The 144,179-nt window shown below is 42.8% G+C and overlaps 4 protein-coding genes across 5 annotated transcripts in view; 2 read left to right on the top strand and 2 right to left on the bottom strand.

Moving 5' to 3' along the window:
• The window catches only part of UBR2 (ubiquitin protein ligase E3 component n-recognin 2), a gene marked incomplete in the record, with an annotated part of 138,529 nt that extends 105,030 nt beyond the window's left edge, over positions 1–33,499 (top strand). The window contains 15 exon segments of the mRNA XM_073628435.1: positions 3,024–3,124; positions 6,322–6,385; positions 6,481–6,629; positions 6,718–6,773; positions 8,186–8,282; positions 10,794–10,861; positions 12,555–12,690; positions 13,248–13,338; positions 15,084–15,211; positions 16,665–16,773; positions 19,045–19,101; positions 19,291–19,368; positions 20,343–20,513; positions 27,164–27,265; positions 29,168–33,499. Of these exon segments, the coding sequence (XP_073484536.1) occupies positions 3,024–3,124; positions 6,322–6,385; positions 6,481–6,629; positions 6,718–6,773; positions 8,186–8,282; positions 10,794–10,861; positions 12,555–12,690; positions 13,248–13,338; positions 15,084–15,211; positions 16,665–16,773; positions 19,045–19,101; positions 19,291–19,368; positions 20,343–20,513; positions 27,164–27,265; positions 29,168–29,309 (1,549 nt within the window).
• A 5,295-nt stretch (positions 33,500–38,794) lies between these two features.
• PRPH2 (peripherin 2) lies at positions 38,795–69,687 on the bottom strand. The gene is made up of 3 exons (XM_073628436.1): positions 68,828–69,687; positions 48,654–48,900; positions 38,795–40,353 (listed from the first exon to the last, which is right to left on the bottom strand). Exons 1-3 carry the CDS (start codon positions 69,406–69,408, stop codon positions 40,129–40,131), a joined length of 1,053 nt encoding a protein of 350 aa, XP_073484537.1. The 5' UTR covers positions 69,409–69,687; the 3' UTR covers positions 38,795–40,128.
• Positions 69,688–90,431: 20,744 nt separating this feature from the next.
• TBCC (tubulin folding cofactor C) lies at positions 90,432–96,051 on the bottom strand. Its single transcript, XM_073628434.1, has 2 exons — positions 92,484–96,051; positions 90,432–92,338 (listed from the first exon to the last, which is right to left on the bottom strand). The coding sequence occupies exon 1, from the start codon at positions 95,939–95,941 to the stop codon at positions 94,991–94,993; it is 951 nt and encodes a 316-aa protein (XP_073484535.1). The 5' UTR covers positions 95,942–96,051; the 3' UTR covers positions 90,432–92,338; positions 92,484–94,990.
• On the top strand, positions 95,993–143,184 carry UTP25 (UTP25 small subunit processome component). 2 transcript variants are annotated; one of them, XM_073628431.1, is made up of 12 exons: positions 95,993–96,203; positions 102,739–102,778; positions 114,939–115,239; positions 121,338–121,526; positions 123,445–123,533; positions 127,254–127,655; positions 129,130–129,346; positions 133,624–133,826; positions 135,904–136,086; positions 136,219–136,331; positions 139,789–140,034; positions 141,562–143,184. In XM_073628431.1, exons 1-12 carry the CDS (start codon positions 96,094–96,096, stop codon positions 141,806–141,808), a joined length of 2,340 nt encoding a protein of 779 aa, XP_073484532.1. In that variant the 5' UTR covers positions 95,993–96,093; the 3' UTR covers positions 141,809–143,184. The 2 variants fall into 2 exon arrangements, with proteins under 2 accessions (XP_073484532.1, XP_073484534.1); XM_073628433.1 differs by lacking the exon at positions 141,562–143,184 and adding an exon at positions 137,750–137,859 and having other exon boundaries at positions 139,789–139,925.
• Positions 143,185–144,179: the final 995 nt, after the last annotated feature.

Here is a 144,179-nt window from a genome sequence, read left to right as displayed (position 1 = left end):
GCCGTATAGCAAAAAATGGCCTGGTCATGAAGGGGGGTTAAATCTTCCGGAGGGCAAGTGGTTATGAAACCACTCCCATTAGATTCACTTTCCACATGGACACAGAGCAACACACAGTGATCTCTTTAGAATGGCAAAAGGTAGCAGTTTGTTCAAATCCTTGCAATGTAAATGGATCACCCGGAGGGGAATGATTGTTTTCCAAACAAAAGTGGTGTCACTCTTTAAGTATAGTTAGGATTTATCTGGACTTACTCTTTAGCCACTTCAGCTCTGGAAGATTTACCACCTTCATGACCAGGTCATTTTTTGCCATACGGCACTGCGTTGCTTTAATTGACAATTGTGCGGTCGTGTGACACTGTACCCCAAAAAAAAAATGTTTTTTTTTCCCCACAAATAGAGCAAAGTTTTGGTGGTATTTTGATCGCCACTGCGCTTTTTTATTTTTTGCGCTATTAATAAAAGACCGACAATTTTGAAAATATATACCGGTAAGTACACCTTTTACTTTCTGCCATTAAACACATCCAATACAAAAATGTAAAACTAATTTCTTCATAAATAATAAGGTTATTCCCGCGCTATCAAATATGGAAGACAGCTGGAGCTGGAACAGCTGCTAGCACCGATACGGGTACACACCTGACCTTCAAAGTAATAAATATAGATATGTGGTGCAGCGCTAATCCGCACTATATGAACATGTGTCAAAAATTGTGCATAAAAGAAATCTCAGTGTCACATCATAAATTTTCAACAAGAACAAAAATGAAGGTAGGTATTGATTTAAAACGTGATACGTGACACTACACAGCAAAATTAACTGATGCAATAAATAATAAATAAATATAATCCGGCCGTGAGAATAAATGAATATAGGTATAACCACCTGCAATTTGGTGAACCTTGCAATAAACAACGTTAATCATAAGGTGCAATACATATAAATAAAAATAATAAAAATGCGTGCAAACAATGCTCAAACAAAGTGACAAAGTGCAATGGAGTATTCAAATCAAAAGGGTCTATGCCCAGTATTCTATACAAAGTGACAAATGTGCAAGAGCATCCGACAAAGTAAACCATAAATGTCCCAAAGAGTAAAGTGCAAAACAGTGCTAACACGGACAGTCCTTGATGCAACTAGAATATGTGACAGCAACGGTTTAGCATGCGGCCGTTGCAGTTAAAGTGCTCAGCATGGATAACATCATAAGTGTCTTCATGTGCATACACACAGGTGAGCAATGGCCCCTTACCTTAAGGTTATAGGGCAAGCGCATGTGATCATTTAAGCCTTTGGGGTGTCCACCTAGGGGCTCCAGCGCATACCTCACCGTCCTAGATCCGAGATCTGGTTCCCTCAGATATGGTACGGGGGGGTTGGTATATGAAAAGCAGGAAGGATCCCAATAGTGTAATATCGTTTGACCAAGTAAGTTTTATTTAAAAATAACAGGTACTCACATTAAAAATTGACAACAGCAATTTGCATCCGACGAGTGGCGAGCTCGTATGCCTCTATCAATATCTGCAGCCTGTCTCGTCCCTACGCGTGACGTCACACCTCACGTGACTTCATCAGGGGATCCCCTGATGAAGTCACGTGAGGTGTGACGTCACGCGTAGGGACGGTTAAACGATATTACACTATTGGGATCCTTCCTGCTTTTCATATACCAACCCCCCCTGTACCATATCTGCTAAAAAATATGCACTGTCACTGTACTAATGACACTGGCTGGGAAGGGGTTAATGTCTAGCCTGTGTTTTTGTGGGGTGTGCTTTAACTAGGGGAAGACATGGATCCTTGTTCCTGTCCCTGTATTGAGTCTACAGTACCCGCCTATCAGCTCCCTCTATGCATAATCATGGTGGGAGCGAGCCAGCAGACATTCGCGCTCGCTACCCGGTAGTGCAGGGGGGAAAAAAAATATATATATATAATGTGTGTGATCCTGCGGCACAGCGGCCACCCTGTAGCAGTAAAATTGCTATAGGGCGGTTGGCAACTGGTTAACCAGATATTAACCTACCTTTTTGTGTTTTTAAGAACACCAATTGTCCCTGCTTGCTTAATTTTTTTTTTTTGTTTTACTTTCTCTGTGCCTATTTGCTATTTTGAAATGACAGGTCCCACAATTCTTATTGGAGTGACTTGTTCAATATATTTATACCAGTATGGCCATATAGGGTTGGCCATACATGGTCCAAATGAATCAAAACTTGCAATGGTTGGGCAAGAAACCGATCATGTATGATGTCCCTATGGGTGAAATTACTTCTGATTGTTAAGTGTCCCTTGTTACTGTTGTACAAGCTTTCTAATAGGTAGGCAATTGGGATGGATCTCTGCAGTCTGGCAGTTTGACCGAGGACATACCCTGTTTCCCCGAAAATAAGACCTAGCGTGATTGTCGGTGATGGCTGCAAAATAAGCCCTACCCCCCAAATAAGCCCTACCCTATTTCCCCGAAAATAAGCCCTACCCTGAAAAAAAGACCTACAAGGACTTTAACTAGGGCTTATCTGGGGGGTAGAGCTTATATTGCAGCCTTCACCGAAAATCACACTAGGTCTTATTTTCGGGGATATAGGGTAGTAGATGTTCTTAGTAAGGCATTTGTCCCTTTTATGACCATGTTTTACAATGATCTGTAACCTTCAAGGCTATTGGACAAGAGGTCTCCCTTCACTTAAATGCCCATCTGTACCTGGCTGTACTTTGCTGATTTGGAAAGCAGAGATGAAAAGACCCATTCTAGCTTTTCCACTGTCTGGGAGGAACTAAATATTCTGACTTGTCATTTCAGTCAGCTGCAGGTCAAATCTAGTGATTCAGGTCATTCGCCTTTACATTCCCACTGCCCCGACAACCAGTCTCTGTAAATTGTCAGCACAGTTGGAATATAACTGAATTCAAGTATTAATGGAGTTTCCGTGAGCCAGACTAAATAGCAAGTTTTTTCCCAAAAACAAATTAGGTGCTGTAATTGCTTATTTGAATCTTCCCTTTTCAGACTAGATTTCTCAGATCAGCCAGACTTAGCAGAATGGATCTCTGTTACCGGGCAGCAGAACAGAGCCCTAAATGAACTGGAAGCAGAAAAGATTAGCACAGGTAAGTGTGGTAAGAGTTTTTTACATCCACATCCCCTCCCACAGGAGGCAGTCCAGTAAAGCATAATCTGCGTATGAATAAAGTATGTCGGCCACTCGATCCAGCCATTGTTCAGTTGAAGTGGAGAGGATTTCTTCTGTATAGCTGATATACAATCCTTTGCTGCATTGAGAAGGTACATAGAGTGCCTTGAAAAAGTATTCATACCCCTTGAAGTTTTCCACATTTTGTCATGGTACAAACAAAATTGTAAATGTGTTTATTGGAACTTTTATGTGATAGACCAACACAAAGGGGACACATAATTGTGAAGTGGAAAGAAAATAATAAATGGTTTTCAAACGTTTTAAAAATATCTGAAAAGTGTGTCGTGCATTTGTATTCAGCCCCCTTTACTCTGATACCCCTAACTAAAATCTAGTGGAACCATTTGCCTTCAGAAGTCTTCTAATTAGTAAATAGAGTCCACCTGTGTGTAATTTAATCTCAGTATAAATACAGCTGTTCTGTGAAGCCCTCAGAGGTTTGTTAGAGAACCTTGGTGAACAAACAGCATCATGAAGGCCAAGGAATACACCAGACAGGTCAGGGGTAAAGTTGTGGAGAAGTTTAAAGCAGGGTTAGGTTATAAAAAAAATATCCCAAGCTTTGAACATCTCTTGGAGCACTGTTCAATCCATCAAATGGCAAGAGTATGGCACAACTGCAAACCTACCAAGACATGACCGTCCACCTAAACTAACAGGCCTGGCAAGGAGAGCATTCGTCAGGGAAGCAACCAAGAGGCCCATGGTAGCTCGGGTGGAAGAATCTGTCCACAGGACAATTATTAGTCGTGCACTCCACAAATCTGGCCTTTATGGAAGAGTGGCAAGAAAGCCATTGTTGAAAGCCATAAGAAGTCCAGTTTGCAGTTAGCGGGAAGTCTTGTGGAGGACACAGCAAACATGTGGAAGAAGGTGCTCTGGTTAGATGAAACAATTATTGAACTTTTTGGCCTAAAAGCAGAATGCTTTGTGAGGCGGAAAACTAACACTGCACATCACCCTGAACACACTATCCCCACCATGAAACATGGTGGTGGCAGCATCATGTTGTGGGGATGCTTTACTTCAGCAAGGACAGGGAAGCTGGTCAGAGTTGATGGGAAGATAGATTGAGCCAAATACAGGGCAATCTTAGAAGAAAACCTGTTGGAGTCTGCAAAAGATATGAGACTGAGGTGGAGGTTCACCTTCCAGCAGGACAACAACCCTAAACATACAGCCAGAGCTACAATGGAATGGTTAAATCAACGCATATTCATGTGTTAGAATGGCCCAGTCAAAGTCCAGACCTAAATCCAATTGAGAATCTGTGGCAAGACTTGAAAATTGACGTTCAGACACGCTTCATCCAATCTGACAGAGGTTGAGAAAAAAAGGGCAAGAAGCGCCAATCTAAGTGCAGTATCATTAAAACTTTAATTAGGTTATATAAAAAAACAACAGCCAAATGGCTACTCACAAAGATAGGGTTAATAAAAGCAAGGACAAGTGGTTGGTCCAGGGACGTCCTCCACAGATGTTGAAAAGGTGCATAGTGCAGGTTCACGTGGAGGCGCTGTCAGCGCTGTGATGTACGGGTGGTCCGTGGGGTCCCTGCTGTGGGTGCTGGGCTGCAATGAAGATGGAAGTGTCCGCAAGGAGAGCCGGCATCTACCAGGACATAAGGAGCCAGAGCCATTGCAGTAGACCGGAACCGGATGGAGACAGGCGTGGAACGCAAACACTGATCCAGGAGCCAAAGGGCGGAAGTGACGTGTGGACGTGTCAGATGACACGTTTCAATGCTTCCGCATTTTCTTCAGATCCCTTTTTTTATATAACCTAATTAAAGTTTTAATGATACTGCACTTAGATTGGCGCTTCTTGCCCTTTTTTTCACATTATCTTTTCAGAGTTGTTTGCTTCCACTCTCAAGTGAGCTGCCGCTGGTGCTTAGTATCAGATTCCTGTGATTTACATATTTTCATTGACTATCATCTATACATATTTCTTATTGACTATTATTTTTATTCTCTGTACGGTTTTTGCAGAGTCCCTATATATATTTTTACCATTTTTGATCTTGCATATTCAGGTCACATTCCCTGTTTTATCCTGGACTCTTTATGTTAATGTGAATTACTTCATTCAAGCTTGTTTGTGTGTTCTTGCGCCATTTATCCTTTCTGACAGAGGTTGAGCTATTGTGAAAAGAAGAATGGGAAAAATGTCACTCTATAGATGTGCAAAGCTGGTAGAGACATAACCAAAAAGACTTGCAGCTGTAATTGCAGGGAAAGGTGGTTCTAAGTATTGACTCAGGGGGGCTGAATACAAATGCACGCCACAATTTTCACATATTTATTTGTAAAAACGTTTAAAAAACATTTATCATTTTCCTTCCACTTCACAATTATGTAACATGACAAAATGCAGAAAATTTCAAAGGGTAAGAATACGTTTTCAAGGCACTGTACAAGTATGTTTTTGGAATGTGGATGGAATTCCCCAACAAAACACATACTGTGCAGATGGGGTCACTAGTAGGTATTCGTTTCAGAACCCCTTTGATGACCACTTATTTATGCACAAAAGCATGAGCAGAAGGGAGGGTTTTACTTCTGTACTAGATTTACTGTCAGTCCATCACTCACTTCCTTCAACATTGCAATGTTACCTTTCCTTCAATAATGGGTTAGTTCAGGTTTACAAAAAAAGCACTATACAGAATAGCATCAATCTACAATAGGATGGAGCAGCCTTTAAGATGAGTGCCCCATAGCACTATGGGGCTTTTCCTGAGTGCATTCTCTCTCTTGCTGACAAGAATAAACATAGTGGGTGCAACTGGAGAGAGCGAGACTTGAGCATATGCCCTCAGGAAAAGGGCAATGCTCCCTCCTAAGGCACTTGTCCTATTAGCTGCTGCATCCTAGTAAGAAGACAAGGCAGAGCCATAAAAAGCATTTCCAGTTTTTCTGGCAGGCTTCTGTCATTGCAAGAATGGCCTACAGGTATATTTGTGGAAGAGAATCATAGTTTTAAAATCTGATCAGCTTAGGGTGATGCTATTGTGTATAGAGACTGCAGAGAGCGTTTTTTTTTTTTTGTTATTTTTAAATGAATTACCATTTTAAAGGTTTTAGATATTTTCCTTTCTGTTGATTACAGATGAATCTGAAACTCCTAGACAAGTGAATATTCCTGAAGGGTTCCGGCCTTCCTTCCAGCCAAAGTATGTATCTTTGTTTTTACTGAAGTTCTGAATTTGTAAAGATTGGTTCATTAACATATTATGCTGATGGCCATGTTTGATCCACTCCGTCTTAGGAACCCGTACTCCGATAGCATTAAAGAGATGCTGACAACGTTTGGGACAGCAACATACAAGGTGGGACTTAACGTCCATCCCAACGAGCAGGACCAACGAGTCTCTATAATGTGCTGGGCCAGCTGTGCATATACAATACAGACTATTGGTAAGGCTAATACTGTCTGGCTGAAGTTGCATTTGTGCATTAACATAGTGGCAAGGTAACTTACATGATGGTTTCTTTTTGCTTTTAGAGCGCATATTAACGGATGAAGAGAGACCTTTATTTGGAAATTTGCCATGTCGACAGGTGAGGATTGCTTTGCAGAAGTACCAAATTTAATAAATTAAGTGAATTTTAAATATTTATACATAAAAAGGATTTGCCGGCAGACTTAAAGCATTTGTTACCCCAAAACTTCATATTCCTGATATGTGGCTGCTGTACCATGTACTTGTATGAGAATGTATCCTGTTATCTTTGTATTGCTTCCTTTATGTGAAATCCCTGGTGTTCCTGCTAGTCCCCCTGCTTTCCTTTAAAAAACTGACCACACTAAGCAGGAGAACACAGTGTGGTCAGTTCTCTAGCTATGCTGGGAACTCTATGCTTTCCTCCAATGATCTGACTTGTCCTGAAATACACCTCCCCTCATGCACAGACATTCACTGGGAAGCTCACTGTGCTGCGACTTTTCCTCCTCCCCCCGGCTCTTATGCAGCTGAGAACAGAGGGGATGTGATCACTTATAAAAAAATATTTTATAATGGTTTTTTATATCTATGCAAAAATGTTTTGCCTTTCATTTCAATTTTAAACTGAACGGGTTGTTTTACAAGGTGATTGTTTACAATCACTTTAACCTGACCATGCTGGCCGTGGTTCGAATCTCGGCTGGTTCGGCAGGGACCAGACAAGATTCGAACCATCTATGGGAAGGCTTATTGTACCAAAATCAATCCATTGATCGACTAATGTACAGCCAGCATTTTGGATTTTCGTCATGTGATTATTGCTAGCAATAATCAGTGTTCTCCCGGCAGGGACGGCTCCCCGCACAAACTGCTCTCCCCGCCGAGATAACACAATAGCTCCTTGGGACTAATCAAGCAATTTGGTTGCAGGGAAGAAAATCACATCATCTATGCGCTTTTGAAAAAGTGCACCAAAAAGGCACCCTTCATTGTAGGTCAACGGAGCATGCAGGATTTTTCAAAGTGCAGCACACCTGCAGTGTGAACAGTTACATAGGATTTAATATGGAGTAGTTTTCATGCTCTTTTTTCACCCTGGCAAAGCACAACACAAGCACACAAGTGTCTAAGAGGCCTTATTAGAATCATGGAAGCCGCCCTGGGATATTATGTACAGCAGTTGCTGCTGTGCATGCATGTAGATTGGAAGTGACTTCAAAGACGCTGCAGGAGATAACTGTGTTCATATGCAACAAAGGATGAAAAAAAATGTTCAAACAAGTATTTTATTTGAAAAAAAAACAATTGTGTGTGATACACTGTGCTTTAAGCAAACTATAACTGTCAGTCATTTAGTGTTTACATCTACTTTATAAGGCCTTTGCTATGATATTTGCATAACAAAAAGTGTCCCCTTTGCCACCAAACTGAGATGACATAAAAATGGATAACTATCCTCAATATATGATCTCTTTAATGTTCTTTGTGGCGTTTTCATAATTCAGATGTTTTATTTTCAACTTTTAGGATGACTGCTTGAAGTCACTGACCAGGTTTGCAGCAGCGCACTGGACGGTGTGTCCTTTGACGGTGGTACAGAAACACTTCTCACGGCTTTTTAAGTGTAAGGGTCTCTACCATCTCTTCCTTGTAAGGACTTGCTCCCGAATTCCTGGTGTTTTACTTCTACCCCTGAAGGGGTAGATGAGGGCTTTATCCTGATCTGTCAATACAACCTAATGGCCAATAGGGACTGTACCCGGAGACCGCATGCAAGAGCAGGGATGGCCTTTATTGTCTGCCTAATGGTGCTGGATCCCGCAGCCATCAGTCATCTAGGTACAGTGTATCCGGTGACCAAGCTGGCAGAGTACTCTTGCAGGTCCGGGGGTGTGATCCCCCTGGAGTGGAGTGTTTGCTCGCCAGTACCTCTTGGACAGTCCAACAGAGAAAATATGCTCTACCACAAATTACCTGGAAGACTGGCAACTGCTGCTCTGTTCCAAGTGCCTTTGGAACGTAGCAATTATCCCAGGAGTGAGGCCGAAACGCATTAGCGTGTTACTGCTGTATCCTGCCATGTAGCCAATAATAAGTTGATGCAATGGATGTTATTGTGTAGCCAGCTTCTTTATATTAGAGGATTAGTTTTCCATGGAGGAGAAATAGTTCTTTTTTGCTATTGACCCAACAGTTTTCTCCCTAAATAAGACCCTAATGGTCCTGTTGAGTGAGGTTCCGGTCTTTAAAGTTGAGCTCCAGCTTTACCTTCGATCTTGTCCCTTTGTACATGCTCCTCTCCTGAAATTGCTTACTATAATTTCACTGCACACTGTGAGCGCCTTACAATGTGCATTAGAAACTGCAGAAAGTCGGTTAGTGCCTGTCATTTTCTGACTCGAGAATATCCAGTACCATCTAGCTCTTTCCTCCCCAGCCTGATCATCCCTAGCCCAACTTTTTCATTCATTGAATTTTACATGTGGGCGTTACCTGGGGCAGTCTGAATGAAAGTAAAGTGTGCTTAGATTTAAAATAAGGTATGATTGAAAACATAAAGGTTTTATATAAAATTTAATTAGCATATTGATAATGGGAGAAGGCTAAAAATAAGTGGATCAAACTTCAGCTCTAAAAACGGCATGTATTTCTAAAAGGGTTGGGGGGGGGATTGTACTTGTATTGTTTAATAAAAAATAATAAAGACTGCATGGAAGAGAGGCCCTCTTTAAGGTGCCCGTCTCTCTGTTGGGAGTGGCTCGGCAGCTTCTCCAATCTCCTCATGGGGTCTCGGAGTTGGCTACACTTTTCTACAAGCAACTTTTCCTTGTTTTTCACCAGGATGAGGTGGTGGAAAGGCCTCCATCCTCTTTCCTACCTCAGGTGGTATCTTTGTTCCAACTGAATCGGGACATTGCATTGCCATCTTTTTGTCTTAATCCTAAGGATTCAAAGGAAATGTGCTTCACTATTTTGGATGTTATTTAGCTGTTCGAGTATATCTAAATTCTATAGGTTCATTATGACAGTCTGATTCCTTGTTTGTTCTGCCTGAGGGTCCTAGTAAGGGTCAGGCTGCTTCTCAATGTACTATTTATAGGTGGAGCCATCTGCTTTTTTTTTCTCTGGCCTATGGTATCAAGGCAAGGTTTCTCCTTTCTCAGTCAAGACCAATTCAACCAATTGTCAGTTCTTCCTGGGCTATTCAGTATCACGCTTTTGTTGTTGAAGTTTGTAAGGCTGCTACCCAGTCTTCCCTTCACACGGTCTAAGTTCTACCAGGTAGATGTTCACAGCTCTGCAGATGACAATTTTGGATGGAAGGTCCTGCAGGCGGATTTGTAGTGGTGTTTCCCAAGTTCTATTTTTGCTGTGTTTCTGCCTTGTTGTGTTTTGGGACATGCCATGTAGTCATAATATGATGTTCTCTGTGTCCTTTGATGGACAGTTAAGAAACTAGAATATTTTTGGAGTACATCACAGAGATCCCTTCCCTTTTAGGGGGGGGAGACCCTTGCCTCTTTTGGCCAGTGTCGATTCACTTGAAAGCGACAGCATAACTTAAGCAGTCTTAAACATCAAGACCTGTGTCCTGTGAGGTACTCCAAGAAAGGAAATTAACAGATAAACCAAAAATCCTAATATATTTTCTTTTTAAAGTATATCCAAAGAAAAAAAAATGATTTTACAGAGTTGGGATTGGTTGTAACTCCTGTCAAGTTTTCTTGCCCTCTGTCCCATTGAGGAGTTTGCTCTTTAATTCCTGTCCTACAGACACATCTGGTAATTTGAGGAATGGTCATCTCATAGACAGCTGTCACAGGAATTTCACATTGAAGATTTCCTATTCTGGTGACAGAATTTTGTATTTTCTCTCTTTTAGTCTTAGTGACAATGATCACCAGGAGAAACAAAGATGATGAATCTCCCCAGATGGCAGTAGAAAAAAATGTCAGTTCTAGCTATTTCCCACTAAATCCTAAACAGAAAAAAAAATGTTGGCTTTAGATACACTTCAATAAGCTTTCCCTTTTACATTGTACAAGATTTCTGTAGGATAGAATTGGTGCTGTATAACACATGCTGTATAACACATATCCATGACATGCTAATTAACATATGTTTTTTATAACAGCAATTGTGCCTCAAGAAGATGGACAGGAGTCACAGAGTATACTTGACATTGACATGTTCCATTTAATGGTAAGAGTATGCAATGTTAATAACCGATACAGATTTTAAAGGGTCATTCTACCCTTAAGTAATATTTGTTGAGTACAGCAGGCTTCATCACTGTACTGTATCTCCTGAGAAATCCAGTGGCCTGATCTTCAGTCAGTCATAGACATTGTTGCTGTTCCTATTTACCCAAGGTCTGCTACTAATGTTCTATAGGGGATGTCACCATTCCATCTCTTGCATGCCTGATTAGATCATATATATAGTGACAGCCAGGAGTGCTCATATCCCATTGGTGGAGTAGGACACACCCAGAGATAAGTGTGCCATAATGTGCATACCTGAATATATCCTGCAATGAAGCGTACTCCAATCCACTGTTGCGTTGAATGCTGTGTGCATAAACAAACTGCTTAAATTGGGCATTTAATATCTCCAATATTTCAAAAGTCACCTGGAGAAAGGACTTGGATATCCACTTATTTTATCTATACACCTTTTTATTAAAGTGGAAACAGACAGCAGCAACCTGTAGTATAAAAAAAAATTCATATCAAAAAGCAAGGTTTCTACTGATGACATTTGCAATATTGGATAATGGGCATACTTTCCCATGAGGGGAAATGCTAACTGGCTATCCCTTCTGTAAGATTCTTTAACCTCCCTGGTGGTATGATTATCAGATTTTTGCGTTTCAAAGCGGTACATAGTTTCGCATAGAAATTTGGCGTTTTATATTGTTGACCTGTAATGCTTAGTAATAACTCGCTTAAATCTGTCTAAACAAGAGTCTAGTCTCGGGTATGACAAAGTTTGAAACACGAAATCATAAATGATAATATAATAACTAAATAATTCAAAAATATTATAATAATAAAATTAATTTCCCCACGATTCACTATCGCTCAATTCTTGTGTTCTAATTTACTATCGCTGTTTTCTAGCTGGTCTAAAACCACTTTTGACATAAAGGGGCACTTTTTGGTTGCCATGGGCAATCTCAAGTTTCCAGGCAGAAAGAACAATATATATAATATAAAAGTGCATGCAGGGCACTGGACAAAGCATTAGGGACAAAAGGGATGTGAAATGATTTGATACAGTAATGTAATCTGTAAGATTACAGTTACTGTATGTGTTATGTTTTTTGTGTACTTTTTAAATTTGCCGCCGGGCTCCGTTCCCATGCGTCGCGACGTTCGCATGGAACCAAGTCCGGCACACAGATCATCAGGCGGAGGATCCGGTGGAGGACACAGCGAGGGGACATTGCAGGATCCTGGTGACAAGGTAAGTATGTTGTACCAGGATTCTGCAATGCAATTCCGAATGTGGCTCGGTGTTAATGCTAATGGCACTAAAATTTAACCCCGAGCCACACTCTGGATTACCGCCAGGGAGGTTAAAAGGTTGATTAAAGTGCTGAGGGGTTATAGAACACCTGTCAGGTTTGTATTGCTTTCTGTATGCTGCCTATATTGATAGAGAAATACAAAACTTGCCACTATAACAGATATTGCTGAGCTATCTTCCTTTGGGAACAGTGATTCAGATGACTACTAAGAGGGGATTTCCGCTTGCTTTTTTTACCAGCAGCCATAAAAAAGTAATTTTATTGTTTCTTTGAGACTTTGACCTCTGTTGTATGCATATAGTAAAATGGTATCTCCCGTTGTATAGTATTATGTGCCTGATGACAGTGTGTTTCTTTGTACAGGTCAGCTTGGTGCTATCTTTCCCAGCTGTACAGTGCCAGGACTTTTCTGGGTACAGCTTGGCCACTGGAGACCTCCATCTCTTTCACCTTGTAACCATGGCGCATATCGTTCAGATAATGCTGACTTCATGTTTAGGTAAAGCTCTAAATTGTAAAAAAATGTAATTCAGAAATCAAAAATCATGATTGTGCGTTTAATATTTGACAGCAAAGGGAATACATCTCGCAACAGTTTTTGAGACCACTCCTGTGTACCTCTGCAGCCAAGAATATCCAGCCTATTGGCCTTGTCTTTTCCCCAATACATACAACATTAAACAGTATGGTTTATTCGTTCCTCCTACTAGGGAAAAGTCAATAGGGGACATTTACTAAAACTAGAGAGTGCAAAATCATGTGGGGCTCTGCATAGAAACCAATCCGCTTCCAGGTTTGTCAAAACTGAACAAGCTGAAGTTGGAAGCTGATTGGCTGCCATGGACAGCTACACCAGATTCTGAGTGCTCCAGTTTGGTAAATCTCTCCCAATATGTCTAAATTTCAAAAGGTGGCCAGGAGCTGTATTTGATACTTAAGTATTTGAACTTTGGGTACAAGTGCTGCTAGTAAGGCAAGACATACAACTTATAGCTTCCAATAGTCACTTAATTCTAAGTTTTTTACGGTTCAGTGATGAAAATCTGTTTTCTGCAGAGGAAGATGGGATGGAACAGGAATGTTCAGATGGAGAGGAGGAACACGCTGTGATGTCTCTGTACAGAACAATCTGCCAGTGCACTGGAAGGTCTGTTGCACTCCATTACATAAGCCGTTTAAAAATTCTGTTTTATCTGTATTACCCCCACCGCCTTTCATTTAGTGAAAAGACCAAACAAGATCCAGTGGAAGCAAAATATGAGAATAAGGTTAACATGTATGTCCAGCCACAGTGTTTTTCTTAGTTTTGGAATGCATGGTGAATAATTGGAACCACTGTCTGGGTCTATGCTAAAGAGGTTTCCTCTCACTTCCTGTCCTTATGATAGTATTTTAGCAGACAGGAAGCAGATTTCCCCTCACTTCCTGCCTGGTAATCCCACTGGCAACAAAACAGGAAGTGAGCTGACTCACCAACGCAACCCTAAATAGCCGTAAAAACCCAATGTGAGTTCTAATCCTAACCCACTCTATCTAAAACTAGAAAAATAAGGTTTGTTCCTTGACATACACTTAAAGTGGATATAAACCCGAATTTTTTTTTTTTTTTTTATGTCATAATGTAGAGTATAACATTTCCTATCATTTGAGCCCAGTCTTGCCACAAAGTTAATCCATCTCTGAGCAATCCTCTTTTATTGTTCAGTGAGATAAAACTTGACAGAGAAAAACTTTGTCAAATCCTCCCCCCTGCTGTGAGTGACAGGTGATTTACATATCTCGTGCACTAGCATAAGACATGCATTATTTTTTAATTCCCACCCCCACTCCTTTCTTCAGCAGCTCTGCAAGGATTAGCTGTTCCACACCTCACCATGATTTGGCATGCTGAAGTCATGTGGTTACTTTCCTGTCTTTTCACTGGATGTTAGAGATCATAGCAGAAGTTCAGTGTAAGAAATACACAGGAGAAAATACATTATGACAAGGGGAGTGTAGAGGTGGGTGGGGAGTCTACTGACATCACAACTCCACCCACCGAGCTCCAGACAACAGACCCGCCCACAGAGTATGCGGTTTTTCGGGTCTAACAACAGACAGATGGGAGACATTTGACAGGTAAAGATACATGCAGGAGGCATATGTATATCCTTATAGATAACCCCTATGGCAGTAGTTTAGAAAGGATGACATTGGATTTACATCCACTTTAAGGTTGGGTTCGCATATATGTGGATCCAGTTTCGGTGTAGAGTCGGGAGCGGTTTCCATTCTGCGGCTCAGTCGCAGAATTGACACTGAAATCGCACCTGAACCGGACTGAAAACGGCACAGGACCCTTTTTTAATTTGCACCGCAACTGGCCCGCATATATATGGCTCCGTTGAAAGCCGGTCTGGTTCACATTATTATGCGAATTGGATGCAGTTGAAAACGCATCCAATTTGCATATATGTAAACCAAGCCTAAAGCATTCCTAGCAATAACAGGGCTAGGTAGAAGTTAAGGCACTTAAAAAAAAAATCTGTATACCCACAATCAAAGATTACCCTCAGTAAAAACCTAAAAAGTAACAGTAGATCCAGTTTAATAGGCTGTTAAATGGTATATGCAATATTCTCCTTTATCTGTAAATATTGTCTAGCCTAGGCACCTTCCTATCTGTTTTCTGTCTGATAGGCAGCCTCACTGACATCTAGGGAGGTATGGGGCCAATCTAGATTTTGAGGAAAACAGGCTTAATATTTAAAACCTCCTGAATGCTCTGTAATCTGACTGATCATATTTAGTATGTGTTTATTTTTCTGGATCCAAAAATTGTCTTTTTGAAAAGCGAATAAAAATGTATTGAAGGAAAAAATTATGTTTTGTTGTTTGCTTTCTGCTTAAAAGCACGCCAAGGTGGTCATCAGGATGGCATCTCTACAGAGCAATAAAAGTGGCAGTTCTTCCATTCTTGAGGTGCTCCGCTGTCTTCTTTCATTATTTGAATGGTGTCCCTCCGCCCACAGACCTTCCAGGTATGTCTCCAGTTTTCCAACTTTTTATTAAAGTACTGTCAGTAAACCTGTCACCTTTGTTTCCCTGGTATTCCACTCAACTTGTTCGAAATTATGCTAGTGACTTTCCAGATAGTCATTTTACTAAGAATGTTTATTTCTGTTCTGTGACTACCCCACACCAAATCTGATTTTACTAAAGGGGTGATTTCAATTATAATTTGTGGTTAGTTGAAATACACCTAGAGAGTGTGCATGACAGTCCAAATAGATTTACTATGTAATGCACAAGCCCCCTGAAGTTAATTAAAAAGAAAACTTACTTTACGATCTTTGAATGAGCCAAATCTTCCTTCTTTATTTATGTGTTACTTGTTTCCCCCTCCCAGACACTGCAGCTCACAGTGGGAGGGTTTTAGCAACAAAGGAAGTGCTGTCAATCCAGAAAGCAGTGGGTGGGGCTAGGTGTGGTCAACTGCTGATTGACTAGCTACATACAGATTTATGAATCTGCAGTGACAATCCTGAAAGCCACACCCCCTGCAACATATTCTCATCTCACTAGAGTGCATGCAGGCACAGCCGGCCTGAAGGTGGCAATGCTTCTTGATTTCAGGAGCAGTTCAGCAGCATTGTCACCTCATCAGAGGAAGCTGAATGAGGTGGACTTCACTGACAGGGTTAACAGGTATTTGTGGGACTTTGCAGGAGTCTAAGGTTAAGTGCTGAAGCACATATCTTTTTAATAGGAGGCCATAGTTCTACAACCTGATTTAATGTTAACTCCTTCACACTGACAGTACGCATATATGTGGCATCATCGGACTGGCCTTTTTTGCGTGGTGCCGATTATATGCGTATCTGTCTTCGTGCTGAGAGCGTGCTGCACAGCATACTCCCACCACAGAAACCAGGGTCTAACTGGGAGCTCCGGGTCACCTCATCACAGTGATAGCCTCTGATTGGCTATCACAGTGATGAGTCACCGTGAAGCCCGCCCCTGTGTTTTCTTTCTCTCTAAATGGCGGGGAGAGATACAGTGTATCTCTTTCTCTCCTTGTAGGGAGAAAAATAAACAAAACTGTGTGTAAAAGAATAGAGAAATACCTAGATTAACATTTGATCTAGGTCAGTGCCAGGGTTAATGTTTGGGTTAAGTCAGGGTCAAAGATCATGGTCAGCCCCCTCGCTGTCAGAACACAATAGCTCAGCGGGGGGGAGATCGCTGTAGTAACATCCCATAGTACAGCGGCTCCTCCTGAGCTCTTCACTTTTTTTTTTTTTTTTTTTTTTTTTTTTTAGTTCAGTCTGCTGGGTTGCACGAAAAAAAAAAAGGAATAGTGTGTGCTAGACTTAAGGCCCTAAAGAGTTAAGGTTGCACTAAAATATAAATCTGCCCGTGTTTGAAGTGAAAGGTGAGTTGGGTGATAATGATTTCTAATATATAAATATTATTCCGTTTTAACCATTTTAGTGAGTGGTCTGAGCCAGATTGAACACTTGTGTACTTACCTGTCACTTCCCACCAACCTGATCAGCATCTTTCAGGAGAAACCCCAAGTGACAGAGGCCATGATTAACAGGTAAGCCACTGGCATTTTTTTATTGTTGGATCAAGGTCCTCTCCAGTTTTAGTTACTTGGAGAGGAAGAAACAAATAGTAATAATAACCTGACAGAGAATCTCGACTTGCTACGTTTCAGTTAAAAAAGATGATTGGTTGCAGTCTTTTCTGAATTTTTTCCTGTCTCAATCAGGAAAATCGCCCCAACTCTTCCCTTCTCTAACCCTTTTGTCTGGAGCTGGGTTTTCAGTGGAATTTGTCATCCTTGCACAGAGGGCCTTTTCCTTTGCTCTGCTTGCTGTACCTCATCATACGTGTGACTTTTTACAGTTTGTTTCATAACATTGCTTCTATTGGCTTATCTTTTGTTTTTTTTTCCCACCTTCAATTTCTGTATTTACCAATGTGTAAATGTTTTATTGAAGTGTATGTATAGCTAAAACCTATATGTTTAGCCACTTCAGCCCCGGAAGGATTTACCCCCTTAATGACCAGGCCATTTTTTGCGATATGGCACTGCGTTGCCTAAGAATTGGGTGGTTGTGCGATGCTGTACCCAAACAAAATTGTGGTCCTTTTTTCCAACAAATAGAGCTTTCTTTTGGTGGTATTTGATCACCTCTGCGGTTTTTATTTTTTGCGCAATAAACAAAAAAAAGACCGACAATTTTGAAGAAAAAAAAACAATATTTTTTGCTATAATATCCCCCCCCCAAAAAATGTCCATCGGTTTAGGCCAATATGTATTCTACATATTTTTGGTTAAAAAAAATCGCAATAATCGTATATTGATTTTGCGCAAACGTTATAGCGTCTACAAAATAGGGGATATAGTTATGGCATTTTTATTAATTTTTTTTTTTACTAGTAAGGACGCTGATTAGCGGGATTGCCGCGGACAGATCAGACACTTTTGACACTTTTTTGGGACCAGTGACGTTATTACAGTGATCAGAACTAAAAATAGACTTGATTACTGTATAGATGACACTGGCAGGGAAGGGGTTAACACTAGGGGGGCGATCATGGGGTTAAGTGTTCCCTAGGGAGGTGTTTATAACTGGGGGGGAGTGTACTGACTGGGAGTAGAGAGAGATTGCTGTTCCTTATCAATAGGAACAGACAATCTCTCTCTCTCCTCCTCTGACAGAACAGGGATCTGTTTGTTTACATCGACAGATCCCCGTTCTGGCTCTCTGGAGCTATCGCGGGTGGCCAGCGGACATTGAGGCCAACTGCCACGCGCATCAGCTCCGACATCGCGCTACAGTACGGCGATTTGCTTAGCCGAGCCATTCTGACGCAGTATAACTGCGGCGGCTGGTCGGCAAGCAGTTAAATAGAGTAGGGAATGATTGGTACTAGTGTCAGATTTCTGCTGCTGTTAGTGTCCCCATTAAAGTGGTAGTAAAGCCCGCTTTGTTTTTTTTACCTACAGGTAAGCCTATAGTAAGGCTTACCTGTAGGTAAAATGAATATCTCATAAAACACCATTTAGGAGATATTCACTGCGCATGCAGTCACTGACGTCAGCGGTGCATGCGTTTTGAAGGTCCAGTGTATCGCGCCGGAACTTCAGAGCTTTTTGCCGGAACGAATGGCTCCCGTGCACATTCGCGGGAGTGACATCATCGTGGCCCAGCCACTCACAGCGCTGGAGCCCATGAACCCATAAGTAACGCCGGGGGAACATGTCTGCCTTCTCAGCGGTGTGTAGGCGCCGCTGCAAGGGCTTCGTTCTAAGGGAAGTATTTCATAATGTGCATGCAGGATTTTTTATTTTTATTTTTTTCTCCAGCGGTTTACTACGGTTTTAAGTAGATTTACCTTTTCTATTTGACCTTTGTCAGAAAGACAGACCGGGATGGGAAATGCAACATAAATCTTCTAAGGGGGACACCTGTTCTGGGGACAATGGTGGAAGAGATTTCCTTTTACTTCTGTTGTATCCTTAAGACAGGAAGTGAACCGAAATCAGGGAAACAGACAGCAAAAAAAAAGAAAAATGTTTTTAACCCTACCCTATTTTAAAATGCACACAATGATACTCCTGTTCTGGAAGACCTATGTGTGTGTGTATGTATGTGTGTATATATATATATATATATATATATATATATATATATATATATATATATATATATATATATATATATATATATATAGTTTTTTTGTAGTAGTAACTGCTAAAGTAAAAAAAATAAGTAAAAATAAAATTTAATGCATGCAAACTTTATATACCTGACACATACCTTCCCTTACTAAATGAGATTGTCTTCTATGTTTGAAGTTGGTGCAAGCACAAGGAGGTGAGAAGATTTGTGACTGGTGAACGGACGGTGATCAGGTAGGCGACATTTCTGCTGTGATTATACAGAGCTGAGTATCTGATAGTAACAGACTGATATTATTTTACAGAGTATTCTGTACAGGTTTGTGTGAAGATCTAATTATATTAAAGTAGTTTAATGTCTTCATTCCTTTTTTTTTTTTTTTTTTTCCCCCTGTCAATTAATGGTTCTATCGTTCCTGTTAGCTTTCCACGAGAGTCTAATAAATTGATAAACCTCCCGGAGGACTACAGCAGTCTCATCAATCAAGCATCCAATTTCTCGTAAGTAACTGACTTGTTTTAACCCCTTCATGACTAGAGGTCATCAAAGCCTAGATGCTATGAACAAATTTAGCAGCATAAAGAACATGCAGCAGCAAACTCGACAATAAAATAATTATCTTAATCGTGGATGAAACATAGTCCTAATAAAAAGAACTTGTCAAAAAAAAAAAAAAAACATGAAACATGGTCCTAAAAATTGATTATGGTTTACATTAAAAAAAATGCACCGCATACTAGCTCATTATGAAATACTTACCTTAGAATGAAGCGCTGGCATTGCCTCCCAGTCACCGCTGAGGGAGATGATATGTTCCCTCGGCGTTTCCTCTGGGTTTGCGGCTCCAGCGCTTTGAGTGGCCGGAGCCGTGATGACTTCGCTTCCGCGCATGAGTCCTCTTTCGGCAAGGAGCTCTGATTTTCCGGCAGCATCCGGCAGAGCTTAAGGGCGCATGTGCTGTTGACGTCAGCGGCTGCATGCAAGGTGAATATCTCAACCATACAGGTTTAGGAGATCTTCATTTTACCTACAGGTAAGCTGCCTTATAGGCTTTCCTGTAGGTAAAAATGTGAAAGCGGGGTATACAACTGCTTTAGGATAATTCAGAATAGTTGCTTTCACTGAGGTAGTTTGCACTTAGCACTAGTTCTTGCCTTGTTATGGTTTATTGTTATTAGTGTATTATGGTGGCCATATATGTTGTGATTTGTGATCAGTCTAGGTACCAGAGTTTGCAAGCTATTTTTAAGGTCTTTGGTTTGTGATTTTTCCATTCAGTTAAACGATCAATTGTATGATCATTAATATTGATAGGTGTATGGGCTCTATTAAATAGATGCTACAGCCTGTTTAATGAAGAGAGTTTAGTTCTTTCCATTATGTAAATAAACAAAACTTCCAGTGAGGTGTATTGATGGTCTGCTGTGATTACTGAAATCAATATGAAACTGACTCATCAATGTTTTGGTTCCAGGTGTCCAAAGTCAGGGGGGGATAAGAGCAGAGCCCCCACTTTGTGCCTGGTATGTGGAGCCATGCTCTGCTCTCAAAGTTACTGCTGTCAGACTGAGCTGGAAGGGGATGACGTAGGGGCCTGCACTGCGCACACGTATACCTGTGGATCCGGAATGGGAATCTTCCTCAGGTCAGTACGCTTGCTTAATATGTCTGTTGTTTTTTTTGTTTTTTGTTTTTTTTTACAGGGTCACGTTTTACAAAGTACAGGGATAGTATGTGCAGTTTACACTTCTCTGTAAGTAAATTTGAGGATGATTTACTAAAACTGGAGAGTGCAAAATCTGGTGCAGCTCTGCATTGAAACCAATCGGTATCCAGATTTCTCATTCGTTCATTGACGGATACATCGCTTCCTTATTCAGAACCATAGGGTTATATCGCCCCCTACAGGAGTAGGACACCATACAGAAAAAAGACTTGGCTACACCCATGGGCAGTCATAAGTGATATACACCCCCCTCTCTGCTATAGGCCTTCAGTTTTTTCTGCCTAGTCAGGAGTAAGGACCTAGTTCCCTGCTGGGATCTCTAGTCCTGGCAAATTGTATTTTTTGTTTGATGTTTTCCTGGATTATTTCCGGTGAGATCTGCAATCAACTGCTGGACTGGGCGACGGGCTGGACACTTGATCCAGTGGTCTCCCTAGTCTGGCCACTGAACGCTAGGTCAGCCACGACATAGCCCCACCGGACGGTGGCTGGCCCTGCGAGTTAAACGTCTTGCGAGGTCGCATACGACCAGTTCTCGGCTCGAGTCACAGCTTCCCTCATGGTCGACAGCCCCCCACTTTGGTGGCGAGGAGGTTCTGTCTGGAGCGGTGCCTGCCTGGTCCTGGTATGGTGAGTAAATGTCCCCCCTCTCCCCTTGGTGGGTTTGCAGTGGACGCGGGCCCCTCCCCGGGTCGATCGGTCCTGCGGGTTTCCCTCCGCCCTTGCACCCACTCTTCCTGGGGTGGATGGTCCCTGGAGGTCCCCTGGTAGCCCCCCTTTCCCCATCCCTAATCTATATTGGGTAGGGTGGTGCCAGGATGGATCCTGCGGGGTGGGGTTGAGTACTGTGGACAGGGGGTGCGCGCCACCAGGTGCAGTGCTTACTAGGGGGGGGGGAGGCACTGGGTGGTCCGGTGCCCACATTCTCTCTTTCAGGGGCTTTCCTGGGGTCTGTGTCAGCCTCGTGTAGTGTGGCCATTTTGCTGTAGCCAGCGTCTTTTCCCCCTAGTGCCTGCTGACTTCTTATGGCTGGCGGCCATGTTTGTGTAGCTCGGCGGCCATGATTTGGTGGTTTTTGTGCTCAGGCAGCGGCGGCCATTATTGTGTAGTCCAGATCGCATTTTTAACAGGTGGAAGCTCCTCCCTTTAACCCGGTGCTCACTCCTGTGTTATCCTCTTCCTCGGACGCCACGTGTGGCAGCAATCGCTGCGCTGGTGGGATAGCGAGTCTGATGAGGTCCCTTCCCCTCTCTGCTGCAGGCTGTGGGGTGTCCTGGTACCAATGTTGGCATGGGAGGTGTCCCTTTGCAGTGGTCGCTCTTGGTGTGGAGTTTCAGGAGCATGTTTCCCCACCTGACCCCCTATCAGAGGCTGCAGGTCCCTCTGGATCCCAGCCATCCGTTGACGCACTGACGGCAGCCCTGGAGTCCTTTGATTCCTGGGTGGAAGTGGCTCTTGGGCGGCGGACTAGCGTGAAGCATCCCCTGCCTTCCCCTGCTTCATTTGTCTTGTCAGATCCTGAATCTGATTAGGCTTCCGTGGACAGGGCCCACCCTGCTGGGTCTGGGGCCCCGCTCCTAGATTTTTTGGATGGTGTGGATGATTCCTCTGCACCGTTGGCTGCCCACTAAAAGGCGCTGGTGGACGCACTGATTGCATCTGTGTGGGAAATTTTAAAAATGGAGGGATGCGGCTGCGGTGGAGTTGCCGATCCTATTTGGCACTCACAAGCCATCTCACGCGGCAAAAGTGTTCCCTTATCTCTCCTTTTTTTGACAAGTTTGTCTATAAGGAATGGGAGCGTCCAAAACGTCCCTTTTCAGCCCCAAAGTGCTTCGCTGTGAATTATCCTTTTGAGAAGGGTCTTCTCAAGAATTGGACAACTCCACCTGTGGTGGATCCTCCAGTCTCTCGATTGAACAAAACTACCATGATTCCGGTTGAAGACTCTCTGGCTTTTAAAGATCTGGCTGACAAGAGGGCAGAGTCTTTGAGCTGCACTATGTTCACTATTGCGGGTTCGGCGCTTCCGCTGGTCCTGGCCATTGCCCTGGTGTCTCAAACGCTGACAGAGTGGGCGAAGCTGTTGCGCCACGATTTGGAGGGTGATCAGTTTCCTCCTGCCTTCACTGAATTGGCGGACCAGTGGGTTCAGGGGCTGCAGTTTGTCTGCAATGCCTCTTTGGACGCAGCTCCCTTGCTTTCTAAGCTGTCTTAGTGCTTCTGCAGGGGTTTGTGGCTGAAGTGTTGGACTGCGGACCAGGCCTCTAAAAAAGCCCTAGCTGATCTGCCTTTTCAAGGCCATCGTTTGTTTGGGGCCACTCTGGATGATATCATTAAGGAATGTCATGGGTGGGGGGAAGAGTACTTTTCACAGTCAAAAAAGGGGAAGGAGCCACGTCGCAAGCGTGGTCCTTCCTTCTCGGCACACAGAAAGTTTTTTCGTCCCTCAAGGTCCACTGATAAAGGCTCAGTCTTTCAAGCCCCCCCTTGGGAGGTTCCAAGCGATCCTGGTTGGGCAAACCGAGAGCGGGGTTCTCCAGACCCCCAGATAAGGCTCCATCGGCATGAAGGGACGCCCTAACCCACAGTCCGGGTGGGGGGACGTCTTCGCTGGTTTCCAGGCCCGTTGACCTCTCTGATAAACGACACGTGGGTCCAGGAAGTGATTGTTTGCAGGATCGAGTTCCAGTCTTGTCCCCCAAGCAGATTTTTTTCCATCCAATCTGCGTCTGTCTCCGGACCATTTGTTAGCCCTCCGGGGCGCGCTACAAGGCCTGTTGCTTCAAAGTTTGATTATCCTGGTTTCGGTGTTGGAACATTTCCAGGATTTTTATTCAAACCTGTTTACTACCCCCAAAAACCGGGTACGCGGTACGTCTGATTCTGGCCCTCAAGGCCCTGAACCGCTTTGTACAGGTGCGGAAGTTCAGAATGGAGTCCATTCGCTCCGTGGTGGCATCTCTTCATCAAGGGGACTTTTCATCGACCATCAAGGATGCCTACCTGCACATTCCGATATGTGCACAACGCCAGCGGTTCCTCCGTTTTGCTATGGGGAGAGGAGCATTATCAGTTTGCGGCGTTACCCTTTGATCTCGCCTCCGCTCTTCGGGTCTTCACCAAGGTGTTGGCCCCGGGTTCTGGCGCTGCCGCGCCAGTGGGGAATTGCTGTTCTGGGCTACCTGGACGACCTTCTGCTGCGAGCAGAGTCCCCAGCAACCCTGAGGGGCATCGTGGAGATTCCTATTCAGACTGGCAGATTTTGGGTGGCTGAAAAATTACAAAAAGTCTGCGCTGATTCCAGTTCAGAAATTGGTTTATCTGAGTCTGACTCTGGATTCCGCTCTGGCCAGAGTGTTCCTTCCGCAGGACGAACTCCAGAAGTTACAGGCAGCAACCCGCTTACTGCTCTCCAGCAGGTGGGTCTCCCTGCGGACTTGCATGCGTGTGCTAGGCCTGATAATGTCTACGTTCGAGGTGGTCCCGTTTGCTCAGGTACATACTAGACCCATGCAAAAGGAGATCTTGTTAAAATGGGTCAAATGTCCACGGTCTCTGGACAGTTAGATTCGGCTGAGCCAAGGAACCAAAGGGTCCCTGATCTGGTGGCTTAGTTCCCCGGCTCTTCAGCAGGGGAAATCCTTTCTCCCTCTGTACTGGACGTTGGTCACCACTGATGCCAGCCTTTCCGGGTAGGGAGGGGTCGCTGGGAGTCCTGGGCCTGAGCTCTGCTCAGGGTCTCTGGACACTGGAAGAATCCAGGCTACCTATCAACGTCTTGGAACTCCGGGTGATCAGACTCTGTCTGAATCATTGGACGGAAAGACTTCAGGGGCTCCCGATACGGATCCAGTCAGACAGTGCCATGGCGGTGGCTTATGTCAACCACCAGGGAGGAACAAGGAGTATGTTAGCGGGCCTGGAAGTATCCGGCATTCTCCGTTGTGCAGAGCATTTCATCCCGGCCATCTCCGCCGTCCCCATTCCGGGGGTGGACAACTGGAAGGCGGATTACCTCAGTCGACAAGTGTTGGACCAAGAGGAGTGGTCCCTTCATTAGGAGGTATTTCAACAGATATGTCTGCGTTGGGGCTCTCCAGAGGTAGATCTGATGGCATCCCGGGTCAACAGGAAGGTGCAGAGGTTTGTGGCCAGGTCTCGGGACCCTCTGGCAGATGCCTCAGACGCTCTGGTGGCTCCGTGGGGCCAGTATCGTCTGATCTGCGCCTTTCCTCCTCTCAAGCGTCTGCCTCAGCTGTTACGCAGGAAGAGAAGAGGACTGGATTGAGGCCGAAGGAAATCCTATCATTCTAGTGGCGCCGGACTGGCCTCATCGGTCCTGGTACGCTGACCTGGTGCGTCTGGTGGCTGCCTCTCAGGGAGGATCTGCTGTCCCAAGGGCCGATCTTCCACCCTGCTTTACCGTTGCTGGCTTTAACGACCTGGCTGTTGAAAGCCAGGTGTTGGAAGGATAGAGGCTTACCTGCGTCGGTGATTCCACACTACTCAAAGCTAGGAAGTCTACTTCCAGGAAGGTATATCATCGGATGTGGAAAGCATACATTTCATGGTATGAGTTAGTGGGGTTTCACCCACATTCCTTTTCGGTGGCTAGGAATTTGATTTTTCTTCAGAGGGGCGTTAAAAAGAATTTGGCCTTGAGTACTATCAAGGACCAGGTGTCGGCTTTGGCAGTTTTCTTTCAATGCCCCCTGGCTTTGCACCCCCTGGTGTGTACCTTCATTCAGGGGGTTGCGACATGTGGTTCCACCGGTGCGATCTCCCATGTCACCGTGGGACTTGAATCTGGTGCTTTTGTTTCTACAGAAGCCTCCGTTTGAAAATATTTGGGAAATTTCCTTGCTCACTCTGTCACAGAAGGTGGCCTTCTTGGTGGCGATCACTTCTGCTCGCAGGGTGTCGGGATTGGCGGCGCTATCCTACCTGGTGATTCAGAAGGACAAGGTGGTCTTTCGTCCCTGTCCTTCATTCCTTCCAAAGGTTGTTTCTGATTTCCATTTAAATTAAGACATTGTGTTGCCTTCCCTGTGTCCCAGGCCGCAACATCTGAGGGAATTTGCCTTACACACCTTGGATGCGGTTCGGGCGATCAGGGTGTCATACTCCCTGTTCGTTATCGCGGACGGGCCAAAAGAGGGGCTGTCTGCTTCCACGGCGACCATTTCTAGATGGATCAGACAGATGGTGACTCATGCCTATTCGGTCAGGGGTTGGGTTCCTCCCTACCCTCCCTACTCTACTCGGGCGCTGAGTCCCTCCTGGGCCTTGCGTTATCAGGCGTCAGTGACACAAGTGTACAATGCAGCCACCTGGTCGGTGCACACTTTCACAAAATTTTACAAAGTGGATGTGCTGGCATCTGCAGATGGCTTTTGGCCGCAAGGTTCTGCGGGCTGCTGTCTAGAGGGTTTTTCCCTCATGAAGGGGTTTTCTTGCTGTTCAGGTTGGGCTCCAGTTGTTCTCATTGAGCTCCGGGTTGTCTGGTTGGCCTGTTTTTTTGTTGGCTGCCCCACCCCTCATGTTTGGGACTGCTTTGGGACATCCTTATGGTTCTGAATAAGGAAGTGTTGTGTCTGTCAATGAACGAATGAGAAAATAGGATTTTTGACTTACTGTAAAATCCGTTTCTCTGAGTTCATTGACAGATACAGCACCCACCCCTCTATGGAGTTTTTAATGCTTCTGACACTGCTTGTGACAAAACTGAAGGCCTATAGCAGAGAGTGGGGTGTATATCACTTAGGACTACCCATGGGTGTAACCAAGACTTTTTTCTGTATGGTGTCCTACTCCTGTAGGGGGGCGATATAACCCTATGGTTCTGAATAAGGAAGCGCCGTGTCTGTCAATGAACAAATGAGAAACGGATTTTGCGGTAAGTCAAAAATCTTTTTTTTTTTTTGTAAAAGCTTAATTGAACAAGCTGACATTAGCAGCTGATTGGCTACCCTGCAGAGCTGCACCAGATTTTGCACTCTCCAGTTTTAGTAAATCCACCCGTTTGTTCTTTAAGGCACACAAGATGTGGCTGCTCAATGAAAACTGTTTGTTATTTTGCAGTTTCTGGTGCTTCCCCAGCCTTGTAATGCCGAACTGCACTTAAATCACCTTTGGTGCTGTAAAATATGTTGGCATTGTACCTAAATAAACGTTAAAGCGGAGTTCCACACAAAAATGGAACCTCCGCCTTTCGCAACCCTCCACCCCTCCGGTGTCACATTTGGCACCTTTCAGGGGGGAGGGGGGTGCAGGTACCTGTATAATACAAGTATTTGCATCCACTCCCTCTCCGCAACGCTTCACTTCCTGAATCCCTCACCGAGGATGGCGGCAGCAGCCGAGAGCCAATCGGCTTTGGCTGCCGACATCGCTGGACCCTGGGGCAGGTAAGTGTCCATTTATTAAAAGTCAGCAGCTGCAGTATTTTGTAGCTGCTGGCTTTTAAATTTTTTTTTTTTTTTTTTTTAGGTGGACCTCCTCTTTAATGTCAACATGCATTAATTCACTGTTTTGATTGATTTTTTTTTTTAATGGTCTCTGTACAGAGTAAGAGAATGTCAGGTCCTCTTCTTGGCTGGGAAAACAAAGGGCTGCTTCTATGCTCCTCCGTATCTTGACGACTATGGAGAGACAGACCAAGGACTCCGGTATGTTTTAATGGTATCTCACCATACACCACTGTGGTGGTTCTTCATAAAGTAGCTCACAAAGGTTGTGTAAACTTCATGCTGAAACTTTGTTTTTATCTGTATTATAACCTTTCAATCTGCATCATATATTGCTGGCTTTGGCATCATATTGGATAACTAGGTGAAACCCACAAATGTGTATACTCTGTGATACAGTTTATTTCCTTTAGCGCCTGGCATCTGTCACTATAATGAGCAGATTGTGGTTGTTCTGTTGGCACCTACCAAGCACCAGAGGGAACATGGCAGTTTAAACCAACAGTCCAGATGGGTCCATATATGTAGGCTGTGCGAGTTGTTTTGTAGAGAGCCCATAGCATTTTTTTGCTGCTTCCCTCTCTGTTCTGATCAGCAAACTGGAATTGATTGGCCTAGTATTGTCATTTGGGGGCCGGGAAAGTAGGTCTATAGCTTTATGTTAAACGCACATATTCGCCAGCACACCAAGGATCATCAAATGCCGTCCAAGGGTTTTTATTGCAGAGTGATCTCATCACAAGAGAGCGTGAGAGAGATAGCCTTATGTTACCTCCTACTAGTCGAGTTGGAGCTTAAACAGGGCTTTTTCCTCCTGGTCAACAGCCAAAGCGATGTGGGAATGAGGAAAGGTCAGAGTTTGCTGGTATTAAGATTAAATTACCCTTTTTCTTTGCCCTGCATGGGCAAATGATAGATCTGCTATACACAACTTGATCCCAGTTGTGTGCCACGAGTCCATCAATCGCCTTTTGGATTTGGTGATATACTCACCTACTTTCCAAGAGTCTTTTGGCCAGTTTGATGACATCATAACCATCGGTGACAGCAGTGGGTAGACCCTGCTGCTGCAAAGGCGCTCATGTAATGACGCATGAGCACTGTTCACTGCAGTAATACCCTAAGCCACATGATTAAGTCGCTTCAGGGGGCAGGTTCATGACAGCTCTCTGCTCAGAGGAAGTGGGTGTAATGATGATTGTCGTCATTGAGGTATGAAGACTGAAGGCATTTATTGGCAGCAAAAACAGCTCTTTTTTATCATGTAATGGGCTTTTAACTAATTTTACCTGAAAGTGGTTGCAACGCCTCAAGGATTTGCATATTAATGCATTCTATGCATTAAGGTAAAAAAAAAAAACCTTCTGTGCTGTGGCGGCTCCCTTCAGACCCCCCGCTTTTTCTTACCTGAGCCCGATCTGATTCAGCGATATGCACGAGCGCAGCAGCTCTAGCCGCTGACTCTCTCCTCAATGGAAAACCTGGTAGCAGCAGGAACCATTGGCTCCCACTGATTTCAATCAAATCCAGTGACTAGGGGGAAGGGCTGAGTCCTGCTGTCTGTGTCATTGGATGCAGTAGTGGGACTCGGGCGCGAGCCAGCACGGGTGCCCCCAGGGAAGGCGTCTCTCCGGGAGCACCCAATGAAGAGAAGTGGACTGGAGTGCCAGCGGGGCACCCCACAAGAAGAGTTATTGGGGCTGCTTTGTGCAAAACGTTTGTACAGAGCAGGTAAGTAGAGCATGTTTTGTTATTTTCTTAAATAAGAGGGTTTACAACCCCTTGAATTTCTGCTTTACTGTTATAACAGTAGCCTATAAAACATTTCCTGAGGTATACAGCTGCAAAACTATGTAAGAAAGTGTAGCCTTTATCAACTAGAGGACAGCTTTGGTCCAGTTTATTTTACATTCTTAAATCATTAAGGGGTGCAAGAGACAAAATAAAAACACCAGACAAGTAAAATGTAATTATTTGTTGTACCTAGCGAAAAAGTGCTATAAAATGGTATTGTATTATTAACACTGCAGTTACATTTTTGGAGAGAGTCGTATAAACAATAGTCAGTGCTTGTGCTAACCGAACTGTCTTGTGTTTGTCTAGACGGGGGAACCCCCTTCACCTCTGCAAGGAGCGTTTCAAGAAGATCCAGAAACTCTGGCAGCAGCACAGCATTACAGAGGAGATCGGACATGCACAGGAAGCCAATCAGACGTTAGCGGGCATTGAATGGCAACATTTATAATGCAGGCTCCTTTTCATTTTTGACTTTTTATTTTTTATTTTTTAGCAGTCTCATTTTCTATAAGAAAATTAATGTGACTGATATGTCATATGTATAAACAGCTCAGACCTTTAATTTATATTTCATTGTCAAGTCCAAGGAATAAAGCAGAGTTTTTTTTTCCCCCCCAGAAACACTACAAAGGTCATCTTATTAGGATTTCTCAGCTTACACTCATGTAATGTAGGGCCTGAATAGAGAGAGGGACAAATGGAAGTCGTAGCGCTCAAGCTGAGCATTTCATGTTGCTGGTCTATCTTTAGTGTCAGTAGTTAATCTGTATTTAAATTTTCAAACATTGTCAAGGGAAAAGCAAAAAATTCTGGAGATGTCAAAATGTATGTAAATTATATTTCCACTCATCGGTGAAAATTCTGTTTTTATTGCTAATGAACACAATCGTGTTTACACTATCTGCTGCTATTGCAGCCACATTCTGATCCAAGTAGAAAAACTTTGTCAGAATTCCTCCCACATGCTCTAGTCCCACAAGAGTAAACTTCTAGCAACAGAATAGGACGACCAGCTTGCTTGAAGAACAAGTCCACCTTTAGTAACCAGTGCCACTAGTCCATGTTACCTGGCTCTCCTTGACTTGCCTATAAACCTACCACCCAGCTACTTTCGCAAAAGTTTCAGGGCGTTGACCATCACACCTATACAAACTCGGTGGACCTTCCATTCCAAAAGCATGGGCTTTATTATGGCATTGCTCCCCACTTCTGTGAGGTTATAATATCCTCTACTCTTCTGTGAAGGTTTTCCATAAGAATTTGGGGCGTGTCTGTGGAAATGTGTGCCCATTTAGCCAAAAGAACATTTGTATGGTCAGGTACTGATGTTAGACAAGAAGACATGGCTCGTGATTGACAGTCCAATTCACCCTGAAGGTATTCTGTGAGGTTGAGATGAGGGCTCTGTGCAGGCCACCCAAGATACTCCAGAGCAAACTGCTCAAACCATGTCTTTATGAAGCTGGAGAAGAAAAAAGGACCTTCCCCATACTGTGGCCAGAAGGTTGGAATCATACAATTGTTTAAAATATCTTTGTGTACTGTAGCATAAACCATGCCCTCCACCTCTCCTGAGATAAATTTTTGAAAGGTTCTCCATTTATTTTGGCCATACAGTGTACCTCTTCTGGGCCAAAATCATCTTTAGCTCCATGACTGGAGAAACTCAGAGTATGACTCTATTAAATCTATGGGGGCTCACTTGCTCAGGTGTGGCCAGCTTGAAGTCGAATGTGGCACAGAGAGGGTCTGTGACTGTTGTGCAGAGAGGTAAGTAAGCAACTGGTTGGGTGGTTTCTTGGTTAGGAGGCTAAAGAGGGTGGACTGTTGTATTTTTATTAAAAGTATACCCGTCCTTTATAATTATAAAATAGATGTTGCAGCAGAGGAGATCACACTTATGTTACAGACAGTATCGATGATTGCCGCCTTACAAGTAAGGAGAAATGGGGACTGAACTTTTAATACTGAGCGGAATTGTCTTTTACATCTCCCTATGCTGAAAATTGTGCTTAGTTAACTGATGCCTTTGCTTGTAATTTAGGCTGCCAGAAGGAGTATTCTTCATTAAATTAGGGACGTCCAGTTCTTTGAACTTTCATGTTTGTTCAGGAACTTCTCAGTGCAGTAAAATAGATTGCCGACTCTGTCAGCTCCCAGGATTTCCTATGATGGAATGCTCAAATTATAGATGAGAGAAGGTGAAATCTAGCATTAAGACGCCCTTGTCTTTCGTCAGCATATGATTGCCACTGATTTTGAACAGTACAAGGTAAAATTAGCAGTTCAAGTCATTCTTCTGGATTATATAGGGCTCCTCTACTCTTTTTCAGCATGGGTTTTCTTTGGTCGCACAGGCCTCCGCAGATGACAGCAAGAATAGAATTCATCAAGGAATAATTTTAATTTCTGATAACCTCTGTAGACCATTGGACAAAGGGCTGAATTAAATGTAATGGAGTAATACATGCAGAGGCCCCAAATAATTTATTTGAAGGGAAATTCAGGTAAAGTGTCTCTAAAAGTTTTGACTGCTTATTTTTTTCCAGGACGTTAAAGGGTTAATACTTTTTTTAATGTGAGTGTGTGTATATATGCAAAGATTGAATAACAGACTGCTACAGGGCATCTAGTCTGTGCAGAATCACACATATATACGTGATTCTGCACTTCCAGGTAGGGCGCGCTCTACTTCTGCTGTGATTAGTCACAGCAGAAGCCGATCAGCGGATGCCAGCCAATGGATTTTCCGTCGACACCCACTGATCTTCGAGAGCGGCTGAACGGAGGAGCTATGCATTTATAAACAATGCAGAGCTCCGTCCTGACAGCAGAGATGTGATGGATTTTCCAAAATCCATCACATCCCTTAGTAAAAGCAGCACACAAAAACACGGGCTAGGCACACATTTAACCCTTTGATCGCCCTAGATGTTTAACCCCTTCCCAGCCAGTGTCAGTAGAGTGACAGTGCATATTTTTTAGCACTGATCACTTTTGCTGTCACTGGTTCCCATAAAAGTCAGTGGCAGAATTTCTGCTGCAATATCGCAGTCCCACTATAGGTCGCCGATTGCCACCATTACTAGTATAAAAAAATTCCAGTATATATCCCATAGTTTGTAGATGCTATAACTTTTACACAAACCAATCAATATACACTTATTGGGATTTTTTTTTTCACCAAAAACGTAGCAGAATACATATTGGCCTAAATTTATGAAGAAATTAGATTTTTTTTACATTTTTTTTATTGGATATGTTTTATAGCAGAAAGTGAAAATATCTGTTCACTGGAAACACCTGAGCTCAGTTTTAAGGGGATAGCCTCATAACGTTTGACCATATAGTGTTGGTGCGATGGTCCGGTGTCCAAAATGTTTTGGCCGTATAATACTTGTATAATGAAGTTCCAGGATCCTTATGACCATGCAGTCATGGTCCATGAGACATTTTGCCATTTTTTAGACAGGAAATGTCTGTAATAATCTACTCACACCTGTGGTTTGAAATTAGGCCTTCATTATAATACATATCACTGAACTACATTATAGTTTAGCTTTAATACTCATGTTTGCAACAGTTTTGACCAGGATAGCACACAGTACACCAATTCACTTTCTGTAGTGACTTTTATGAGAATTCAATTACTAAACCAACAACAGTAAAATCAGTCTGTATATGCAGTAAAGCATGCTTGTTATAGTCACAGTGGAACCTAAGGGGTTAATCCTCTGCATTGTATAAAAAGGCTGTTTGATCCTGTCTTCTCTTATCCTCCCCTTCTTCCACTGATTCACAAACCGGTCTGGAAAAGACAGTTACTGGAGTCAGGCTGCACATGCTCCGTTTGTTGTGTTTTGCTAGAGAGTTTTTTTATTTCTTGGGAGAGTGCATGTGATCCGCACAGGGCCAATTAGTACTGTCCAGACAGAGGGTCAGGGGCCCTGTATCCTGATCGGACAGCCAGTGCAGTGTGAAAACTCCTCCTACAAGCTTTAATCAGGCACTGGGAGAAGTCACAAGACTGCTATATACTGCAGATGAGAAAAGGTATTTAGCAGTTTATATTTACCAAAATAATTGCATTTCCATCTTTTATGTACTGTGGGAGACCAGATATAGTGAATGCAGGGTCCTAGGTTTGGCAACACTTTAAGTATTTAAGTGTATGGGAGCTGGGTATCCTAATTATCCCCGGTGCAATTGTATGATAAAAATATAAATTGCCAATATTTAAAGACCAGTAAAAGGAGACATTTTTATTGCACACCAAAATAAACATTGGATATACCACTATCAACACTGGTGGAATGTGACACATATGTTGGATTGCTAAACGGACGTTTTAATATTTATATTTTGGTGTGCAATATAAGTTTCTCCTTTTTTATGTATTTATTTTTTTTGGTATTTACATTTTTATTATACATTTGCATCGGGGATAATTATTGATACCCAGCACCCATACACTTTTTTTATACTTAGTTTTCACGCTTGTGTGTATAACACTGGTACATTTTATGGTTTTGTAGCAGGGGTATCAAATTGATGTAGATCAATCTTCGGAGCAGTGACTTTAGTTAACAGAAAACTTTTATGAGAAATTGAATGTTTTTTTTTTAACTTTACAATCTTCCATCTACTTCCACCCTAAATTTGGCACATTGGTGATCTAGCTGTGAATGTTTTGGAAGATAGTCATTTGATTGTGTGACTTGTAGACGGAGGTTCTCGTTTTCTTACATTTGTTTAGCTGGGATTTCTTGCACATGTGGTGGCAGCCACTCTGTGGCTTAAAAAGAACCTGTCAGTTCATTTGAAAAGAGGGAACTCTTAAAGGCGAAAAAGGGACAATGCCTCAGAGTATATTGTAATATACCTTTATATGTTACTACATCCTAATGAATCTGTGGCTGTATTCTTTAGTGGTTCCAGGCCCTTTGGCAACAGATGCATGTTTTGGTAAGGTGCTACTAAACCAAATCATACAGGCTTCCTGTATCTCTGAGATTGTGTAGTAATTTTCTGCAAAGGTTCCCAGCTCCGCCCACCTGACACCCATTACAAAGGGACTTTAGCAAGAATATGAAAACTTTGAGGCAGCCAGAGTAAACTTTTGTTGGGCAGATCTTATATCTAAATTCCCTTTGTGATTTGGGAAAGCCACTAAGTGATTCAGACCCCCTCCCCCAGACACCACCCAGAAGTGAAATATACGTTCTAAGTGGGCTGACCCTTAAACTTTTTTTGTCGTATCAAATAGGCCTCCCCTTATTTTTTCCAACTCTTGTTTTTTCTTCAGTCCATGCAATATTCGAGATGTTCCTTTCTTGAAGCATGTATTGATGTTTCATGTAGAAATTTTCATGTAAAAATATGTATGAATGGAATTCAGCCTGAAAGACTTTGAATTCTTTAATATACGTTTAAATCCTTGTAATATTTGAATGTAATATATGTATAAAAAAAAAAAAAAAAAACAAAGCTACACAACTTATCCAGAATAAACGCATTGGTTGTCCTTGTTTTGGTTGTCCTCTTCTTGACCTGGCATCTGTTGAGCTTGAGACGCTGTTGACAAGCTCAGCGCTAAGGTAGCCCAGATATGTCAGTGATAAGCTGTGGATTACCTGAATACCAGTGCTGTTGGCAGGTACAAGGACAGAATGGAAAGGTGATTAGGCTATTAGCACTGGGGCAATCCTGCTAACACTTGCTCATCAGTTTCACTAATTACAAAGTGAGCACTTTCATTGGGATGGCTATAGATTGCTGTGGGAATGGTCATTCTAAGGATACCAGCTTTCCTCTCTCTTATATATAGTATGTGTGTGAGTTTAGAGGTTGGTCAAACGAAGCTGTGTGCCTTCTGAGATTGTCATTAATCTCTTAGTTATACCTTGTAATTCCACTCTTTGGGTGCATTCCCCATTATGGCACGTTGTCTGCTAAAGTATGCTATAAGCAAGTATTTTGGCATTTTGCAAAGTAGAGTTAGGGACTGGCCATAAGAGGGATTACTTTGCCACAGTTGGCCAGCTTGAACAAGTATTGCAATATACGCAAACCAAAAATACCTGTTTTTTTTAATGCAAAAATTTGCTGGAAATATGTAAGGGTGTATAGCAGTGTGCGAAGAGTTAATGTAGAATTTCTTTCCTGTTCTGCTTGCAAGCTAAATGGGGAAACAATTATCTATGTTTATGGCCAGCTTAAGTCTGTCCCAATAGAAAGATTAGGGCAGGCCATAGATTGTGTGTGTGATTTTCTTTCCTGCAACCACAGGTTGCAGGAAAGAAACTCACTAGATTCACCCATCAACATTGTGTTGATGGGGATTTCGAGTGATTTTCTTTCCTGCAACCCAGGGTGTAGGAAAGAAAATCACATCTATGGCCGGCTTAAAGCCCCGTACACATGATCAGAAAATGTCGATTTTCGAAGCGATCAAATAATAATCTGATCGTTAGTACAGAGCTTTCGTGAGCCGATCAGGACAGTTCATCTGATTTTGTTTGATCGGACGTACACAAAACATTTTTTCGTACAATGCCAGATTGTACGATTTTCGTTTTAATCAGTACAGTTGTTGTTCGAAAATGCAATACCAAATACATTACAACACATTACATTACTTACGATTTTTTTTTAATGCTATAATCTCATTGTGTGTACCAGGCTTTAGTCTTTCTATTGGGACAGACTTAAGATGGCCTCCCATGGAGCTATTGTGATCTCCTGGCAGGGGGCGCGGAGAGCCTTCCCTTCCGGGAGAACACAGTGGTTATTGCTAGCGGCTATAGCCACTGGCAATAATCACATGTAAAAAGCCATCATGCTGCTTGTACCCAATTTGTTCAATGAAACAACTTTGGTACATTCAGCCTGCCTATACATGGTTCAAATTTTGACCGGTCCCTGCTGGACTGGCCGAGATTCAAACCATCTATGGTTGGCTTTAGAATAGGCTGCTCTTACTCTTATCAACATACAATGCAGAAGGCCAGCTTCTAAATCTCTACCACTTTGTTAGGACACACGGGGGGGGATTCATTAAAGCTGCTGCGCCAGTTTTAATCCCTTTTATTAATGTATTGCCAAATTCATGAAGCATTTGTGACACTTGTTTCTGACAGTGACTCATGCACCAAATTCAGGTAGATCTAGAATGCACCACTTTTACATTGTGGTGCAATGAATGTGCCAAAATCAAAATTCTGCTGATCGTGGCTGTTCTTATGTATTCACTTATGGAGCTAGTGATTGGCCCTGGACGCAGACAGTCTGCATCCAGGGCTGATAATGTGCATATGATCGCCCCATTAGTGATTACAGCCATGATTAACTGTAGGATCGCTGGGAACCCCTGCTAGGATTTTTGCATATAAAAAGGGCTGTCACTGATTACAAGTGTGAATGGGGCCAAAAAAAGTGTTGGCTTGAGTTGGGCTAAATTTGTTGGACCCCTTTCACACGGGCTTTCCAATCGGGTCCACCTGTCAGTTTTTTAGGCATACTGTATTGGCAGCTTCATGCGGGTCTATGGGCAGGTGGATGTAAACGTACTTGTGCCCATTTACATCCACCTACCTCCGAGTCATCCATGTCTGAAAAAAAACATGCAAACCTTTTCTGTTTTTTTTTTTTTCTGTTTTTCCAGACTTTAACATGACAGATCAGAGGTAGTTTGATGTAAATGGCTTTCACATCTGGCAGCACATAGATCCAACATAGGCCTGTCAGTCTGCTGTCAAAATGTGGACAACAAACTGAATGGGTATTGTCAGAAAAGTGACATCCATTCCATTCTGGTCCAGTTCAGCAGGGAATCTGCTCACAGATGTGTGGGTGGCCTGGAGGAGCAATGTCCTGTTCTTTAATGTTTTCCGCGCTCCTAGAGTAGAAGTTGTCCTCAAGTAGACATCCCAGACCTAAACAGGACAGGTCCTAAGCAGCATGATGTAAATGGACACAAGTCCTTTTACATCCGGGAACCCATAAATCCAACATAGGTCTGCCACTGTCTGTCAAAATGTGGACAGAAAACTGAGTATGTATTGGTGTCATAAAAATTGGCATCTGTCCCATTCTGTTCCAGTTCTACTGCTCACAAATGGGGGCCTGGAAGAGCAATGTCCTGATTTTTCATATTGACTGTACTCCTAGGGTAGAAGTCTATGTTTCCAAGTGAACATTCAGAGAAAGTATAAGCATGTTGTAATTGAGAGCAGCTCAATGGCCTTAGAAATTATAAAGGCCACAAGTCCTAAACATCCAAGGTTTAGTGATTGTAAAAGTAATGAACAGATATCGTGTCACCCATTGTTGACATAGTTGGCTTTTCCTATGTATGATCAGCCTTTACATTTAGATTTTATATGCTCCGTGGCCAAAAAAATAGGACCTTCCACACAGTATACTAGCACTGATAACAGCTGCTGAGTCTCTTGTAATGTCCTGGTGTTTAAAGGAAAAAACATGAGGATGGAAATATGGGAGCTACCATTGCTGATTTGGTTATTACATGTGCAGGCTTGGGCCTTTCATCAGTTTTTAGCTTCCCTAGTGTCAAGGAACTCTAAAGACCTGAACTCCCAAACTGCATGTTTCTTTTAGAGTTTCAATTTGCAGAATCAAAATAAGTGACACCACTGAAGCCTGCTTCTTTAAAAGTCAGGTCAGGAATGGCAGCTTCCAACTTGGTATCCACAAAGGTTCAATTTAATTCTGACCATGCCGACATCGGTCCAAGTGTGCATGCATACCCTCCTTTCCATAGGTGCTTTGTTCAGGTTCTTTCAAAAGGCTCCCCTGCCACCCCTTGAATCTACTCTCCTGATGCTGCAATTGGAACTGGGACTCGCTGGGCAAGGCAATGTTTAGGTCATTGACTGTCCTGTGCTGATGTTCCTTTAACCTGTTGCAGTTGCTTTTAAAGTAGAATTTCAGGTTTCACTGCACTTTAAATAGTTTGGGACAAGGTGTACTGTAATGGACTGTAGTAGTATTAGCTACATCAGGGGTCTCCAAACTTTCTAAACAAAGGGCCAGTTTGCTGTTCTTGAGATTTTAGAGGGGCTAAACTAGGGCCAGTGGGGTTGGAAAATGTTTTGGCGTCCAGTGGGAGTAAACAATGCCCTTATCTTTGGTGTCATTGGGAGGACTAGGGCCTCATTGTTGAGGTCAGTGGAGGGAATAGTGCCCCATTGTGTCAATGGAAAGCATGCTGCTCCATTGTTGGTGTCTGTGGAAGGAATTGTGCCCCATTGTTGGTGTCTGTGGAAGGAATTGTGCCCCATTGTTGGTGTCAATGGGAGGAATTATACCCAAAAGGGCTGCAGTTTGGAGACCACTGAGCTGCATACAGGAAGAAGTGCTGTGTTCCAGCAGCAGTACAGTCCACTTCCCATGTGCTGCTAGAATTTGAGTCGGGGCTCAATGCTTCTCTACCCATTCAAGAGAAGCCTTGTATTTTTAATCAACAAATACAAGGCTTCCTTTCATTGGCCAAGGTGGAAACCGTGATGTGATCCACCAGCCTCTCCACCTTGGCCATTGGAAGATGGAAGTTGGCCTTAGCTGGATGGCCCCATCTGACCTTTTCCATCCCTACAGCATAAAATGTTCTAGAGGTAAAACTGCTCCCACTAATTAATATGTGGTCTGTGAGAGTTCACGGACCAGTAACTATCAGAAAAAGAGCTTTATTTTGATGGAGAGCAGTCAACAATAACTGTGAAAACACAAAGTTCCTCCTCTTCATCTTGTATAGCTCCGTGCTTGGTATTTTTGTATTACATTGTGCACATGATGAATGACTTTTCCCAATTTTCATCGCCCATGTTATCGTAGGGCGGATTGAGTGGCTGCCTTCAAATTAGTTTGTGACAGGGGTTGGATAAGCACAAATACATCACAGGTTACACTGAGTTGCATCCAATCTACGTATCACTGTTACATGTTTTATTTGTGTCACTATCATCCATAAAGCTTGCAGTGTAAAGTCAGGTGAACAAACAGAATTCTTTAGTCATATTTTCATTTACTCCAAAATGCTGGTAGTGGTTTTCAGCCACAAACTTGTCTGACTATGTATTAAATGTTTGATGCAGAAAGACAAACTTGTGATGCAACAGCCAGAATAAAGTAACTATACAAACTGTATTTATTTATCAATTAGGCCTCATTCACATGGGCGCCGAGGCCCGTAGTCCATGAAGTGGCCATGTTTATATGTGTCTTAAGCCTCCAGGTGCTGTGTGCAAGCAGCCCTTTCAGGCCTATGGGGATGTAGTGGGTGCATTGATACAGCCGCTTGTCCCAATTTTGCAGGCATGCTGATAAGCAACCCCATATGCAGACAGTGTGCACTTGAGGCTGCTCACCCGTACCTCCAGGCCTGTCAAATTGGCATACCCATAGACTTGGATGGCCTGCCTGCAAGCAGCACCTGGTGCCTCAAGCAGCATAAAAACGCAGTCCATTGACGGACTACAGGCCTCAGCGCCCATGTGAATGGGGCCTTGCAAGATGACAAAATGGCAGCTTAGCTGTGTCTAATCATGTTATGTGTTCATCCGTGTTACCCATAGGCCTCTGTGCCTCAACATCTCAGCTTTTAGATTTTGTTACCCGATTAGAGGCAGCAATAAAATTCTAATAGAATGTAAGCACAAACTGGCTTATAGGTGTAGCTTAAACATTTTTTTTTTTCCAGATTTTTGGAAACTAGTGACTCAAAATAATTTTCCCATTTCTAGAATAACCAGCTATAGCCCTGTGTTCTAACAAACAAGCCTTTATCTGATATAATATTGTACAACATCCCAGGCTGTTATGGAGCCAGTGATCGTTTGGTGCTTAACAGGCCTGTAAAAATAAATGTATATGCAACACTATACAGAAAAACCTTCTGTCTCTCAATCTGATATAAAGGAATTCCTTTTCAGCACATTTATGGTAGCAACTTAAAGGGAGAAATGTTAAATAATTACTAGTCCAGTCCCCTTCACTGAATTCATTCTTACAAAATGTTAGGAGGTTGGGCAATTTTAATCTAATTATATATTTTTTTTGGCAGAGACCCTCTTTAGTTTGGATAAGTGCAATTTAGAAAAAGAATTGATAGTGTATGCAGCACAAACCGCTGTGCAATGAAGGGGGATGTCTGGACATTTTAGCAGATGCGCATATTTTTTTTTTTTGCGCAGAAATAAAATTCACGTTGGTAAAGATGTCTTCACAGTCCCTGTGGGTCCTGGAGTTCAGCTGACTGTGGCGACTGATGGACCCTTGTCTCCTCCATCACCTTCCGCGTTCTCCACCTGGTTCAGCTTACCCAAACTTCTCAAGGACTCCCAGAAGGATGAAAAAGTCTCTTTCAGGCTCTTCTCCAGCACCCAACCTTCGCTCTCACATTCGGGGTCTTCAGGGTTGTCTATGCTTTCCAGACATGTGTGCAGATACCTCAGCCCAATCATGACAGCGATCTGTGGGATGTATTACAACTCCATTAAAACTGCATTGCATATCCCTTCTAGTTCTGTTTTTAAAAAAATATTCTACACCAGCCATGGCACTACAGCTCCAGAACCTCTACATGTGCCCCAAGTGAAAATTTTACATATATTATAAGAACAAGCTCAGTCCCACTGATGTATTAAATAAAGTATTTATATCTTCTTAAAGCTGAATTTTAGCTTAAAAAAAATTCCCTACAGCTTTAGTCACATCACTTATCTCTAGTGAAGTATGCCCCACAATGTGTAGGTAACCAGATCCTGGAGAACTCTTCACTGCAAGGATGCCTGTCCTCTTCTTAATTCTGAGCTTCTGGCTCTGCAGTTTCTAACATCTTTAGGTCTTCAGGCAGAACAGCAGGGCAGATGATCCGGTGGGGACATGCCCCCACCTTCCTCCTTCAATGAGCAGAGTTTTCTCATTGATTTACACAGCTTATAACAGTCTGTGAATGGGGGAGAGAATCCCATGTTACAGGCAGTGTGATCAATGAAAGAACTTTTCTCAGTCAAGGACGAAGAAGGTAGGGGCATGTCCCCAGGGAACAATCTGTACTGCTGTTCTGCCTGAAGATCTGAACCTATTCACCATTGCAGCCCTGAATCTTCAGAGCCAGGAAGAGGACAGGCACCCACCCCCTTCCCCACCTGTAGGTGGTGCTGTGTCACAGCTGCTGTACGGGTGGAGGAATGAAAGCTAAGTGGAACTTTGTTCCTCTGGGGCTTCTATTGGTGTCATCAGGGTAACAGTTTGGATTGGACCCTGCAACCCTGAGTGACCCCTGGGGCCATCTTTGGAGAAGGCAGTGCTAATGCATAACACTATCCCACTGTGGCTGGCGCACATTTTGTAAAGTGGGCAGTTTAGGGATAGGGCTCCCCACTGTTTAGGGACAGTGTGTAGAGATAGGGAAAGGTTCCTGGCGAGGAGGGACAGGGTCTGGACCCCTGCTATTTTGCTCCTTGGGGCTTAGATCGTAGACTGAGAATTCTCTCGCATAGAACTCCGATGCGGTGCACTTTCAATCTATGGCCACCCTCTTCCATCAGATGCTGTTGCCAGCTGGTACACGCTGTGCATTGAGCTTCCAATTTCTGGCGCTGCGTTACAGGACTCTGACCTAGTTACATATTGAATTGTTGTTTCGTCAAGATGTAATATTAGACTGCAGGGATCGCAAGCAGACCCTTGCCGCTTCCCATACCACGTGCAACAGTCACATTTGTCTGTTCTAATATAACTGAATATTTCACTTTGTTTTTTTGTTTAAATGTTTCCACCATACAAAGACATGCTTGGTGGTTTCCACATCCCTGGGTATCAGGAAAAAATGGAACTCCCCTTCAAATGGGATTTTAAACGCAACAACACCACCAAAGTTATATAAAACCAATGTTTATTAGAACATTTAAACGTAAGATCACTCACACAAGTGGTGATCTGTAAAACCACATAGAACAAAATTGAATTGCATGGTCATTGCAAACATTTCAAAGTGCATAAATATAGATATGTTGTCTGAATTCTCTCCAGTGTTCCGAAGATCCTTTTCTGAATACTGGAGAGAATTTGGACAACATATGTATATTTATGCGCTTTGAAATGTTTGCAATGACTATGCAATTCAGTTTTGTTCTATGTGGTTTTACAGATCACCACTTGTGTGAGTGATCTTACTTTTAAAGGTGTTTTATATAACTTTGGTGGTGTTTCCATTTAAAATCCCATTGGTGGGGAGGAATTTCATTTTTTCTGAATATTTCACTTGGTCTTGGAGTGCCATTAATCCCTATTGGGTACCAGCACTGGGTTCCGCCTACAAGCTTTAAGAAAAATATGGGAGCTGCTATTGATGGCTTGTTTTTGAAGGTGCATGCTTCAGATTTCTTATCGCTCTGTTTTGTTCAATATCAGATTCGATGCTATCTGATATGCACTTGCTTGTTCTGCTTCAGTGATGGAGCAGGTAGTTAGAGATGCAGAAGGATGAGCGCCCAGGAGCATGACTTTGTGTGTGTGTGTGTAAATATATATATATATATATATATATATATATATATATATATATATATATATATATATATAAAATCAGTCATAGCAGCTGCCATATTTCTGCCCTGACAGGCTTTGCAACTGAACTTTGAGCACAAAACTTTAATTGAAATATATTCATCAAAAGCCACAAACAATATAAATCCACTTTGTGTGCACCAAATGTCTTTGCAAATTCAATGTAACAATAACATCATCCATGTGCATTACACAGCCTGTGCAGAGAGCAGAGCTGAGGCAGGAACCACCCACTACAGGTTGTCTGCAGGAAACTATAGGAGGGGGCGGAGACAAGACCAGTCACCCTGCACAAGGAGAGAGTAGCAGTGAGCGGTCTTTATTACAGGGAGCTCCTGCACAGAAGAAAAGTGAATTACTACACAGATCTGGAAGAAATACACAAAGCACACCAATATTCCAGTAAGAATACACATAACTCTTATATTTAGACAATACTTGCTTATACCAAAATTCAGCTTTACAAATGCAGTGCCGTTTAAAGTGTTACTGAACCCAGGAGCCTGCATTCCTTATATCAGGTCTCCCACAGTACACAGAACTTGGAAATGCAATTATTTTAATAAATATAAACTTCTAAATACAGTAAAACCTTGGTTTGAGAGTAACTTGATTTGAAAGCGTTTTGCAAGACAAGCAAAATGTTTTCATAAATTTTGACTTGATATACAAGCGATGTCTTGTATATACAAGTAGCGTCAAGTCACAACTAAGTATAAAAGATAAGAGAGGCGCCTCCAAGTGTAGCAATATGGTTACATTTAACCACTTCAGCCCCGGAAGATTTGGCTGCTCAATGACCAGACCATTTTTTGCGATTCAACACTGTGTCGCTTTAACTGACAATTGCGCGGTTGTGCGACGCTGTACCCAAACAAAATTGATGTCCTTTTTTTTCCCCACAAATAGAGCTTTCTTTTGGTGGTATTTGATCATCTCTGCTGTTTTTATTTTTTGCGCTATAAACAAGGGGGATGGGAGTGACTGGAGGAAATGACAGATCGTGGTTCCTAGCTAGTAGGAACTCACCATCTGTCTCCTCTCCTCACAGAACAGGGATTTGTGTGTTTACACACATGTCCCTGTTCTGCCTTTTGCGCCGGACACGCGCATCTGCAGCCCTGCAGTACAGCCGGCGCGTGTCTGCTATCCCGCTTAAAGGGACCGACATACAGCTACGACGGTTCTCGGGATTGTGCCGACCTGCGCAGTATGACAGCGGCTGGTCGGCAAGCGGTTAATGAAGGTACCACAGTTAGCAACTCACTTGGTTGATGATTAAAAGAGGCACATCTAAGTATGCAGGCATCCAGGGTAAAGCTGTCCACATAGAATGTCCTCCGCACTGCCATCAACCTCCTCCCTCCCACACTGCACTCCATGAGCGCTTTAAGCCTCACTTTCAGATCGCTCTACTGCAGGGTAGTCTTCCCGGTCATGATTGCAGACTGACAGCGGTGAGAGATGGCAGTGTGAAGGACGGTCTATGTGGACAGCTTTACCCCGGGTGCCTGCATACTTAGATGGGCCTGTTTTAATCATCAACCATATGAGTTGCTAAACGTACCTTCATTAACCACTTCTCGCCCCAAAGGTGTCATATGACGTCTTTGAGTTTCAGTGGCAATATCAGAATGATGCCTGCAGCTACAGGCTTCATTCAGATATCCTTGTTTTCAGCCAGCGATTCTGTGCACCATAAGGATGATCATAGCGGCAGTTCCGCTGCTTGATCGTTCTTACAGGTGACGGGATGGGACACCCACCCCTCTTCCTCGCCACCATCCGGTCCTTCTTTGGGCTCTCCCGTGCCATCAGGGACCCAGAGAAAGAATTTGCCGCCGCTGGATGACGACCATAGAGAATTCCGGTGACCAGATGGTCACCAGTCATCTCTATGACCATCGGAGGCCCGGGTGCGACGTTATGACGTCACGTCCGGGCCGCAAATGTAAACAAAGCTGCGATCACGGCTGGTAAGCAAGAGATCGTGGACCGCATCTCTCCATAAAGAGGACCTGTCACGAACGATTGCTATTACAAGGGATGTTTACATTCCTTGTAATAGGAATAAAAGTGATATAAAAAAAATGTAAAAGAAATTATAAAAATAAATAAAGTAAAATAAAAAATTGAAAAAAAAATAATTTTAAACCGCCCGTCCACGGTAGCTCGTGCCCAGAAGCAAACACGCACGTAAGTCTCGCCCACATATGTAAACGCTGCTCAAACCACACATGTGAGGTATCGTCGCGTGCGTTAGAGTGCAAGTAACAATTCTAGCACTAGACCTCCTCTGTAACTCTAAAAATGTAACCTGTAAAAAAATTTAAAGCATCGCCGAAGTTTGGCTTCATTCCATGAGTGTGTGCAATTTTAAAGCGTGACATGTTGGGTATCTATTTACTCGGCATAACGTCAGTGTTCCCATTATACAAAAAAATTGGGCTAACTTTACTATTCTGTTATTTTTTAAATCATTAAACTGTTTTTCTTCCCCAAAAAAAACGCGTTTGAAAAATTGTTGCACAATACCGTGCAAGATAAAGTTGCAACGACCGCTATTTTAGTCCCTAGGGTGTCTGCTAAAAAAAATATATAATGTTTGGGGGTTCTGAGTAATTTTCTAGCAAAAAAAAAAGATGATTTTTACATGTAGGAGAGGAGTGCCAGAATAGGCCCAGAATGGAAGTGGTTAAAAGTAACCATAGTGCTACACTTAAAGGCGCCTCTCTTCTCTTTTATACTTTGTAGCTCCTGCTGGATTTAGCTTCTAATCCCCTTGTGGAGGCTGCCAATTGTAAATGGACATTTTATGGTTACACAACTTATCACATTGCTATGATCTTTTTATATAGACTATAAACTGAAAGACCTATGAATAAATGGTTGAGGAACGAATCATCTGAGTTTCAGTTATTTCTTATAGGGAAATTTGCTTTGATATACCAGTGCTTTGGATTACAAGCATGTTTCTGGAACAAATTATGATCGCAGTCCAAGGTTTTACTGTACCTTTTCTGATCAGCAGTATATAACAGTCTCGTGACTTCTATCAGGGTCTGGTTAAAGCTTTTGGGAGGTGTTTCCATTTTACTCTGACTGTCCTATGAGGCTGCATGGCCCCTGACCCTCTGTCTGTACAGTGCTGATTGGCTCTGTGGTGATCACATGCACCCTCCCAAGAAAAAAAAAATCTCTAGCAAGACCCACTAAACTGAGCATGTGCAGAGTGCCCCTAAGGCTATTTACTATCAGCAGATGGATTAGGGACAGTGGAAGAAGGGAAGGATCAGAGAAGATGGGGGTCAAATGCCATTTTTACGTCAAAGACTTTTTACACAATGCCGAGGGTTAACCCCTTAGGTTTCACAGTAAGTATAACAAGCATGCTTTACTGCATATACAGACGGATTTTACTGTTGTGGGTTTAGTAACAATTTAAATGCATGTTTTATAATGCAAAAGGTTGCATCTGAGCTGCATTGCCTGCAATGCAAACACAACTCCGCTAGTATACGCTGCATTCTGAGAAAAGTACTACTATTCAAGTAAAGCTGACCTGGGTTCAAAGTGCATTTCAAATACAGGTAAACGCAAGCTTTAAATGTACACCCAGTCAAATCGAAATAAAGCCTTGGGATGCGCCCAGGGTGCACAGACTACCCATTCAACATTTTAGGGTTTTTTTTGTAGACTTTTCTGTACTACACCAGTCCCTTTTGTCTGGCAACTGTTGATCCTGGAACACATCTGCTTGTGATGTTGGAACACCTATTTGCTAATGTAAAAAAAAAGTCAGTACAAAGAAGCTTCTTTTAGACACCAGATTTTAAATTGGCTTTGAAGTTTGAAAGGTGTTGGTAATGCAGGAAGTAAAAAGAGAGAGAGATACCTTGCTGGCATACCTTGTAACTTTTAGAACTTCACAAGCCTGAGATTGGGAAGCTAGTAGGACTATGGGGGACTGTCAAGATAACAGCAGCGAATTTAGCATGTCATAAGGGGTTGATGACATGCACTCAGTGTACCAGGACAACCGGAGGTTGCAATATAATACATGCGCAATTGTTACAATATGTGGGCATCAAAAGGACAATTGTTGCAATACATGAGAAATAACAGTAAATGGAGCCCAAAAGCCCACTTGAGCTACTACTGCAATTCAGAAAATTTCAAGGAGCCTGGAAATGCGCTTGTGGGGCATGTCCCCTTAAATCCAGTGTCTCCTGTGCTAGGTCTGCCTGATGCTGAAGACCCGATCATACCACTCAGGGAAATGATCAAAAGGAAGCCCATAGTTTAAAATCATTTTTTAAAATTTATTGGATAAAGCTAAGGGATTCTCTCACTTGTATTGGTGCGGAAGTGACGTAACTTCTGCCGACACCATCTTTGGACAGGGACCCAAGCCGCACTTCCCGGCGTGTAAGCGATACGGCGGGCCCCACTTATTTCCAGTGCTGTACACAGCAAGTGCCAGGTTCTAATACAAGTGAGAATATCCCTTACCTTTATCAATACATTTTAAAAAACAGTTTTACGCTATTGGCTTTCTTTTTATTATATCCCTGGTATGATCGGGTCTTCAACATCGGGAAAACCTAGCACAGGAGACACTGGATTTAAGGGGACATGTCCCACAAGCGCATTTGACCATACTAGTAATAGTTGGTCACACTTATCTGGTGAGTGCAAACTCATATGGGGCACTACATGCACTAGTCGGATCAAGCACCAAAGTGAAATATTTCTATAGAGCACCTGCACATGCACTGTGGGAAAAGTGAATGGGACTTTTATATAGTCTTGTAATTTTTTGTTAAAAAAAATATTTTGTTCACATTTTTTATGCAATACTAAGCGCGGTTGATTACTGAATAATATCTAAGTTGTGTTCACACCAGTACACATTATAACTGCGGCTGTGATTTTTTCAAGGACCAGTTGTTTAGAACATCAACTTTTACAACACAATTCACTTATATCTTAGGCACTGAACCAAAACACATTTTTTCTTGCATGTATAGGGAAGACCAACAGTAGAATTCGATAGGTTGCGTTCTAAAAATGCAGTTTTTGTGTCCGATGTCTATGAAGTGGGTAACCCTCTAGCTTTAGTTATCTTTTTGGAATAATGCTGTGATTTGTGGATCCCTGTTTTTGTCCTCTAAATCTTTATCTCTTCTACCCCATTCTCCATAATAAAGTCAATAAAAATCTAATAGGAGGTATGGCACCACCTTGTATTAGAAGTAGGCTGTGGGTGCAGCTTCACACTGGAGTCCCCAAGATTTAATAGAAGTCAGTTTTCAAGTTGATTTAGTGTGGACTGAATATTTAAAGGTGTGTTTCTGGCCTCCGGGCACACAGGTTATAAAATTTAGGGGCTGGTAGAGTTCCATGATAACCACTTTATTTTATCTGAACAAAAATGAATTGGTCTAAAAACTGTAATGTTACATCATTATTACAAAATAATTAATAGATGGGATGAAATTATACTGTGTGCCTACTCAGTGCTGGGGCAAGACCATTTAGTGCCCAGGGCAAAAATGTCAAATTGCCCCCCCTTCATTATGTGCGAGCTTATGAGGAGGAGGGGGAAAGAGAACACAGCCCGCACCTCCTCCCGCTTCTCTCCTCCTCTCCCTCTCCCTGCCACTTTCAGAGCTGGGCTGACAGAAGTAGTGATGCCGTTGTCACTACTCCTGTAAGCCTTATAGTAGAAGGAACTTGCGAGATCCCCATCCCTACGATACATGCTGCGCACAGGGCAGCCTTCCCTTCTGTCCACCCCTTGTCCCGGCTCTGTGTCTACTGTATATTGGATAGAATGTATCACCTTCATATCTTAAAGGAGACCTGAAGCACTCTGTAGAAGACCCAAGCACATGCTCTGGGTGCCAGGGTCTAGCAACACTCCTGCATGACAGTATCCACCTTTTCTACCAAGCTTCCAAAGGTTTTCTTGCAACCATCTCCCTGCCCCTATGCCAAATTGTTGGGTTGGGGCTCTCTTTTTCCGAAGAATAATGTTAATGAATTGCATTCTTCAGTACATGAGGAGCATAAAAAAGCAAATTCTCATCATTTCAGACCAAGGTCGAAGCTTTACTTAAAGGAATATCCTGCAAAGAACAAGGAAAGAAAAAATAGCAAACAAGGAGATTCTGTTTTTGAGTGCTATTATTATTACCTCCATGATCCAGACGAGGAGCACAAGGGCCCCCATTGAACTTATCATGCTGGTGTAGTAAGTGAGAAGAGCTTCCCTGCAGCCCCGGGTCCACAAGTTGAGCTCCTCCGTCTGGTGGTCATAGCTGTAGTGGGCAGAGTTATTGGTCATCTGAAGCTGGATGCATGGCCTGGGAGAGTTGGGGTTGCAGCAGCTGAAAGGGACTCCATCAATCAAGTATTTTCCATCCACATTACTTTTAATCCGGCTGCATTGAAAAATGTGAAGGTTAAATGATTAGCCAGAAGTAAGAGACATGCCTAAATATTGTGCAATATAACCACTATTCACCAGCGCTAGGATCTATAAGACACGCACCAGCTGCTATATTCAAACATCCAAACTTAGTGCCCAAAAAATATTAATTGCCATATATGGGCAGCACAGTGGTGCAGTGGGTAGCACTTCCGCCTAGCAGTAAGAAGGGTCGTTGGTTCGAATCCCAACCACGACACTACCTGCTTGGAGTTTGCATGTTCTCCCTGTGCCTGCGTGGGTTTCCTCCGGGTACTCCGGTTTCCTCCCACACTCTAAAGACATGCTGGTAGGTTAATTGCATCCTGTCTAAATTGTCCCTAGTATGTATGAATGTGAGTTAGGGACCTTAAGACTCCTTGAGGGTAGGGACTGATGTGAATGTACATTCACATCAGTCCCTACCCTCCTTGAGGGTAGGGACTGATGTGAATGTACAATGTATATGTAAAGCGCTGCGTAAATTGACGGCGCTATATAAGTACCTGAAATAAATAAATAGATAAATAAATATATACAGCGCTAAAATGTGCCTTATTCGTAAACCAATAAATATCATACAACTTTAAATATATTAAAGTGCCCATGCATTAATAAAGTGTCCATGCAGAGAATATAACTGCTCTATGCTGTGAAGATATCCTCCAATAATATCACTCCATTTTTTATTGTCTCCTGTGCTTATCATCCGTGATTCTTCACCACCATACCAGAGAACTCACCTGATTACCATGATCAGCCATTTGTATGGTAGGTCATTGAGTGCTTGTGTCTCCCCAGTGGATAAAACCTTCTAGGGTCACTTCCACTCTTAACGTAGAACTACTGTATATGCAAATTTGTCTTTGTTTTCATTTTGAATAGCGTAAGGGAGAGTTATAACTCAGATTTTTTCACCATCTGTGTCCCCTTCTGGAGATGTTACTTCACTTCCTGTCCCATAGCCAACCAGTAAGTGAGAGGAATTCCCTGCAAATTAGGGGAATTCCTTGGGGACCCCCAAATCACCAGAACTAGATTCCCCATTGGAAGGTTTTCCCTCTATTACTTTTCTGGGGAGAATCCAAAATTTGGGATTTCTTTTACTTTCAATGATAACGGTAAACAGGACAAACAGAGAGGGTGAATCTCCTTAGCAGGGGCACAGACCGCAATAAAAACTGACAAGCGTTCTAATCCGTCTCCACTCTATTCAAAACTAGAAAAAAAGTTTAGCCTTTGATTATACTTTAAACCAGGATGCATCCAAAATATACCAGCTCACATAGAGAGTTCCATGGAAAGAACAAGAAAGGCCACTATAGTGTAAAACCCTTGTATCTTTTTATTAAAACTTTTCACCCCCTTCCTGCCCAGGCCAATTTTCAGTTTTCAGCGCTGTAACATTTTGAATGACAATTGCGTGGTCGTGCAACACTGTACCCACATTTTTTATCATTTTTTCCCCACAAATAGAGCTTTGTTTTGGTGGTATTTGATCACCTCTGCATTTTTTTTTTCGCACTATAACAAAAAGAGAGCGACAAGTTTGAAAAAAACAATATTTTTTACCTTTTGCTATAATAAATATCCCATTTAATAAAAAATAAATAGAAATTTTTCCTCAGTTAAGGCTGATGTGTATTCTTCTACATATTTATGGTAAAAAAAAAAAAAAAGCAATAAGCGTATATTGATTGGCTTGTGCAAAAGTTATAGCGCCTACAAATTAGGTTATTGATTTATGGCATTATTATTTTTTTTTTTTTACTAGTAATGACGGTTATCTGCGATTTTTTTATCGTGACTGTGACATTGTGGCGGACAGATGGGACACTTTTGACAATATTTTGGGACCACTGATATGTATACAGCGATCAGTGTTATAAATAGTGCTATAAATCAGTCTGCCTTCCCCATAAAGTCGCCGCACTGCTGCAGTATAATAATATGGCTGGCCTGACGTTTGGACAGACCGGTGGCTGCACTTAATAATACTGGCATTCCGGCAATACTAGTAAGTGTGGCACTGGCAGCAGGTCTTAGCAATCTAATGCTCTGCCTACCCTCCTCCACGGCATCCTTGGGAGGAAGTTACGTTACATATGTATATATGTAACGTAACTTCCTCCCAGGGCTCTCTGTGTCAATAGCGTGGAGAAGAGAGGAGGGAAGCCTCTTATATACAATAATCCACAAATATGGATTTGGCCCAAAGTGATGTCATTTAGGGGTATTTTAGCAGGTGAATATGAGCACTTCCACCACTCGAAGTGCCTTTGTAATCACTTAGCACTGGCATTTGTTCTGACATCAGTTTGAGATGTTTCAGTGATCATTCAGAATTCATTGACAGGTGCACTTGACCTCCTTCTGACGTGCTTTTACCTGTGTTTCATGCAGATTTTGCATTCCAATAGACTTGCATAGATGTGGAAAACCTACTTGCAGCAAGCAAAAGCCTCTCAACACAGGAGCTTAGGGTCTATTCACACCAGCTGCTGCCTTGGTGGAGTCTAAAGAGGAAGTGTGGTTTACAGATGACGGGGCGGGTCTTAAACAGGAAGGTGTGTGGCATTGACAGGGAAGGGTGGGCCATGTTTAAACTGGGGTGTGCACGAGTTTAATCAGGCCAAGGGCAGGCCAAAACCTAAATACACCACTGCCTATATGTGACACTTGACTCTCTTGCTGAAAAGTCATGTTTGCGGTAATTGTAATTGGAGGAAATACAAATCTTTTATACATAATGTGACATTCTCTCAGCCTTACCCTGTGCAGAGGTTTTCCAGGCTGGAGGACAACAATCCAAGAACCAGCAGGCTGAGAGTGACCATCACAGGTCAACTAAGCAGTCAACCCTTTACACACACACACGGCAGCCACCACCAAGTGCTTAATCCGCTGTTGGCATTCTGTTGCAACCAATAAAAAAATATCAGTGTCACTTGCTGCCACATCCAGAGGGGAATGTAACAGCATTTACACTATGGTAGCTTCTTCATTGAGGCAGAGTTCTTAATTTAAGGCAAAGTATTCAGAAATTCAACTTTGATTTTTAAATAAAAACAGTGTGAGAAATATTTACAGAAAATATATTACAAAGCAGACACTTCAATTAGTAATAGACTTGTACAATTTAAAATTCTACACAAAATTTATCTCACTCCTGCATGATTACACAGGATATATCCCTCCATCTCTGCAGCATGCTGACGGTGCTTCGCAGAGCCAGTGGATTTTATCCATATTTTCTGGCTTTGTCCTCATATTCAAATGTTTTGGCCAGATATAATATAATTTATCGGCTCAGAAACCACTATCTAGATACCTCAGTTAGTGGAGGTATGTCTACTGGGTCCGGTGGATCCCCTATCCAACCGCAGAGCCCCAAGAACCCTGGTTGGACTACTTTTATTTTATGCGAGGAAGCTTATTGTGCTTCAGTGGAAGTCTACATCTGCTCCCACTTTATTATGCCCTGTACACACGGTCGGATTGTCCGAAGGAAAATGTATGATAGGACCTTGTTGTCGGAAATTCCGACCGTGTGTAGGCTCCATCACACATTTTCCATCGGAATTTCCGACACACAAAGTTTGAGAGCTTGCTATAAAATTTTCCAACAACAAAATCCGTTGTCGGAAATTCCGATCGTGTGTACACAAATCCGACGCACAAAGTGCCACGCATGCTCAGAATAAATTAAGAGACGAAAGCTATTGGCTACTGCCCCGTTTATAGTCCCGACGTATGTGTTTTACGTCACCGCGTTCAGAATGATCGGATTTTCCGACAACTTTGTGTGACCGTGTGTATGCAAGACAAGTTTGAGCCAACATCCGTCTGAAAAAATCCATGGATTTTGTTGTCGGAATGTCCGATCAATGTCCAACCGTGTGTACAGGGCATGACAGTGGAAACAAATAACTCCCAGTTACCTTTATATAAAGCCACATACCTATCAAGGGGCTGCCGTAAAAAATTCCATAAAGTGTGGCATATATGGATTAAGGCCCCCTCTACCAATGCAGACCAAGGACCTCTGGGTTAAACAGATCAATCCCTTGTGTCTTAAGCGATTAGAGCATCCACTATGGATCATATTGGTTTTCGATCTGTGGAGAACTTTATCCTCCATCTATTACATACCTTAGACTCTGAGCGAATCGCGCCTTTTGGTAGGAATCCTAAGTGGTAAGTGGAGTGTATTACTGGTTTAGTGTCAGTTCGGGTACTAGTGTTGTTGCTGAATGTATATGTTTTTTTTTCTTTGATGTATATGTTTCGAGCCTGGGTGTGCCCAAATAGGCTCTGTTTTTGTACCAAAATCTTCTTTTTTCCAAAAAAAAAAAAAAAGAATAAACAAAAAACAGCAGACACACACAACAATAAAAAAAAATGGGTTTAAGATTGCCCTTTTTTCTATGCTCCCTGGCTCTATGGCGTCCCAGAAAAGGAACCTTCTCCTTTTCTTTTTGTCCGCAGCACGTCAGCTCATCCCTTTATATTGGAGGACTGAAACTACACCACCATTATCCTTATGGGTTTCTACTGTGAATGACATAAAACGAATGGAGATGTTGGCCCTTGATAATGACACTTTCAACAAGTAAAAGGTCTTATGGTTTATTTGGATCCGTTTTTCTTCCTCTGATACCCTCCTAAGCTATGCTCTCGACCCCGGCAGGGTCATCTCAAGCCCTCCATTGACTCTGAGTTTCCTGCGGTGTGGGTTTGAGACATTGTTCTCCCCGTTATCTCGCTTATTAGTTCTCCTCTTGTTTATGTTAAATAATTTTAATTGTGGCACCTCTCTTGATCTCTCAGATCCTACCTCATTCCAGCTCCCTTCCCATTCCTACTCCCCCCTTTCCCCCCTTTCTTCCCCTTCCTTCTTCCTCCCCACCCTTTTGGTTTCTCTCTTCTTGTCTTTTTGTCTTCTTGTCCTTTTTCTTTTGATTTTTAGGACAACAACAAAAAGTTTATTCGGTTCTTTTGCCATTTGCACAATGGACTATATCAAAATGTTTTTATTCCACCTGGTTTCTCTAATGTGACACTACCCACAGTTTCTATGATGTACTATTAGTCTGCATATGTGATGCTATGGGCGATAGCCATTATGCTGACTTGCTGTTTTACTTCATTACTGTTGTCTTGATTACATTTTTTGAATGTTGACATAATAAAAACATTTTCAACTCTAAAATAAATGGGTTTAAAAGTGAAAAAATATTTTTCCATTTTGGATAGAGTACGGGGGATTATAACCCCTGTCACACTTTTTTTCACTATCTGTGTCCCATTGCGGAGATTTCCCGTCACTTTCTGTCCCATAGCCAAACAGGAAGTGAGGGAAAAATCCCTGCATATTAAGGGAATCCCTTGGGGACCCCCAGGTCACCAGAACTAGTGTCCCCATTGGAAGATTTCTTCCCTTTTACTGTTCTGGGGACAACCCAAAATGTGGTTTTCTTTTACTTACACTTTAAATGATAATGGTACACAGGACTAATAGAGAGGTTGAATCTCCCTAGCGGGGACACAGAAAGCAATAAAAACTGATAGGCATTCTAATCCCTCTCCACTCTATCCAAAATTGAAAAGAAAAATTGCCTTTAGTTATACTTTAAAGTGGAGCTTTACTCTGCAAATTGCTCTGAAGGCCATGGCTGTGCACCCCTCCACAATTATAACAGTGCTTTTTTTTGGGAGGGGGGTATTTTTCTTTATATTTATTTTTATTTTTTGTACTTTTTCTAGGCAGTCCCACCTCCACTGCCATTCTGGCTTAGGCTGGAATGACTTGTCATGTTCCAACAGCCCTGTGGGATAATCTTGTCACATATCCCAGTAGGCCGCAGGAGCCAATTCACAGATCGGCTGGGCTGCCTGAACTGGGAAGAGGCAGCCAACTGAAGAGGACCGTAATGATGGGTATGGGACACCGGCCATCACACCAAAATTGCTGCAGGACGAGGCTGGATTCACTGGGCAGGTGAGTACCCAGTAAATCAGGTAAGGAAGTGGAGGAGTTGCTCTTTAAAGTGGTTGTAAAGGCAGAAGGTCTTAATGCATTCTATGCATTAAAATAAAAAACATTCTGTGTGCAGCACCCCCCTCAGCCCCCCTAATACTTACCTGAGCCCTATCTCTATCCAGCGATGTTATAGGAATGTCTCGGCTGCCCGGGACTCTCCTCCATATTGGCTGAGACAGCATCGTGGTGCCATTGGCTCCCACTGTTGTTAATCAAAGTCAGTCAGCCAATGAGAAGAGAAAGGGGGCGGGGCCGGGCCGCGGTTCTGTGTCAGAATGGACACAGGGAGCTGTGGCTCAGCTCGGGTGCCCCATAGCAAGCAGCTTGCTGTGGGGGCACTCAACAGGGGGGAGGGACCAGAAGAGCGGAAGAGGGACCTGAGAAGAGGAGGATCTGGGCTGCTCTGTGCAAAACCACTGCATAGAGAAGGTAAGTATGACATATTTGTTATTTTTACCTAAAAAAAAAAAAATGAGACTTTACAATCACTTTCAATGGAGTCTGCCTGGTCTCCGTACAGTGCAGAGTTCAGATCACTTGAAGATTAAGTCTAATCTGATGTTGCAAGAGTCGCTGGTCCTCTTAACATGACTTTCAGGAATTTTTAATAGTTCCGATGGTGAACCGAAACCTCACAGCTGAAGTATTTTATTATGCCCAGCGGATACACCCTCTATGCCAACTATTCTGGGTATACCTATATTTCCATATGGCAAGCTTTCACAATCCAAAAACCAGCATATTATTTAGCAGAATTAAATTCTGATTAGTTAGGCACCAAATATGACAGGTCTATGATGAATCTTTCACCTATAGGTAATATAGGTGTGCTTGGTGTCAGTGGCAGCTGGTGTTTTATTTTGGGGGGGGAAACAACCCCCTACCCGGATCGGTCATTTTGGCCAGCTGCACAACCCCACCCTGCTCCCCGTTGTCACTAAGTCGGTCCGGTCACCCGGACTACCCAGTCGGTTATCCAGCCCCATCTAGGTCGCGGACGGGCAGTGACCGCCCCTGCTTGGTGTCAAATCTTATCCTGTTGATAGTGCTCTGAAGGGCTCAGAGAACTCAGAGAACATTTACAAGCCATTTAACAAGTTTCAGTAGTTGTCTGACACAGATAAACCTTTGCGGCATCTTCTAACCTTATAACTTGCTACAAAGTTACAGTATTGTAGTCTGAACACCCGGGGATGGTGGATTGCCTTTTCAGTTTAGAGCTGGTTACAGGCACTCAAAATGTTGATGGTACGTGCATTTCCTCGCACATGGCCATTGCGAGCAGTGCAAACACCACACAACTTTCAGGTTCCAGGTCTCCCCAGGGCACCAATCCAGTAAATTCAGTCGATTGGACATGATTTGGAAAGGCACACGCCTGTCTTTATAAGGTCCCACAGTTAACAGTGCATGTCAGAGCACAAACCAAGCCAAGAAGTCCAAGGAATCATCTGTAGACCTCAGAGACAGGATTGTATCGAGGCACAGATCTGGAGAAGGGTACAGAATTTTTTTCTGCATCATTGAAGGTTCCAATGAGCACAGTGGCCTCCATCATACGTACATGAAAGAAGTTTGGAACCACTAGGACTCTTCCTAGAGCCCGGCTAAACTGAGCAATCGGGGGAGAAGGGCCTTAGTCAGGGAGGTGACCAAGAACCCGATGGTCACTCTGACAGAGCTCCAGCATTTCTCTGTGGAGAGAGGAGAACCTTCCAGAAAAACAACCATCTCTGGAGCACTCCATCAATCAGGCCTGTTTGGTAGAGTGGCCAGACGAAAGCCAATCCTCAGTAAAAGGCACATGACAGCCGCCTGGAGTTTGCCAAAAGGCACCTAAAGGAATCTTAGACCATGAGAAACAAAATTCTCTGCTCTGATAAAACAAAGATTGAACTCTTTGGCCTGAATGGTAAGAGTCATGTCTGGAGGAAACTAGGCACTGCTCATCACCTGGGCAATACCATCCCTACAGTGAAGCATGGTGGTGACAGCATCACGCTGAGGGGATGTTTTTCAGCGGCAGGAACTGGGAGACTAGTCAGGACCGAGGGAAAGATGAAAACATCAATGTACAGAGACATCCTTGATGAAAATCTGTTCCAGAGCGCTCTGGGCCTCAGACTGGGGTGGAGGTTCATTATTCCAACAGGAAAACGACCCTAAGCACAAGCAAAGATAACAAAGGAGTGGCAACCGGACAACTCTGTGAATGTCCTTGAGTGGCCCAGCCAGAGCCCAAACTTGAACCCGACTGAACATCTCTAAAGTGATCTGAAAATGGCTGTGCACTCCCCATCCAACCTGATGGAGCTTGAGAGGTCCTGCAAAGAAGAATGGAAGAAACTGCCCAAAAATAGGTGTGCCAAGCTTGTAGCATTATACTCAAAAAGACTTGAGGCTGTAATTGGTGCCAAGGGTGCTTCAACAAAGTACTGAGCAGAGGCTGTAAATACTTATGTACATGTGATTTTTTCATTTTTTTTATTTTAATACATTTGCAAAGATTTCAAAAAAAACTTCTTTCACATTGTCATTATGGGGTATTGTTTGTAGAATTTTGAGGAAAATAATGAATTTAATAAATTTTGGAATAAGGCTGTAACATAACAAAATTTGGAAAAAGTGAAGCGCTGTGAACACTTTCCGGATGCACTGTATCACTATAAATGGTGGAAATCAAATATGCAATTATGGGGGTTGTTGCTCTGTATCTCTTTGGATGGTAGTCCCATAGATGGGTGGTATGGGCACAGAATCACAATATAATGTAAATTATCAACTCAATGGGTATGGTTTAGTCTACAACTTTGGTTTTAAGTAGAATTGATCTCCAATGTTGTATTACAATTTTGTTCCCATCCAAACCCAACAGCTTATGTTGTATTACAATTCTGTTCACACCTTTCTGACTGCTATACAAATAAATAGAGAACAGTATCCAAGAAACCACATACAGTTAGGTCCATATATATTTGGACATAGGCACAATTTTAGTTTTTTGTAGGTGTTTACCAAAACATATTCAAACTATAGTTATATAATAAAGGCTGAAAGTGCACGCTCTCAATTTAATCTGAGGGTATGCACATCCAAATCAGAGGAAGGGTTTAGGAATTACAGCTCTTAAGAATAGCCAACCCCCCTTTTTCAAGGAACCAAAAGTAATTGGACAATTGAATCAAAAGCTGTTTCATGGCGAGGTGTGGGCTACTTCTACTTTATTTCTTCATCAATTAAGCAGGTAAAAGGTCTGGAGCTGATTCTAAGTGTGGTATGTGCATTTGGAATCTATTGCTGTGAACCTACATCATGCATTCAAAGGAGCTGTCCATGCAAGTGAAACAGGCCATTGTAGGGCTTCAAAAGCGAAACAAATCCATTAGAGAGATAGCAGCAACATTAGGAGTGGATAAATAAACAGTTTGGTACATTCTGAGGAAAGAAGAACGCACTGGTGAGCTCAGCAACATGAAAAGGCCCGGACTTCCATGGAAGACAACAGTGTTGGATGATCGCAGGGTCCTTTCCATGGTAAAGAAAAACCCATTCATAACATCGATACAAGTGAAGGACACTCTCCAGGAGGTGGATACACCATTGTCAAAGTCCAAAATTAAGAGAAGACTTCACAAGAGCAAATACAGAGGGTTCACCACAAATTGCAAAACATTCATAAGCCTGAAGAATAGAAAAGCCAGATAAGTCTTTGTCAAAAAAAAATCTAAAGAAGCCAGACCAGTTCTGGAAAAGCATTCTTTGGACGAATAAAACTAAGATGAATCTGTACCAGAATGTTGGGAATACAAAAGTGTGGAGAAGGCTTGGAACAGCACATGATCGAAAACACACAACGTCATCTGTAAAACATGGTGGAGGCAGTGTGATGGCATGGGCATGCATGGCTTCCAGTGGCAGTGGGTCATTGGTGTTTATTGATGATGTGACAGAAGACAGAAGCAGCCAGATGAATTCTGCAGTGTTTAGAAATATACTGTCAGCCCAGATTCAGCCAAATGCAACAAAGTTGATTGGACGGTGCTTCACAGTACAGATGGACAATGATCCAAAACAAACTGCAAAAGCAACCCAGGAGCTTTTGAAGGAAAAGAAGTAGAATATTCTGCAATGGCCGAGTCAATCGCCTGATCTCAACCCAATTGAGCATGCATTTCACTTGCTGAATGCAAAACTAAAGGCAGAAAGACCCACAAACAAAGAACAACTGAAGACAGCTGCAGTTAGAGCCTGGCAAAGCATCAAAAAGGAGGAAACCCAGTCTTTGGTAATGTCCATGGGTTCCAGACTTCAAGCAGTCATTGCCAGTAAAGGATTCTCAACAAAATATAAAAAATTTACATTTTATTTATGATTATATTAATTTGTCCAATTACATTTGAGCCCCTGAGGGGGCTGTGTATAAAAATGGTCGCAGTTCCTAAAATTTGTACTTGATATTTATGTTCAACCCCTTCAATTGAAGCTTAAAGTCTGCATTTCAAATTCATTTGGATTGTTTCATTTTAATTCAATTCTGGTGGCATACAGAGCCAAAAGTATGAAAAATGTGCCCGTGTCCAAATATATTCCTATGGATCTGTATATGTTCTTTTTTGCCCTGCAGCCCTTAGAAAGGGAGTGCTTTAATCTGCATCTGCAGAAATGCATTAGCTGTATATGTTTTATCTGGCTACCAATAAAAATTTGGATCTTAACCACCAAGTCGTATGACTCTTCATGCACCTTATTCCACCGATTCCACTTTTCTGAAGAACCTGTGCCCACACTGCTGGTATCTACAGGAGTTGAGCAGCCAAGGTTCTGATCCGACAAGTCTCACACTGAACTGCCATCTGCACCTCACTATAATGAGCTCAGACCCGGGATACCATTCTAATTCAGCACCACCACACACTATTTTTATTATTGGGGGCATAGAGATAAATATTCTTGAACTTGGTCACTATGAAACATAACATTGGGGTGCAGCTCTGCAAGGTAGCCAGCTTCTACCTTCAGTTTGTTCAATTAAGCTTTGACAAAAAACCTGGAAGTCGATTGATTTCTATGCACAACTGCACCAGATTTTGCACTGTCCAGTTTTAGTAAATCAACCTCATTGATTTCTATCTTTACCGTGTACCACACTGCTGAAGTAGGAGGTGCAGTGTAATCTACATATAGGGGTTGATTTACTAAAGGCAAATAGTACACTGTAAGAGCAGTTGCTCCAGAGCTTAGTAAATGAGCAGAAGCTTTGCTGACTTCCATCATCCAATTACATGCAAGCAAAAATGTTGTTGTTGTTTTTTTTTTTTCCTTGCACGTTATTGGGAATTCTTTGCCAAATGAAACTTTACCTAATTTACTAAGCTCTGGAACAACTGCACTTTATAAAGTACACAGTCTATTGGCCTTTAGTAAATCAACTCCATAGTCTGTGGGCGAACCTGCAAATCTTTTCATGCCTCCATGAAATGATACGCAGTCTACACATTAGTAAGATTAATGTGCCATATCTAAGATATGTAGATTGGGCATTTCTTGACATTAGACTCCATTGCGGAGGTTTCCCTTCACTTCCTGTCCCATAGCCAAACAGGAAGGGAGAGAAAAAGCCCTTTAAATTAAGGGAATTCCTTGGGGACCCCCAAGTCACCAGAACTAGGGTCCCCTTTGGAAGATTTCCCCTCTATTACTTTTCGGGGGACCACCCAAAATTTGGAATTTTCTTTTACTTTCACTTTCAATGATTAATGTAAACAGGACAAATAGAGAAGGTGTGTATCTGTAATGGGGGGACAGCCATAAAAACTGACAAGCATTATAATTCCTCTCCACTTTAACCAAAACTAAAAAAAAAAGTTTTGCCTTTAGTTATACTTTAAGTTAGGGTTAGGCAAACTTAATGAGGTGGAGATCTACCTGAAAAACACAGAAGTCAAAGATCACCGGGCACAGTGTCGCCTCCTCACACCTGATTTAAAACTCTAATTGCAGTACTACCGTATCGCAAACATGTGGATTGCACAGCAATCATGGGTTTATATCAGGTGGTGAGAAGGCAACATTTCGCCCCCTCACCACCTATCAACACACACTCTGATCGCTTTTCAAAGCAGAAGCACTTGTGCTGCACTTGTGAATGAGCCCTTAGTTGCATTCAGCAGCGGTACCCTTAGGGCTCATTAACATGTAAAGTTGGGGGTGGTAAGACAGCAAGATATAATAGAAGTCTATGGCTAAACGTAGCAAACCCGCAGGAAGGCTGCAGGTACACTGCACTGCACCCATGGTGTGGGTAAACGGCAGCACATCAGTGTGAAAGGAGCCCTATATTATTATTCCCAGTGTATTGCTTCACACTGACCTGAAGATCTCTTCTTTCCTGCTGCTGGCACCACTATGGAGACCGCTAGCCGGGATAAGAGCAGCTAGAAATACCCATCCACATTCCAGGGCTAAGGATAGGAGAACTTTTTTTTTAAGGATCAGAGGACTTGGATCCTTGTTGTACTGGGACTATAGATTATGGTAAATTCGGTGATAGAATATTTACTAAAAGCTCCGTAGGCTATCCCCTCTTCAGTCTATCATAAATGCTGCTGCCAGACTCATCTACCTAACCAACTGTTCAGTGTCCGCCACCCCTATCTGCCAATTCCTACACTGGCTTCTGATCACCCAGCAAATTAAATTCAAAATACTAACAACAACATACAAAGCCATCCACAACTCTGCCCCAAGCTACATCACCAATCTTGTCTCCAAATATCACCCAAATCATCCTCTCCTCTCTTCTCAAGACCTCCTGCTCTCTAGCTCCCTCCCATGCTCATCTCCAGGACTTTTCCAGAGCCTCTCCCAATCCTCTGGAACTCTCTACCTCAATCTGTATGGCTATTTCCTACTCTTGCTACCTTCAGGCGATACCTGAAAACTCATCTCTTTAGGGAAGCCTATCACACCTCCAACTAATCTTTTATCACATCCATCAGCTCATTCCCCATAGTTACAACCTTTTGTACCACTTGTCCCACCCTATTAGATTGTAAGCTCTTCTGAGCAGGGCCCTGTTAACCCTCTTGTATTTTATTGTATTGTAACTGTATTGTCTCCCTTTTATGTTATAAAGCGCCGCATAAACTGTTGGCGCTATAGAAATCCAGTATTATATTAATATTAATAATAATAACTTTAAGTGGGTTAGTAGATGATGCCCGAACTGTTTTCATTTTTTATTGCAAGCTGTGTAAGAACCTGAATTTGACTGGTATCAGCCTCTTTCAATCCCTGTACAGCAGGGATGGAGTGTAAGAGGGAGAAGCAGTACATGGAACCAATCGGTTCAGGAGCTGACATGAAGCATGCAGAGAGAAGGAGAAATCAGTGTGATGGGATCAGCTCTTTATTGTGCTCCTTCTATTTTCAGTGTCCGGTCACAGGCTGAGGTGGGTCCAGGATGACCTGGACTTACAGGAAGTAGATTGAATGATGCTGGCCATCAAAGAGAGGATATTTAGCGGACGAAAAAAGAGAAAACAGTAAATTAGTGGTGAATACTGGTTGTTTTATTTTATCTCTCTGGAGCTCTCCTTTAAAAAAAAAAAAAAAACAAGGTAGAGATTGCTTAGAAGTGTAAAGTAGAAGGAAATACTGATTTCATTTTGCGTGGCCATCGTTCAGCTTTAACTGTATAGACAAACAAACAAATAGAAGAGATGGTTGTAAAGGCTGAAGGTTTTTTTTACCTTCATACATTCTATACATGAAGGTAAAAAACCTTCTGTGTGCTGTTCCCACCATAGCCCCCCTATTACTCACCTGAACCCCCTCTCAGTCCAGCGATGTGCACGAGAGCCTCAGATGTCCCAGGCCTCCCTCTTCTCATTGGCTGAGACAGCAGCAGGAGCCATCGGTTCCCACTGATGTCAATCAAAGCTAGTGAGCCAATGAGAAGAGAGTGGGGGCGGAGCCAAGCCACGGCTCTTTGTGTCTTATGGGCGGATGCATAAAGCAGGGCTCGGGAGCAAGCACACATCAGTACCCCCATAGCAAGCGGCTTGCTATTGGGGGACCTGGTCAAGGAGGAGGAGCCAGGAGCGCCGATGGGGGACCCGAGAAGAGGCAGGTCAAGGCTGCTCTGTGCAAAATCATTACACAGAGCAGGTAAGTATAACATATCTGTTATTCTTTTAATATTTTTAAGCCAAACCTTTATTACCACTTTAAATTACAGTCAGTCCATGTCCCCTACACACATCCCTATACAGTTATCCTTCTACATTTAGCTGCAAGTGCCCAAGTGAATAACAAAGGGAACGAGATCCTACTAGATTGAGCAGTTTGCGGTAGTGAACTGTAAGAGCCCTTCTCCCACAAGGCTTTACTGCCAGTTTCCCTCAGCCAAGATAGCGGCGGGAGCACTGAGAGCTCGGCTGAAGAAGACACTGCTGGGTTTGTGGATAAGTAAGTGTCCTAATATTAAAAGTCAGAAGCTACGGTATTTGTAGGAGCTCCTCTTTAAACTGCATAAGGGTTTCTTTACTGTTAGAGTAATAAGGGCAATAAGGATGTGGCACTCCCTTCCACAGTTGGTAGTGTCAGTGGAGAATGTAGACAAATTCAAAAACCTTTAGATGGGTTTCTTGCAAATGCAATGTAGAGGAATATGGTAAATGGAAGTGACATAAACATACACACACACAGGAACTGAACTGAATGGACCGGTGTCTTTATTCAAACTTACCAACTATGTTACTATGTATTAATGGGATCTCAACAAACCTCAATGCTCAAAAAACGCACCTGCAATATTTTTTTTATAGTGCAGCACACCATAACACAGCTGTGCTGTAGTGCACTCTTGCACAGGTTAATTGTTTTCTACTGTATAAGTGAATTGGCATGCCATTTAGAATGAATGGCAATACAACACAAAGCACATAAACCTGCATATTTCCACAATGCAAAAGTGTGAATCTGCCCTAAAGCTTTATCCACATAGGTGCCTATATGAGATCCAAGCCTTGTGAACAGAACAGCTAGAGTAGACCTCTAACATACACTATATTGTCAAAAGTAGTGTATGTTAGAGGTCTACTCTAGCTGTTCTTTTCACAAGACTTGGATTTCACATAGGCACCCTTGTGGATAAAGCACATGAACTTTATTGGCATCCCAGTCTTAGTCCATAGGGTTCAATATTGAGTTGGCCCACCCTTTACAGCTATAACAGCTTCAACTCTTTTGTAAAGGCTGTGCACAAGGTTTAGGAGTGTGTCTATTGGAATGTTTGACCATTCTTCCTGAAGCACATTTGTGAAGTCAGGCACTGATGTTTTACGAGAAGGCCTGGCTCGCAGTCTCCTCTCTAATTCATTGTATTGGTGCGGAAGTGACTTAACTTCAACCACCAGCTGCACAATATACTTTCCAAACGTTGGCACTTGCTGACTGACCATCACATCGTCAGCGTGCGCTCTAGGTGAAAGCCTGACCCGGAAGCGGTACTGCGGATGCCTTAGCGCCGCACTCCTTCCGGGTTGGGGGTATATAAGGCCGCCGCTATGGTGGCCTTATATCCACGGCGGACACCTGGCAGGTTATTCATGTAGGGAAGAACTACAAGTAAGTTTATATCTAAGTTTTCACTTTATCCCCTCCTCCTCTCCTCACCTATCTGTTACTTATTAGTAAACATTGCTCATCTTTAAGAGTTTGATGGTGTTCCTCTGTCATTTGCAGTGTAATTCTACAGGTCCGCTGTGACCACTGACATCTGCAGTGTTTATTTATCACTCTATTTACCTCCAAAAGCTGCAATGCATTAACCTGCAACAACTATCATATTATATGGTTCCAAAGGAAAAATCCTGTCCACAGGTGTAATTTACTGGATCCTCATTGGTACTAAAACAATGGTGGGTGTTTTTTGGTCATTTATCAATACCGATTAGATATACTAGAGGTGGAGGGCTGTTCCTATTTCACTTCCTCCCCTCCTCCCCTCTAACCCCCCCCTCCCCTCCCTATCCCCCCCCTTCCCCCCCCCCTTTTCCCTCCCCTCCCTCTTCTCTTTCCCCCCCATGGTTCCCCCCCCCCCCCCGGTCTCACAGTGCCATTCTAGCCTGATTTGGGCATTGGTTGGTGAGTTTATGTATACTGATTTCAAATGAATTACTACTCCAATGGTCATGTTTCTGTCAATGTCTTTATTGTCTTTATGGTTATTTACCACACATGTTATTTATCACATATGTAACTGTAATTATTTGATCCTTAGAGAATTCACTTGGATGCCTCCTGAAGAAGCGGTCAATCCGCGAAACTGTTGAGGTTACGTTTCCAAGTATTCTAAGTAACAGCCTCCAACTACCTTTGTTGGCACTTTTTAATGTCACTGTAATTTTTGTACTGTAAACAATTGCTATGTGTGAAATCTATATTGTGTGTATATAGATGTTTTAAATTTGATGTCTTTTGAATAAATTGGAAATTTTATCTTTAATTGTATTATTGTATGAGGTACCGGTATAATCCAATTAGTTTTGGGGTGGTGAGGTGGAACGTAATTGGAGTAGTCCCTTGGAATTTTTCTCCTTCTCCCCCTATTTTGCTTCATTCAAATAAAGTCAGGCACTGATGTTGGACCAGAAGGTCTGGCTTGCAGTCTCCGCTCTAAATTATCCCAAAGGTGTTCTTTGGGGTTGAGGTCAGTCCAGTTCCTCCACCCCAAACTCGCTCATCCATGTCTTTACGGACCTTGCTTTGTGCACTGGTCCAAATCATTTGGTGGAGGGGGGATTATGGTGTGGGGGTTGTTTTTCAGGGGTTGGGCTTGGCCCCTTAGTTCCAGTGAAGGGAACTCTTAAGGCGTCAGCATACCAAGACATTTTGGACAATTTAATGCTTTTAACCTTTGTGGGAACAGTTTGGGGATGGCCCCTTCCTGTTCCAACATGACTGTGCACCTGTGCATAAAGCAAGCTCCATAAAGACAAGGATGAGCAAGTTTGGGGTGGAGGAACTTGACAGGCCTGCAGGGAGTCCCGACCTCAACCTGATAGAACACCTTTGGGATGCATTAGAGCGGAGACTGCGAGCCAGGCCTTCTCTTCCAACATCAGTGGCTGATCTCACAAATGCCCTTCTGGAAGAATGGTCAAACATTCCCATAGACACACTCCTAAACCTTGTGGACAGCCTTCCCAGAAGAGTTGAAGCTGTTATAGCTGCAAAGGGTGGACCAACTCAATATTGAACCCTACGGACTAAGACTGGGATGCCATTAAAGTTCATGTGCGTGTAAAGGCAGGTGTCCCAATACTTTTGACAATATAGTGTACTTCCTTTATTGAGCCCTAAGACCAGTCCTAATATACATTCAAGTTTTAAGCATAACTGCATGCAATGGTTGAACTGGATAGGACTTGAATGTCCATATACACAAGTCTAAAGCTACCCATATAAGACTAGATGACTCTCAAGACTGACAGGCAAAAAGGCATTCACCTGTCCCCTGTAACGCCAGCCTGGCTCACACGACTCACTCTTTGGATGGAAGTGTGAAAGGTTCAATTAACACCTTCATGTTCTAATTAGGAGAAATAAAGGTCACACTGAGATTTTCCAACATGCTAGAAAATCCTAGTGAACAATAACAAGTTGTTCTGACTTTTAGCGCTGCACATTTTTGCCACCCCACGTGTAGCACTCCAGGGCCCAGTCCTTATCCGTGCATCTTATGTGATCAGATTGGGGTGAGATTGTGCCATTTATGGCCAGTGGCCATCCTTAGGGGTTAATATACTTTCCATCTATTTTCTCAGCATGTAGCAACTCCTCCGCAGCACAATGCATTGTGTGTATTTACTGCCAGATTAACCCGCATATCCCACCCCTTAACCACGGATAATAATGAGCTAATCACCCAGCTCTGGACTATATATATCTCACAGCAGCATGTTCACTGCTTACACTGCACTTCTTAAACCGACTTTCACAAATATTGTCTTGGCAATCCCTTATTAGTATGTAGATGTATAAGAGACAACACAAACAATATACCAAAGCACTAAACCTTATTGGCCAGTAGTGACTGAAGTAGCTCCAATAGTCCTGCTGCTGTAGGGTAGAAGAAGTCAAAAGGTAACACACAAAACAAAGCGCAAGGACCTTGAGAGTATATATGGTGTCCTAATAAACAACCCTGATGATGGTGCTGATGTCTTTATAAATTAGTTGGCTGTGAGTGTGGACTAATTCTAATGTCACACATAATTCTCAACTTCATGCTCAAGCAATAAACACTCTTGGTGTTGACTTAACGTGCCGATCTCATACAGTGGGTATAGAAAAGAATCACGCACTTTTAAAATAATCACATTTTGTTGCTTTGCAGCCTGAAATGAAGACAGACACAGTTTTTGTTATCCAGCTGTATTCACCAGTGCAACTTATAACATCTAAATGAAAGATATAACACCAACATGTCAGAAAAAAAAAAATTAATTCAAAAACAGAATGTCAGTAATTTGTTGGACCAAGTTTTGCTTTAATTTCAGCCTTTAGTCTGTTGGGATATGTCTCTAACTTTGCACATCTAGACTTTGCAATAGTTGCCCGCTCTTCTTTGCAGAACTTCTCACGTTTAGTTAAATTTGATGGTGACTGTTTGTGGACTGCAGTCTTCAAGTCATTCCACAGATTTTAAAAGGTTTAAGTCTGGGCTCCATACAAGAACATTTACATTTATGAATGTGGCGAAGCCTTCATAAAGGTAGTTGTGGAAAAAAAATGTAATGCTATGCTCAATTTGGACATGGCTTCACCCTGGATTCAGCCATTTGTGGATGATCATCCAGATCAGGGGTCTCCAAACTTTCTAAACAAAGGACCGGTTTACTGTCCTTCAGACTTTGGGGGGCTTGGACTGTGGCCAGTGGGAGTAGAAAATGCCCAAGCATCAGTGGGAGGAATAGTGCCCCAAGGACCAGAAAAAGGCAAGCAAAGGGCTGCACAGTTTGGATCTACAGCAAACTTTCTCAGCCTTCATACCCCAGAGGACTCCAAAAATAATTTTCAGGTTTCAGAGAACCCTTACTAAAACTAGTTTATTGGGGTCAATAGGAAACATTCCACCTACATTGTTTGCTGATAGGAATAATGTCATCCTAAAAGACAACTAAAAAAATCATTAGTGTCATGCTCCTGGCTTTGCCAAGTGGCTTTGGACCTGGAACTGTACAGGCACCATCAGATGGGAGGTCAATCAGCCACATCTGAAGAAACCCCTTGCAACCTTTGGAGGAACCCTATTGTTCCAAAGATCCCTGGTTGGGAATGCCTGATCTACAGGGTCCAAACTCACAGCAATGCTGATAGCTTCATTTCCTATTCAGTCAGTGAATTAAATGAAAGGTGCCAAAGCTGCTGCTTTTCTACTACTGACTACTTAGCAATGGTGGAATGGGTTAATGAGAGCGAATTTGATTTGTAACATAATTTTTTTTACAACACTGTGATCTTGCTTCACCCATGACAGATAGAGGTTATCATTCAGGCTTGTATACCATCAATCAGTATGACCTTTTGGTGAACAAATATCACCTTTTCTCCCTTTTGTTAACAAACTGCATTACTTTTGAGAACTTTCTCCAAGTAGATAGAACATAACAACTACTGAATTAGAGAAAATAATTTTAAAAAGGAGTAGTTTAAAGAACAATTCTATTAATAATTTATTCTGGTTGTGCCTAAGCATCTGGGTGGCAAGTTTTGAGACTTAGAAAACCTTTAGCAGTTGGGGTACTATTTGTGTTTTTATAGCATACAAGTAAAACTAAAATCTACTTACTCTTTCACTTCCTTAGTGCTGAAGTCCAGGTATCGGTTACTGATCCACTGGATCTCAAACCAATCCCGGAAGCCATTGTTCCCACAGCATTTGAATTCAATTTGGAGCAAGTCGATGGTCTTCTTCATGAAACATCTGCCTGGGGTGTCTGTGTCCTTGTAGTACCTCATGCCATTCTTTAATCCGTGTGCCAGAGTACTCTCCAAGGACCCCCTGGTCACAAGACACATCACAGCGATGAAGAAGGTGAAGATATTAAAGAGTAGACAGATAATCAGATAAGGTTTCAGCATAGGCTTCCACCTTGCAAATTTTGCAGGGTCCAGGGAATCGTAGCAGATTTTCCCAGCAAACGCATTGAGAGAACAAGCCAGCACACCAATAAATATGAGAGAATTGGGCACAAAATGGCTTTCAACATTATCCATCACCTCGCTCCTCTTCCTGAGCTCGATTTTTAGGAATATTCCCATTGTGAAAAGGGCTATGCCAGCTAATACACAGCACCAATTCATCAGCCATAACCCCTGAGCCAACTTGACTCTTTTCCTCTGGTTAAATTTAATCTTCATCAGTGCCATGTTTGCAGCGGGCAGAAAGTGGATATCTTGGGAATTTCAATAGGTGGTTGACAGAATGAAGGAAAGATGTTTGGGGCCTCCCCTCATTCCACAAGTGACTTCATTACTTGTGGTTCTTCCATGTTTGCCACCCTAACCTAAAGACTGAGGCGACACGACAACTACTCTTTCCTGAGTTATTAATAGCTCCGTCATTAAAGGGTAATTGGCTGAAGGCAGCTACACCTATTGCTGGTGGCCCAGTCCCACCGAAGAAGAAGGAGCATGAAAGTTTCAGACGATTAAACCTACAAGTGCAAGACGTCATCTAAATACTTCTAATCCTCTTCATCCCATTTGCAAGAATCTCTGCCAGCTCTGATAATCAGCAGATATAATCCTCGTTTTACTGGCTACTGAATTTCTCCTTTCACAAAGTGAGATATCTTTATACCAGTTTTTATTAGCTGGCAATTATTATTTTTTGTTTTTGGATATGGTACAAACAGACTCAAACCCCTATCAAGTTATATTTTGCTGCCTGTGTCTCGCTAGGGACATTTCCCTTACACGTAGTTCTTGTCTTGGAGATACAAATTTCTCTAAAGTGAACAGAAATCCCATCTTACAGATTTGTCAGTGACGGGTGTCCCCTTTGGAGGACTTTCCTCTAGTTTTTGCTCTGGTGGCAACTGTAACATTTGGGATTTCCTATCACTTTCTGTTTCAGTGACAGTGGTCACCAGGACAAATAAGGCGGGTCAATCTCCCCAACGGGGACACAGACAGCATTAAAAAATGGACAGAGTGACCTATCCTTCCCCACTCTGTGTAAAGCTAAAAAAAAAAAAAAAATGTTGCCTTTACATACACTTTAAATAAACATAATGTTCAATGATTGTTTAAAGGAAAATTCTAGTAAAATTATGATTATAGTATCATTTCCCAAAAGTAATGTTTTATAAGACAAACATATTTTTAACTTGCTTGGTCATCAGAGAAGGTGTTCAGTATCTCTGTGACCAAAAGAAAAAAAAAAAAGTATAATAAAACTGCTTGCATGTATAGAGTGTAGACATGTACAGATCGCTACAGTAGCTTTAAAGCCCCACTGACTCTCCCAAGACCACCCCTGTTGCCCCCCTCAGCAGTAGAAATGGGTGAACTGTTCGAGCCGAGCAAAAGTTTGGGCCAAACATCACCTGTTAGACATGTCACCTGGTGGCACCGCTCCCTTTTGATGCATGCTGGGTCGGTAACATCACAAGGGGGCGGTGCCACCAGGTGATACTTATATAAGAACTGTCAAATGGCAGAACCTGCAGTAGGCAGTTAGCCTTCGTTGCGGGCGGAGCATTTTTATTTTCACGTCTGGCGGTGGTGGCAGCATTTTGATTGACAATGGATCTACATTGGGGGACATTGTTTCTTTATTTTTTTTGTACATTTTTTTAATAAAGGACTTGTCAAAAACATGTGTACTGTTTATTAGGGGGCTGTTAAAGGGGGCTTCCAGATTCCAATAAGAGTCCCCCACCCGAAAGCACCACTCCATGTTGAGGGCATGTGACCTGGTATGGTTCAGGAGGGGCGACTCGCTCGTCCCCTCTCATTCCTGACCTGCCGGGCTGCATGCTTGGATAAGGGGCAGGTATGGCTTTTCTTTTTTAATACTTTGGCATGGGGTTTCACTTAAAATCCATACCAGACCCTTATGTACCGTTTTTTTCCATGTTTTTTTTTTTTTTTTGTATTGCCAGGTGCCAGCAGTAGCTTTCAGCTGCGAAGTACATTTAAATGCATTTTTTAAAATTTATTCTTTTAAATGTCAGTTTTGCTGCAGCAAGTTCTATACATGGTACAGATGCACCACTTTACAGGCAGACTAAGGGGACCCCCAGGCATTATATTTAAAGTGGAGGTCCGCTGAAAAAAAAATATTAAAAGCCAGCAGCTACAAATACTGCAGCTGCTGACTTTTAATATATGGATGCTTACCTGTCCAGGGAGCCCACGATGTCAGCAGCCGATCCGTCCTTCGGCTCTCGGCTGCTGCTACCGCCATCCTCGGTAAGGGAATAAGGAAGTGAAGCCGTGCGGCTTCACTTCCTGGTTCCCTACTGCGCATGTGCGAGTCGCGCTGCGCGTCCTCTCAGGTCCCTGCTGTGTTCTGTGTCTCACAGAATACAGCGGGGGAGGACAAGGTAGGCGCCGGAAGTGGCATAGGTCACCGCAAGCGCTGTGGTGATCTATGCCAGGAAGTGGGAGCAAATACCTTGTATTAGACAGGTATCTGCTCCCTCCTCCCCCCTGAAAGGTGCCAAATGTGACACCGGAGGGGGGGAGGAATCCAAAAAGTGGAAGTTCTATTTTTGGGTGGAACTCCACTTTAAAGAATTTTTTAATTTTTTTTTTGTTTCACTTTAAGCATCATTAAAAGCACTGCTCCTGAAAAAAAATATTGTTTTTAAAAAAAAAATATGCATTGAAGCATGACCCCTCCAGGGCAGTACAGTACCCAGGGCCCCATAACCTTTATATGGCAAATTACTTGCATATAAACTTTTAAAATGGCGACTTTTGATTTTTCATGTTCAAGTCCCATAGACTTCAATGGGGTTCGTGGCTCGGGGACAAACTTTTTCCCTGTTTGGGAGTTCTGGTGCAAACCGTAACAGGGGGGTGTACTCAGCATGTTATCCTTTTTTTTTTTTTAAATACTTTTTCTAGATATTTTCAGGCAGGTCAGGGTACACAAGGTCTCCTTCCTCTTCACCATCACTGAGCAGTCCTGCTTGATGCATAGAGCATTGCTAATATGATGATGTCAGTGCTGCTCTCTGCATCATCACGCTGTCATTGTAGAGCTCCATGGTGATGCTTCCTTAATTCCTTCCACAGTCACAGGACCTCCTTATTTTCTTGGCTAAATGATACTTGGATTGTTTGTTTGTTTGTTTGTTTGTTTGTTTTTTGTTTCATTCCTAACCCCTGCCTAGCACACTGCAATGGTGCAGTCCTATCAGTTTTTATCATTTGTAGGAATGTAGGATGCCTGGTCCTCCGATGTGCGCTATGGTTCCATCCATCTAAGTTGCAACTGTCTTATGCAGTGACATAAGGGCTGAAGAATGGAACTACATAACTTTTTTTATCTAGCAAGTGTTGCTTTAAAGATGATAGATATGAACAACTTGCAGTTCTTCAGCTGTAGACGAAGTAAAAGTCCCAATGTGAAGAAGGCAGATGGGATTACTGGGACTTGTAGTTCTTTAAGAGCCAGAGAGCCACGTGGTACCTAAAGACTCAGACACAACATTTTGGTATACAGTGGTGAAAATTTATGTATGATTTTTACCTATAGGTAAGCCTATAAAAAGGCTTATCTATAGGTACTGTAAATATCTCATAAACGTGCAATGTTTAGGAGATATTTACTTTAGATGCAGCCAGTGACGGCACTGGAGCATGCGCTCTGAAGGAACGGCACGGGCTTCAGAGCCGTGCCGTAAACAGCAACTCCCGCATGTATGCATGGGAGTGACATCATCGCATGGGAGTGACATCATCTCCAGCTTGGCCATTCATATCGGCGAAGCCCGTAAACCCAGAAAGAAGACCAGGTGAAGATATAAGTAGTGGCAGCGCGCTATTTGAGGGCTCTGATTTCATGTAAGTCTCTTATAACGTGCTAGTATGAGCCTTACTACCGCTTAAAATTCCAACATCTACAGAAAATTAAAAGATTGTAATTAGGCTTTGCAAAATAATTAAACGTGCAATCTAGAATAATGATTTCTATAATGATCTACAATAATTATTTTAAATAATTAAATTAAATGATAATCAGTACCAGGTAAGACCTCCCTTTACAGCAATATAAGCAATTCTGTATTACATTTTACCGAAAAGGATGATGGATTGTTTCCTGAGTAGAGATTAGCCAGGCCAATGCAACATTTAAACTGTTAAATCCAAAGTGCAGAAGCCATAACACCAATCAGAATCTGTCTTCAACGAATCTCATATTTCTGGGATACATTAGTAATGCTGGGATCTCCATGTTGCTTTTCAACATAATACACCACATATAGGGACTGGTAAATTGCAATATATTACATTAACATTATTAATGTTTTTAGATTTAGATACGCTTTCAGTGTTTGGAATAGGGAGCAGTTAGAAGGTATCTATCATAAGATATATTTTATCAAATGACTGCAAGAATGCAAAGTAATGTGTAAGTATAACATGTCCAGGTACTTATAACCAGAGATCACAGTACTCCCCATTTTACAAAAAGTATTATTTTTGTGCAATTTATTATTTTATGAATTAGGGACGTAATTGGGGGACAATAGAGGTGGGAAGAGGGGAAACTAATGTAAGGTCTCTAAGGAAGACTCGCAGTCAAGTGGTTCAATCTTAAACTGTGCAAGAGGTTCTGTTACAGTGGTACAGATGTAGCACTTCCTTCCACAGTTAGTGGTGTTAGCGGGTAGTATGGGTAAATAAAAAAAGAAAAAATTGTAGATGCACACACTTATGCTGCGTACACAAGGTCGGAATTTCCGACAACAAATGTTCGATGTGAGCTTGTTGTCGGAAATTCCGACCGTGTGTAGGCTCCATCGGACATTTGCTGTCGGAATTTCCGACGACAAATGTTTGAGAGCAGGTTCTCAAATTTTCCGACAACAAAACTTGTTGTTGGAAATTCCGATCGCGTGTACACAATTCCGACGCACAAAATTCCACCCATGCTCAGAATCAAGCAGAAGAGCCGCACTGGCTATTGAACTTCATTTTTCTCGGGTCGTCGTATGTTTTGTACGTCACCGCGTTGTTGACGTTCGGAATTTCGGACAACATTTGCGTGACCGTGTGTATGCAAGCCAAGTTTGAGCCAACATCCGTCGGAAAAAAATCCACGGTTTTGTTGACGGAATGTCCGATCGTGTGTAGCGGGATTAGGCTGAACTGGATGGATTGGTGTGGTTTTTTTTAACTATACCAACTACGGTATGTAACTATAATTCAGTTCTTTCAAACATGATTGCTCAGCATGTAGGTGTTAGCTAGGGCGATCTGCATTCAACAACAGCTTCCTAGGAGCACTCACTCCTCCAGACTGACATCCACCCATCAAGACATTTTGAGATTTGCATAACTTTCCCCAAGAGCCACAGCCCACTGCTTGCAGAGGTCAAGTGATGACATTAGTGGATCTAAAATAATGCTATGTAATAAAAATGGCAAGACACATGTTCTGCACTGTGTCACTGTGTGTAGGTGGCCATCTTGGTAGAGGCAGAGCCTCATGTCAGAGCCTCCAACAAGGAAAATAGTGAGCAGCACAGAAGTGGCATCACCAAAATCTAAATCTCCTGAGGCTGGCAGTCAGTTGAAATAAAGCCTTAGATTTACACAGCAAATATACAGATATGAGGCTGTCAAGAGAAATGCAAGACAAAAGAGTACATTTTTCAGGGAAAGAATTACTCATAATTAACAATTCTAGATGTTCACTATAAGATAGGAAAAGTTCAGTTCCACTGTAGAACTACAGGCAAAACTTTTTTTGGGATAGAGTAAGGAAAGTGTTGTAACCTATTTGCCTTTTTTTGTTGCCATCTGTGTCCCATTGGGGAGATTTACCTTTACTTCCTGTCCCATAGCCAGAAGAGGAAGTGAGAGGGAATACCTACAAATTAAGGGAATTCCCCCACTTCCCAAACCCCCCTCCCCCCTAAGTCACCAGAAGTAGTGCCCCCATTGAAAGATCGTCCCTCTATTACTTTTCTAGGAACAACCAAAAATTTGCGATTTTCTTTTACTTTCACTTTCAATGATAATGGTAAACCGGACAAATAGAGGATGAATCTCCCTAATGGGGGTATAGACAGCAAAAAAACTTATAGGTGTTCTAATTCCTCTCCACTCTATCCAAAACTAAACTCGATGTCCGCTGGCGACCTGCGATCGCGGTATACAGAGACAAAATGGGGATCTGCCTTTGTAAACAAGGCGGATCCCCATTCTGGCAGGAGGCATGACAGAGATCTACTGTTCCCAGTGATCTCTGTCATGTCCCTTCCAGCCCATACCCCCTACAGTTAAAACACGCTGAGGGAACACATTTAACCCCTTGATCGCCCCCTAGTGTTAACCCCCTCCCTGCCCGTGTTATTTATACAGTAATCAGTGGCTATTTTTAGCACTGATCGCTGTAGAAATGTCAATGGTCCCAAAAATGTGTCAAAAGTGTCCAATCTGTTCGCCGCAATGTCGCAGTCCGGCTAAAAATCGCAAATCGCGCCATTACTAGTAAAAAAAAATAATAAAAATGCCATAAATCTATCCCCTATTTAGTAGACGCTATAACTTTTGCGCAAACCAATCAATATACGCCCATTGCGTTTTTTTTTTACCAAAAATATGTAGATGAATATATATCGGCCTAAACTGATGAATACATTTTTTTTTTTGGATGTGTATTATAGCAAAAAGTAAAACAATTTTTTTTTTTTAAATGTCGCTCTTTGTTTATAGCACAAAAAACAAAAAACAAATAGCACAAAAAATAAAGCTCTATTTGTGGGAAAAAAAGGACGTCAATTTTGTTTGGGTGCAGCATTGCATGACCGCGCAATTGTCAGGTAAAGCGACGCAGTGCCGTATCGCAAAAAACGGCCTGGGCATTAAGGGGGAAAATCCTTCCGGGTATGAAGTGGTTAAAGAGAAACTTCACTTTTCACTTCTTCACGCGTTAGGAGCACGGGACGTTGCCACACACACAGCTGATGTTACGAGCACGGCGCTCGCGGAGTTTTACCCCCCAGCTGTCTACTTTTGTAAGTTTATAAGTGTTTTTATACAATAAAGTGTTTTTTGTACGGGATTACGCTATATGCGGTTCTTGTCTTGTTACCACATCACATATACTACATATGACGGGTGGTGAGCTACAGGAGATGTGAGATGGTAGAAGGTCCTACGGCCAGCGGTGTGGACTTTACGAGTTCGGCACTCGTGGATTGAGGCTTGCGCTCATCTGTCACAAGTGAGTGCAACCCCTCCCCCCTTTCTCCTATAGCTCGCTTATCCCCTCATTCCCATACGGTATCACACTATATGCTGTCTATGTTTTTTTCGCATGTGATACCACTGCATTTACGAGCTATATCATCTGCTGCAACGTTTCTGGATTCCATATCTTACTGGGCGTTTAATATATATGCTGTATACCTTACAGCCGTAAGGTAAGGGGCCTGTGTTCACTGAGGTGCCCCCATCGAAGACAACCCCCCCCCTTTTTTCACCTGTCGTTTGTTGGCTGTTTCCTTGGACTGTGATCCAGCATCATTACACTTGGTGGTGGGACTGTCGTTTATATTCAACACCACTTTTATATATTTATATGTTTTTTCAGATTTTTGGGAATATATTTCCTTCTGCCATTATTATTATATCCATTTTGATACACCTTTATGTTGCATTGTGGTTTTTTGATTTTATTGGTCAAGTGTTTTTGATTCATATTAGGACCATTTGCTATCCCTCATCTACTGTTTTTTTGTGCACTTAGTACTATATGCATTTATTTATTCTTTATATGTTATCAGCTTAACTGCCCCTTTCATCATGTGCACTGTTCATCTCCATGTGATTTAATACCACTTTGTCTCCAAGTTTACACTATTTAGTGGTTTTCATTCACTTATCTATTATATGTACTGGTTAGTGTGTTTTTTCCAGTCATTCACTACATACACCCACCTGTGTGCTGTTTATTTTTATCTTTCTGTCACCTTTTTTTATATATATTTTTTTAGGTCACCTGGCATGTTTGCCATTTGCACTTTAGTGTAGTTTTTCCCCCCTTCCCTATCCCCTTCCCTATCACAGCGCAACTACCATCCCCCTAGTATATATGCGTTTTTTTGTCTGTTCGGAGCAGTCTTATAGGAGTTGCAGCAGTGTCCCCCTCTCAGTTTAGGAGTCCGCAAGCAGCGCAGGAGTTCCTTGCTTAGTCCATTACACAGGCATTGCTTCAAGTTGCCTCAAAGTCGGGTCAGAATCGCGGAAAGGTCACGTGACTTTCAGGTCGCACAAGTGTGAAAGGGGCCTTTAAAGAAAGAAAAACAAGACTTTAGTAACACTTTAATACTGTGCATTGCCCTTTTAGCATCAATGACAGCGTGCAGTCTTTTGTAATAGTTGTGTATGAGGCCCCAAATTCTTGCAGGTGGTATAGCAGCCCATTTGTCTTGGCAAAATGCCTCCAGGTCATGCAAAGTCCTTGCTTGAAGCACACATTTGAGATCTCCCCAGAGTGGCTTTATGATATTAAGGTCAGGAGACTGTGATGGCCACTCCAGAACCTTCACCTTTTGATGCTGTAACCACTGGAGGATCAACCCGGCCTTGTGCTTAGGGTCATTGTCGTGCTGGAGAGTCCAAGAGCATCTCATGTGCAGCTTTAGTGCAGAAGAATGCAGATTGTCAGCCAGTATTTTCTGATAACATGCTGCATTCATTTTTCCATAAATTTTTACAAGATTCCCTGTGCCTTTAGAGCTCACCCCCCCCCCCAAAAAAAACATCTGTGAGCCACCACCATGCTTCACAGTGGGGATGGTATTCTTTTCGCTATAGGCCCTGTTGACCCCTCTCCAAAAATAGCACTTATGGTTGTGACCATAAAAGCTCTATTTTGGTCTCGTCACTCTAGATTACAGTGTGCAAGAAGCTGTGAGGCGTGCCAAGGTGTTGAACCTTACAAATGCATAGATATATACCATAAACAATGAAAATCAATATTGCTAAAAAATGTAACTGTGAACATATAAAAATATTTTTTTTGTGTAACAAGCAAGCTCGCAGTGAAAGAAATTTAGCACTATTCCTTAATATCAAGTGTCCAAAAAAAAAAGAGTTTTTTTCTCCCAATTTTCATCAATCCACAGGGACAAAAGTGCAAATTGGGGTATTATACATATTACTGAAAAAAGTGACTCTAGTGATGAAAATCCTGATCAGATGGATCGGATGAGGGTGACTTACCCCCCCGTGTGAATGCGCTCACCTCCAACAGTGTGACCGCACACTTAAGTTTGGTCCACATAAGCAAATGAACCCTTCCTGAGGCTCTAAGTGAAACTAAGGGGGGATCTGCCCTGAGGAAGACACGTGATTAACTCTGTGTCGTCACATGTAGGGGAGGGGCCAGGACGGTGGAGGAGCTCGGATACATGTTTGTACAAGCTGCTGAATTTTTAAACTAGTGATAATGCACTATCCAGCCTCTTTCTTGTTTTAAAATTGAGGACTTCTTTGGATTTCCCTGTGGGATCCTGCTGAGCCAGTTTCACTTAGAGCCCAGGAGGGGTTCAACTGCTTATGTGGACCAAACTTAAGTGTGCGGTCACACTGTTGGAGGTGAGTGCATTCACATAGGGGGCTGTAAGTCACCCTCATCTGATCAGGATTATCATCACTAGAGTCACTTTTTGGACAGTAATACGTATAATACCCCAATTTGCACTTTTGTCTCTGTGGATTGATGAAAATTGGGAGAAAAAAAATCTTTTTTTTTTGGACACTTGATATTAAGAAATAATACAAAATTCCATTCACTGTGAGCTTGCTTGCTACACAAAAAAAAAAAAAATTATGTTCAAAGTTACATTTTTTAGCAATATTGATTTTCAATGTTTATGGCACTATCTATGCATTTGTAAGGTTCAGTATCACACAGTGCTGCATTTTTTTGTGTGTATATATATATATATATATATATATATATATATATACACTGGACTGACTGTATATATATATATATATATATATCAAATACACTGCCACTAACTGAATAACCTGCCTGCTTAATCTAACTCAAGCTATCTCTCTGTCCACGCCAACAACACTACACATGGGCGCTGTGTAAGCAGCCTTATATAGTGTGGGGTGTGGACTTAGTCCCCCTGAGCCATGATTGACCAAAGGCACCCTGCCTTTGGCCAATTATGGCTCTCTCAGCAGAGCGTGCTGTGATTGGCCAAAGCATGCAGGTCAGGTGCCTGCTTTGGCCAATCATCATACAGCAATGCACTGCGATCTCGCAGTGTATTATGGGGCATTCCGCGGTGCTCAAATTTTCTGCGAACGCCCCATATGTTCGGTTCGTTTTAGAACAAACGAACACCAGATGTTCGTGTCGAACTTACGTTCGACTCGAAACTGTGGGCTTATCCCTAAATTGGGAGTATCTCACCAAAAATGTCATTTTTGTTGCAGGGGGTGCCTGATATCTGACTTGTATCTTAGTGTAGACTTCTGGGAAAATCAGTGAGCCAATCACACAAGCAGGAAAATATGGTTTCTGGGTGGCATTTTGTATTCATTCTGTGTACAGAGAACCTCCAGGCTGCCATATTGCATTTTACAGAAAATTACAATGCTGCAGATTAAAAAGGAAATGTATTTTTTAATAACATTCAATTACAATATGACAAGTCGCAATTGTATAGGCTATGTTAGTTTATTTAATTTTTTTTGCAACTTTTTTTCCCATGGAAAAAAAAGTGGAGTTACCCTTTAAATAAAATATTTTTTTGGCATGATCAGTCATATTTTAAATATCAATGGCAAAATTTAATGATTTCTGCCACGGGATGCAAACCTTTGAGTACAATTGTAAGTACAAACCACGTGTGTTTGTATACAAGAGACATCGCAGTCCGGAGGAGGCGGCGGTGTTCTGGAGTACAGAAGGCGTTGCATGCAAGCAGTGGAGGTTAAGCCTGTAAAAGGCCAGTGCTCAGGACACCCATAAGCTAACCTCGGTAAGCCTGTGACCTGGTATACATTCTGCTGGTGATTAGCAGGTAGACAGATAAATGGCAACTTCCACAATCGGCTACTTGACCTAATATTTCACCCTGTCTCCTGACAACATTAGAATGAAGGAACTCTCACTTCACACAGAGACTCAAAGAAACATGGCCTCCAAGTCATCTAAAATTAGCACATATGGGCTCAATTCACTCAGTTTTGACACGTGTTATTTGCGTTAACAAACATACGGATTGAATTCGGATTACTATGGAGTCAGCTTTTGGACTAAAAAAATATAAAAAATTATTTTAGTAAACGATTCATAGAGTTGTAGTTAAAGTGGTTCTAAAGCTGGGGTGTTCCAACTGCGCCCCCAGATGGCTATAAATGCGGCCCAACACAAAATTGTAAACTTACTTAAAAATGTTGCTTTTTTGGGGGAGTATTTTTTTTTTAAAACTAAGGCTGGCCATACACTATACAATTTTCTGATTCAATTTCCTTTAGATTTACCTTCAACTATGTAGTGCAAGGGCCTGTCTGATTGCATACAAATTGAAAGGGTTTAGGTTTGACCTCATATTATATGGTTTTGGTAAATCTAAAGGAAAGTTGAACAGGAAAATTGTATAGTGTATGGCCAGCTTTAGTTTACATTTAGCGAACACATGTGGCGAAAAAAAATTTGAGTGTCTCTTTACTGGACTTTTTTAAGTTTTATCTTCCCAAAGAAAAATATCCCACTATGTCTTCTTTTACAATAATAAATATTAACAAAAAAGAAAATCCAGTTTTATTACTCAGGTACATTATCTACAGGTGCATCTCATAAAAATAGAATATCATCAAAAAGTTAATTTATTTCAGTAATTCAATTCAAAAAGTGAAACGCATATTTTAATTAATGCGTTACACACAGAATGATATATTTCAAGCATTTCTTTCTTTTAATTTTGATGATTATGGCTTACAGCTAGTGAAAACCCCAAATTCAGTATCTCAGAAAATTAGAATATTACATCGGACCAATAAAAAAAAGGATTCTTAATACAGAAATGTTGGCTTACTGAAAAGTATGTCCATGTACAGTATAGTATGCACTCAATACTTGGTCAGGGGGTTCTTTTGCATGAATTACTGCATCAATGCGGCGTGGCATGGAGGCGATCAGCCTGTGGCACTGCTGAGGTGTTATGGAAGCCCAGGTTGCTGGGATAGCGGCCTTCAGCTCATCCGCATTGTTGGGTCTGGTGTCTCTCATCTTCTTCTTGACAACTTAATTGGAGTGCCAATCGTTTAATAATAGTAGAAAAGGCTACCTACATCCTATCATATTAAAGAAATTTGTGTTTGAGGCTAGTGGACTTTAATGGTACTGTAACAATTTAAAATACACAGAAGTAAAAAACAAATAGATTTTTATTGAATTAACATCAGCATATTAAAACATACATATTTATCTAAAATGTATATCTCTGTCTATTCATTCAGTGTGTGTGTGTGTGTGTGTGGGGGGGGGGGGGGTCAAATAACGAAATGGTAGTACCAGTTCGCCCTGTGTCAGTTAAATTGGCATGCTCGACATGTTTTGCGGGTGTTCACCACTTCCTCAGGAGATTTTGTTTGCATACTGTGACAGACCTAGCCGGGACAGAGGCTTTTGGAGGGGACTGAATGCCAGCCTCTTGCCGACCGATTATGGACCCTGGCATTTGGGGGAACGGTGCTCGTTGTGAGCTGTATGCCTGGGGACCCTTGAGGTAGCATTACTTTAGATTCAGGTCCATGTCCCCCAAGACACACAGACTCTGGGGACCCTGGATTGTAAGGGAACAATACTCTTTGTGAGGTGAATGAGAAATCCAGTTTGATCTGTGCTAGTCAGACTCAGTGCTGTATATATGTATATATATTGTGTGTTGTCTCATTGTGTTGTGTACTATTTGCTGTGCTAGTTTGGGGTGGGGCTGTATTCCAATGTTCTATTGTGTCTGTCTGCTCTGGATATTATGGGATGTTTCTCTCTATGGAGGGAGGGGGGATTCCTCCAGCAGCCCCCTGCTAAGACTGTTTACTGAGGAGAAGTTTGAACACACCTGACCTGTGTGCCTATTGTCATTGGACAGTCTAACCCGCCCTGTTTTCCAAGGGTGGGAGGAAAGAGTCTCTGAGTTATTTTATCTGTTGTGTCCATGTGTGATAATAGATGAGTTTGTTGTTTGCCACTCCAAGACTGGTGTTGTCTGGTGACTGGGTGGGCTAAAGGGTCTTGGATAGTGCTGGTTCTGGACAGAGGAAGCATTTATGGCGGACAGAGACCTGTTTGAGGACAGGGGTTCGTCACAACTGGTTGGCAGCAGTGGGATTGTGCTTCCTGGCTGTGAAGAAGTCCAAACCTCCACCTGGATCCAAGATCGGGAGAGCAGACTTCGGTCACCCCAGCGGAGATATGGATCTGGCATCAGGGTTCCCGGGGCTGCTGCGGATTGTGCTTTCAGCAATTCCCAGGACTGTGTCTGCAGAAGAATACCTGGAGCTCAGGCAGAAGATTCGGGTAAGACACTGGATTAGAGCCCTCCAGGTTGCTGGAATGCAACAGGGCAAGTGCTTTCCAACCCCAGAGCAGCAGGCCAGTGAACAACGGGAGTTATGGATGCAATTCCTGGGAGAGCGGCCCCAGGAGCAATGGGTGACTGAGTTGGACAGGCTGGTCCAGCAGGAAATCGGTATTGGGCTCTGCAATGGCTGACAACAGGGCAGAGCTCTGCTAGCCTCTGCCCAACCTCTGCTAGCCTCTGCCCAACACCAACAGCAGCTTCAGCCTCCCGGAGAGAAGAGGCCGTTGGCCTTTCTCCCACAATACTGGCAGAGACATGGGATTTTCTGCCAGCAGAATCTGTGGCGTCACCAGAAAACTTCTGCAGCTGAAGCGCTGACAACTGGACAGAGGGTCCAAGAAGACCTCTGCCCTACACTTGCAGCGGTTCTGGAGGCCCAAGGTGAGAAGGTGACGGTCACTCCCCAACAGTTAGCCGGAGTGGATGATGTGGGGTCCTCAGCTGAAGTGCTAACAGGGCAGAATGCTACTGGCCCCTACACACAACTGCAGCTTGAGCTGATATCGGTGGATGGGACTGCGGTCTCCACTCACAGCAACTCAGCAGAAGGGCTGGCAACCAAGCAGATTTTCACCTACCAAAAGTGGATGGGACTTCAGTCTCCACTTGTATACCCCAGGGATTCTGGGCAGTCGGCCCAGATCCCCAACAGCATGATGAAGTGAGCTCAGTCACCCTGTCTTCTCTCCAGTGGCTGAAAGGACTTCAGGGAGAACGGCAAGATTAGGCCTCTCCCAAGCGGCGGGCATGTTCTCTGAGAGGGGCAGAGGTTGGCTGGGTGAGTAATGCTATGTTTGGGACAATTTGTTTGGGGTAGTGTGTGGATACCGGCATTAGAGGACTGGAACTACTGACTAACTTCGGAGTCAACCCGTCTGGGGTCTCCTCCTGTGTTAGTCGCCTGCCAAAAGGGGATAAATGTGACAGACCTAGCCAGGACAGAGGCTTTTGCAGGGGACTGAATGCCAGCCTCTTGCCGACCAATTATGGGCCCTGGCATTTGGGTGAACAGTGCTCGTTGTGAGCTGTATGCCTGGAGACCCTTGAGGTGGCATTACTTTAGATTCAGGTCCATGTCCCCCAAGACACACAGACTCTGGGGACCCTGGATTGTAAGGGAACAATACTCTTTGCAAGGTGAATGAGAAATCCAGTCTGATCTGTGCTAGTCAGATTCAATGCTGTATATATGTATATATATTGTGTGTTGTCTCATTGTGTTGTGTACTATTTGCTGTGCTAGTTTGGGGTGGGGCTGTATTCCAATGTTCTATTGTGTCTGTCTGCTCTGGATATTATGGGATGTTTCTCTCTATGGAGGGAGGGGGGATTCCTCCAGCAGCCCCCTGCTAAGACTGTTTACTGAGGAGAAGTTTGAAAACACCTGACCTGTATGTCTATTGTCATTGGACAGTCTAACCCGCCCTGTTTTCCAAGGGTGGGAGGAAAGAGTCTCTGAGTTATTTTATCTGTTGTGTCCATGTGTGATAATAGATGAGTTTGTTTGCCACTCCAAGACTGGTGCTGTCTGGTGACTGGGTGGGCTAAAGGGTCTTGGATAGTGCTGGTTCTGGACAGAGGAAGCATTTACGGCGGACAGAGACCAGTTTGAGGACAGGGGTTCGTCACACATACTATGATGTTATAAAAACAGAGACAGTATATAATACTACAAAAAAAAGAAAAAAAGAAAAAACAAGTTAATCATATTATACATAATGGGACGTCACATCACATGACCAATAATAACAGCATATTAGTAGCGAGCATGGTGTTCCTTCCAGAAGGTGATCATGACCCTTACCAAAGGCAGCAACATAGGCCGCAGTCCAGAAAGAGTGGGTCCGCCTCAGCGGACGCAGGAGCCCCCCGCAGGCCAGGAACAGAGGCAGTCAGGGATTTGTTAGAGAATTAACAGAAAATTTTATAAATCCAATCCCAAACTGTTTGTCAATAATCTATATATAATATGGCAGTGGTCAGAAGCTTATGGTAATAGAGAGTCATCATACCGAGAGTATAGCTTCAGTAGACAGCCAAAAGGTTGCTCTGGAGTGTTTAAATTGAAACCAATTGTGTAGTCTCAGTAAAAGGTCAAGGATTGCTCTGATAGCATAGCCAGCAAATGCTATAGGGAGAGGAAAACTGGGTAAGTATATGTCCTAATCTGTGTGGGTAGTAGTGCTAATCTCTAAGGATACCTATACAAAGATAGCATAGGGAAAGCAAAAAATCAATCAATCAACTCTACCTTGAATTCCAATCACGTGCCGTATGTTAATGGCAAGACAGAGGCCGTCATACAAGGCTAGTATATAAGAAAACTTTCTCAGCTGTGTCAATTGCACTAACAGATATTAACATACGGCACGTGATTGGAATTCAAGGTAAAGTTGATTGACTGATTTTATTTGATCGATTATACATTGCTCTCCCTATGCTATCTTTGTATAGATATCCTTAGAGATTGGCACTACTACCCACACAGACTAGGACATATAGGGGGTTATTTATGAAAGGCAAATCCACTTTGCACTGCAAGTGCACTTGAAAGTGCAGTCGCTCTAAATCTAAGGGGCAGATCTGAAATGAGTGGAAGCTCTGCTGATTTTATCATCCAATCATGTGCAAGCTAAAATGCTGTTTTTTAATTTCCTTGCATGTCCTCCTCGGATCTACAGCGACTTTACTTCCAAGTGCACTTGCAGTGAAAAGTGGATTTGCCTTTAGTAAATAACCTCCATATTTACCCAGTTTTCCTCTCCCTATAGCATTTGCTGGCTATGCTATCAGAGCAATCCTTGACCTTTTACTGAGACTACACAATTGGTTTCAGTTTAAACACTCCAGAGCAACCTTTTGGCTGTCTACTGAAGCTACTGTATACCCTCGGTATGACGACTCTATATTACCATAAGCTTCTGACCACTGTCATATTGTATATAGATTATTGGCAAACAGCTTGGGATTGGATTTATAAAATTTTCTGTTACCATCTCTAACATATCCCTGGCTGCCTCCGTTCCTGGCCTGCGGGGGGCTCCCGCGTCTGCCGGGGCGGACCCACTCTTTCTGGTCTGCGCCTATTTTGCTGCCTTTGGTAAGGGTCATGATCACCTTCTGGGAGGAATACCATGATCGCTACTATTATGCTGTTATTATTGATCATGTGATGTGACGTCCCATTACATATATTATGATTAACTTGTTTTTTTCTTTATCTTATTTTTGTAGTGTTATATACTGTCTCTATTCTTATAACATCATAGTATGCAAACAAAAGCTCCTGAGGAAGCGGTGAACACCCGTAAAATATGTCAACCGTGCCAATTTAACTGACACAGGGTGAACTGGTACTGCCATTTTGTTAGTTGTACCCCCCCTGAATAAATAGACTGAGATATACATTTTAAATAAATATGTATGTTTTAATATGCTGTCAGTCAATTCAATAAAAATCTATTTGTTTTACACTTCTGTGTATTTTAACCACTTCCGGACCGCCTGCCGTCGTTATATGTCGGCTGTTTGAAAAAGGGGGTATCGTTATGGCAGCAGCTAGCTGCCATAACACCGGTATCCTCTTCTTTAGCGGGTGGTCTGCTTTCATATAAAAGTGGTCTCTGCGGCAGATTCGCCACTAGATCACTTTTATCAGCGGCAGGAGAGGGCCCTCCCGCCGCTCTCCAGTGCCCCCCGCCTCTGGCAGTAGCGGAGGTGATCGCGTCCTTCTCCCTGTTAGGTATGGAGATGAGTGAGGGAAAGATGGCCCCCACCCATCTCCATACCATTGCAGGGTGGAAGCAATGTCAAAACGTCACTTCCGCCCATAGCTCTTAAGGCAACACATTTATTTATTTCTTCAAATGACATTAAAGTTTACTTTATTTTTTATTGCATTTTAGTGTAAATATGAGATTTGAGGTCTTTTTGACCCCAGAACTCATATTTAAGAGGTCCTGTCATGCTTTTTTTCTATTACAAGGGATGTTTACATTATACATTACATTACACATAAAAGTGACAATTTATTTATTTTTATTTTTTTAAAGAACAGTGTAAAAATAAAAAATGAAATAAATAAATAAATAATAAAAAATAGCTTTTAAACATGCCCCGTCCTGCCGTTGCAGAAGCGAACGCATATGTGAGTAGCGCCCGCATATGAAAACAGGGTTCAAACCTCACATGTGAAGTATTAACGCGATCGTTAGAGCGAGAGCAATAATTCTAGCCCTAGACCTCCTCTGTAACTCAAAACATGCAACCTGTAGAGTTTTTTTGAACGTCGCATATGGGGATTTTTAAGGGTAAAAGTTTGTCGCCATTCCACGTGCTGGTGCAACTTTGAAGCGTGACATGTTGGGTATCAATTTACTCGGTGTAACATCACCTTTCATAATATACAAAAATTGGCCTAACTTTACTGTTGTCTTATTTTTTTAATTAAAAAAAGTGATTTTTTTCCCAAAAAAAGTGCGCTTGTAAGACTGTTGCGCAAAGACTCTGTGACAAAATGCATTGCAACGACCGCCATTTTATTCTCTAGGGTGTTAGAAAAAAAAAATTATTATATATAAAATTTTTTTTTTTTTTGCTAGAAAATTACTTGGAACCCCAAAACATTATATATATATGTATATATATATATATATATATATATATATATATATATATATATATAAATAAATAAAATGTTTCGGGGGTTCCAAGTAATTTTCTAGCAAAAAAAAAAAAAAAAAAGATTTTAACTTGTAAACAAACTTGTTTGAAAAATAGGCCCGGTCCTTAAGTGGTAAAATTGTTATGGTACCATTAAAGTCCACTAGCCTCAAACACAAATTTCTTCTTCTTGACAATACCCCACAGATTCAAGTTATACCTTGGGGAGATGCAGACTAGAATACTGCAATCACTGAGAGCAAATTATATCACCTGTGATGTATTTCAGTTAGCCCTGGTTCACATTGGTGTGTTTTGACATGTCAAATTGGCAGCAATCGCCGGCAATGGCACCGTCCTAATCGGTGCGACACTGCATTTGCGTCGCCGCACCGATTTAAAAAAGTAGTTTCTGTACTACTTTTTTGCAATTTTGGGGTGCGGTTTCCATTGACATCTGTGCAGAAACCCGCACAGATGTCTGTAAAATTGTCGCCGAAATCAGGACTGACATCATTCCCGCAGCTCAATGTGAACCTGGGCTTATCTTGCAAACCTGGCCTGTTAGTGGGTCCTGAGAACAGGAGTTGAGAACCACTGATCTATGGGGTTTCAGTCAGGCAAGTTTGCGGTGTTCGATCGCTCGGTTCTCAGTCTTAGAAGCACTGGGGGACCGATGCTGCATCCAGCTAGGTAAGTATGATCTTTAAAAAAAAACATAACCCCATACTTCTTTTTTAAAATGTAAGTATTTTATTACATTGTGAAAAGCCTTTATTAGAGAACATTTTAAGCAAATGTATTCTTTAAAGTGGTTGTTAAGCCACTTCTATAGTTCCTATCCCCTTTTATTATAACAATAAATTCCCCTGTGTCTGTGTTATATCACAAATATGCTTATCTGTACTGATAACACACCGACTTCCTGCGATCAGTTTCCGCCTCTCTCCTCTGCCTAGCTGACAGTTCAAGCGGGCGGGGCCGAGCACTGCAGCCGACATCAGCCAGTGTCCTGACGAGAAGTGTCCCCCCATCGGATAGTGTCCGCCCCGTACTGCGCAGGCGCAGCGCTTGCGCAGTACAGAGGACAAAGGAGACGCCGAACGTCGCCGAAGAAGAACAAATGATCATGAAGTATACACGGCGTCTGCGCAATGAATAGTAAATTCTGTCACACGCTCCTGATGCTTGAGGGGGTGGATTTGTCCGCCCCAGCTGTGTGCATTCTGTAGGCACACTGCCCCTTGCAAGTTGTATGAGCATCGGGAGTGTGCGACAGAATGTGGTATTAAGTGCGCATGCGCCGTGTAGAGTTCATGGCCAGATGTTGATGTTCGGAGATTTTCGGAGTCTCCTCAGCACCTGCACACTACAGGGCGGACACTATCCGATGGGGACTATTTTCGATAGGACACCGGAGAGGAGAGGCAGAGCTGAGGAGTCACATGATCGCAGGAAGATGGTGTGTTATCAGTACAGATAAGCATATTTAAAGATATAACACAGGCACAGGGGAACTTGTTGTTATAATACAGAAGCCCTGATATATCAGTCACCGTACAGAGGGAAGGTAGAAACTGGCAGGATTAGACAGGTATTACAGGGGGCCAAATGACACAGTACAAGCACGGTGCTGTATAACATGCTTTAAGGAAACAGGATGGGGTTTTTTTGGGTTAACTAACACTAACAGATTAGATTGTGTAATACATTAAAAAAAAAGTGAAAAAAGTAAACTTTAAAATCTAAAATGCTACAGTAAATTTGTTTTAAAATAAACACAAAACCAGTAAGGACAGAAATATGGAAGCCTCCACCGCTGCCAAGAAAAAGAATGATTTTAAGCGGAACTGAAGGCAACAAGGAAACAAAAACAACTTAAAAACAGGCAGGCTATTTATCGCAGAAGAGACATGCAATGTCTCTTCTGTGATAATAAACACCTACCTGACTGCTGGCAGCCTTCTGTGACATGTAATGTGAGCTGCACATGTATTAGTTCAGATTAGATCATCAGGACAGTCCCTGTGTGTCGGAATGACTGAATCCTGTGTAGGAAATATCGTCATGCCTGCATAGGCCAATCAAGAGAACTGAAGACTGGCACCTGGGAGGAGTTGTGGAGGGACCCCTCCTGGACCTCAGACTATGAAGAAAAAGTAGGTATATTTAGTTCCGCTTAAATATTTTTCTTGGCTCGCCAACTGAAGGACAGAATATTTCAGGCAGCAACCACCAGCAAGGGTGCGCTATACCCACCCACCAAACCCACCTTGACCTAAATCTTAGCTTTTACTCATATCTAAAACCCATGATATAGGAAATGGAAGGAAGTCCAAGGTGTATAATCTTATAGGGCAATGTGGAAATAGTGCATGAATCCAAAAATAGTGGCACAAATATACAACTGCCTTTCATTCTATGGGCACTTTGTTTATTGGGGCAATGTGGATCTAGCCGCATGAGAATAAGGGAGATTCTTGTGGACTGATAGGAGTATATTTTACCAGGCTTGTAGGGCACTGTGGTATATCTGATGTTGATGGGTAGCTGAGCCTTTGATTAACCACAGTAACCCTCAGTATTAATCCATGCCTTTAGGTTGTGGTATGTGGCCAGGATACTGACCTACCTTATACACATCTCCACTCAGACTGACCAACGTCAGTTAAAGACATATTTGCTGTCTGGTTGCGATCTCCCTGTAATGAAGGCAGTTGTATATTTGTGCCACCATTTTGGATTGCCCTATAAGGATCTACACCTGCCATTTTTGATGACTTTCGCACTTCCACGTCCTATACCATAGGTTTTAGATAGTTATGAATAAAAGCTAAGTTTTAGGTCAAGGTGGGCTTAGCGCAACCTTGCTGGTGTTTCTCTGTGAATATTTCCCACATAAAGACCAATATTACAGTACAAGTATACATCAGGTTGTTTTTTTATTTGTTTTCAGGCAACACAGCAACAACCAGCACAAGGGACACTTTTTAGTCATAAGTACCATCCCTGCTGCTGATTAAAAAAACAAAAAAAACCAAACATATTTCACAAAAGTTAAGCATTAATTTCTGCATAACACAACAGATTCACATATTTCTCTTGGATCCCTGGGAAAAACTTAGTTGAAGTATACCATAACACAGCAGTGTAAAGTTTCTTTAATGGCAAAATTATTGGTTGGCAGTGTAACTGACAGCATTTCATTGATGGGAGACAAGTTAAAGTGACTATTGCTAAACTGAAAGTTTAAAGCAGAACTCAGGGCACAAAAACCCTATATACTGCTCATAAGCCACAAAGGATATAAATCCATCTTGAGTGCACCAAATGCAAACCTAGATATTAACTTGTAAAAGAAGCAGCAAATCATCACTGTGCTGTACATAGCCTGTGCAGAAAGCAGAGCCGTGGGAGGGACCCAACAGACTCCACCAACTACAGGCTGGCTGCAGAGAACTACAGGAAGGGGAGGAGACAAGACCAGTCACACTGCACAAGGAGAGAGCAGCAGTGACCCATCTTTGATACAGGAAGCTCCTGCACAGAGTTACACTATCACACTGGATTAGTGAACAGATCTGAAATATGCAAAGCACACCAAGTTTAAGTAGGAACATATATCTGTTGTATTTAGACAATATTTGCTTATTCTAGCGTTCAGCTTTAACCACTTCCCGCCCAAAGACGTCATATGACACCTTTGACTTTCAGTGGGAATATCTGAATGATGCCTGCAGCTACAGGCACCATTCAGATATCCTTGTTTTCAGCCGGATATTCTGTGTACCATAAGAATGATCACAGCGGCAGTTCCACCGTTTGATCGTTCTTACAGGTGACGGGAGGGGATATCCCCCCTCCCACCGCCATCCGGTGCTGCCACGCCGGATGACAACCATGGAGATTTCCGGTGACCATATGGTCACCAGTCATCTCTATGACGGTCAGTGGCCCGGGCGCGACGTTATGACGTCATGTCTGGGCCACGGATGTAAACAAAGCCACGATCGTGGCTGGTAAGCATGAGATCATGCATTTTTTTTCCGATCTCTCATGCTTTCCAGTCTGGAGGAGAGATTTGGGATGTTATTGACCACACATCTCTCCATAAAGAGGACCTGTCACAAACCATTCCTATGACAAGGACGGTTTACCTTCCTTATCATAGGAATACAAGTGATCAAAAAAAAAAATTAAAAGGGAGTGTAAAAAATAAAAAAAAAAATTTTAAAACGCCCCTGTCCCCGGTAGCTCGCGCTCAGAAGCGAACGCACGTGTAAGTCTAGCCCATATATGTAAACGCTGTTCAAACCACACATGTGAGGTATTGCTGCGTTCATTAGAGCGTGAGCAACAATTCTAGCACTAGACCTCCTCTGTAACTATAATGTAACCTGTAAATAATTTGAAAGCGTTGCTTATGGAGATTTTTAAGTACCGAAGTTTGGCGTCATTCCAGGAGTGTGTGCAATTTTAATCAGTGACATGTTGGGTATCTATTTAGTCTGCATAACATCATCTTTCACATTATACAAAAAAATTGGGCTATTTTACTGTTTTGTTATTTTTTAAGTCATGAAACTGTTTTTTTTCCAAAAAACAAAAAACAAAACACCACATTTGAAAAATTGTTGCGCAAATACCATGTGAGATAAAAAGTTGCAATGACCGCCATTTTATTCCCTAGGGTGTTTGCTAAAAAAATAATATAATATGTTTGGGGGTTCTGAGTAATTTTCTAGCAAAAAAATTATGATTTTTACATGTAGGAGAGGAGTGCCAGAATAGGCCCGGTATGGAAGTGGTTACCCATTGCATGGGTGCTCAACCTGTTGCCCTCCAGCTGTTGCAGAACTATGAGTCCCATGAGGCATTGCAAGGCTGACAGTTACAAGCATGAATCACAAAGGCAGAGGCATGATGGGACTTGTAAATCTGCAATAGCTGGAGGGCCACAGGTTGAGCTCTCATGACCTATTGGAACATGTGCCAGCTCGAGCCGCCAATTCCACTGATCTCTGCCACTCTATGACAATGGGCAGGGGGATCTTCTCTCCCCTCCTGCTGTTACTTTTTGCATATAATGCAGGCATGCTTGGCCCTGCCCACACAGCCACCTCATTCATTCAGAGATTCCTGTCAATGAATGAACCACAACTATCTTTAGCCATTGCAGCTGATGGCTTGTAGTTCTCAATGAACTGCGAGGGCGCTAGTGAGCACCTTCATAGTTCATTGATTCTTTCTGCTCTTAAGTAACTGCCTGCCCATACGAGGTACGAGCAGACAGTTATTTTGAGAGCCTGCATTACACCCATGATCTGCTGATTGCGGGTGCAATGCTTCGCAGGCTCCCTAGAAAAAAAAACAAATAAATAAATGCAAATGTTTTTACCTGCAAAAACAAAATGTGCATTTATGTATTTATAAGCTGAATTTATCCTTTAAATAAATGAATTCCCTACAGAAAAAAAAAGTTAATTTGTTCACTGACCGCACAACCAAACTCCACTAATATAGAACAATCACCCACCCCAACATCCCTTCAGAAGCACTCCTAACCTCACTATTTACTTTCTTCTATTATGTGAACTTTAGAGTTTAGCAGCAGAGTTCCTTAAGGTGTGATGTTACACGTTAGATTACAGCCCCAATTGTTTCATATATTACCCACAGACAAGTCTTGCATGGCACCTCCTGATAACCAGTAATCCGGCAGTTATTTCTGGAATAATGTTTGCTACTGATGGAGTAACAATGCAGGCACCCCTGTTAATAAAGTGGATATAAAGCTTTATTTGCATTAATTTGCAGGTATAGCGCAACAGTTTAATGGATGTAATCCTATTCATTCAAAGTCCAGTTGTTTGACCACACTGAGAGGAAGAAAGCAAGATACCTCATTTCATGGAATGTAAAGCGAGAACCTTTTTGGGGTGGGGGAACTCTAACTGGGAAAAACTTGCTACTAGACTTAGCAGGACTCTAGAGTAGCTCCAGGTATAGGAAGCACACAAGAGACCTGCAAGACCCCAAATTAGCTCCAGGTGAACAGGGCCCATAGAAGATCTGCAGGACCCAGGAATATCTCCAGGTGGAAGAAGCAATCAATAGATCTGTGGGGGCCCAGGATAGGTCCACAGGAACGAAGCCCACTGAAGGTCTGCAGGACCCAGAGCGGCTCTAAATGAAGGGATCCAGGGTAGTTTTTTGTATACAATGTAACCTTGTAGGGGAGCTCTGCTTTGTCAATCCAAGATTAATGCAGTGCAGTCTGTCAGTGTGCTTCTCCAGGAGCAGTTCAACCCCCAGTCCATCAATAGGAAAATGGCATAATCTTAAAAAGAAAAAATATATGGGAAGGGGTGTCTCTAAGAGTAGCTGTCAGCAATGTGATCACAGGTAGCTAATGAAGCTACACTCACCTTATTTTGTGGCTGTTTAAACAGCAGACAGACTTATTATACAACAAGATGAGGATATCATCATTAGCTAACTGTGATCTCATTGCTGATGAATACTCTTGAGCTGGATACACACACAAAGCTAATTTTCATTCAGCCTGCATGCTGAACAAAAAAAAAATTGAAAAATTCCCCATCCACAAGGTACAGAGTAGATGGAGGAATATCCCACTGTGGCTACTGTATTCTGACAGCTTCATCCAGCATCCATCTGAATACCTGAACAGTGGCTGCATCTGATCGGAGCCGCAGTTTGCCTGACAATTTTCTGCCCTGGCTCTTTGGATTTTTTCAATGGAGGGATGTTGGGTAAAAAGTGGCTGACAGGTCCACCCACATAGCGATTCAACTCAAATAGTGTGTACCAAGCTTTAGGATCACCCCTTCCCTATATGTTTTATTATTTTTTTTTTAGTAGAAGAAGATCAATAGGACCCCACAGTATCTACAATCGAAGGAAGCCAACAAAAGATCTGTAGGGCCCCAGAGTAGCTCTTGGCAGAGGTAGCCCATAGAAGATCTGAAGGGCACCAGATTAGCTTCAGGTGCAGGGAGCCCATAGAAGATCTGCAGGACCCCTAAGTAGCTTCAGGTGAATGGATCCATCAAAAGTTCTGCAGGGTCCTATAGTAGCTCCAGGTGAACAGGGTCCACAAAAGATCTGCAGGACCCCAGAGTAGGTCTTGGTGGAGGCAGCCCATCAAAGATCTGCAGGACCCCAAGGTAGCTTCAGGTGCAGGAAGCCCAAAGAAGAAGATCTGCAGGACCCTGGAGCAGCTCCAGGTTAAAGGATCAATCAAAGGTTCTGCAGGGTCCTAAAGTAGCTCCAGGTAAACAGGGCCACAGAAGATCTGCAGGACCCCAGAGTAGCTGTAAAATGAAGGTATCCATCAGGAGATCCATGCAGTCCTCTTCAGTATCCAGCTCAGTTCTGATTGAATTCTTTATGGTATATTAATTTCTATGCAAGTAAAGCTCAGCTGAGGCACCTCAGTGAACACAGCTCGGTATGGGATTTTAGTTCCAGTGGGTGACTCTCTCCTCCTCGGGGATTACGCTCCAGTTTGGAGACTTTTCTCCCATAGCCAGCCAGTTGAAGTCATCCACCTGGTCCCAGTTGTTGCGGTTCCTGTCGAGTCCAGACAGCCGGTAGTCCTCCAGGATCTCCGGGTAGCTCCAGGTGAAGGGGGCGAACATAAGGTTGGTGCAGTCCTCGATGATGGCCCGGCTGGTGACGTGCAGGTAGAAGCGGCAGTCCCGGGTGGAATGGGTGCGCAGCTGCTGGCAGGGGAAGGCGAAGAGGCAGTCGTGGCAATTGTCCACGAAGATGGAGGTGGAGACGGGCCCGCTCAGCACTCGGCACCCGCTCAGCTCCCTCATGTGCAGGGTGGAGGGGTTTCCGCTCAGGGTGATGGTACAATCCCGGAGTTGGCTGAGCTGGACGTCCTGCTGGCGGATCTCCTGGGCGCCCATGGACAGCGCCTGGCCGGAGAGACCCTGGAAGCCGCACTGGGCCGCCGGCTCGACGGGGACCTCCTTAGCTGGGGCCGGGGTGGAGGGTTGGACGATGGCGGTGGGCACACCTTCCTTCTTCCGGGTCTTGAAGGTGAATTTCTTGGTGGGTTGGATCTGCTGGCGGCGGGCGTCCAGGGCGCTCTGCAGGCGGGTGAGCTGCTCCTGGGCCTGCCGGGTGTCATAGGAAGGAAGGAACATGATGCTGTCATTCAGCAGCTTCTGCAGCCCCTGAATCCGCCCGGCGGCCTCCTCCAGCAGCTCGGGGCCCCCTTCCCCGCCCAGAGCCTCCTCTATGGCCACCCGCTCCTGCCCGAAGCTGGCGCTGAAGTAGCCGCTCTTTTCCTCCACCACGGTCTGCTCCTCCTTCTCCTGCCGCTTCTTCCCCACCTCCCGCAGCCGCTCCTCATCCCTCCGCTGTAACCGCTCCGGTACACGAGACCTCTCCGCTTCCATAGTGACAGCTGAGTAACCGCCGCGCTTCCGGATGACGTTGGGTGACTCGGCACGGCTCCTGCCTACCGCCGCTGTGGCTGCTCCCGTGACGTCATCGGTAGGCGACTGGACTCCTGTGCATAGGGAAGCTCACGTGTGTGAGTGAGCTGAAGATGGGGAAGCGAAGGAGACAGAGGAGGGGGGACGAGGATGTGAGCGCACTGAGCAAGAAGCAGAAGAAGCATCTGAAGGAATTTGGGGAGCAGCATCCATTCTATGACAAGTGAGTTTTAAAGTGTACTATGTGTTAAAGTTCAACTTTAAAGTGTTTGTATATGCAGTAAAGCATGTTTGTTATACGCACAATGGAACCAGAGGGGGGGTTAATCCTCTGCATTGTGTAAAAAGGCTGTTTGATCCTGTCTTCTCTAATCATCCCGTCCTTTTATTATCCCCAATCCTTCTCCTGATAGAACAGAGCCTTGGGGGCACTCTGCACATGCTCAGTTTGGGGTGTATTGCTAGAGCAGTTTTTTTTTTTTTTTCCTTGGGAGGGTGCATATGATCAGCACAGGGCCAAACAGCACTGTTCAGACAAAGGGTCAGGGGTCCTGCATCCTGATAGGACAGCCAGTGCAGTAGTAAAGCTCCTCCTACAAGCTTTAACCAGGCACTGATAGAAGTCACAAGACTGCTATATACCGCTGATGAGAAAAGGTATTTACCAGTTTATATTTAGACCCCTTTCACACTGGGGCGGTTTTCAGGCGCTTTAGCGCTGAAAAAGCCTCTGCTAAGCTCCTGAAAACCGCCTCTCATTCGTTTAAGTGCGACTTTTCACACTGGGGCGGTGCGCTAGCGGGATGTTCTGAAAAGTCCTGCAAGCAGCATCCTTGGGGCGGGTTGGGAGCACTGTATTTAGCGCTCCCAAAAAGCCCTGCCCATTGGAATGAATAGGCAGTGCTTTAGAAGTGCCTGAAAATCGCTTTGGGAGCGCCGCAACACGGGAGTTTTTAATCCCCTTCTTAGGGGTTAAAAGCGCCCTGCTAGCAGCCAAAAAGCGCAGCTTTCGTTTACCAGCCCCAGTGTGAAAAAAAAAATTGCAATTTCCATGTTCTGTGGGAGATCAAATATAGTGAATGCAGGGTCCTGGGTTTAGTATACAAAAAAAAGGGGGGGGAGTCCCAGTAGAGATCACTGGGAAACCATAGCTGTTACTAATGGTAACAAAGGGTAGTTCTGGGATGTATCTAAACAGATATATAAATTTATTAACAAGCTTTAAAAGATATTCCAAAAAGTGAGTGTCTCTATTTCACAATCCTGTGCCGTACTGTCCACCACACCTCAGTGACATGAATCCACCCCTTACGGATGGCAAACTCACCAGCTGTTGAGGCCTTACACTCTCTCGTGTTTGGCCGGACAAGGCTTTAACCCACTAACATCCATGAGCAGTGGATGACTGTGCTCACATGGTAACCCCCATGTTAGTGGGTTAAAGTACTGTCCTGTGGTGGACAGTACGGCACAGGATTGTGAAATAGAGACACTCACTGGAATATCTTCTTTTCTTGTTTCTGGCACAATTACATATATATTGTGGACTTTTCACCATCATTTGCTTTCATCCGGCTTTTCGTTTCAAGATTATGCTGAAGCCTAGTCACTAAGGCTGATCATTTTTGTTCACTATGTTAATTTATGTCATTTTTTGAAATGTATTAACTAATGATGTTCACCTTTTAATATTGTTATATATATATTTAGCACTTCAGGTATATAGTTTCCTAAGTGTGGTGACACACCACACTAGGAAATTGTATCTAACACATACATTTTGGTTGATTACACCATACACTATTTTATCATATTTTTATGTTAGAGTATATTGATCGGTCATTTCACTCTATTTATTAGGAATATAGCGCCACTAGTCATCCATAGGGTGTTTTCAGTTTAAAAATATTTTTTTGTTTAAGTGGCAGCTCACAAGTGATTGATTATCCTAGGCGCAGTGGTGGAAGGACAGGTGTGGGCACCATTTTTTCCTGGTCATCCTAAGCTTTAAAAGAAACAATTTTCTACAATCGGCTTGGATTGCAGCTTCACGTTATCATCTGTGTTATGTCAGTACCTGGGAAGCTACTTCATCAAAATGACAATAGACAGAGACACACATATTACACAACAATACAAAACTCTTTGAAAACAATGGACATCTGGACGCCTTTTCATAATGCACGTACAGAATTTCATACAAAATTCTCAATTGGGTCCTGGTATTAAACCAATATGGCTATAAGTAGACATCCAGCCTGTGCATTAACCCAGGGGTGTGGGAAACTTGGGGGTCTCATAACAGAATTGTGTACACTTGAGATTGAGTTGTCAATGATGGTGAGCATTGCATACTATGCAGAGTGCGGGATAACAGTGATCCGTGCCATGGATGGAATCCTGCATGAAAACTTTACAGGTATGCATTGTGTTGGACAATAGTGAAGCACGCTAGATTATTTGCAGTAAGGCTTCCTGTGGCTATTATAGCCAATGCAGTTCCTGTTTAGTTCAGAAGATGACAATTAGTCATTGTCCTGTTACCCAGACTTCTACCAATCGTGTATCTTCTGTGGGGGAGAGTGTGTAACATGCAGATGATACACCAATGGTTAATAGTTGAAACAGGTGCTGGTTGATTGACACTAAGAGTGAAGTGGCATTCGCCCCAACATTGCAGAAAAATCTGAATGGTGAGTCAATATATCAGGAGACTAGAGATCATGAGCGGTATATGAGGAGGAGAGGGAATTTAGGAGCCTTTTATATAAAGAGAGTCCATTATTTAGACGTGCTTATCATGGCTTAGGTTCATTACCACAGCTGACTCTTCACTCCAATCTCTCCAAGATCCCTCATCCTTCCGTGCTTTGGCGCTGAATTAAAATAGTTGTAAACTCTCTACTTCAACTTTAGGTCATTGTAATCTACACTGATAATGCTGCTGATCGGTGCCTGTGAAACCTCACTTACTTGTAAAATCTTCTCACAATCCTTTCTGCAATCGTTTATGACATCACCAGCGCATGCGTAGTCCGTCGTTCCCTTCACGGCACGCTATGTGTGCCGTTTCCATGTCAACAGTGTTATTTCCCCTGTTAATGGCACAGCACGGGAGCCTTGCGATACTGTGGCTTCCTCCATCTGCTTCCTGGTTCTCCACTTGTGACTGTGAGACGTCACACAGGGGGAGTGAACCAGGGCATCTCAATAGACATCCATACAACCAAGCAGCTCGAGATAGAGGCTTGGATAGCATGCGATCGCGCATGTGCAAGATTTCGGCAGGGGACCGAAGGAAGAGCGGAAATGACGTTCACGGCAGACAGGAAAAAAGAGCAAAGATGGCGCTGCTGATTCCAGGAAGAGGATTTAATTTACAAAACGAAGAAAAAGTAATTGCTAAGCTCCTTTTAACTATCTATAAATGTGCGAGGTGTGCAAATAATTAATTATTGCATATTTTTTAAAAAAAGCGAATAAATCCTGGGTTTACTTCCTCTTTAAGGATCGCTGATGTCTCGTGGTAGTCCTATCCTCAACATAAGTAACCCATGTGGCGTTAACCAAGTCTTTCTCCCAAGGGGGGGACTCGTGGCACTGTGTGCACTTCCTATTGTTTGCAGTAGGTCCGTTTGGGACTCCAAACCCACACACGTAGAGATGCTGTTTGCAAAACTCAAGACCCACACATGTGGGGATGCTTTCTGTGGTGTCACGGGCGTTGGTGATGTCAACGCGTTTCGCTAGGGAAGTAGCATAGCTTCATCTGGACATTGATTGGACTGTTAACCTATGGTCCTTTTAAGCAGTGTTTTCTTTCCACAGGTGCCACCCATCGAAGAATCTTTGAAAGGACATTAAATGTGTTGTCCAGAGTTCATTGCATATTGTCTTCCGCATCCTTCTTTTTCTTACGTCAAATTTAATTTACTGTGCCAGATGGGATTAATATCGCTTAAGAAAGGGAGAGGAGAAGCAAAGTGAACTATACTAATACATAGGTTAGAGCCCACAAAGCTGCTCTAAAAACTTTAATGGATATGTAGTATAATAGTGTGGTGGTATAATGATCTTCCAAAGGGGGGGAGGAAAAGGAATAAAGGGAATAGATGACAATTGGAGGAGTAGCGCAGGGTATTCATAAAGATAACTTAGTCTAAGGCTACTTTCACACTGAGGCGCTTTACAGGTGCTACAGCGCTAAAAATAGCACCTGTGTAGTGCCTGCAAAGGGCCTCTCCTGTGTCTCCAGTGTGAAAGCCTGAGTGCTGAGAAGACGGAGAAGACCGGGCCACCGCTAGCAAAAAAGCAGAAGATAGCGGAGGAGCCTGGCAGAACAACCGCACACCGGGAGAAGAGGCCGGAGAGAGCGGAGAAGTCGGAAGAAGACCCCCGGAGCTGCCTAATTACTTTAAAAACCTGTCTAGTGTGTTTTTTGTTTTTTTTTATTGACACTTTTTCCCCCAGGTGAATGGGTAGGGGTACGATGTACCCCATACTCCTTCACATAAGGTGCGGGGCCGGGATCTGGGGGCCCCCTTATTGAAGGGGGCTCCCGGATTCGGATAAGCCCTCCGCCCGCAGACCCCGACAACCAACGGCCAAGGTTGTCGGGAAGAGGCCCTTGCCCTCATCAACATGGGGACAAGGTGCTTTGGGGTGGGGGGGCCCGCAGGCCTCCCCATTTTGAGGGCATGTGGCCTGGTACGGTTCAGGAGGGGGGGGGGTGCTCGCTCGTCCCTATCTCCTTTCCTGACTGGCCGGGCTGCGTGCTCAGATAAGGGTCTGGTATGGATTTTGGGGGGACCCCCATGCCGTTTTTTTCTGTGTAGGGGGTTCCCCTTAAAATCCGCACCAGACCTAAGGGCCTAGTATGCCCCTGGAGGGGAACCCATGCCGTTTTTTTATTTAAAATTTGGCGCTGCGTTCCCCCTCATGATTCATACCAGACACCTATCAGCAATGCTTGTCGCTCATCGGGAAAGGAAAAAAACAGTTTTCCTTTCCCGATGAGCGAGCCAGCTCGGCGCTGGCTCCCGCGACCGGGCCCGCAGGTGTCAAATCTCGCCGATAACAACGGCGAGATTGACACAATATCGCGGTCACCTACTGTACCCCATCACTGGTGCCAGTGGGAGAAATGGTGCCCCATCATTGGTGCCAGTGGAAGGAATAGTGCCCCAAAGGCCGGGTAAAGGCAAGCAAAGGGCCACATCCAGCCCGCGGTCTGCAGTTTGGATACCCCTGGGCTAGATGATGCAGGATATCCTTCAGCCAGGAAATGTGGCAGGCTCCACCTTACTTGCTTCAGTTTCTAATGCACATTGTGAGAGGAATCTGTACAATTGTGCAAGACTTAAGGTGAAGCAGAGGAGTTGGAGTTCAACTATGACAGCTGACACCACCACAAGCGACCCTTCTCATTAAAGGCGAGGTTCACCCTTAAAAAGAATTCAATGTTTGCAATTATTTTTTAAAGGAGTCTGTAAATAAAGCATCCACTGATTACATGTGCAGTGTCAGGCTCCATCAAACTCTTCCTCTAGCTCTCTGCCTGTATCTTTGTACTGGCTGTCAATGAGGGAGCTGGAGGAAGAATCGGTGGACTACAAGTGTGCTGATTACCACATTCACAATCCATTGAGAACTATAAGTCAGTCTGCTGTGGTGGCAGAAGAAATTTGTAGTTTATTCATTCACAGATCCAGTTTGAGTGTGGGGTGAATGAGCCCTAACATAGAAACTGTTACTGGCCAAATCACCCGAAGAACACAAAGGGGGAAAAAAAAGAAAACAAATGCAGCCCCCACATCGAAGGACTGGCAAGCTATTGAATGTTTTGTGTTTAGATTCACTTTATAGATTTCCCAGTAGGTAAATGTGCAACTTTAAACAATTCACCTGTGTAATTACAAAAATAAAAAGATTTACGTATTTTTTTACATTCTGAAAGAACAGGTCACAAGATCGCCTTCCTGGAGCGAACCTGCAGGTGGGCATGTGCATCACTTCCAGAAGTGACGTTTGTTGCTGAGCATTACAGTATCCAAGGTAAAAAAAAAGCAAGGACATACCAAATATCACTTCCGAAAATGACGTTCATACCCATCGATCTGTCTAGGGAAGCCGCTATCAATTAAGTAAGGAGGGATGGGCTGAGGGGCATGGCTACACACTGACCACAGAAGATACAAGCACATTGTATGTTCGCATAGCCTGCCTGTATCGAAGACAGGATGACATGAAATGCAGATTGACCATGCTAACATGGATCGGCTTCCGTACAAGCATGGTCCATTTTTAACCAGGAAGTAGGGAACTGACAGGATCAACCAGATAATATAGAAAGAGTACAAGCACAAATAACCTATTTATAATAAAATCACATCTAAAATCATTAAAGAGACAAATGTATTTATATTTAAGTTTACAAACACTTATATGCATTTACTTATATGTATACAGCTAAAAAAAATTACATTTGCAAAATGTTATAGTTCTGACAATAATTAAAGAAAAAAAATCTCTATACATCCCCTTTAAAATATGGAATACTATTTTTTTTTTTTTTTTTTTTTTTTTTTAATTTCCTTATATTGCAGTATATAATAGAACATACCTGACGCAAAGTTGAACAATTTCACTTATTTTTATATACCGGTAATTTACTTTCAGAAAATGTAAGTTTTCCACTGTAAAATGATGATATGGATGGCACTGATTTAGATTTTTTTTTTTTTTTCCTTTGATCGCAGAGTTTCACAGAGAGCAGAGAGGACTCAGGTTGTCCAGCTGGTAAGTGCCTTACATTTGTCCGACTGGCTAAACATAGCTAAAGAAGAACAGTGAGCAGTACAACTCAATGCTGAATGGAAGCTGCAAGAGCAAACAAAATCCTGGTGTGTGTGTATATGTATATATTAGAGGTCGACCGATATGGGTTTTTCTCTGATGCCGATGTTTAGAAATCGCGGTGGCCAATGGCCGATATATGATGCCGATTTTTTTTGGGCCGATATGTTAGGCCGATTTTTTTTTTTTTCCCTTCATCTCATAAAATCTAACAGTTAGACCCCTTTCACACTGGGGCGTTTTTCAGGCACTTTTGGGCTAAAAATAGCGCCTGTAAAGTGCCTGCAAAATGGCTCCCCTGCAGTCTCAGTGTGATATTCACACTGAGGCGATGAGCTGGCAGGATGTTAAAAAAAAAAAAAAGTCCTGCAAGCAGCATCTTTGGAGCGGTGCATACCGCTGCTCCACTACTCCTGCCCATTGAAATGAATGCACACCGCTGCCGAAGCGCCTGCAAAGCGTTTCGGCAGCGGCGCATTTAACCCCTTCCTCGGCCGCTAGCTGGGTTATAAGCGCCCCGCTAGCAGCCGAATGGCGCCGCTAAAACTAGCAGTTTTATACCGTCAACGCATGCCCACTCCAGTGTGCAAGCAACCTTAAGTAATAAGTGATACAGAATTTTTTTTACATTTAAACATTTATTAAACAAAACAAACCTTCAATCAGTACACTGTATGTATAATTTAGATTAAAAAAAACAAAAAAAACCCTATATCTTAAATATTAAATACCGTACACAAAAACAGGTAATCAAAACTTTTGGAAGAAAAAAAATGGGCTAACTTTACTGCTTAGTTTTTTTTTTTAATTCATTAGTGTATTTTTTCAAAAAAGATTGCGTTTAAAAGACCGCTGCGCAAATACCGTGTGACATAAAATATTGCAACAACCGCTATTTTATTCCCTAGAGTCTCTGCTAAAAAAAGATATATATATATATATATATATATATATATATATATATATATATATATATATATAATATTTGGGGGTTTGAAGTGATTTTCTAGCAGAAAATACAGGATTTTTACTTGTAAGCAACAAGTGTCAGAAAAGATTTAGTCTTTAAATGCTTAAACTGAGAACACCTACACACAGAGTTCAGTCCATTGATAAGTGTAAACATTGTATCACTTCAGGTTCTTTTTATCAGATTTGGCAGGCTGCCCAGAGGAGGAGAGAAGTCTTTTCACAGAAGACTTCAGGCAACTTGCATTGACTTCTATTACAGAAGTTATTTGCAAGTCGCGCGGCCTTTTTTATCAGCACAATCGGCCGATGCCGATTAAATAAACGCCAAATATCGTCCGGCCGATATATCGGTCGACCTCCAATAAATATATTGGCGTTTTTGGCCTACTCACGGCTTGTGAACTCATAAGGATGCTGATTTTGTGATTTGTATCAATTTATTTTCACATCACAATTGGTTACATGTATTTGGTAAATATTGATATGCACTTTTCATCACGTTAAGATTTGTGTTAGTATATATTATATATTTTAGCAACTCAATTGCACACTTATACATTTATTATTATTATTATTATTATTATTATTATTATTATTATTATTCAGGATTTATATAGCGCCGACAGTTTACGCAGCGCTTTACAACATTAGGGCATACAGTACAAGTACAATACAATTCAATACAGGAGGAATCGGAGGGCCCTGCTCGTTAGAGCTTACAATCTAGGAGGGAGGGTCAAGTGATACAAAAGGGTAATAGCTGTGGGGGATGAGCTAATGGAGAAAATAGTGCAGTTGTTAGATGGAGGCAGGATAGGCTTCTCTGAAGAGGAAAGTTTTCAGGGATCGCCTAAAAGTGGATAAAGTTGGAGACAGTCTGACAGATTGGGGTAGGGAATTCCAGAGGATGGGCGAGGCTCGGGAGAAGTCCTGGAGGCGGATATGGGAGGAGGTGATGAGGGAGCTAGAGAGCAGGAGGTCTTGGGAGGAACGGAGATGGCGATTAGGTTATTATTTTGAGACTAGGTTAGTGATGTAGCTGGGGGCAGAGTTGTGGATGGCTTTGTAACTTATTGTTAGTATTTTGAATTTAATTCGTTGGGCGAGTGGTAGCCAATGGAGGGATTGGCAGAGAGGGGTAGCAGACACTGAGCGGTTTGTAAGGTGGATGAGTCTGGCAGCAGCATTCATGATGGACTGAAGGGGGGATAGTCTGTTTAAAGGTAAGCCAATGAGGAGTGAGTTGCAGTAGTCAAGGCAAGAGATAACCAGGGAGTGAATCAGGAGCTTTGTGGTTTCATTGGTTAGAAAGGGACGAAGTTTAGAGATGTTGCAGAGGTTGAGGCGGCAAGCTTTGGAAAGTGATTGGATGTGGGGCTGAAAGGAGAGTTCAGAATCCAGGATAACACCTAACACCCTGACATGTGGGGACTGGTGGATGGTTTTGCCATTGCTCTTGACAGAGAAGTCGGGGGAAGAGGAACGTGGGGGAGGAAATATTATAAGCTCGGTTTTGGACAAGTTGAGTTTGAGGAAGTGGTGTGACATCCATACAGATATGTCGGTTAGTAAGTTAGTGATGCGTGAGGAGACTGATGGAGTGAGTTGAGGGGTGGAGAGATAGATTTGTGTGTCATCAGCATAGAAATGATATTGAAAGCCGTGAGAAGCTATCAGCTGACCCAGGGAAGAGGTGTAGATTGAAAATAAAAGAGGTCCAAGAACAGAACCTTGGGGGACCCCGACAGAGAAGGGAAGAGGAGTGGAGGAAGTAGAATTGTAAGTGACACTGAAGGTGCGTTGGGATAGGTAGGATGAGAGCCACTGAAGAGCACAGTCACGGAGACCGAGGGAGTAAAGTTTTTTGAGGAGGAGGGGGTGGTCAACCGTGTCAAAGGCAGCTGAAAGATCCAGAAGTAGGAGTACAGAATATATACATTATACATATATAAGGTTTTGTATCAGAATACCACTTGTGGATGCGCGCTTGTTATATTTTATAACAGTTCTGGGGTCTTTTGGTATTTGGGGCTTGCACAAGCAGCTGCACTGCATTTCTGTATATTCAAAGATATAACAATGTGGCGCTAAAAAGAAACCGTGTCTGTTATCGGGCAACCACCAACCAGAATATTCGTCTGGAGGTTAACTGCACAATAAAGTTTTATTGAGATGGAACTCAACTAAACAAGGATAAACATGTGTATCAACAAAATTCTACGTGTATAGGTGGTGTATCGACTTATGTGTAAAATATCGAATCTACGTGCTTGAACACATGTGACTAGTGCTCATGACATAAGAGTTCAATAACTCTCTATGAAAATCGTAAACTGATAAGCATACATATGCGTACTCTCCAAGAAATGTACATAAAAAAAGTGACAGTAAACATAGAAGTGTGTCCTCCTAAGAAAAAATATAAGTGACCACAATGAATTGCAAAGGTACACTTTCATAAAACCATTGGTAAGCTTGAAAATGAATGGGTGTAGAGTCACAACCAATGCATATTGGGTGTAATCAGAACATCAAAACAAATTAGTGTCTGCCAAGGAGTTCAATAATGTATGTGTCCAGTGTTAATAGAGACCAGCTCTAATACTTCCAATGAATTGAATCCCCCTGGTCTATAATGACTGGGATAGACCTTAAAGTGACATGGCATCGGTAGATTTATGTAAACTGTTGAAATACCCTTACCGGAATAGGTGGACTCCCTAGCTGGAGGCTGGGAGTCAGACAGGGCTTATATCGCAGTCATCCAGGGATGGTTATCCCACCAGAGATAGATGCGGAACTTTATCTAGGCACAGTGGAGCGTGATGACAGCTACTCACCGATCATCCCAATTGTAGTCTCTCAATCTTGGAATCTCCTTGGTGCGGATATTTATGCGATGATGTATATATTTGAAATGCAGGTCAACCCAAGGGGTGTGTATCCCTCAAATAAAAAGAATGGAAAAAATCCTCCACATAGTGTGAATCCGCTTCATAAAAACGTTTTAATGAGATAAAAAATGGTTCTCTGGTTCCCAAACAAACAGGGCCCAGATAAAGACTGACAGTGTAAAAAGTGCTTAAAAAGAATGTGGCTCAGCAGGCATATCGGATCCGACGCGTTTCGTCCGCATGGACTTCAACTGGGGTGTATGCCTGCTTGCCACTATCACCCATATATATATATATATATATATATATATATATTATATAATAACAGACCTTCAAACACCTGATATCGCCATGTGAAGCGTAACTTCCGGGTTCGCCGGAATGGCGTCCTGGGCGTTATCCATAAGAGATCGTGGGCCAACAGGGAGTCGATAGAGGACCAAGCCTCAATCCAGCCATCCAATAAAAACCCCCCAATGATCTATCCCAACTTGCCCTTTACAAAAAATGATGCGCAATGACACACATACGTGACCCCTCAACCAATCATAACAATCAGGGCTGAGGTCACCTGGTATCGCAATGATGTACAAACGCTTAGTCCAATCGCTGCGTATCCAGCCCGACGTAAACCATGCAAGCTGTTGACAGTCTTACGAGACGTGTCAATAGAAACGAACCCTGGAACGCATCTGCGGACCAAGCCTCAATATGGGCTGTGACTAAAGATCTCGCGAGATATGCTGACAAAAACGGATCGTGAAACGCATCTGCGGACCAAGCCTCGATGCGGGCTATGATGCATATCAAACGTCCCGATAGTTAGTAGAAGGGGTAAAACTATCATCCCATAACGTTTAAAGCCCGCATCGAGGCTGCAGATGCGGTTCACGATCCGTTTTTGTCAGCATAGCTCGCGAGATCTTTAGTCACAGCCCGTATTGAGGCTTGGTCTGCAGATGCGTTCCAGGGTTCGTTTCTATTGACACATCTCGTAAGACTGTGAACAGCTTGCGTGGTTTACGTCGGGCTGGACACGCTGACAGACGCAGTTGAGGGGCACGCAGCGATTGGACTAAGCGTTCGTCCATCATTGCGATACCAGGTGACCTCAGCCCTGATTGTTATGATTGGTTGAGGGGTCACGTATGCGTGTCATTGCGCGTCATTTTTTGTAAAGGGCAAGTTGGGATAGATCATTGGGGGATTTTTATTGGATGGCTGGATTGAGGCTTGGTCCTCTATCGACTCCCTATTGGCCCACGATCTCTTATGGATAACGCCCAGGACGCCATTCCGGTGAACCCGGAAGTTACGCTTCACATGGCGATATCAGGTGTTTGAAGGTCTGTTATTATATTTTATATATATAAGGGTGATAGTGGCAAGCAGGCATACACCCCAGTTGAAGTCCATGCGGACGAAACACGTCGGGTCCGATATGCCTGCTGAGCCACATTCTTTTTAAGCGCTTTTTACACTGTCAGTCTTTATCTGGGCCCTGTTTGTTTGGGAACCAGAGAACCATTTTTTATCTCATTAAAACGTTTTTATGAAGCGGATTCACACTATGTGGAGGATTTTTTTCCATTCTTTTTATTTGAGGGATACACACCCCTTGGGTTGACCTGCATTTTGAATATATACATCATCGCATAAATATCCGCGCCAAGGAGATTCCAAGATTGCGAGACTACAATTGGGATGATCGGTGAGTAGCTGTCATCACGCTCCACTGTGCCTGGATAAAGTTCCGCATCTATCTCTGGTGGGATAACCATCCCTGGATGACTGCGATATAAGCCCTGTCTGACTCCCAGCCTCCGGCTAGGGAGTCCACCTATTCCGGTAAGGGTATTTCAACCGTTTACATACATCTACCGATGCCATGTCACTTTAAGGTCTATCCCAGTCATTATAGACCAGGGGGATTCAACTCATTGGAAGTATCGGAGCTGGTCTCTATTAACACTGGACACATACATTATTGAACTCTTTGGCAGACACCAATTTGTTTTGATGTTCTGATTACACCCAATATGCATTGGTTGTGACTCTACACCCATTCATTTTTAAGCTTACCAATGGTTTTATGAAAGTGTACCTTTGCAGTTCTTTGTTGTCACTTATATTTTTTCTTAGGAGGACACACTTCTATGTTTACTGTCACATTTTTTTATGTACATTCCTTGGAGAGTACGCATATGTATGCTTATCAGTTTACGATTTTCATAGAGAGTTATTGAACTCTTATGTCATGAGCACTAGTCACATGTGTTCAAGCACGTAGATTCGATATTTTACACATAAGTCGATACACCACCTATACACGTAGGATTTTGTTGATACACTTGTTTATCCTTGTTTAGTTGAGTTCCATCTCAATAAAACTTTATTGTGCAGTTAACCTCCAGACGAATATTCTGGTTGGTGGTTGCCCGATAACGGACACTGTTTCTTTTTAGCGCCACATTGTTATATCTTTTTATTTTTTTCACCATTTGTCTATTGGTTATGTTGGCTGCTTTTTTCATTTAGTCGGCGCAGTATTATTACACAATTTATTTCTGTATATTCATTTGGTTAGCGCAAAATATACACTTTTTTGATTGATATATATCAATCAATCTATATTATACACACACACACTGGGGACGCAAAGTATTCAGACCCCCTTAAATTTTTCATTCTGTGTTATATTGCAGCCGTTTGCTAAAAATCATTTAAGTTTATTTTTTTACTCATTAATGTACACACAGCACCCAAAAAAGAAAAACTGAAATATCACGTGGTCCTAAGTATTCAGACCCTTTGCTCAGTATTTAGTAGAAGCCCCCTTTTGATCTAATACAGCCATGAGTCTTTTTGGGAAAGATGCAACAAGTTATTCTCACCTGGATTTGGGGATCCTCTGCTATTCCTCTTTGTAGATCCTCTCCAGTTCTGTCAGGTTGGATGGTAAATGTTGGTGGACAGCCAATTTTAGGTCTCTCCAGAGATCCTTAATTGGGTTTAAGTCAGGGCTCTGGCTGGGCCATGCAAGAACAGTCACGGAGTTGTTGTGAAACCACTCCTTCATTATTTTAGCTGTGTGCTTAGGGTCATTGTCTTGTTGGAAGGTAAACCTTCGGCCCAGTCTGAGGTCCTGAGCACTCTGGAGAAGGTTTTCGTCCAGGATATCCCTGTACTTGGCTGCATTCATCTTTCCCTCGATGGCAACCAGTCGTCCTGTCCCTGCAGCTGAAAAACACTCCATAGCATGATGCTGCCACCACCATGCTTCACTGTTGGGACTGTATTGGACAGGTGATGAGCAGTGCCTGCTTTTCTCCACACATACCGTTTAGAATTAAGGCCAAAAAGTTCTATCTTGGTCTCATCAGACCAGAGAATCTTATTTCTCACCATCTTGGAGTCCTTCAGGTGTCTTTTAGCAAACTCCACGTGGGTTTCATGTGTTGCACTGAGGAGAGGCTTCCGTCGGGGCACTCTGCCATAAAGCCCCGACTGGTGGAGGGCTGCAGTGATGGTTGATTTTCTACAACTTTCTCCCATCTCCCGACTGCATCTCTGGAGCTCAGCCACAGTGATCTTTGGGTTCTTCTTTACCTCTCTCACCAAGGCTCTTCTCCCCCGATAGCTCAGTTTGGCCGGACGGCCACCTCTAGGAAGGGTTCTGGTAGTCCCAAACGTCTTCCATTTAAGGATTATGGAGGCCACTGTGCTCTTAGGAACCTTAAGGGTCGGTTCACACATGGGCAACACGACTTTAACGCGACTTTGTACCGCGACTTCAACGCGGCTTCAGCGCGACTTTGGCACGACTTCGGCAAATTACGAGGCGACTTCAAGTCGCCTCCATGACGGGCGACTTCGCTGGCGGCCCCCCCACCGTACCAGGCCGCATGCCCTCAACATGGGGGGTGCTTTGGGGCATGGGGGGCGCAGTGTGCGCCCCCCCCCCCCAAAGCACCTTGTCCCCATGTTGATGAGGACAAGGGCCTCTTCCCGACAACCCTGGCCGTTGGTTGTCGGGGTCTGCGGGCGGGGGGCTTATCGGAATCTGGGAGCCCCCTTTAATAAGGGGGCCCCCAGATCCCGGCCCCCCACCCTATGTGAATGAGTATGGGGTACATGGTACCCCTACCCATTCACCTAGGGAAAAAAAGCGTCAATAAAACAAACAGTACACAGGTTTTTAAAATAATTTATTAGGCAGCTCCGGGGGTCCTCTTCCGACTTCGGGGGTCTCTCCGCCGTCTCCTCCCGGTGTCCGCATCTTCTGCCGGCTCCTCCGCTATCTTCTGCAGCTCAATTGCTAGCGGTGGTCCGGACTTCTGCCTTCTTCTTTTCTTCCAGAGATGTTGACACGACGCTCTCTCCAGCTGGAATGGTCTCTGAACGCTCCGCAACAGACTTATATAGGCGGTGACCCCGCCCCCTTATGAGGTCACTGTCCCAGGGCATGCTGGGGCTGTGCCGTCATAAGGGGGCGTGGTCATCACCCGGTGACCACGCCTCCTAAAACGTCACAGACCCAGCATGCCCAGGGACTGTGACGGCATAAGGGGGCGGGTCACCGCCTATATAAGTCCCTTGCAGAGCGCACAGAAACCATTCTGGCTGGGGAGAGCGTCGTGTCAACATCTCTGGAAGAGAAGAGGGAAGAAGCGCGCCCCCCTCCCCAAAGGCACCAAACCCCCCATGTTGAGGGCATGCGGCCTGGTACGGTTCAGGAGGGGGGGGGGCGCTCGCTCGTCCCCACCCCCATTCCTGTCTTGCCGGGCTGCGTGCTCGGATAAGGGTCTGGTATGGATTGGGGGGGGGACCCCCCACGCCGTTTTTTCGGCGTAGGGGGTTCTCCTCAAGGTCCATACCAGACCCAAGGGCCTGGTATGCCCTTGGAGGGGGAACCCATGCCGGATTTTTATTTAAAATTTGGCGCGGAGTTCCCCTCAAGATCATCTGAGCACAAGTCGCATGCCGAAGTCGGATCATGCGAGACGGCGATCCGACTTTGATCCGACTTCAATGATAGTCAATAGGCTGAAGTCGGATCAAAGTAGTACAGGGAGTACGCTCTGAAGTCGGAGCGACTTCAGTAGTGTCTATTAAGACGCTAGCGTTAACTCCCATTGAAATTATTTCTGGAGCGACTTGGGGCGACTTGAGGGCGTACAAGTCGGATCCCAAGTCGCCCCAGTGTGAACCGAGCCTAAGTGCAGCAGAGAATTTTTTGTAACATTGGCCAGATTTGTGCCTTGCCACAATTCTGTCTCTGAGCTCTTCAGGCAGTTCCTTTGACCTCATGATTCTCATTTGCTCTGACATGCACTGTGAGGTCTCATATAGACAGGTGTGTGGCTTTCCTAATCAAGTCCAATCAGTATAATCAAACACAGCTGGACTCAAATGAAGGTGTAGAACCATCTCAAGGATCAGAAGAAATGGACAGCACCTGAGTTAAATATATGAGTGTCACAGCAAAGGGTCTGAATACTTAGGACCATGTGATATTTCAGTTTTTCTTTTTTAATAAATCTGCAAAAATGTCAACAATTCTGTGTTTTTTCGAAGCTTGACCCGATACCTGTTGTATCGGGCCAGGCATCCTCAGTGTTGCAGGGGGGGTCAGGCAGCCTCACGGGTGATTGGTGCGGCAATGGGGGCAGTTACAAGCACCGATTTCCCCCTGTATAGCCTTTCAATAAAGCAGCTGACAGCCGATTCTCCATTATTATCAAGATTTGTCAGTTCGTTTTTTATCCGAAAGATTGTACGTAGGGCATCATTTACCTGTGGAAGATTAAAAAAAAAAAAAAAAAAAATCACAAAAGGTAGGGGTTGCGGTAAATGCGGTAAAAATGTGGAATGCTCTACCACAAGAGGTACCAATGTTACTTAACCACTTAAGGACTAAGTCTCTTTCTGAGATTTGGTGTTTACAGGTTAAAAACAGTTTTTTTTGCTATAAAATTACTTGGAACCCCCAAACATTAGAAATGTTATATATATATATAACACCTTAGAGAATAAAATGGCGGTCGTTGCAATACTTTCTGTCACACCGTAATTGCGCAGCGCACTTTTTTTGGAAATACACTTTTTTGAATTAAAAAAATAAGACAACAGTAAAGTTAGCCCTATTTTTTTTTTTATATTGTGAAAGATAATGTTACACAGAGTAAATTGATACCCAGTATGTCACGCTTCAAAATTACGCCCGCTCGTGGAATGGCGACAAACTTTTACCCTTAAAAATCTCCATAGGCGACATTTAAAAAATTCTACAGGTTGCATGTTTTTGAGTTACAGAAAAGATCTAGGGCTAGAATTAATGCTCTCGCTCTAACGATCGTGGCGATACCTCACATGTGTAGTTTGAACACAGTTTTCATATGCGAGCTCGGCGGGACAGGACGCATTTAAAACATCTTTTTTCTTATTTATTTTACTTTTTTTATTTTTTATTTTTACACTGTTCTTTAAAAAAAAAAGTCACTTATTCCTATTACAAGGAATGTAAACATCCCTTGTAATAGAAAAAAAGCATGGCAGGACCTCTTAAATATGAGATCTATGAGACCTCCTATTTTACACTAAAAAAAAAAAAAAAAGTGATGTCAGTTGAAAAAAAGTAAAAAATAAAAAAAAGTCTCTTTAAGTGCTATGGGTGGAAGTGCATTTTGACGTCTCTTCCATCCTGCAATGATATGGAGACGGGTGGGGGCCATCTTACCCTCACTTATCTCCATACCACACAGGAGACAGGACGCGATCTCCTCCACCGCTACCGACAGCTTCGGTAAGTGACGGAGGGCACCGGAGCGTGGCGGGAGGGGGGGGGGGCCCTCTCCCGCCGACGATTTAAAAAGTGATCTCGCGGCGAATCCGCCGTAGAGACCACTTTTATCTGAAAGCGGACCGCCCGCTGAAGAAGAGGATACTGAGGTTATGGCAGCTAGCTGCGGCCACAACAACAATATCCCTCTTCAAAATAACGACGTATAATGACGTTGGGTGGTCCGTAAGTGATTAAAAGCTATTGGATCAGCTTGACAGCCAGTCTACTAGCAATTAGAGAAGAATTGGTCAACTTCGAAAAATTTAAGTATTTCTGTCAGCACAGGTTGCTTTTTAACTCCTTCCGTCCCACAGCATTACTATTAACATTCCTTAACATGATGGACTGTGATGAGGATGCATTATTATACATAATTTCTTTAAATGCTACCAGCTGACACTTTGCATGACTGATGGCTCTCAAACCTGAGTGTTGCTGACACCTCAGGTACCCATTAATCATTGGGAACCAATCGGAGTTTGTGCCATTAGTGTGATCACAATATCAACCATGGCTAAGTGATCACATATAAGCAAGAACAGCATCATTTAACCCACATCTTTTGAGGCCAGTTCATTCTGGACCTGCCCCAGTCTGTGACTGAACAGTGAAATGAGAAGCAGCACAGTGATGAGCTCATCTCTTAGTCAATCTGCTTTCTATCAGCATGCTTCTTGTCGGCACGTGAGCTGATTGACTCCCTGTTCTGCTTCCTCCTCTCAAACTCTGGCCCTGCTGTACTGGGACTGTAATACTGACACCATGTACTTGGACTGCTTGCATTTTAAAATACACTTATTGATGTATTAGTGATTTCAGAGATGTATTAATTTGTGTCCTTTATATCCGCATGCAGCCTGAAGGTGGCAGTGTGCACCTGTTTATTGTTGTAATTGTTGGGTACAATGACAGTAGTAATAAAAAAAAAAAAAAAAAATTACATTTTATTTGTGCTTTTGTCAGCCTATGGTAAAAACAGAGTTCTTTTATTAAAATATTGAGTCAAGTAAAGCCTTATTTAAAAATTGTGTAGGTATGCAAATTAGTTATTTTTATTTTAACCATCGCATGCTGACCCGTTAATGTGGTCGTGAAAGCGTTAAAGGCGTGGTGGAGTCTAAAAGAAGAAAGAAGCTAGCATTTAGCTGTATCGAAAACTAATTTTGATTTTATTAGATTGTGTCTATTGTAGTTTTTTGTAGTTTTGGGATGGTCCTGTCTTGCCTGATATTTAGAAAGATGAATACAAAGATAAACATTATTAGAGTCTCCAAAGGAAAGGGCTGCATGAAAGTTATAATATTGGTCCATTAAGGAAACCATTGTTTACATTTCCAAAGTGAATATTTTATTTCTCATGATGATTTATCCTTTGACAATGTGATATGTTTAGCCTGAAAGCTCGGAGGAAGAGTCGCATGAGAGTGGAAGTGAGCCTGAAAGTGAGCCAGAGAATGCCAGTGTGTACCATCAGCTGCTGGCCACATTAAAGCATGTCTCTGATGACGAGGAGGAGGAGGAGGAGGATGATGATGATGAAGATGATGATGATGATAATGAAGGTGTTGAAGAAGCAGAAGGGCAAAGTGGAGCAGAGGAGGAAGAAGGGGCCTCTGAAGAAGAGGATGAGGACAATGGGGAAGAGGATGACGTGGCGGCGGACAAATTGTCTGGTGAAAAAGCAGAGGGAGAAAGTAAGTGATTTTGTTTCACCAGCAGGGGGCACTTTGACCAAACGTGGTTTTGCGATTTTAAAAGGGCAACTATAGTGGGTGGGTTTTTTTTTTTTTTTTTTTTTTTTTTTTGAGAGTACATATACTGCATGGTTATTGTAAATTTAACCTGAAAGTAAATTTGATTTGGCTTGCTGTTTATATTTTCTAATATTAGACAAGCACTGAGCATTCCAGTTGAGTAGCTGCTGCAATACTCCAAGTACTATTTTTTTTTTTTGTCCAGTCTATCTGAGCTGGCTTGCACTGCAAAGAACAGCAAAGCACATTGACAGTGCAGTACTAATAAACAGCATGCAGATCTGCATATGCACAGCTCAAATGTGGCTGCCCCCCATATGCAGGCGCCATAAACTATACATAGGTCTCTCTTGCTGTTAATTGGGGACACCGCATTATGTTCTATATGCCAATCTTTAGAATAGTGAACACTAAGAGTTGCTCCTTGTGTTCTCTATTTCTACCTTTTAACCACTTTCTTACAGGGCACTTAAACCCCCTACCTGCCCAGGCCAATTTTCAGCTTTCAGCGCTGTCACTCTTTGAATGACAATTGTGCAGTCATGCAACATTGTACCCATATGACATTTTTACCTTTTTTTTTATTTCACGCAAATAGAGCTTTCTTTTGGTGGTATTTAATCACTACTGGGGTTTTTATTTTTTGCTAAACCAACAACAAAAGACCGAAAATTTAAAAAAAACAAAAAACTGTTTTTATAGTTTGTTATAAAATTTTGCAAACAGGTAATTTTTCTCCTTCATTAATGTGTGCTGATGGGCGACACTGATGGGCACTGCTTGGCAGCAGTGGGTCTTGAGGGTGCGGGACCGATGTCCCGTTTACACAAGACGGTAATCTGCTTTTTTTTTTTTTTTTTCCCCCTTACGCTGTAAATGTGGGGGGAAAAAAGCCAATTGCCGACTTCTGTTTACATCACTTGATCAGTTGTCATTGGCTGACAGCTAATCACGTGGTAAGGGGCCAGGATCTGCCCCTTACTCCTATCTGTGATCAAGCAAAGAAAGTGTTTCCACCGCTCAGGCTGACACTGACCCAGGTGTAAGTGGAAGTTTCAGAGCAGAAGAGTTCCAGGTGCTGGCTGAATGCTAGACAAGGCAGGCTTGAATGGAGGAGAAGATTTGGATGCCGCACACCGGATGTAGTAAAAAAACTTCACTTTATTGAAAAAATGGGATCATCAAAATAACAAGGCTGTCATGCAGAAAGTACAGGTAAGCTGACGCGTTTCGCACTCAGGACTGAGTGCTTACTCATAGCTATGAGTAAGCACTCAGTCCTGAGTGCGAAACGCGTCAGCTTACCTGTACTTTCTGCATGACAGTCTTGTTATTTTGATGATCCCATTTTTTCAATAAAGTGAAGTTTTTTGACTACATCCGGTGTGCGGCATCCAAATCTTCTCCTCCATTCAAGCCTGTCCGATCTGTGATCAGCCGAGTCTCATGGACTCGCTGATTACATAGAGCCCCGCAGGCATCACATGCACGGGAGGACATACATGGACGCCCTCCCGGCAATTTAGGCCCACACTGTAGCCGTCTTTCGGCTATAGCACGGGTGGCAAGAGGTTAAAGTGGTTGTAAACCCTTACCTATACCCAATGAAATGACTGGCCTCAGGTGATACACAGATGAAACAAACCTTTTTACATAAGTTATACCTGTGTAACTACAGCCTGTTTTTCCTCTCTATCCATTCAAAGTGCAGAATTTACACAGGATCTCTCAGCTCTGAAAAGCAGCGTCCCTGCAATGTCATGAGTTGCAGCACTTCTTGCATTGATAAACTACAATTCCCAGAATAGACTGTAATAACTATAATGCTGCGTACACATGGTCAGACTTTCTGGCAGGAAAAGTCCGACGGAATCGTTTCATCGGACATTCCGATCGTGTGTGGGCCTCATCGGACTTTTTCTTTTGAAAATTCTGACAGACCTAGAAATAGAACATGTTTTAAATCTTTCCGCCGGAACCATTTCCTGTTCCGACGGACAAAAAACGACGCATGCTCTGAAGCAAGTACGAGACGGCAGCTATTGGCTACTCGCTATTGAACTTCCTTTTTCTAGTCCCGTTGTACATCACCGTGTTCTAGACGGTCGGACTTTGGTGTGATCGTGTGTATGCAAGACAGTTTCAGCGGAACTCCGTCAGAAAAACCTTCAGAGTTCATTCTGACGGAAAAAACGTACGTGGCATAAGAGGTGTGTCCTAATATTTTAGATTCAGAGGAGCTGGACTGAACTGTGATATGAATTCAAGGTTTGACATGTGGCTACAGGGGGAAAATATTGAGGTGTTGCTAGAACTTAGCAAGGCTGCTATGGTAAGCTGGCTGGATCCGCATGTACATTTTATTGAAATAACAGAAATACAAAGCAGTTATATCCTGTATATAGTTTGAGGAAAGTATAATATACTATGCATAATTTTAGACGAGAGATACACTTTAGGACTACTAATACCCCGTTTTTAGGAACGGTCAAGTATGGTGCACTATACAGAAATCATATATCATTCTTCATCACCCCCCCCCCCCCCCCCCCCCCCACAAATTTGTGTTTTTTGGTATTTAAAACACAAGGAGTACAATAGAAACATGTTACAGATAATACGCAATAATATGTTTACCGGCAGCTCGCCGACATCATTTCTTTTTGACAATATATAAGGAAGTTGTTTAATTATACTGGTCAGAAAGTCTTATCCAAACAAATGTCTCATCCAAAAAACTCGGTGACACTGTTGCAAAGTTCTTTCTCAATATGTGATATGTAATATCCCTGTTAATTAATCAGGCAGGAGAAATACTGTCCAAATGCAAACAGAGCCCTACTGTCTCCGATAAATATGCAGGATTGAGGTAAAGGATCCCCCTATAGATTCACTCCTTACCAGACCGTAGCGGGTTAGAAGGCATAAGACAATCGTGGACTCATATTGGCCAACTTTTCCTCAGGGACACCACTGACGATTAGTTGCTAGCAGGTGGATCGGGTCACTGTCTAGGTGAGCTCATTCATGTGAAAAGGGGAAAATAAAGTGCTCCATAGCGTAATCCGGTTGATAAAATGTATTCATTTATTCAATATATCACCCCCCCAGTAGCAAGTACACGTACAATTTTTAAAACGGCAGATAAAGCATTAAGTACACTGTCATATCCTCTAAGGACATCAGTAATGTGGCGCGATTTTCAAACAGTGGCTTTGCTTCTCAATGGATATGATTCAAGCATAGTCATATAGCCACGCCGACACGTTTTGTCATCTAGGACATCATCTGAGGGCGCCCTTCCAGCAAGTTTTCACGGCAGCAGCTCAATCTTGGTTCCATAATTGGACATACATTACAATATGCACTTTACTTGCTAACTTTAATTTTTACTTTATTCAGGAGCGCTCATTATTTGTAGTCGGTTGTTTCAGGGTATCTACAATTGTTTTTATATAAGGGAGTCGATTGTATTTTGGAAACTATTGTAATAGGAAAAATCTTTAGATAATTCCCAAACTAGCGGGACTATCAAACAGTTCAAAACTAAACAAAACTTCAAACAACTGAACACTTGCACATGTAGTATTTGCACATTAGAAACTTGAGGCTAAGAATCTCATTACAGGGGTACCACATAGAAATAGAGGTCCCTAAGCCTCATTGAAATATAGTGAACCCACTCCACTCCCTTTACAGTGTGAGTCCAGATCAGAGATCAGGCAATACACAGGTATCAGAAAGTTCAGTCCACAGGCCCCAAATTCTCAAATTTACTAGGAAACCCGCTAGCCTTAAAGGTGAGTTTATAAGTTGGTAATACCTGGTTGATCAAGGTCTTCCATTGATTGAGGGAGATTACTGTGGAATGTATCCACTACAACACTACTGGTGGCATAAAATGGTAAGAAACAAAGGAATTGTTTTTCATATGAGCGTAAATCAACGTCCTCCAGCACCGCTACTATACACCACTTCGGACTGCACATATTGGGTAAATTAAAATTCGTAGCTATACCAAAATGACCAAAATTGTCATATTGTTTCGCAGTTCCAAAGCGTGTGGAGTAAATCACCCATGCTTTTGTGACATTTTATGGCATGTAGGACTATCCCTTTTACATATTCAGAAGAGCCTTAATGTAGTATACATTAATGGAGTATAAAATATTCTGTGAAAGATACATAACTGTATCATTCTGTCCCTAGCGGAAATGGTGGAGACAAAATACGTACTAGGATGTTCTTCCCAGTTTTCATCAGAGAGATCTGGGATGTCCAATGGCTTTTCAAAGTAATCAGGTGGATTTATGTTGCACTAAGACACTGTAGTAGGAGGAAGTTAAAGTGGTTTTAAAGGCAGAAGGTTTTTTATCCTAAAGCGGAGTTCCACCTGTGTTTTTTTTTTTTTTTTTCGTTTTTTTTAGTTTCTTAAGTCAGCAGCTACAAAAAGTGTAGCTGCTGACTTTTAATAAACAGACACTTGCCTGTCCCAAGGTCTAGCAATGCGGCCGCCCAGAGCCTTGCTCCTCTCCCCCTCCTCTCCGCGGCACCGTCATAGCAACTGTGGGCACCCCGCTGTGACAGCTTATGGCTTTACGGCCGGGTGCGCTTGTGTGAGTCGCGATGTGCTCTGCTATTGGCCAGGCAATCTTCTGGGACCTGTGATGTTTCCCAGAAGATTGCTGGCAGGGAGGAGCTGCCTAGGGCGAGAGGAGGAGTCGCCTAGGCGACCGAGAAGAGGTAGGAGGAAGTGGGACAGGAAGTCCCACTAAAAAGAAGGTACCCACTCCCGCGCCCCCCCCCCCCCCCCCCCCCAAAATGACATGCCAAATGGGGCATGTAAGGGGGCCAGAAGTGCTTAAAGCGGAAGTTCCACTTTTGGGTGAAACTCCGCTTTAATGCGATCAATGCATTAAGATAAAAAGCCTTCTGTGTGCAGCAGCTTCCCTAACACTTACCTGAGGTACCTTTTCTGTCCAGCGATGTCCATGAGGGTCTCAGACGTCAGAGATTCTCCCTCCTTATTGGCTGATACATTCAAAGTCAGCTAGCTAATCAGGAGAGAGGGGGGCGGGGCTCCGTGTCTTAATAGACACAGGAAGCTGTGATTCGGCTCGGGTGCCCCTGTAGCAAGCTGCTTGCTGTGGGGGCACTGAACAGGAGGGAGGGGCCAGGAGCACAGAAGAGGGACACGAGAAGAGGAGGATACGGCCTGCTCTGTGCAAAACCACTACACAGAGAAGGCAAGTATAACATGTTTTTGTAATTTTTATATGCAAAAAAAACAAGACTTTGCAATCACTTTAAACTCGTATGTTCTGGCTAAAACAATGCCTTTTCCAAGGTAGAATTTTGAACGTGATTCGCCACATATGATTCTTATTCTGATAGTTCTTTTATTTGGGTTGATAGAAACATACTGGTATTTGATTTGGATATTTTATATTGCACATAGATTTATGTAACCCTAGCTTGAACTGCTTTGTAGCTAAATGATGTAGCTACGAATTTCTACAAGCCACTTCTAATACCCCAACATCCCCCCCCCCCCCACCACCACCACCACACACATTTCTTCATGTTACTCCTATATTAAGTGGGAAGGTAGTTTGTATCTCTTAATTTATAGATTATGACTGTTCAAATACCTGCCTCCCGTGTGTTCCCATTCCCATACATTTTGAGTAGCTGCTAGGGAGCAGAAAAACAAAATGTTTACTGCAACTGTATTTTTTTTATTATTTTAGCAAGCTAGAAATAAATTGATATCCTTATGTGAGCAAGTTTTATAGTTTTGTACATCACATTCCGGGGGACACAGGAGTTCAGGTGAGGAGAGAGCTGACAAGGCTGCAGACAGCTATGGTCCCATAGTGTTTGTTTTGTCCTTTTAGCTTGTAAATTTTATATATTACAGTCTGGTAGTTGGGGCACATTTGTATGTATTAAAAGCAAAATGGTATAAACTGTCAATTCTGTTTTATTCTTACCTGTGTCCTGATCAGAAAATGTAAAATGTGACCTTTTTGTTCCAGAACTTGTGGCTGAAGTAGAAGATGATGAAGACAAAGGTGACCATAAACCTGAAGATCCAACCCAGGAAGGAGAAGAATTTACAGATACCAAACATGAATCTGCATTTAGTTTAGAGACAAATTTTATAGACGCCGACATCGAAGATTACAAGGACAGACCTGCATCGCCTTCAGCTGTTACCTCTGCAGGTATACATATAGCTTGCCTTCTTCACGCAGACCTGTTCTTAGCTAGCAGAATACAATATACAGTGCTTGCATGTACTTTTTAATTGTTAGTAAATCCACCTATCTGTATCTTGGGACCCTTGCATTGAGCCAGACATGGTATCTAGAAGTCTTGACTTGACCCTACTGTCCAATGAGGCACTTGCACCTTTGTACATTGAGTTACCCTAGGACAGTGTTTCTCAACTCCAGTCCTCAAGGCGCCCCAACAGGTCATGTTTTCAGGATTTCCCTCAGATGAAACAGCTGTGGTAACTTACTAAGGCAGTGAAACTGATCAAATCACCTGTGCAAAATAATAGAGAGCCTGAAAACATGACCTGTTGGGGTGCCTTGAGGACTGGATTTGAGAAACACTAGGGGATAGTACAACACCCACAATATTGGGATGGGGGGGTGTATGCATCTCAAACACCTGAGACGTCTTGTGTTTTTGTTCAGTGTATCCTGGTCTGCAGATCATTGGTGGCATGTAACCAGGTTTATGCACATTTAGTGATACATGAGGGCACTGAAGAGTGCCAGCCATCAGGATTGATCATGACTTAAAGTGCAGAAGTGAATTACAACCTGATGAGGAACTTCAACTTTTAAAGAATTTGCTTTCAGGAGGCTTTTTATTTATTTATTTTTTTATTGTAGAAGCAACATAATGGGGGAGATTTACTAAAATTGGTGCAGCTGTGCATAAAAACCAATCGGCTTCTAACTTCAGCTTGTTCAAGTAAGAATTGACAATAAAACCTAGAAGCTGATTGGTTGTACAGTACATCTACAGTTTTTCACAAGAAAAATGTTTATTCAAAATTAGTTTACAAGCGATGCATATACCCATTTAGTTACAGTTGTATTATTGCATTGGTTGTCGCAAGACAGTTGGTTTGTTCACATAGACAGGAGAAAGGTGTTTAAAGCTGTTACATAACATTGCAGGGAAATACAGGTTTGGAGGCAGTAGATCACAGCGAAATTAGTCAAGGAGGTCCTGGAGGGAAAGGCATAATTGGTTTTACTTAGTATAAACAGTAGGTATTTATTCAAAAGATCTTATCAGTGGTTCATGATCATGGAGCAGGTACATCAGCAATTCCTCGAATGTCATCTGCTACCTCTGTACCCCATGCATCTATCCATCCCGACCATATCTTGTTGAATTTGTTAGAGCAATTGCGATTGGCATAGGTAAGCTTGTATATTGGGAGCACCGAGTTCATTGCTAGGCACCATGAAGACACCTTAGGGCAGCTAATTGCATATCCCTGCCTTAGGGGGTGTAGCGTCCTTCCAGTGGAGGAATATCTCTCTCCGGGCATAAAATGTAACATAACTCAGGAACAATTTGGTATACTTGCCCCGTGCACTAGGGTTAAAAATATTTAACAACATTGCTTTGAGGTTAGTTCCCACATCTACAATTTTTACATTTGAGGTCTGCTATTGTATTTATAGAAATAATGAATGTGGCCGGAGGGGTGGGTATGGGGGGTGCTTGTGCATCTACATTTTTTTACATTTTGAGGTTTGCTATTGTATTTAGTAAATTATGAATGTGGCAGGAGGGCGCACATACAATATTCATCTATCCTTTAAAATGAGACAATATGGGGTTAATTTTGCTAGTTCTAGCCAAATATAAGATGGGTTAATATGGAGGAAACCTGGAATTGTCAGCCATAGCAACCACTTTGTCACCTGCACTTAGAAATGACAGCTGGTTTATGACTAATTGCTCTGAGAATCGCCTCCACTTTCTTTCCTCCAGGTTCTCTATCAGCCCACTTTGTAGTTATCAATTTTTCTGCCAGGATCATTATACTTTTGAGCGGTGAGTGACACAGAAACCCACATCTGAAACAACTTTTTTATTTCTCCTCCCAAGATCCTTTCAAAAAGCACGTTGCTCGAGAGTTGGAGGAAGATGACATCGCTCAGATTTCAACCAGCTCTAAAAAAACAGTGACTTCCAAGGTAAAGTATAGCCATTGCTGCACCCTTTATCAGTGCCTTGTTTATGTCTGTGCTACAGAACAGTGTAAAGCCTTCATTAAAGGACTGCTGGGCCTAAAACAAAAAGCCAGCTGGGCTGAACGAAAAAAAAACTGACAGCTCTGGAGGAGCCGTAGTACTAATAATCCAAGGTTAGTACTGCGATCTCCCCTGCTGTGCTATTGTGTTCTGAGGGGGGGGGCGCCCCCCCCCACCAGAACACTGCAGTCAGTACTCTCGGCCATTGGCTAAGAGCACTGATCGGGAGCTGATCAGCAGACCACTTTTGGGCATGACCCATCGGCAGAAGCCAGGCATCCGATCAGCTGCAGTACACACGGGCCGAATGTCAGCCAGTTTCTATTGAACCGGCCAATGCTGCCTGAAAATTTGGCCTGTGTGTACCAGGCTTTAGTCTTAGGTCTAGTGTGCATGATCGTTTTGTGTTTGGCTTCTGGGTGTAGTCTGTGATGCATTTATAAAGGTTATCAAATGCAGTGTTTGCATTTCAACTGGATCTTATGTTGCAGACTGACCTCATCGATCTCAAATACCAGACAAACCAGTAACATTCACTAGTATGGATATACAACCCCCCACACTTATACAGAAATTAATATTTCTCTTACTGTATTTTCTAATGTATTTCAGATTGAATGGAAAGGATTAGAACCCCTGTCAGGTGTTACTGCTGTCTGGGAATCCCTTAGATTGATTTCCCTCCCTTTCTGGGAATGACCTTGTACCAGACATTAATCAGTAGACGTGCATCAAATTTTGTTGTGTATATTCCCTTGTTGGTTGTTGTTGTTTGTTTATTACAGGTACTTGTATAGCGCCATCAATTTACACAGTGCCTTGCATATTTATCATACATTCGCATCAGTCCCTGCCCTCAAGAAGCTTATAGTCTAAAGGCCCGTACACACGATCAGACTTTTTGACAACAGACGTGCAAATTGGCTGTTTTGGAGCAACATTCGACCGTGTGTACACTCCATCGGACAAACTTTTTCTGTTTCCATCGGACTTTTGTTGGCTGTGCGAGCGCACAAACTTTCCGGCAACAAAAGTCTGATGGAGCAAAGTCCGATCGTGTGTACACAAAGGCAACGGACTTTTGTACAAACTATACAGTACGCAGCCGCGAGAATGTTCTCGGCGACGGGGTACTGTACATCTCGCGCTGGCTGCAATAGGAAAAACACATTTTCCTATTGTGGCAAGCGCGAGAGGGCATTCCCCTCTGGGGGCATACCAGGCCCTTGGGTCTGGTATGGATTTTAAGAGGAACCCCCTACGCCGAAAAAAACAGCGTGGGGGTCCATACCAGACCCTTATCTGAGCACGCAGCCCGGCCAGTCAGGAAAGGGGGTGGGGACGAGCGAGAACCCCCCCCCAGCCGTACCAGGCCGCATGCCCCTCAACATGGGGGTGGGTGCATTGGGGGGGGGCGCCCTGCGGCCCCCCCACCCCTAAGCACCTTGTCCCCATGTTGATGAGGACAAGGGCCTCTTCCCGACAACCCTGGCCGTTGGTTGTCGGGGTCTGCGGGCGGGGGGCTTATCGGATCCGGGAGCCCCCTTTAATAAGGGAGCCCCCCAGATCCCGGCCCTGCACCCTATGTGTATGAGTATGGGGTACATGGTACCCCTACCCATTTACCTAGGGAAAAAAGTGTCAATAAAAAAAACACACTACACAGGTTTTAAAAGTAATTTAATTTATTAGGCAGCTTCGGGGGTCTTCTTCTGACTTCGGGGGTCTCTCAGGCCTCTTCTCCCTCTCTCCGGTGTCGTCTCCACGCTCTCTGGTTCTTCTCCGGTGCCTTCTTCCTTCTGCCGGACTCCTCCACTATCTTCTGCTCTTTTTTGCCGCTCTTTTGCTAGCGGAGGAGCCCGGTCTTTTGGGACGTCTTCTTCCCTCTTCTCTTCCAGAGATGTTGACACGACGCTCTCTCCGTCTGTAATGCTGTCTGTGCGCTCTGCTATGACTTATATTGGCGGTGACCCTGCCCCCTATGACATCACAGTCCCGGGGCATGCTGGGAATGTGAGGTCATAAGGGGGGTGGTCATGCCATCCTATGACCATGCCCCCTTATGACCTCACAGTCCCAGCATGCCCGGCTCGCAAAGTGTCCATCTCACCGATAAAAGTGGCGAGATTGACACAATATCAGACAACAATACAGAAGTTGACTAAAGGGTGGTGGTAAAGAGCTGAAAAACCACGTGATTTGGTGAAAGTTGGCTGGAAAAGTCCTGCCGTCTGTATGCAAGACAAACTTCTGGCCAACGCCCTTAGTACAAAAATCCAAGGGAAAGTTTGTACAAAGTCCTATCGTGTGTATGGGGCTTAACTCACATTCATACATACACATATTAGGGCCAATTTAAACAGGAGTCAATTAACCTTCCAGCATGTCTTTGGAGTGTGGGAGGAAATCTGAGTACACAGTGGAAACCCACACAGGCACAGGGAGAACATGCTAACACCTTACAGGTAGTGCCGTGGTTGGGATTCGAACAGACAACCTTGGTGCTGCTAGGTGGAAGTGCTAACCACTTAGTCACTGTGGAGTTGACTTCCTAAAACTGGAAAGTGAAAAATCTGGTGCAGGTGTGCATGGTAGCCAATCAGCTTCAATCTTCAGCTTGTTCAATTATGCTTTGACAAGAAAACCTGGAAGCTAAGCAGAGCTGCACCAGATTTTGCACTTTTTCATTTTTGTAAATCAACCCCAGTGGTTCTATCAATACATCGGCCTGACTAGCCTGCTGCCTTCGATTGCACTTAATCTAGTCCTCTCCTTCATGCCATCCATCAGAACTTCTCCAGCCACTTCAGCTTGTGCATTACCTTGTCAGGAGATTGGTTGATCCTGTTTGTTACCTGCTCATGGCTTTGAGCTTCTGTGGCTTTTGAATTTGTAATTCTAGTAGCCACCAGCAGGTGTCTGTCAGCAGTCCTTGGGGTATATGCAGATGCAAAAATCCCTGCATTGCTATATTCACTGTTGCTCTGCCATGCTGTATGTATATATAATTTTCCACTAGGTTACTGTTTGTTGGTTGTACTTCAACCAACAAACAGTTCTTGTTTTTTTTGTGTTTGACCATTCCTGGTCATACCAGTCACTAAAGGAATCCAAAACTTCATACCATACAGACTAAAATAAATCCAGGCATGATGGTGTGGGTGCATGTCTAAACGTTGTATAAATCCAACAATGCAAAAAGATGAGCATGCCAGACAAAAAATCCAGGTGAAAAAGATTCAACATTCCGAGAGCTTGGCAGCCCCTCTTTATCAAGGTGACAAATGGAGACGAAGATGGGACCACCATGCTCTTGAAACATTAGTGTTTGTTTTTGCTGCCAAAAGCTTTCAGACTGGGTTTTCTGCGTACCTCTAGGACGCAATGTTTCAGACTACTCATGCTCTTGTTCATGTTTGTACCATTTCTTACCTCCACTTCTACTACAACCTCCTGCCTGGTCTTCTTTGAAGATTTTCATGCTTTACCCTCAGAATACTTTACAACTCTACACAGAATGCTCTCACCCACTTCTCCCCTCTGTTTTACACTGTCACCCTCATAGTTCTTTACCAATAAAGAAGAACATAAGTTTATTCCAGCCAGTATTCATTGTTGGGTAGGACTAGAGTACTAATATTTACATTTATTTTCCTTTTTTAGTGGCCAACATTGGGACAGTTAGCATTTACATCTACATTCAAGGAAGCTCTTCCTGTAAAACTAGACAAGGAAAATGATCCGGATAAGCTTTATCTCCGCAAGCCTTTGGATTCCACCTGGCCTAAAGTGAACCGTTTGTATTTAACAAACCAGACTGAACAGAACTTTACCTCTTTACAAAGGGAACTTTTTACAGTTATGGATTCCTACAAGGACTTGTATTACCCATCCAGGCTGGCAACAGCACAAGGGGAAGAGATTAGACATGTGTACTGTCTCCATGCCCTGAATCATGTGCTGAAAGCCAACTCCCAGGTCCTCAACAACAACACAAGGAAGAGAGATCAGAAGAGCGGACTTGATGAAGAGGATCTCCGGGACCAGGGCCTGACTCGACCTAAGGTATTCAAAGTTCTTGGTGCTCTTGACATATTGAAACACTGTAAGAACTGTCTGAGATACCATTGACAACTAATGTTCTTTATGTATCTTTTCTGCATCTTCAAGTGTCTGGAGAAAAAGTTGATTGGTTGTTAGAGATAAAACAGGCAGTTTCAAGTAGACAATTCTTATGAAATGTCCTAGTAATTCCAGGTAAGAATAAAAAGTTTTGACTTTAAATATACAGTACCTTAACCACATCCCACACGCCGTATAAACAAATGACGGTGGCTGGGTGGCTCTCTCGTTCTGGGACGACGTCGTATGCCATTCTTGCCTTGCTCCCTGGGACACGGTAAATTCCCGATCTTGGTAAAGAACCGATGAGGCTCTTGACCCATGTGAACAGCTGTGTTCAATCACAGCTGATCACATGTAAACAAGGAAATGCAGGTTATCGGCTTTCCTCTCCTCACACTGAGAGTGTGAGAGGAGAGCCAATCAGCAGCAATTCCTCACAGGGGAGACCTGCACAGATAATCAGTTCACCCCCAACAGTGCCCATCATTGCTGCCTATCAGTGCCCATCAGCGAAGGAGAAAAATTACTTATTTACAACATTTTCTATCAGAAACTAAAAAAAAGTTATTTTTTAATTTTTTTTTTTTTTTTTCAACATTTTCAGTTTTTTTTTTTTTTTTTTTCCTTTCTTTTTTTAGCAAAAAAAAACAATGGTGATTTAAATACCACTAAAAGAAAACTGTCTAAAAAAAATGATTAAAATGTCATTTTGGTACAGCGTTGTATGACCACGCAATTGTCATTCAAAGTGTGACTGCGCTGAAAGCTGAAAATTAGCCTGGGCAGGAAGGGGTGAAAGTGCCCAGTATTGAAGTTAACTGATTATTTTCATTTCTTACCTGAAATTGCCTTGTCATGTTTTACTGTAGTATCAATAATAAGGCCTGTATTACACAGGCTTCAGCTTGTGTAAGAGCAAAGTGAACCGCAAGCTTTAACAAAGCATTGGCAAAGCTTTCAGCAAACTTTGTTGAAGCTTTTAAAGTACAATTCTGGTCTAGTTTTTAAATGTTGCACAGATCCCTAATAAGAGTGTTGATTACCACTTTAAGCAAGCTGCTAGCAGGCTTCAGCACTTCTTGAAGCTTGCTGAAGCCTAATAGCAGCTTGCCCAAAATGGCAATCAACACTCCTTGTACAAGCTGAGGCCCGTGTGAAACAGAAGAAAACGATAAATATGAATTATTTTCATGTTGGATAAAAATTAAAACCCCAATCCTTCATTACGCTATCCAGAAAACAATTTAGGTTTGAGATACACTCGAACCACTCAATTTTAGTTTTGTTTATATGTAATCCAGTGCATCTTCCACATGATGCTTCTGGTGGAACTGTAGCATCTTGTCATCTAATTCTGTGGTGTTCAGTCCCCATCTCTATACATTTAATATACAGTTATCTGTCATATCCTCAGGTCCTTATTGTTGTTCCATTTCGTGAGTCCGCCCTGCGAGTGGTCCAGATTCTAATCAGCCTCATGGAAGTCCCTGATAAGAAAGTGGATGTGAGCAACAAGAAGAGGTTCAAAGACCAGTTTGGCTGTGCCCCCGAAGACCGGCCTCCCAACCTTAGGAGGCCAGATGATTATGAAGCAGTGTTTGCTGGAAATATCGATGATCATTTCAGGATAGGTAAGGATGAGCACGTGTAACTAATTCCCTGTTCTCTGCTGTCTGTGGTTGCTCTAATATGATAATTGGGAGCCAGCAGCAGCCATGCTGCATCTACCATCAAATAGACATCTATGACACCTTTCACACATGTACGACTGCTGGAGGCATACACATCCTGTAAACTAAGAGCAGGAAGCTATTATTCTTATATAAACCCACATCTTTTGAGCTCCTATCATTCTGGACCTGCTCTAGCCTGTGATTGAACAGTGAATCTAGAGGCAGCACAGTAATGAGCTCATCACTTTTTTTTTTTTTTTTTTAATCTTTTTTTTACTGCTTTCTATTCTTATCAGTATGCCAGCACATGAACTGATTGGCTCATTGGGTTTCCACTAATTCTGCTGTATGTGCCGGCTATTAAAATTGAACTTAATTATGTATTCCTTAAACACTTGCCCTCCAGAAGATTCCCCCCCCCCCCCCTTCCTGACCGGGCCATTTTTTCGCGATAAGGCACTACATTGCTTTCACTGACAGTTGCGCGGTCGTGCAACACTGTACTCAAATAAAATTTACATCCTTTTTTTTCCCCACAAATAGAGCTTTCTTTTGGTGGTATTTGATCACCTCTGCGATTTTTTTTTTTTTTTTTTTTTTTTTTTTTTTTTTTGCGCTAGAAACCAAGAACAGACAATTTTGAAAATAAATATTTTACTTTCTGCTATAAAATATATTCAATAAAAAAAATGTAAAAAAAATCTAATTTCTTCATCGATTGAGGCCAATATGTATTCTGCTACATGTTTTTGCTAAAAAAAATCTCAATAAGCGTATATTTTATAGATTTTTGCGCAAAAGATACAGCAGCTACAAACTACAGTATGGGATATTTTTAGTTATATTTTTTTTAATAATGGCGGCGATGAGCGATTTATAGCACTATTGCAGTGGACAAATCGCACACCTGACACTTTTTTTGGGGACCGGCAGGGTAGCGGTTAACATCAGTGGTGATCAAAGGCTAAATGTATGCCTAGGGAATGTTTATTAACTGTGGGGGAGGTGCTTTTACTACTTGAAGGCATGAATCTGTGTTCCTGCTGTAGTGATGAGAGGGATGTGGTGGGATGAGAGCTTTTGTGTTGTGTTTCCTGCACTGCACAAAAATGTCCTGACTTAGACCTGGTTCACACCTATGCAGGTTGCAGTTTGCATATCCCAGGTGCATTTTGCCTTTTTCCATACATGTTTTTGATACGTTAAAATCTATGGAACCAAAAACCAGAAAAAAAAGTCCCTGGTCCTTTCCATAAAATGCACATGACCCTTAGGAAACCATGTTATATGGACTGTAGTTTGTTTCTGCAAAACTGAAAACGCATAAAAAATGCATAGGTGTGAAGCAGGCCTAAATGGCAAGCCCAAGCATGTATGTTTGGTTCACTCCCACTAAAACAGGCGCAGCCTGATTTTAAGAATTCACTCTGGCACTTTTTCTTTTTTCGTGTTTCATGCGAATAGGACAACCCATTCGAACAATTGTGATGCACGCAGGAATGTGCAAAAAAAGGGCGCTCAGACTGAAGATTTTAAAAGGTGCCCTGACTGAAAAAAGGTGGAAAAACACTGATCTGCTTTTATTTAAAACTAAAAAAAAAAAGGTTTTGGCTTTAATTATGAATTGAATGCTGCTTGAAATTTGCACTTCTTTTCCCACTGCTGCAAAAGGGGCAAAATAGACAATTAAAGCTCTTTGTAGCCTTTAAGCCTGGGCTCACACTGATGCCAATTTACAGCGTGTTTGATGCGTTTAGGAACACACAGATTCGCAGTTTATGTAAAAAGCATAGTATTCCATGGCTTTGGTTCACATCTATGCATTGGGAATTTGGTGCGAGGGGGAAAAAAAAAGGGTCCTGTGCGTGTTGACTGAGTGCAATGCAAATTCCTATGGTGCAGTGCGAATTTTATCTTCATAGGCTTTAATTGAACTTGCTGTAAACTCGCAGCACACAGTTCACATCTCTGTGAATTGTTCACTGTCTGACTCCTGAAATTTGCGGTATATTCGCACCTGTCCACCTCCAAAACGCAAGGCAGATTCGCACCTCACACAGGACAAAAAACGAATGAAATTCGCAGTACATCTCATCACAGTAGTGTGAACCTAGGCAGGAACAGAAGAATAAAAAAAACTTTGTCCTCCAACTGCTGTTTCTATGTACCCAGGGGGGTACGACTTTGAATTATTTTGTTTTATGTTTCCTATTTATTTTATGATCCAAGTGAAGCTATATCTGTATTTCCAATATCATGTATGATGGTTTACTTGTATCATATATACATATATATATTGTGCTGCTCATGTTGAGCATTTTTGCTGAATATGTCTAATGTTTTGAAGATTTGTCAATAAAAAGTGTTTAAAAAAAAAATAAAGAAAAAGTAAGATGAAACTTTTTGAGAGAGAATCACAACATTCCTATAGAAGGGTTAACAGCTATTTAACTGTCTAGTACAGGGGTAGGCATCCTTTTGAGCACAGTGTGCAGAAAAATGTTTTAAAAGAAATTGAACGTGACATTTTTTTTGTTATAAAATCAGCAACTTCACACTCTCAATCATTAAAATGATTTTTTATAAAGTAAATGCTATAAACTACTTTAGTACTGAGAAATTAACATCCTGCACTCTCGCGCCTCAGATCAGCCCAAATTTATGCACCTTCACACCTCAGATGCCCCAACACTAAACCCCCCTTCTCATCTGGCCCAACACTGAGCCCCCCTTCTCATCTGGCCCAACACTGAGCCCCCCTTCTCATCTGGCCCAACACTGAGCCCCCCTTCTCATCTGGCCCAACACTGAGCCCCCCTTCTCATCTGTCCCAACACTGAGCCCCCCTTCTCATCTGCCCCATCACTGTACTCCCCTGCTCTTCTGTCCCACTTCTGAACCCCTCCTGCTCATTTTCCCCACCGCTGTACCCTCTTCTCATCTGATATGCGTGATCAGTGGCGTCACTAGGGTGGGTGTCACCCAGTGCGAAGAAAAATGGTGGGTGTGTGTGCAAATTTTTTCTGCACCGGGTGACACCCCCCCCCCTTCCACCAATTATAGTCCCCCCCCTCAGTACAGACCCCCCCCCCCCATCAGTGCAGATCCCCCTCTCCCCTCCATCAGTGTAGACCTTAAACTTTAGAGACCTCAGAACAGAGCGGGATGCAGCTGTGTGTTCCTTGGACTCCTTCTCACACAGCTGAGCGTCTCAGACCGAAGCCGCCTCCCCCTCCTGTAGACTTTAAACAGAGAAGAGGGAGGCGGCTTCGGTCCACTCCGCTATGTGAGACAGCTGGCGAGAGATGTGTAGGGGTGAGGCGTTAGCGGTGCCGCTGCCCATAGGTGTCACCCCTCTGGTGGGTGTCAACTGGTGCGGCCCCCCACCCCCGCGACACCACTGTTCGTGATATGCAGAGTGGTAAAAGGAGGCAGAGATGAGACACATCTACCTGTCCTGGCACACTCATCCTGCTGATCCACCTCTCGCATCCAACCCATGTGCTTGTATGTGATGTATGTGATGTCGCAAGCATCTGGAATGGATGCGCAATGATGAGCTCAGGTCAGGGGCATTTTCTGAAAGCAATGGGTCATAAGTTGGGCCCCTGCAATTAAGAAAAAGTGCGGTGCAGCAAAAGTTGGGTGCAATTTTCATTGCACTGAATACTGGCTGTGGCTTAAAGGGACACAGAGTGCCGGGCTTCTTTGAGATTGGTAGTGGCAACCAAGCGAGTCATCTTCCTCCTTAAGATGGTGGACAGGGCTAGCAGGACTCTGATTGGCTTTAGCAGTGGCCAATGACAGTCCTCCTCCTCCTGGAAACAGGGACCCGCCCCCCCCCCCCCCAGCAGAACTGCACCCAATCTCTTGCCCATCACAAAAGCTGACGATTGCAGCTACAGCAAAGTTAGAGAATCAAACAATGTTTCTTTTACAATGTGAGGGGGCACAGTGCCTCCCCCTCAGTGCAGGTGCGGAGTGGGGAATTCTGAGATTGGAATGCATTAGTGTCTCACTGACACTTCCCTGCACTGCTCTGCTGATGGGGAGGAAGTCGAGTGCCGGCAGAAGAGGCTTAGTGTGCCACTTGCGGCACCCGTGCCGGGGGTTGTCTACCCCTGATTTAGTATTTGTAGCTCAGTAAAACACGGGATTTAGGTTCTCTGCTTGTTAAGGGTTTGTGAATTACATTAATGAATAGGTGTTGACGTTGCCCCATCTTTGGTTGACAGGAGTGGCCATTCTGCAGAAGAGCATGAGACTTTACTCTCCATTCTACTCCTCGGACATCATTGTTGCTTCTCCACTTGGTCTTCGTACCATCATTGGTAGTGAGGGAGAGAAAAAACGGGATTTTGATTTCCTGTCTTCCATAGAAATCCTCATCATTGATCAAGCTGATATTTACCTGATGCAGAACTGGGAACATGTCTTGGTAGGTGTTAGATATTGGTGTAGATAACACAGCACCTTCTGTAAGTATTTCCCAAAGAATGGATCAAACTCTTTTCTGTGATGTCTGTGTATGCTTTACTTTCAGCTGCTACTTGGTACATAGTTACATATGGTTGGAAAAAAAAAAGCACAAACGGGGACATTTTAGGCCTGGTTTACACCTATGCGTTTTTCAGTTAGTTTTCAGTTTTGCAGAAAACCACCATTAAACCACTTCAGCTCCGGAAGATTTACCCCCCTTCATGACCAGGCCATTTTTTGCTTTACTTTAACTGACAATTGCGTGGTCGTGTGACGCTTTACCCAAATAAAATAGATTTCCTTTTCTCCCCACAAATAGAGCTTTCTTTTGGTGGTATTTGATCACCTCTGCGGTTTTTATTTTTTGCGCTATAAACAAAAACAGACTGGCAATTTTGTAAAAAAAAAAAAAAAAAAAAAAAGAAAAACATTTTTTACTTTATGCTATAAAACATCCAATAAAAAAATGTAAAAAATCTAATTTCTTTATCAATTTAGGCCAGTATGTATTCTGCAACATGGTTTTTGGTAAAAATAATCCCTTTAAGCGTATATATTGATTGGTTTGCGCAAAAGTTATAGTGTCTACAAATTATGGGATATTTTTATTTATTTATTTTTTTACTAATAATAGCAGCAATCAGCGACTTCTAGCAGGACTGCGACATTGCGGCAGACAAATCGGACACTAAGTGACACTTTTTGGAGACCAGTGACACCAATAACAGTGATCAGTGCTAAAAAATATGCACTATCGCTGTACTAATGACACTGGCTTGGAAGTGGTTAACATCAGGGGCGATCAAAGGGTTAAATGTGTTCCTAGGGAGTGTTTTGTTAGTGTGTGGAGGAAGTGCTTCTACTGTGGGAAGACAGAGATCCGTATTCCTGTTTGGCAGAAACACAGGATCTCTGTCTTTCCTTGTCGCAGAACGGCGATCTGCCTTATTTACATAGGCAGACCGCCATTTTTGTTTCTGGCAGGAACGATCTGCGAGTCCCGACGGACATCGGGTCTGTCGGACCCGCTGATTGGCTCCCGCTGTGTCCAAGCACAGCAGATGCTAGTCGCTGGCGGCGCACACCCGGACAGCAAGATCACATACAGGTAAGAGATTTCGGCTGTAGGAGCCGCCGCCCCGCACTACATATGCGTGGGGTGGTAGGCAAGCGGTAATATGGTTTCTTATGGGTCACGTTCACAGCTGTGCGTTTTCCAATGGTGCGTTTTTTGGAAAGGATCAGGGGCTGCTTTTCCCGCAGCAGGTTGTGTTTTTGACTCCATGGACTCTATGGAATTGCTTCAAAATCGCAATGCTTTTGGATGTGTTTTTGCTGGTTTCTCCAGCAAGACAACAGACGCCTCCACAAAACGCAATAAAAACGCATCAAAAACGTGTGGAAACAAGGCACCTGGAAAACTTATCACCCACAACCAGCATAAGTGTGAACCAGGCCTTACTAAAACTGGTGCACACAGAATCTGGTGCAGCTGTGCATATTAACCAATCGGCTTCTAACTTCAGCTTGTTCAATTACGCTTTGACAATAAGGCTGGGTTCTCACAGTGCGAATAGAATGTCTCCGGTGCGAATAGAATGTCTTTTTTACTGCAAATAAAAATTTTTTTTAAAAAAAGCGTTTGTTTAGCAGTTCAGGTGCATTTTTGGTGCTCTTCAGATGCGGATTTGCAAGGCTCAGGACCGGATTTTTGTCATAGCTGCAAATTTTAGTGCTGGCCAGTACATCGTTTTCAGATAAAGAGATAAGTATTGTCCGTGTGTTTTTTTTTTTTTTTTTTTTTTTTTTTTTTTCCACAAGTTTCCTTTAGCTCTGACTGAAGCCTCCACTGTCCAATAGAATGCAAGGACAATTCAGTATTTTGCTGTGTTAGAATTTTTGCACGGGGATGGATAGTTTTTCTGTACATTATATTAAGTATTCTAACGTGCTTTCATAAAAATCAGTTTTTGTTTTAGGTTCAGAAGCTGAATGTGTTTTCTTTTTAATAACTTTGTTGATTTACTTTGTTTCAGCACCTAATGTCTCACCTCAACCTCCAACCAACGGACTCTCATGGGGTGGACTTTTCCCGCGTTCGTATGTGGAGCCTCAGTAATTGGTCCAAATATTATCGGCAGACACTGCTGTTCAGCGCTCTGCAGGAGCCCCAGATAAACTCTATATTTAATAAGCATTGCTTCAATTACAATGGGCAGGTAAGTTCACCAAAAGCCATCGGAGGCTTGGAGAAAATAGATCCAAGGACGCAAAAGCCCCTTAGAAGTAACAAGGTTTATTAGTGGTTGTAAGTCCTATCCTATTTCTCTGCTTACTTTATTTCAATATAGGTGGCTGTGAAAAACATCCCTAAGACAGGCTCTATATGTCAGGTGCTGGTCCAGCTACCACATGTGTTTCAGCGATTGGAGGCCGACAGCGTGCTTTCTGTGATAGATGCAAGGTAAGGGTCATAGAAGGTACTTTGACATGGCATGCAACAATTTAAATGCAAATTTGGATTTTAATTTCTTCAAGGTTATGTGATTATAGCAATACCAAAATAAATAAAGCTGAAATGTGGCCTAGGCTCCTAGGCAAACTTTTAACCTTGTTTCTTTTTCTTTTTTTAATTTTTTAACCATTTGCTTACTGGGCACTTATAACCCCTTCCTCCCCAGGCCAATTTTCAGCTTTCAGCGCTGTCACATTTTGAATGATAATTGAGCGGTTATGCAATACTGTAACTGTGAAATTTTTTATAATTTTTTTTTTTTTTTACAAGAGAGCTTCTCTTTTGGTGGTATTTAATCACCACTGGGTTTTTTATTCTTTGCTAAAGAAACAAAAAAAAGACAAAAAATTTAGAAAAAAACGCAAACATTTTTCATCGTTTGTTAGAAAAATTACCTGTTTGCAAAATGTTATCCTTCACTGATGTGCGCTGATGAGGCGGCACTGGTGGGCATTGATAGGTGGCACTAGTTGGCACTGATTAGCAGCACTGACAGGCACAGTTCGGGACCGATGTCCCTGTAACAGAAACTGGTAACCGTCTTTCTTCTATTCTCCTCACGCTGGACATGAGGGGGAAAAAAAGCAGATAACCGGCTTCTGTTTACTTCCGTGATCAGCTGTCATTGGCTGACAGCTGATCACATGGTAAAGGGCCACTGTAATTGGCCCTTTACCCTGTTCTGTGATCAGCCTAGTCCGAAGGTCTCGACGATCACCGAGCGCAGCGCGATCATGGAAGGACGTCTATTGACGCCACCCTGGCACTGGAAGCCTGTGTTGTAGCCGTCTTTCGGCTTTAGTGCAGGTTGCAGGTGGAAAGTAGGTAAATAAAGTTAGTAGTATTTTTGCTTACACCAAACTATCCTTAAACCCCCCCAATCACCTATGCTAACTAACCTGTGTAAGAAAGATGTATAAATTCACTTATTTTCAGGCTGCTCTGCTCCGGTCACGTGATCCGGCTTTCTTGTCACGGCTTCAGGGGAGATGAGGGAGCACCGACAACGAATGAGCCATTGAAGCCTATGGGTGACGTCCCTGCTGCAGGCTTTACTAGCTGTTGTTGGAGCTTTCTCTTCTCTCCCCTGCAGCCGCCACTGGCTGACAGTACTTCACTTCAGATAGGGGTATAGACAGAAAATGAGTTAGGCCATCATCCCAAAACTAATCTAAATAGGTAAAGAACAAAAATCCACCTTGGACTTTTTTTAAAGGCCCAAGGTAATCAAAAAATAAGGATAAAAAGGTTAGCATAGTGTAAAACATAGATACAAACTTTATTTGGACAACAAATACATTATTAAAAACAAATTGTGGCTGTGATGTGATGATATGACATCAAAAACATGAGGAGGTGTTCCACAGTCTGTTGACAGGAAGGTGGTCACCCAGGACCAGTCAAACGGAGACTGTCCGCCGCGTTTAAGAAATTTCTTCAGGGGTGTGAAAGTATGTAGAACAGCACCATTCTAAAAGTAAGTATATAGTAAATCAGTATAACTGATGTTGGATATCATGTTATATAAATATAATTAAGATTAACAAATCTTAAATTGGGTTTAACACTTACAGCATGTGTGATTGATGAAAAGCATAAATACGACGGGTATGAGGGTTCGGGTACTGCCCTGGGGAACATCTATCAATGCAAACGTTTTTAAAAAGATCATTTTTAAATGAGCTATGATTTAATGATGCTTAAAGTGAAACAAAAATGAAAAAATCCTTTAAAAATGAGTGCCTGGGGGGGGGGGGGGTCCCCTTAGTCTGCCTGTAAAGTGGCGCATCTATACCGTGTATTGAACCTGCTGCAGCAAAAAATGACATTGATCAAGAGAAAAAAATGAAATTTTTCCTGCAAGCTTTCTTTATTTTATAAACATCGGCTTGGGGAGCCAGTTTGTATGATGAGGCCAGAATTTAGTGCACTCGGAACAATATTAGAGATTTGTTTGGATAAATCCTGGCGTCTGTTTTGCAGACTTTGGATAGAAGTAATGGGTGCGGAAAAATTGGACTTTGGGTGTTGGTGGTGCATTCACACTGTAAACCTATAGAGGTACTCTTGATAAAAGCAAGAATTTGCCTTGCTGTCAAAAATGTATTTAATATGCACCTGTCAAACAGGTGCGTAATAATTGGTCATTGGGCGTTAATTGTACCTATGAAACCTACACCAAAAAATGTCTTCCAGATAAAATCAACGCCTACAAAGTTTGGCAGCCTAGACAGTCTTTCAGAGATTCCACATCCCAAACACACTTAATTGGCAACATCTGCATCAGGGGCTTGATGGCTGCTGCTAACCAGGAATGATTCATTTTGATAAATGTCAGCCAGTCAATGGAGTCTGTGGACAGACGCACTCTATCTGTTGCAAAACCTCTGGCAGCACTAAATGCATGTTCGGAAAGCACGCTGGATGCAGGGCAGCCCAGTTGCTCAATTGTATACTGGGCAAGTTCTGGACAGTGGTCTATTCTCATGACCCAGTAACCCTGTGGATCATCGACTGGAAAGCTCTCCATATCTGTTTTCACCCCTAGATAGTCTACCACCATATGATGCAGATGCTGCTGATGGGATGTGGAAGCTGACAGCCCTGGGCGCTGAGGACTAAAAAAATTTTAAAATGCATCAGGCGGCCCCTTCGCCGCTTCTCCTTTTGACCAACCAACTGCATGCAAAGCAGGATAGCAACATCACCAGGAAGAGATGTGGGTACTGCCAGAATCACCTTCCCACGTTGCAGCACTTACAGTCAGATGTCTGAGATGCTGGCTATCATTGGACCACATTTTTGAAGGAGAGCTATAGATTGCCTAGGAGCGGGTGGAGGATGGTACAAGTAGGGTTTTTTTTTTTTGCCCAGAGTTGAACTTTAACGTTTAGCTAAACCCTAAAATAAAAATGTAATCTATTGCTTCTTACCATTCCTTAGCTGCGTTTTGTTTTATTTTATTTATTTTTTTGTTAGTCTCTTCTTCCTTTATTCCTGGTTATGCTGCTAGTTACACACTTACTGTACTAGGTTGGCCTACCATATTCACTATACTGTAGCTATTGATGAGCAACGTTGTCACCCTAGTTGAGAACTGCAGAAAACCTTCTCTACTTCTGAGTTCTGTAGTCCACAGAGAAAACTGAGAACAATGCAAACTGATAACAATTTAGCAGATTATAGAAGGATATTAGCTCTCAGGATTTCTGGCAGGATCGAACAAGTGTTTTGCTGCATTTATCAAACAGATTTAATAAAACGCAGTTCTGTTAATCATATGCTAATATGAAATACATAGCAGTGTCCTGCTTGGTACTGTTGCCATGTGTGAAGGGATTGTTCTGTAAAAGTATTGTACATCTTCTGTTTTCTCACTGGTAACATTAGTTTATTATTGCTACAGATTTAAGTTTTTCACTGACAAGATCCTGCCACAGTACCGAGATGCCATCATGTCGCACACACTCATCTACGTCCCATCCTACTTTGACTATGTTCGTCTACGGAATTACTTTAAAAAGGAAGAACTCAGCTTCACTCATATCTGTGAATACACCGACAAACCTGGGATTTCTAGAGCACGGCAGTTCTTTCTGAAAGGACAAAGACAGTTCCTCCTCGTCACAGAAAGATTTCACTTCTACAAGAGGTGGGAGCATTACATTTGTTAATAAACCTGAACATTTAGGGTCGATGATATCAGAACACTTTTTAATTTTCTGTGCGATTCGTTTTCTAAAGGCTCGTAAAAGGTCACTTCACCTAGAAATATATTATGTTATATTATGTTGGTAAGAAGTGTGGTCCTTAAGATCTTCAAGGATTCTATTGACAAGAACTTACCTACCATTTGTTTCTGATTTATCCACCCCCCCCGACCCCCCCCCCCCCCCAATCTTGGAGTTTTAAATGTCCTTGCCAACCTTTTAAGTGTTACTGTCCTACTTTCAATAAAGCCCCAGGGTTGGTGAGCAGTCAAAGTGAAGGATGATTTGGCACCTGTGGTTAGTGGTAGAAGGATAGTGCCCCATCATTGTGACAGTGGAAGAAATAGTTCTCCATCATTGGAGGTAATGGGAGAAATAGTGCCCCATTGTGGCTGTCAGTGGGATAAGCCCCATCTTTGGTGTCAGTGGGTGGAGAAATAGTGTCCAATCTTTGGTGTCAGTTGAAGGAATAGTGTCTTGTCATTGGTGTCAGTGAGAGGAATAGTGTCTCATCGTTGGTGTCAGTGGAAGGAGTAGTGTCCCATCATTGGTGTCAGTAGATGGAATAATGTCCCATTGTTAGTGTCAGTGGGTTGAATAGTGTCCCATTGTTGGTGTCACTGAGAATAGCCCCAATATTGGTGTCAGTGGGAGTAGTGCCCCAATGTTTGGTGTCTGTGGGAGAAATCGTGCCCCATTGTTGGTCTCAGTGGAAGGAATAGCACCCCAAGTGACAGGTAAAGGCAAGAAAAGGGCTGCGTCTTCTGGCCCAAAAAAATAGTAATAGAAAATGTTTTAAATTAAGTTTTTTTTGTGCGGGTTCACAAAGTATAAAACATTTTCTCTTTTTAGTTTTTGGAGACAGCCAGACTAATTAGGATAATTTTACCATGGGATGGAGTGGCTACCCAAATAGCAAGGATACAGTAACTTGCCACAAATTTGAAATCGTGCAGCAAGTTAACAGACTTGCAATTCAACCCTGCCAAGCATTACACTTGCAGAGCATCTGAAGCACAAGTTCTAGTTGATACTTTTCCAATTTGTAGCAAATTTGAGTGGCAAGTCTCTAGCAAGAGCAAAGTTGCAGTGGTGAGTCTACAACAAGAGCTCTGCAAGTCTACTACAAATTCAGCCACAGTGACCCCCTGTGGTGAGATGACTATTGCTGAACTGAACTGAACCAGAACTTGCAGCAGACTTGCAGAATGTTTGCAAAAAAGTTGATTTGGAGTCATGCAATGTGGACTTGCTGCAATTGTGCAACAAACTTGTGAAGACTGGAAAGCCTAGCAATAGGTTAGCAAGTCATTTTCAGACTTGCAGCACAAATGCTTGCTATCTGGGTAAAGACAAAACACAAAGTATATAAAGGTGTCTGTTATTATTTGTGTCCTGGCTTTTTGTGATGTTACAAAGCTGGGAAGATGTGATTAATGCTAATGTAAGAATAATCATTTTGCTTTCAGGTACACATTGAAAGGCATCAGGAACCTAATATTTTATGAACTGCCCACCTACCCGCACTTCTACAGTGAGGTGTGTAACATGATGAAGGCGTGGAAGCAGGGTGAAGAAGCCACGTGGACTTGTACAGTTCTGTATTCGAAGTACGATGCTCAGAGACTGGCTGCTGTGGTGGGAGCAGAGAGAGCAGCGCAGATGTTGCAGTCAAAGAAGAACGTGCATCTGTTTGTTACTGGGGAAAATAACTGAATACAGGGGAAGTCTTTCAGGCAGAACTCGGCTTCATTCTACAAAAAATGACTATTAGTTATAGACCGGCAACATTCCCAAATTCTTTTCAGCTCCATTCTTATTGCACTTTGTACTTCATGGACTGCAGTGTTTATCGTATTACATGAATGGGGATCCTTTGTCCGAATAGCTGTTGAAAATAACACCGCACCTGGAAATATATAGGGGTTGATTTACTAAAACTGGAGAGTGCAAAATCTGGTGCAGCTGTGCATGGTAGCCAATCGGCTTCTAACTTCAGTTTATTCAATTAAAGTGGTTGTAAACCCGAAAAAAAAAACCCTGTAAGACAAAGGCATAATGAGCTAGTATGCATCACATACTAGCTCATTATGAAATGTTTACCTTAGATTAAAGCTGTTGCAGCGGTCCCCGTACACCGCTGTGACCAGCGACATGTCTCTCAGAGCCATTTCCGGCTCCGGCGCTGTGATTGGCCAGAGTCACGATGACGTCATTCCCGCGCATGTGTGCGGGAGCCGCCGGTCACGACACAGCTGCTGAAGAAACGGCACGAGCAAACCGTTTCTTCAGTGCGCATGTGCCGAAGACTTATATGGTAAATATCTCCTAAACCGTGCAGGTTTAGGAGATATTTACAGTACCTACAGGTAAGCCTTATTATAGGCTTTACCTGTAGGTACAAGTAGTGTAACTAGGATAACAGCCACTTTAAACTTTGACAATAAATCCTGGAAGCTGATTGGTGTGTATGCAGAGCTGCACCAGATTTTGCACTCCATTTTTTTAGTAAATCAACCCCAGTGTGTTTATGTAACCTCTAAAATATTAAGAATTTTGGTTTAATAAAAAAACCAAAAAAAAACATGGTGCTCTTTTAAGAGGAGGAATTTTTTAATACTACTACAACAACTCGTTTTTAGTGGTGCACAGAAAAAAAAAATTCTGGTAGTGAAACTGAAAATTCAGGATGCCCTTGGCCGAAAAACTGTAACAAACTTTTTAAAATATGTTTTTAAATTTTAATGGATGTGGTTGGTATTTTTGCATTGAGGTCTGTGGGACACAATTTTGCATTGAGGTCGATACGACACAGCATGCCATTATCGGTACCCTTTTTTTTTTTTTTTGTAAAACCCAGATAACCCTATTTTCGGGCAATAATTTTCAGCGGTTGATATATTGGTGCATCCCTACTTGTTTTACCTTGTAAAGCAAGCTTAACTAGTCTGCAGTTTATTATGTGACACCCCTGAAAATGTGCCTGTGTACACTCCCTCACTCATGCTGTTCAATGGATCATGCACACAGCTGTAAAAAAATGCAGCTCTGTTTTCTGTAATTTTTATTAAATGCGAGCTGTAAGCATCTGATTTTTGCCTTGGTCTCGACCTTTTGCACTCCCTATACAGCAGAGGTCAGAAAAGGGGAGAGAGAAGCAGCACAATGTGATGTGTTGTAGTGCAAGGAGCATGCTAATTGGAGGAGGAAGCAGTGTGACAGAAATTAGCTTATGAGTATGCTGCTGCTTCTTTCACAGTCCAGTCACACTGTGGGGATGAGGAGACTTGTAAGTGATAATAAAACTGCAACAGAAAAAATTTGGTCCCCTTACCCGCCAGGCAGGACTGTGCTGTGTTGCAGAGCTATGTAAATCTCTAGACTAGGTGGACAGGAATACCAATCCTTTGGCAGGTGTAACAGCTTTTCTATAAAATATTTCATCTGCATATTTAGCTGTTTGCTTGGAGTTCAGCTTTAATAACATTCAGGCTTCAAAGGATGAAGAAATTTTTTCTTGTGAAAAAAAAAAAAGGATGAAGAAATTCATTTTTTTTTTCCATTTATTTTTATTGGAGGTACAGCAGAAAGTAAAAAATATTTTTTTGTTTTATAGTGCAAAAAAAAAAAAAAAAACTGCAGAGGTGATCAAATACCACCAAAAGAAAGCTCTATTTGTTGGGAAATAAGGACAGGTATTTTTTTTGGGTACAGTGTCGCACGACCGCACAATTGTCAGTAAAAGTAACTCAGTGCTGTATCGGGGTAAACCTTCTGGAAGGCAAGTGGTTAAAAATGGTGCGAAGCTTGTCGCCCAAAAACAGGCTTAGGGCAGCCCATGAAGTGAACTCTTATGCCCTTATGTGTGACATGCAAATTTGCATGCAAACCACTCAACCAAAAGCAAAAGCTGGGCTTTGTCATTACCGAATGGCAATATTTTTAATGTTCAGCCAATCATAAATATACCTTTTTTCTCCCTGTGTTACAATGGGCAGCAATCTGAATAATATCTGGAATAATAAATTTGCGGCATTCGCAAGGCCTATACTAAAGTACTCACTTTGCACACCTTGATAAATTGCCA

Source organism: Aquarana catesbeiana, linkage group LG04, assembly GCF_042186555.1.
Source record: "Aquarana catesbeiana isolate 2022-GZ linkage group LG04, ASM4218655v1, whole genome shotgun sequence".
Classification (NCBI taxonomy): Eukaryota; Metazoa; Chordata; class Amphibia; order Anura; family Ranidae; genus Aquarana; species Aquarana catesbeiana.
The sequence above is the reverse complement of the archived record's forward strand: the minus strand, read 5'-3'. Positions and strand labels throughout refer to the sequence as shown.

What these genes read in the sequence shown, in the direction of transcription:
- PRPH2 (XM_073628436.1), bottom strand. Translation starts at nt 69,408, where the DNA reads ATGGCACTGATGAAGATTAAATTTAACCAGAGGAAAAGAGTCAAGTTG. An exon ending in AGCACTAAGGAAGTGAAAGA is followed by an intron (nt 48,901 to 68,827) that starts GTAAGTAGATTT and finishes TTTTCAATGCAG; the next exon opens with CCGGATTAAAAGTAATGTGG. An exon ending in TCCTCGTCTGGATCATGGAG is followed by an intron (nt 40,354 to 48,653) that starts GTAATAATAATA and finishes TACATCCCACAG; the next exon opens with ATCGCTGTCATGATTGGGCT.
- UTP25 (XM_073628431.1), top strand. Translation starts at nt 96,094, where the DNA reads ATGGGGAAGCGAAGGAGACAGAGGAGGGGGGACGAGGATGTGAGCGCA. An exon ending in CAGCATCCATTCTATGACAA is followed by an intron (nt 96,204 to 102,738) that starts GTGAGTTTTAAA and finishes CTTTGATCGCAG; the next exon opens with AGTTTCACAGAGAGCAGAGA. An exon ending in TTCAGCTGTTACCTCTGCAG is followed by an intron (nt 121,527 to 123,444) that starts GTATACATATAG and finishes TCTCCTCCCAAG; the next exon opens with ATCCTTTCAAAAAGCACGTT.
- TBCC (XM_073628434.1), bottom strand. Translation starts at nt 95,941, where the DNA reads ATGGAAGCGGAGAGGTCTCGTGTACCGGAGCGGTTACAGCGGAGGGAT.